The following is a 143,812-nucleotide window of genomic DNA, read 5'->3' on the forward strand; positions in this document are numbered from 1 at the left end:
TGTATTTCATGGAATTAGTAGGTTGATTTATTGTTTTTTAACAGTGACATTAATATATACTTAATACATCACATTTATGTAACACAATTTCGTAATTTGTCATTAGTTTCATTCTGTTTTGTGTCATATTCGACTAATTTTATCACTCTACACAAGCCTAAATTTTAAAATGTTATATCGAATGGAAATTCAGTCATCATTTAATTGTCACACTGAATAATCATTTTGTTTGACAGCTGCGGTTATAAAAATGTCAAAGGCACCATAAAATGACCATAAACGTAATCCGTTTACTTGTGTGTTGTATCCCAAGTCGTCAGAAACCATACGATATCTTAGTGTGAGAAAAAGGCCATAATTAAATTCTTTATGCAAGTATTATGTTAAAAACATCTGTATAATAGTGTTTTTTAACTAAATTCACTGTCGCTGTACATTTATCTGCTAATTACATTTTTTATGTGTCTTTTTACAATTTTATGTTTTAGATGATCTCAGTATTGTAAGTTTGTACATGTAAAATGATACATATGAATAATTATGATATCAGGCTGATCAGACATCTATGCGAAACTATGCTGATTGGATGATTTTGAACAGGAGCACTGCTTTCAAACAAGCCTACATTGGTTTAAACGTTAATGAAGTCGCCTTTAGTGTTTAAAAGAATACTACAATTCCTCAAAGTTGGCTGCATTACTAAACCCCAGTATGGAGGCCCAGAGTAGAGCTTCCCCCTTTCCTAATATGTTTTGTTATGCAAAATAAACAGTTAAGTAAAAAAGTGGGGCTTTCTGAGGTCTTTTATGTCAGTAGGGGTTGCTACTGGTAATGCTCCACCCTCTAATGCTACATTATAGACTTAACCTTTAATGGCACAGTAAGGGCTGAATCTGCACATGCTGAGAACAAGAGCTGAAAAACAGCATCCGCTTCCACTGTCTCAGGACAAATAAATACTGACAGAGATAAAGAGAAATAGGAAGATATGAGGGACAGAGGAATGTGTATCCTCCATAGACAGGATGTTTGTTTTTGCTGTGCTCAGCGTGTACTATTATTTGCGGCCCTCCTCTCTTGTTGTCTGTGGTTGATTAAGAGAAGAGATTTCACGGCAGAACGCGTTTGCCTGTGCAGGGAGAGGCTTCATTTCACAAACCACAGAGAGACCACTGCAGTTCACTTCTATAAACATGCCTAAATCCAGCCGAGGATTAAGATCATTGTTTGTGCTGGACCGCAAATACACGCCGCCAGCTATGAGAAAGAGAGACTGCGAGTTTGCTTTTAATCTGAATTTGCTTTCTGTAAGTATGGGTTATGTTCTGTGGTGATTTAGTGGGAAAACACCCTCTGCATGTGTCAACAACTTAAAACTTTATGGAAATATAATGAATATGAAAGTATAATCCATCAACCATTGCACTTGCTTTGCACTGTATCATTTAGATGTTTTTCGACGGTTTAAAACAAGTTAATTTTTGAGGATTTACGCCCCAATTAACAGGTTACATGAAGTGTTTATTTACATAATGTATTTTCTTTATTTAGGCATGATGTGACACCATTGTACTGAGCTTTCTGGTTTAGTCACATCGCATCACGCCACTCGCTTGCGGTGTCAACAGTGTGTGTTGCCATTATTAGAGATCTGCTGTGTTATTCCAGCCATGAAGCCTCAGCCTTCACTGTAGAAGTCAAAGCACAACACTGTCATCTTCCTCTCTGGCCTTGTCACAGCCATCCGCTGCAGTAGCGGCAGCCTAAACACTTTGATGAGTAAATTGGATGTTTTGACCAGAATGGGGGGTTTTGGCTTCACTGCGTTCATGCATCCCAAGTAAGCGGCTGCTTCCTGAAGTCTCCTCTAATTCTGCCTTTGACTTTTCCGTCGGTCAGAGCTTCACGATTCTTCGCTTTTTGTGTGTGTGAATGTGAGAGAAAAGGAGAAAGATAACAAAGCAAGACAGACAAAGAAACTCAAAAAGAGACTCTGTCTCTCACATTCATACATAGAAGAGCCGAGTGAGACAGAGAGAGAGAGACTGAGACATGCAAAGGAATGTGTGTCAGACAGAAACCGAGAGAAACAGACAGAAAGGTTTCCTTAGCTCACGCTTCATCTCATGAGAAATACTTTGATATTAGATTGTGTGTGTGTGTGTGTGTGTGTGTGTGTGTGTGTGTGTGTGTGTGTGTGTGTGTGTGTGTGTGTGTGTGTGTGTGTGTGTGTGTGTGTGTGTGTTGACAGACAGTACTTTTCACATAAAGAGCTCACATTATTACACTAACGTACAGTTGTAAGTAGTTAATTCTACATGATTTGCCTCTTAAAATGACTTTTGATCATTTCTTGAAATTTATTGAAAAGATTTCTGGTACAGGCTATACTATCCTCTATTCCAGACTCTAAAAAACACAACAAATATATATTTACATATAAATTCACATTTTAACTTTTTATAAAAAACACATTAATTTCATAATTGAAGTTTTTTTTTTTTAACAATCATAAATAAATGACATAAAATTAATTACATTAGTTACTGACCAGCTTTATAATTATACATAACACCTTTTGACAGGCAAAATGCATCCAACCTGTTCTTAAAGGAATTAATAGAAGGGGAACACACCACTTCTTCAGGAAGTTCATTCCATGATTTTACCGCACGGAGTGTAAAAAAGTTCTTTCTCTTTTCAGACAGACATGTTCTAGGGTAGAGTTTTAAAGAATTCCCTCGTGTCTCGTACATATTGTTCCAAAGCTGAAAGATAGGTTCAACTGTTACACCGTATATTCCCTGTACAAGAATCATATCTCCTCTATACCTCCTAAATTTGAGAGTTGGTAAACTTAATTCCCTCAATCTATCTTCATACGACATATTTTTCATTCCTGGAATTAATTTAGTGTCTCTTCTCTGAACCCTTTCAATTTTTGCTACATATTTTAATTTATATGGGCACCAGACTGAGCTTGGATATTCAAGATGTGATCTTACCAGGGATTTATACAATGGTAAAAAATATATCCTTACCTAAATTTTGAAAAGTTCTTCTTATTATTTCCATCATAGATGTTGCTTTTCAACTTTTTCAGAAAAATGTGTGTGGAATTCAAATGATCCATCCACCACAACACCTACGTCCCTCTCCTCATGTACAGGATTGACCACTATATCCCCAACTACATAGTTGACAGAACATGTAACTAAATGCAACCAGGTTTATTCAATTATATTAAATCATTTTTTATAGATTTAATATTTATTTTTTAATGCATTTTATAAATAAAAAAATGAAGTTTTTTTTTATTTGTTAAATATTATTTATGTATTAATTCAATACTTCACATTTTGATTTTTTTAAATAATATTTCAAGTACTTAATATTTTTTATATTTTTTTTAAATTGCCCCTATTTTGTAAATGCATCTTACTTTTTTTAACATTTTGTTCTTTTTTGATAATCCTTTCACTCAGATGTACATCACAAAATGAAGGGAAAGACCTGCCGCTACGTCTGTTTCATCTCTACTTTAATATTTTTGTTATTGCAAACTAGAGTACTTATCAAAATATATGTTATAATTTTAATAATATGACTTTATTTAAAAGAAAATGTAATAGAAATGTCACATCACAAAACCACACGAAACATCGTTACCATGACAGCTATATATATTTTTTTTCTCTGTTCCAGGATAAGAACAGATGAGATAGCATTTATGTCTTTCTAATACGTTCAGCTATAGGAGTTTTTCCATGTTGGACCAGTTCATCATCTCTCTCCTTTCTTATTTCAGTGGAGTATCATGGGATTTGAAGTCCTTCAGATTTTCAGTACGTTAAGCCTATGAGGTTGATCCTTTCATAAAATTTCTGGAGAGAAGACTATGATGATACAGACATACTCAATCTTGTGACTCATTTAGTGTCTTTCTATCAACATGTTTCACATAACAATGTCTTTTTGTCCTCCCACATCTTTTCTCTCCAGTCTCATGGACACGTTGCAAAAGAATATGGTCAGACCTGCAACCCCAAATTACAAAAACAGCCTGATTTCCCATCAAAATAAGACGCACACAAAAATTGATCGCACTGGATCAATTTTGGATATGTAAAGCAGAGCTTAAATCTGGGTGTTGTCCAGATAATTTGATTCAGCAGTATTAAATGTCTTAAATATTTAGATGTGGTTCATTTAGGTATCTTGGGTAACATACATTTCTGTGCTGTGAAAGCCACAGCACTTCTACAGAAGACGATTAGGGTGAGCATTGCATGCCTACATCTGTGCAAATAGAAGGTGTTAAAAGTTTTCTTAGCAGGAAGGCAACCGCTTACGATGAATCTGTCAGCACCGAGGGGTCAAAGGGAAAGACAAGTGGTAAAGGATACAGCAATATGTGTTCTCTGAGATGGTTCTCTGTTGCGTGTCTCTAGACACACACACACACACACACACACACACACACTCGTTTATTCACTAATTCAAACCAGGTTTTTTTTTTCATGGTATTCCATTAAAATGTTTTTTTTTTGTTTGTGAGTCAACCTCAAGAAACATAGATGAAAATAAGATTGTAGTGTCTGCAGTGTCTTTGCTGTGTATCTTTCTGTAAAAATAAGTTTACTCAGCCAGCACAACTCTCTGTCTCTCTCTTTTTATTCATCTGGAGCAAATTGCCAGTTCTGTGATATACAATATGTGACAGTTCAGGACCAAGTAAGACAACGATAAAATCAAACACATGGTGTCTTTTCATTTCCGAGTGTAAATTCAAACACCATCTAGTTCAAAACACGCACACACACTCACAGTTAATTAAAAGTGTCATTGAATGTAATTTCTTCGCATGTGTGGACCATTCTAAATACACTACTTCCTTTTGTCTGAGATGTGTTGTATGTGTGTGTGTGTGTGTGTGTGTGTGTGTGTGTGTGTGTGTGTGTGTGTGTGTGTGTGTGTGTGTGTGTGTGTGTGTGTGTGTGTGTGTGTGTGTGTGTGTGTGTGTGTGTGTGTGTGTGTGTGTGTGTGTGTGTGTGTGTGTGTGTGTGTGTGCTCCTGGTAAATACTATGTTATGGGGACAAAAAAATATCTTCATTGATGTATTTTTTTGCAATATGTATTTACTTACTAAGAAATGAATAGTTAATTATATTTTTTAATCATTCATAGATTTTCAGCAAGAGCACGTTAAATTGATCAAAAGTCAAAAGGTATCAGAAATGTTTCTTGAGCAGCAAATCAGCATATTAGAATAATTTCTGAAGGAGCATGTGACTGAAGACTGGAGTAATGCTGCTGAAAAAACTTTGCCATCATAAATTACATTTTAAAATAAATTAAAAATATTTTTTTGTTACTTAAAAGCATGCAATTGACATATACCTGTCTGCTGCCTTTGACAGCTCAGTGAAAGTTTTTGGACATTGCATGCTTTTGTGCTGCCATCAGCCAATCAACTCAAGAATGATTAGTCACATGGCATTTACAGCTCAGGTGATTTACCTGGGGGAAAAGAAGCTTAAGATGGCACCTTGCCGATTGCTTACTTCCTGTGGTCCTGTGCCAACAATCGACTGCTATTGAGATCAATGGGAATGTTAACGGATTTCTCCAGATATTACAGACCTCGTTTCATTTAGAGAGACAGGATGTGGTGATAATTTTCCTGATGCTTTATTGTAAAGTACTTTATCTTTCTCCATCACACTCCTACACACACACAAACACTCACACTGAATCTGATCTACCATGTGATTGCACATGGTTTACCTCACCTCCTCTTTGCACTGACACTAATGTAACTTGGCAAAGAGGACAATTCTTTTGTCATTGGGGGAAGGTGTATGGGGCCGTGGACCACACATTCAGATACACTCATACGCACAGCCTGTAATATAATTGTGAGTCAGTATTTGTATAGCTGAGCGGATAGTGGCTCTCCAAACATCAGCTCAGAACTGCGGTTCTCCAGAGAAGCACACATACTGTTGTCATTCATTCATACAAACACACACAACATGTTGGGTCTTACAGGTCAGGGGCAGACCTGTCGCCAGACCTCAGTCTTAAGGGGGGCATATGAAATGTATGGGGGGGCACAATTATTATTAGCCTACAGTATGTATTTTTATAATAATCAACTCTAGTCGCACAGCACGTAATCATCACGTTAAACATATAACCAACAGCAATATTACCACAAGCATTTTTTGGGGCGGGCCCGGCCCCCTATGGCCCGCCCATAGCGACGGGTCTGGTCAGGGGTATGACATATTAACAGGTGTCACTTGTGTTTGTGTGAGTTTGCATATTCAGAAGTACCAGTTATAGCCTGTATATAACAGTTTAGTTAAAATTATTTTACTAAACAAACAATGAATATTCCATCGAACGGCCACACAACAGACCCAGGAACCCCTTTTTATTGCATGTATCATGTACATGATTAGACTAAGACTAAAAGACTAATGCAATGAATATGGCTGGTACTGAGAGAGTCTGGGGAAAAACTTTGACAGCCCATCACTCATCTGTGAATCACAGTGTGGGGTCTCGTGGCTTCTGCTGGCCCTGCTCAATTGTCTTTATGGAGAATATAGATGGAAGAATTTTTTTTTCTATCAAAAAAATTTTGACCACTCTGATTCAACCAAAATCTAAGTCAAGTCAAGTCATCCTCATTTATATAGCGCTTTTAACAATGTAGATTGTTTCAAAGCAGATTTACAGAGATAAACATATAATTTAAGGTAACAGAGATTGGTTTGGTTTTATAGTGGCTCTTGAAAAATGTTTTTTCCAGCTAAAGTTAGTTTTGATTGATTAACTTCCATCTAAATGATCATTTGTTATTAAATTAGGGGCAGCTAAGACGACACCGTTCTCTCTAAACAGACTTTAAACGTGAACCTGTGATAGGCGTTGATCGCGTTCACATGCGCATTAAGAATTGATTCTATAGTTTGTGCGTTTGAATATATGTGCGCAAGTTTATAATTCCTTACAAACCATGCCTAAACAAACTACTTGTCTATAAATTTTGATGCAGAATTTTTATTTTATCTTATCACTTTGGGTAGGTACGCGAACCGAAAAATTCCACAACGCTTTATCTGTAGAGTGGTATAGGGATCCTCCATAGGGAGAGGCTAGTTGGCACTTCAGCACTGCATTGTCATCGGGTCCAGGCGAAAGTCCTTCGTCAGATCTGGAAACGGCCTGGATCCAGCAGGCTGCGGGAAAACCTCGGGATAAACAAAGACACTAAAATTAGCGTAGATGCCATTCTTCTTATGATGTAACGAGTGCATCAGGATTTGAGGGAAGTGTTCCCATCCGGCTGACCTAATCTAAGCAGCCTAATATTGAATTATAGAAGTCTATAGAGTGTTATGTGAATGCTAGGTCAAAGAGATGTGTTTTTAGTCTAGCTTTGAACTGACAGACTGTGTCTGCTTCCCGGACAATGTTAGGAAGATTGTTCAAAAGTTTTGGTGCTAAATAGGAAAAGGATCTACCGCCAGCAGTCGATTTATATATTCTAGGTATTATCAACTGGCCGGAGTTTTGAGATCGCAATAGACGTGAAGGAGTATAATGCGTTAAGAGCTCGCTCAAGTACTGGGGAGCTAAACCATTTAGTGCTTTGTAAGTAATCAGAAATATTTTAAAATTTATACGATGTTTAATAGGGAACCAATGCAGTGTTGACAGAACCGGTCTAAATGTGGCGTCACAATACTGTTTTGCTGCTAACAAAAAAATCGTATTATTATCAATGCTTAAATAATTTGTGCTGCAAATGAAACCTTATTGTAAAGTGTCAAATCAAACTTTATTTAAAGACAACATTTAACAATCACAGTTGAACTAAAGTGCTTTACAATAAGAAATATAGTAAGAATTAAAAAGTAAAACACAATATATAAATTAAAACAGAAAAAAATATGTTTTACCACATTGTAAAGTCTTACCAATAAAAGTATAATTTTTTTCTGAAAAAGACACACTTTTGTGAATATATATTGTTGAATTACACAAATACAGGCATTTAAAGACCCACACACACTTCCTGAAAATATGAGCAGCTCAAATATTAGGAAAGCATAAAACATTATTTCTAATTCACACATTGAGTTTGATTTATCTAATTTCACAACAGATATTCAAGCAGACTTTTCTCCAAAGATAAACATCGTGACAGTTTAACTATTAGTGTTTAACAAAGAAACAAACAAATGTATCTGTGCCTGTAGAAGGACAAACCTGAAGAGATTACAAGAAGAAAGAAAAGGTCACAGGGAGTTTCACCTTTAGCTTTTCACCCTTATTAATCCAAGGTTAATAAATATCAAATATATGTAAATAAACGTAAAACAATCTTCACTTCACATTAAATGCTAGACAAAAATGGTAACAGTCAAGTTGGAGTATTTTTAATATGAGAAAGCAAAACAACAGAATAGAATCCGTTTAAAATATAGTTCTTGGATGTGCTGTAAATGTTAACAGACCAGACTGAGATCAGTTCTGACTGAAGGGAACCTGAATACTGTTATAAGAAACAGTTTAACTGAAGGGCTTTGACTTATGTGTGTTTTTGGTGCAGATTTGTGGTTTCTATGGCTCCCTATGAAGCATTTGGATGTATTTCTGAGAATTCCGAAGCACAAAATCAATCAGCACATTTCATTTCCACACACACACATTCCACACAGAGGTATGTAATGCAGATTCTGCTGCCCTCTTCTGTTTTTCTGACACCACTTTCACCACTCTCTTCACAACACGTGCAACACGTACAGTGCACATTACACTGATTTATATCCAGAAATACTTAGGCTATTTCACTTAATTCTTTTAGTTTTTGAGAATGATATACATGAACACAGATTGAGCTATGTCTTTCTGATTAGTGGTGTTCTGTAAACCTCAGCACATTCCCAACTTGACCTTTATCTTTCAGGGGTCAGATGTCAAGGATCATGATGAGTAACCCAGTAGCGTGGGAGAGGTGGGCACTTACATTCAGTTCAACCCCTAATCAAAGGCACAACAACAGTGTACAAGTGTCAGCCAATTAATATCCTCCTCCAGATTCAGGGGTACTAGAATAAGATTTTTATTTCCATGTGTGATTGATTCAGTTGAACTCTCTCGTCTTCTAAAACTGTGTATATCATGTGAAACTAAGTGTTTCTGCATCCGTTTGTAAGTAAATGCCAGCAAGAGTTCTTAGTTGGTGTGCGTTTCAATTGATCTTTATCTCATCTTTGAAGTTTGACTTATGCCCTCTCAACTGTGACCCCATGTTGGATAAAGCTGCGGAGGGGCCGGGTAATTCATTCACAAAACGAACACACAAAAGTTCTCTCAGTCCTCTCAACAGCACAGCACAAAACTAAAGAGTATGCATATCAACAGAGAAAAAAAGAGAGAAACAGAGGAAAAGATTGATCTAAATAGTGCAGAGACAAAAAGAACAAGCGAGGGTGTTTTTTGTGTCTTTTTCCTTCTTTTAAATTTCTGCTAAATGGATATATACATGGTCAAATGTGTGAAATAAAGCTAAGATTATTCATAGTTTTCATTATTTGTGTCACACTCTTAGAACACCCACTTGGAGGGCAAAACAAGGCTTTTATCCACTACCCACCATTTATTTTTTAAAGGTACATTATGAAACTTGTGTCTCTCTGGTGGTTTAAAAGAACTGCATGAATTTTGTGGAAGAACAATGTTTTGGTTTTTGCTTCAGATGAATATTGTTTCACTATCTGTCGGTCACTACAACGTTATGTTGACTGACAAATAGGGTCTCACTTGGGAGCCCCAATCACCTCTTAGTTTTAGAAAAACTGACAATGCACCTCCCGCTCCTCCAGTTTGTTGTGTGCCATCGAGCTGCCGGATTATGGGGCAGGCCCTTCTCAGGGGGATCCAGTGTGTCATTCGTTGCACCAGGTGAGGACCAGATGTCGATTGCTGCATCGGAGTGTGGGCTATTGTCCACTGGAGAGGAAGATGAAGCTGAGCTTCCATCTTCTGGGGTGGTCAATCAGGCTGAATCGGATTCAGAGTTGACGGCCATGCTTGCCCGAGCCGCCATGGGCATGGGAATTGGTTTGAACCCTCCACCTTGTCCCGAGCGCTCAAAGTTAGATGAGTGGTCCTAACTATGAGGTTAGTAAGTAACCTCTTACTTACAGAGAGGTTAGAGCGGAGGCTGTCCTCCTCCACCTTGAAGGTGTATGTTGCCACCATCGTGGCACATCAAGTTACAGTTGACAGTAGGTCACTGGGAAACAATGACCTGGTCATCAGGTTCCTGACAGGTGCCAGGAGGTTAAATCCTTCTAGAATGCACCTCTCTCTGGACTGCAGAGAGCTCCCTTTGAGCTACTGGAGTCAGTTGAGCTTAAGACCCTGTCTCTGAAGACAGTGCTCCTGACCATGCTCACTTCCATTAAGAGGGTAGGGGACCTGCAGGCATTTTCGGTCAACGAATCGTGCCTTGAGTTTGGGCCGGCCCTTTCTCATGTGATCCTTAGACCCCGGTCCGGATAGGTGCCCAAAGTTCCCAACACTCCTTTTTGGGACCAAGTGGTGAACTTGCAAGCATTGCCCAAGGAGGGGGTAGACCCAGCCCTTGCGTTAGTGTGTCCCATCCACGCCCTGTGTATTTATGTGGACTGCACACAGAGCTTTAGAACAACTTGTCATAACTTGTCAACTTGGCATAAGCTCGCCCAGCATAAGCTCCTTGTCAGCAGAAGGGAAAGGCTGTCTCCAAGCTGAGGTTGGCCCACTGAATAGTGGATGCCATCGCCTTGGCGTACCAATTCCATGGTGTGCTGTGCACCTTAGAGTGAGGGCTCACTCCACTAGGACACACTGTTACACACACAAATTAACTGGCGTAGCTGTAATAATATGGCAAAATTGAGCCAGAAGGATCATATAAGAAGTTGAAATCAGATCAGACCCAGATCGATTAAGCTCGTTATTCTGTATATTGTACGAGATTAATAGTGTAAGGCAATGTTTACAGCGTAGGCTACATAATTTTGTAGAGCAGAAAATCTGTGAGCAGAGTCAGAGATCAGTTGATGCAAGGAAAAGCTGAAGGTAGAGGGAAAGGTAAGACGTGATGTGGTATGTCCCTCTTTGGCTAATGTATTTTCAAAATGGAGGCGCAACATGGCTGCCGCCATTTGAGTGACTCGCTCGTATGTCTTCTGAATGGCAGATTCTACATTTACAAGAATGCTTGATTAATTGGTGGAAGTAATTACACATGAATGAGCACATATAATTTTGAAAGAAGTGAAGAAATCCCGGTCCTCTCTTGACTTGCACTGTCGGCACTCCTTCTTTTATCTTCCGGAGCTCCTCCGTAGGACTCAAGACCTTTTGGCCATGATCAACACAAGTGTGACTCCCAAATGAACAATGGCAATATCTGTTCAATAAAAATATCTTATTGAGCTGTTGAGTAATAAAAACGCCATCTCAGCATCGCTTTTACATTTCAAATCCCTCAGTTCTTGCCATCTCCAAAAAGCCAAGCCAATCTTGATTAAAATTGATAGACTTGATTAAAAGTCCAAATTCAATAAAAACCTTATTTATGATCCATCCATCCATCCGTTCATTCATTCTCCTTACCACTTTTCCTCTCTAGGGTTCGTGAGAGGCTGGAGCCTATCCCAGCAGCATATGAGGATGAAAGTGGGGAGACATCCTGGACAGGGGGCCAATCCATCGCCTTATTGATGATGCATAATACAGGCAAACAGAATATGAAAGCAGTGTGCTAAATTTCACATTACCTGTTTTTCCATAGAAAACTATTCAAATGAAAATGCTAAATATTGCTTAATGCAAAAGACTATATTGGGTTTATCTGCTTTCTTGTATGGATCATCAATACTTAATGTATACTTAATGTATACTTAATGTATAAGACAGTGATATTGAAAGTCCAAATTCAGTTAGACACCATAACTGAATTTGGACTTTCAATATCACTGTCTTATACATTAAGTTTTTTTATATGTTAAGCGTTTTAGTTTGTTCACATATATTTGTTTTTCTTCTTTTGAGAGGTGTTAAATATCTGTGGAAAATTGACAGGCCTGTGCTGCAGTTTTATGATTTTTTTGCCGTGTCAGTCACATGACTGAAAACTATAAATTGTGAGCTGAAAACAATATAAAATGAATAAAAAATATTTGATAAATAAAATAAGGGATGCAGGGAAGTGTAAAACTTTTTGAATGGTCGATATTCTAATGCGTTACAAGCAGAACAATATGTAATATGGTCACAATGAATTCCATAGAAGGTTACATAGATGTCAGTGCACACAGATTTCCTGTGGACTTGATTGTGAAATTTACAATGGAGTAGCATTTCCCTGTTTTCTGCTGAGTCTTGATGTACCATTACAAAATGCCTAGAACATAGTTTAGCATAAAATCAGAGAAGTTAATCACAATGGAGAGGTACATTCTATTCGCCTATAGAGATACAGAAAAAAAGGCATGTAAACTGCTTGTCTGTGAAAAGACAAAGTTTGAGAGCCACTGCACCAACATAACGTGATCTGAAAGACCTAAAAAGTGGCTCCAAGTGGATTCTCCCTGTAATTAGTGTTCTGTATTTTGCTTTTAATAAAGTCTATTTAGCATATGCTACTAACTAACATGACCTCAAACTTCAACACTGATTTCCGTTTTAAAAGAAGTCAGAGGAGCCGCCGTCTTTTACAAAAGCACTGAAAACACATGCTGTTTGAGGAGGAATACTAACTCTTTTATAAGCCCTACAGGGCTTGCAAATGCTCTAGAGTTTATTTAAAACCAGTAAAAGATCTGGAAAGAGCTCGGCCCCAGAAACACACCTAGCCCCTCAAGGCTTATTATAGCACAGTATCAAAACTCCAGATGATAAATCCTAGTCTCTCCTCTCAACACTTTCCAGAGGCCCTCAGTCCATGTTGTTTCTCTTCTACTGCTGCCAAATTTCGCACTGCAGTCTCTTATTTGGATTTAGCGCCATCTAGTGTGAAAAGTCTGTGCAAGCTTATCTATCAATCCATCTATCTAGACCCCCTTATAGAAATGATGATAGAAAAACAAATCATTGATATTGATGGAATATTGAACACAGTATCAGTTTAAAGAATAGATTAAGAATTTTGACAACAGGTGTCCTTTTTCCAGGTAAAATGTAATCAACTTTCAGAATATTTAACATCTTCTGTATTGTTATGCTTTCATTAAGTAAAATGTGCACACCTTAGAGCAACCATTTTAGTTCATGCTTATTTCACTTTGCACATCCTTTAAAAGAAATCCATTCATCCCCACTTCTCCAAAACATTTTTACTGTACTACCGGTGTTGAGGAAAATGCTGTAGGCCTAGTTGTTTTATTGGCATGTTGTAATGCCATGTTGCAAAATTGCTAGTTTCTAGTATTTTACACCAGTTTTATTTCCTTTATCAGAACTGTATGAGTGGGGGGCTAAATATATTTAGGTAATATAAAATGGATTCATAGATTTACCAGTCAAAATTACAAATAATAACAATATTCAATAATTATAAATTATAATAAAACTATTATAAAATAATAATGAAACATCGTGTCGGTTAACATGTTACAATTCATGGTTCCAATGCTAACACCAAGTGCTATTCACAATCACAGCGTAAAATGACCGGAAGACAAAAGACGGCACATTCCCTCAGTGCAATGACGATGCTCTGCGCTCATAGCCGCGTCTGCCCGCCCGAGGAAGGCGACAGGGGTGATTCCTCGAGGGGTGGGCAACGATGCGCGCTATTGAATGGTGAGCGCATAGTGAATGAAGTTTCAATGGAGGAGGTAAGGATGCGCGCGACAGCGCACGCGCCACACCCCCGCGTTTAATTAAAACATCTCAGGGTTCGGCTGAGTGCGAGCGAAGATGGCGACAGAGTGAAGGAGACCACGGAAAGATGACAAGCCCCCTACAGACAGACAAACGCGCACAAGCTCTTCACCCCACCGCCTCAGAGATGCCCGTGAATAAGTAAGACACGGCTGCGTACGATGTGTTGTCAAGGAGATGCGGGGTAGGTGATGGAGTCTCGCGGCATGTGCTTTATCATGCACTGTCTCTGTAATTCAGACGCAGGTGTTTGCAGTGCAGATTCATTTTAAGCAGCAGGTGAAAGGGATGCTTCGAGCCATCATGTAAACGTCGCGGTGGGGAATATTGCGGAGGAGACCCGCCCGTGTGAGCTCGCGCTTTGTCTCCCCCTCTAAAATATGATAACGGGCGCCTGGTGGTGTGGAAGGAAACTTGACGCTGAGTTAGAAATCTGCCGCGTGACCGAACCCATCGACAAACCGTGCTGTGAGCCGGAGAAGGTGCAGAGATGGCGCATGAGCCTCGCATCGCTGCTCTTTTTCACGGCGCTCCTGTCCGATCACCTCTGGCTCTGCGCGGGTGGCAAGCTCCGCTCGAGAGACCGGACTCACCGGAGGACGTGGAGCAACGCGAGTCACGACGCCCAGACGGGCCTTCGCGATGAGGACTGCGGGGTCCTCTTGAGCAATCTGACAAAAACCGGGCCAGAGTGTGTGGAGGCTGATGCGCGGCGCCGCGCGCCTCTGGAGTCCGCGTGCTCTACGCTTTACCGACAGAAGAGCGGCTCGGTGAGCTCCTCCTATTCTATACCGGTACCCACGGTGTCGCCACATGCGTTTTTGGAGTACTTCCGGAATTTCAGCTTGTCGTTTTGCGACGCGCTCACAATAGCGGACCTGCTGGAAAGCATGACTAGTCCGGACGGGCTCAACTGCAGCCTGGCGCCTGTCATTCATGACCTGTTCAGCGGCGGACCGGAGGACGGGGACGTGTGCAGCGCTTGTGTTCACGCGTACATCCGACTCGACCAACACGCTCAGGAAAAATATGAGGAGTTTGACTTAATAACGCGCAAATACATGGCGGATGACTACTCGGTGCGCTCGCAAACACACCTGTGTCAGGTGAGAGGCGCTTTTAGTTACTACCATCAACAGTTTGGATGAGGTTGTGTAGATGTATTGACATGCTCTTCAGAAAGCACGTAGCAATACCAACCACCCACAAGGTTGAGTGAAACATTAAGCATAAATAATGTGAGCATGCTAATATTTGTGGTTTCAGGCAGTGTATAAAGCCTGGCTTTGTGCGGAATATTTTCCGGTTCCCCAACGGCAGTGTGCAAGGTGGCTTCCGTGCAGGCGCTACTGTGGCGAGGTCACTGCTAGCTGCCCCTTCATCCTACCTGACAACGACCGTCTGCTGTATGCCGGCCTGCCCAGCTTTCTCTGTGCAGGTAAACATCAGTCAACGCAGGTAACACTGTACATGCACTATAAGGCTCAAAACTGTATGGACAGCCCCTTCTATTGCAGTAAATGTACAGAATTGTGTGCTTCCAACTTTGTTGCAACAGTCTGGTCCTGGTTTCATGAAAGACCTTTAGTGATAAAGTTTTAAGGTTAATGGGTTACATGTGTTGCAAAAAAAACTTAAGCATCCACTTAAGGAACCTTAAGGCTGTCATTAAGTATTTTCTCTTAATTTAAAGGGTTATTTCACCCAAAAATGAAAATTATCCCATAATTTACTCACCCTCAAGCTGACTTTTTCTTTCAGCCAAAAACAATTGTAGTTACATTTAAAAAAAATATCCTGGCTCTTCCAAGCTTTATAATGGGAGTGAATGGTAACTGTGAATTTATTTTGAAACCCAAAAAAGTGCATCCATCCATCATAAAAATCATCCATACGGCTCCAGGGGGTTAATAAAGGCATATCCATATTTATAACTTTATAAACTCTAATTACTGGCTTCTAGGGATGGGACGGTATGAAAATTTCATATCACGATTATAGTGACCAAAATTATCGTGATTATCAATATTATCACGGTTTTGTTAAAACAAGATGAAAGTGTTAAAAAAGAACGGATGCTCACACTGAAAACATTTCAAAAAGTTTTATATTTGAGAATCAACAAACAACAAATAAAACAAGCAGCTCTATGCACTTTTTAAAGCAACATTCTATTCTGTGGCATTTCCTTCCTTATGACCGTCGTCAATAGCAACATATTATAACACAGCGCACATCCATGCATCACAACGGACGCGCGCTCTCATTTCATTCAAATACAACTTGTCATCTTGCGTCTCCGTTTTTGATTGTATTGAAAATTAAATCAGGGTTGATTTATTGTTTACAGAATTTGATAATATTGTTGTGATCATATTGTCTGGACGAGTTTTGGACGCTGTACAAAATGGATTTAACAGCCAAGAATAGGCTAGAGACAATAATCTCTATTCAATTTGTCTCCGTAATTATGTGGTAAAAAAAAATCGGTGTTATAAGTGTACAATGAATATACATTATTATCTCTTAATTGTGACTCTTAATAGTCTTTTTTGAACTTGTTAGTTCGTCTTTGGCTCAAAGCCACTTGCTGCAAACTTTTCTTCGCGGAAGCTTCAAGTTTATTTCAAGTGAGTGAGATAAAATATTTCAACTCAAAACAACATTTTGTGCCCAATTATTTCCCAGACGTAATTTTAGTATTGAGATCAAAGTTAACTTGCCTTGCGTTCGCTAAAACAGTGGATGATGGTCACACAGGACGATTAGGCAGATTTGAAGTGTTTACCTCTATTGCAGCGACTTTTTTGTGCATGTTCTGCAGACAGAGTGACCCATCCTCTATTAAGTTTCCCTCAGGATTTTTGTAAATGCCAAAATATGACCACACTTCAGATTTGGTCCTCTTAAAAGGCTGAAAAATCTCCCGAACACGGTCACTGCCTTCAGCCATTCCTTCTCGAATAAAAAAAAAACCCAACATTGCGCGACTGCGTCAGACTGTTGGTGGCTGGACAGGATTTATAGTGAGTTATTAAAATCACGATAATCAAACACGGTTTTAATGATAATTGAATTTTAAACGATATTACTAACCGTCAGTACATTTTATCGTGGTTTATAGTGAAACCGGTAGTCGTCCCATCCCTACTGGCTTCGGTAACAGCCGCACACAAGTCTAGTTCTGGCTGAAGAGTGCAACAGCGTGTATTGTCAAAAATTAAATCAAATCAAATCAACAACAACGTTTTCATATTTTTCATCACTTCCACTGTGCGCTCGAATTAATCTCATGCCAGGCTTTCGTCTTGTGCACAAGAGTGACTGATTATAGCGGCGGCAGGCTTGGGTGTGTTCCCTCGTCTTCTAAATGAATAGCTTTTTTTGTCCTTGATCCAGTTTGGTTTAGATTTATTATTTCAAGTACTGTAAAGCCGGTTAGCACACAGGACTAGACCCCGAGCTGCGCCTAGCTTTCAGGCATGATATAATATAATATGCTTTTTTTGTTCTTTTTTTCCAGTTAGAAAAATGAATATGAATGCTTCTTATTTGCTGATTGGCTGCAGTTTGTAATAATCTACATAATCAAAGTTTCAATGACAAATTTCTAAAGCTTTAACTCTCATAAATATTTTTATTCACATGCTTTTTTTGCTGCTTGGGAAACTGATGATAATGATATTTTAACTATCCAGTCAAATCAAATATGTTATCTGGCATTCAATGACATCCTTTTTAAATGATATATTGCTGAATAATAGTACTAGTAGTAATAATAATATTAATGATAACAATATACACCAAAATATATGTTATAAATAAAAATATATAATATGTAATGCCTTATTAGTGTCACGATTCCCTGTGTCTCTGTTTCATGGACTCTTATTTTGATATTCTTTTGTCTTGTTGTGCCTCATAGATATAAACACTAGATGTTGCCTTGGGGTTCTAAACATGCGTCAAAACCGCCGCCATCTTGGAACAGGGGTCTTGTCATAGGAAGTAGCTAGGTAACGCTTAATTCATGGATGATGCCGGACTTTTGTGCTGCGTATGAATGTTTACACGAACGAAATCTAAAAACCAGACAGCAAGGGATTACATTTCACAAGACTGTGAAATTGTGTAAAAAAAATTAAATTTCTCTGGACTCTATAATAAATACATGTCTGACCATTGGAACGAACCAAAACAACTAGAAAATCGCATTCATGACGATTTATGGTGATTTTATTTCCGTTAGACCTTTTCCTACATTGACGCTGATGAGGGGCTCCCCTGTTTCATGATGGCGGCTCTATTGACGCGTTCGCTCCAATGAACTGCCGTAGCCAAGGCGACATCGAGTGTTTATATCTATGGTTGTGCCTATCTTCAGTTCCTGTGCTTTAGTTCCTGTTTCTCTTGTTTCCATTGTTGTCTTGTTAGTTTCCATAACAACCCTTGTTTGCTACTATGACAACATATCACCTACACCTGTCCTTCATTTAGCCCTTTGTCATCTTCTGTATATAAGGGGCTTTTTACCCGACGCTGTTTTCAACTAAAAACGAAAAACTTTTTATGCATTGTGGCCATTCATTTACACGGTCAGCCCAGTCTCATCCCAAGGCGTCATCTAACTGACGCTTTTGACCATGTTTGACCATGCGTCAACATGCCGACGCACATGGCACCCTTTAAGCGTCAATATGAGATGCGCCTCCTAGTGGTCTAACCCTACCCCAGACCTAAACCGACCCATAACGGAAGCGTCATCTAACTGACGCTAAAGGGTGCCATGTGCGTCGGATTCAGACGCATGGTCAAAAGCGTCAGTTAGATGACGCCCGAGGATGAGCGTCGCATATTGACGTTTAAAGGGTGCCATGTGCGTCGGCATGTTGACGCATGGTCAAAAGCATCAGTTAGATGACGCCTTGGGATGAGACTGTGTTGACACGGTAGCAGCGTTTTGGTGGCCTGAAATAAGAAGCTTTTAAAATCGTTCAGGTTTTTTAATTCAGGTTTTCAATGTAAACAACAAAAACAGGAATTTGTAAAAACGGTGACGTCATGCGTATTACATGTTCATGTTCATGTTCCTATAGGCTCGTGACATCACAAACTACTGGCATGGCAGCATAGCACAGCGTTTTTAATCATTTAAAAGTGATTAAACGCGGATTGGTTTGAGAACATTATCGTCTGTACAGAAAAAAAAGCAAAGGAAAAACTTCCATAAAACCTCAGTTATCTTCCTGTTCTTGGTCGTGGTCGTTCCTTGTGTTTATTCAATGTGATTTCTTAATTGGTCTGCGTCAAGCCAGCACTCGACAATTGGCTGAAAATTGTTGTGCTGCTTATATAAATGTGGAATGTGTGGAGGTGTTTTTTTATCTGTATTTTTTGATGAACAGAAACATTGAAATAGAAATAAATAAAAATTAAATAGAAATGTGCATTCTAAATTATTTTTAAAATGGTTGGCATTATAAATGTCTTAACTGTCTTTTTCAAATTTGTATTGCACGTTTTGCACATTTACAAAGTGGGACAGAGAGCATGCTTTTATCAAAAGTCACACCACACTTACACCCAAAAAAGCAAGATTTGAAATGAATTAAACTGGGAATTCAATATATTCTTCAAAATAAAGATATTTTTTTAAAACTAAGGAATAAATGTTTATTTTTCACTGAAAGCCAATTAAAAAAGTTTAGAACCAGTGTTCTGGACCTCACTGTGTGCACAGGCTCCTTGCTATGCTGTTTGAATTCTTATGGAAAATACAAACTCTGTTGCCAAATGCAATTAAATAACAAATGTAAAACAAAGAATAATTATTTTATTTTTATAAAATACCACTGATAAAACACACTGATAATGTGTGTCTTTTGACTAAACATTGTCATATCATATAATCAAATTTGTTAACTATTGTAAAACTTTTCTTGTTAAACTAAAACTATTGAAAATCATTTATATATATATATATATATATATATATATATATATATATATATATATATATATATATACAACATTTGAAAAATAACTGATAATTTATAAACAAAAGCTAATAAAACCTATAACAGTAGTATTATTTATATATAGTAAATAAATAATACTAAAATAACATTGGGTTGATGGAGCTGGACATGCCGAAATGAATGACGTGCTGCTCAGTGAGAGAGTCGGGAAAAGTGCTCCAGCTGATTCGGAAGTGTTTGTGATTTACTAAGAAGAACCAGCTTATTGGAGATATTGGTTCAGAAATGTTTGTTTTAGATTCACAAAAATGAGTCAACTCCTAAGCGCCATTTGCTCTGTGTACAGTGTTCTCTCCTATTCTAAGCCAGTCTTTCTCTCTTTCTCATCAGGGCTTGAAGAGGAGTATTTGAGCAGTCAGGGTCCGGACTGCTGTGATGTCAGATGGAGTGGGTGTGACTCCGCTGTAGGCGCTGCATGTGCTCTGACACGCCTCCCGGGCTCATTTTCTTTGCATAGGAGGCTATCATCAGGAGCGGTGTCGTGTACAAATCGTCTTCATGGCAGTAAATTGAAACTGTGTGTGCTTGTTCTCTTCTTACTGCACTCTGTCATCTCCATAACAACATTGCAGAATTACAGCACTGGCTCCTTGGAGGCAATAGTACCTCTAGAAGAAGTTCCCAGGGAGGAGTAAGAGACTGTCTGGAACATCTCCCCCCATTGAAAGACGCACATACTGTGAGAGTGTTTTCGTCTGCTGTGCATGAGACGAACCTTACCAAATGCCTGGACAACACAGGAAGTCTCAGCACTGCTGAAGCGTCTGTGCCTGTCTTTTTGAGGGTTGGAACATCTGGCTTGATCTGAGCGTGTGTTTGTTTGAGCGAGTGGATGTTTTTAACTGTTTTTCAGTGTTCCCTTTGTTTTATCAGGACTAACTGCACATGCTACAAAACAGTTCATGAATGTTGTCTAAAACAAAAGAAGATTGTCAATTTTAGACAACAGTCATGGAAACAAAAATGAATGGATGAAGAATGGATGGATGACATTGTTACATTTCTCCCCTAATAAAACCAACTCTACTGGAGACATTTTTCATATTTACGATTCTCTTATATATTACAGGAGCATGGTTGCAACTGAATTTAGGGTGGTTTCTGCTGGCATTTTCTATGACATGTTCTTTTGTAGGTCTTTTAACAGTATTATTTTCTGTTGCATGCTCTGTTCATTGCTGTTCCTCTCCCTCTATTTCTCTTTAAGGCTTCCACACACTGCTGAAGCCAACACCTATTAACGCCTCTCATATTTACTCATGGGTTTTATGTTGGTCTTGATGTTTTGGGGTGTTAAGGGGGCTTTGGTAGTTACCATTTAGCAGATGCTTTTCTTCCAAAACAACTCACACTGCACTAATTGAAAGAAATACTGTGGGAAAAACTTCAGAAACATTACAAATTCACTCCATGTGGTCTGTCACAGTTCTACAAACTCCTCAATAACAACATGAAAACAAGTTTAAAAATGATTGGGAATGGGAATGAGGGGGGATTGGGAACTTACAACTTTTAAATAATGGTTAGTAAAATGTTTTTTATTTATTAGTAAATTTCATTCTGCTCTTGCTGTCAGACTGAGAAGTAGTTGTGGGAGAAAAATACTGACTGCATTAGTGTTGAGGATTAAGACTCTGTCACATCGTTATGTCAATAGGTGGTGTCAAGTGACTGTCTTTTTGAGTGAGTCGGTGGTTTGTTCATTCAAACGATTCATTAAAAAGTTGATTAATTCAGGAATGAAACAGGTGATTGGCTATGTCCGAAATCGCATAATCTCTTTAGTAGACACTTATTTGGGATAAGTGATTTCTTTACGACCGCAAAAAAAGTAATCTGGATGTACTACATTTGTGTAGTCATTATCATGTGACCTACCAGTGCCAGTTACATCACTTGATTGCCATTCACAACTCCTCTCCTGTGGCCTCATTTGATAGCCAAGTGTCCATCATGTGCACACTTCAGAATCTCGCCTGAAGTAGTAGTTCATCCGGGTACTTTTTGCCTACACTTTTATGAGTACTGTGAATTCTGACACATGCTGTTTTTTGCCTACTATATAGTAGGGAAGTATGCGTTTTCGGATGCAGCTGAATGGGTGAGTCACCACATTATTAATTTAAACAATTCATTAAAAAACAGATTCATTCAGAAACTAAGCATGAGTGAGTCGTTCAATCAAAAAAAAAAAAATGCACCCAATGCTCTTCCAGTCAAATTGCACAAACATGCAATAATGCTTTGTGAAAAATAGAGTGAAGATGACAAACGAAGAACAAAAAATTAACATAGTACACAAGAGTAGGCTATACAAACAAGAGTTCATTAGTCGCCAGCAGCACACCAGCTCCAGACAAACAATGACACTCAAAATTGACCTGTTAGTATAGCTTACATTACTACAGCATATCTTGGTTTTGTGAAACATAGCAAAACAAGTGTTATTCATGTATGGAGAAGAAACAATGCAACCTTGGAGTCTGTTTCCAGGTCTTCCCGCTCTCTAATGTCGCTCCAGCGCTGGAAAGCTTTTCTAATATTAACGCGTGTTCTAAAGCTCTTTCCTGGTCATAACCCTTCTTTTACCAGTGATATTCCTCTGACTTTGTTTCCCTGACCACTTTTGTAATATCTCTCAGCTATCTCTCTTTCTACAGTCTTTCTTCAAATCTCTCTCTTGAGCCCCTTTCACACAACGCGTTGATCCCGGGATATTGCCAGAACGCCTTCTGTGTGAACGCAAACACGACCCGGGATTGATGCCGGGATCAATGCCGGGTTGGGGACCTAGTAACATTGCCGGGATCAGTCCCGGAACGCGCGCTGTGTGAACAAAAGCCGTAATCAATGCCGTGTCGTAATGATGACGCTGAAGGGAAGTGAAAGCAGGCTAGTGGAATGGTACGTAATGCGCTAGTTTATGATCGAATCAGAGAAAAAAATGCACAAGCGTGGTTTCCCGAGAGAGAAATCGCAGCTTATAAGCAAACTATAGACGCTGCTGAGACATTACATGTCACATCGATGTCACATGTCTTTGTGGGATTTTTACGGGTTGTGTGTGAACGCACTCTCTGATTCCGGAAAATCACTGGCAGTGTGAATGAACCAAAATCAAACGAATCCGGGTCAAATCCCGATTCACTTTATCTGTGTATTTTCCGGAATCTCTGTGTGAAAGGGAATTTGCTCACTCTCTCTCCTCCCCCATCATGAGTGTATACGCCCCCTACTGCTAATTGGCTACAAATGCATTGTGGTGCTCTGTCCGATCCACGTTCAACAGCGTTTCTAAGAAATCGCTTACTATACCTTCAAGTTCTTCATGTAATCAGTGTAGTTGCCGTGCCATTTTTTTGTTGGGCTTTTTTCTAAATACATTTTTCAGTATTTGCATGCATGTTGTAATACGGGGGCATTTCCAGGGGCAGCTAGTCAGGGACAACACAAGACACCAAAAAAACGGGTAAACAGGGAAGTCTGGTTACCCTAATAGATTAGCTGATTAAACATATCAAACCGTTTCTTCTGCTCATGTGAGTGTTCATGTCTCTGAATTTTTTTATTTACTCCTTCAGTTATGCAGGCCGTTATTAGTCATCGGGTGGGATTTACTTAAAAGCAGCTGGGCTTGTTTATCAATTTGTTGTAGCAGATGTAGCCCTTCATCTCAGTGAATGAATCTGTTTTCTTTGAGTGTGGAAGTCTTAGAGATAAAGTCTGTGAGCTGAGTCACTAGATCTGTTCTCATGTCGCCGCTTCTTTGGGCCTTTTTTCCTCTGAAATTATCTTCCACGATCTAAACTCCTAAAGAGAGATGTTCTGCATGAGCACAGACTTGAATATTTCAGATTCTGATACCAGTTCTCCATGTATGGACTTCGAGACTGCACAGTGGCAAACCAAAAAGCCGTGTATATAATTTTCTCTCATTTACCCGTCAACTATTAATGCATATCCATAGGCCTGTGTGGTGACAGTTTTGGCCAGTAGGAGGTAGTGTTTTCTCATTGTGTGTTTGAAGGTATCTTGTATCTTGCAGATGAATCAACATCGGTTTACCCACTTCACTGTATATCTCTACTTTATACTGTAAATACAACTTTCTTTTTGTAGTGAAAAGAATAACTATTTGTAAAAGGTCAAGCGACTAATCGAAACATGTTATTGTTTAGTTAATCTTCTATATTAAAAAATTGTTTAGGGACGTTCTCTCACTCACTAAAATAAAGTAGCCTAATCATATTTTAACATTTAGCTAATCTAATGATTGTATGGCCATTGCTATATCGTTTGCTGAATTTTGTAGGATACTGGCCTTGGCCTAATAATAATTGTTCTACAACATTTAGTTTCCAGTGCCGTCTCTCTCTCTCTCTCTCTCTCTCTCTCTCTCTCTCTCTCTCTCTCTCTCTCTCTCTCTCTCTCTCTCTGTGTGTGTGTGTGTGTGTGTGTGTGTGTGTGTGTGTGCGTGCGTGCGTGCGTGCGTGTGTGTGTGTGTGTGTGTGTGTGTGTGTGTGTGTGTGTGTGTGTGTGTGTGTGCGTGCGTGCGTGTGTGTGTGTGTGTGTGTGTGATTGCTGTTTTCTTAAACTCTTAGCACCCTGATTCCAGCCTCTCTGGGCTCCGTATGAGCTGGATTCACTGTTAAGTTAATTTGTATAATTTAATTTCAACTGCCCAAAGGCCTCAGACCCATAGGCTACTTGAATATTCACTGCAGCGTTTTTTTATGCATTTGTGTGCGCCTGCGTGCGTGTGTTTTAGGCAAATGTTTTTGTTGCGAGTGCGCGTAAATGCGTATGCGTGCGTGTTTTTAGAACTTGTTCCAGACTTTGTGGGTGGGTTGAGCTATTGTAATGACGCTTTTATTACATTATTTAGTAATGTCTGCGTTTAGAGATACATCATGGATTGTTAGAGGACATTGCCTGAGTGTGAGACAGCTAGACCGTGTGCATGTGATGTGTGTGTGGCGCTGAATCGATTCAGCAGCAGTGTAGCTGTGAATATTTAAGTGATTTAAGATTAAAGAGCCTGGAGTCGAATAAAAGCGGCCCAGATTTAATATAAAACCATATTAAAGAGATTCAGCTTTATGAGGTCACATAGGATCTGCAGTATACACAGCGCACAGCTGTGAGTGGAGCAGGAACAGAGGAAGAGTAAGAGAGAAAGCAATGAAGTGAGGTCAGATAGCATCCACAAACATTCTTGGACTGGATTTTTCTTCTGAATTATACATAGATAGACTTTCCCTCTGAGCATGCATGCAGAATGCTGACTCAGATTATGATTTTGCACCATGTTTACTCAGATAAAATAAAAAAAAAACTAAAGAAAGCAAGAAATTTGCTGCCTTGCTAATCTCTTCGTAAACCATCCATCCCGCCACTTTCATCCTCCTTTTTACTGCCACTTTCATTGTTTTCCAAATTATTGGATGAGAATGACAAGTCTGAAAAAAGCAAGAGAAAGAATAAAGTGGTTTCCATAGAAAATGATTACTCAAACAACACACAGCAGAAGAGTTATGCCATTGTAATAAATAACTGTGTATTTTGGAGTTAGATTAATAGTGTGTGTGTGTGTGTGCGTGCATGTGTGTTTGTGTGTGTTCTTTGGTGCTTGTCAGTATGATAAATGTGTGTAAGCTATGGTGCATGTATGTGTATAATTTTGTTGTTTGAAAAGCATGTGTGTGCTCATGTGTTTCTGTGCATGTGTGTGTCATTTGATGTTTTTGTTTGATTGGCAGTCCTGTCCTGCTTTTAACACTCAGCCTGCTCTGATTCTCAACATATGCACAATTACACTACCAGTCCTCAGTTCTAACACATTAAAGATGTGGACTTCACACACGTGCACGCTCACACATGCACACACACACACACACACACACACTCTCACTGAGTAAGCCTCATACAAGCATGTGGTTAGGGAAAGTTTGACAAGAAAGATAAAGATTGTTTAAGAGTAAAAAAAATAGCCTTAATAAATCATGATCAGTTCAGGGTTTTCCAAGGGTCCCTGCATGGGAGTCCCTTATGGGTCTATAGGAGTACGTTTTTACTAATGTCTAATGATTTATTAAGCATATCTATATAATTTAATAATGCTAAAAAATAAGTAGGTATAGGCCTATAGCTATAGCCTACTGGGAGTAACTAAGGCTAGTTCTGTGAAGTTTTGAAAACCCCTGATCTAGAGACACAACCAAACGTAAACTCTCTTGACTTCATCGGCTAACTTATTTACAGATTGTTCCTTCCAGGGGTTTCGAAATGGGAAATATTGTGTAATCAGCAGCGAACGTGTGACGCTATTGTTAGCGCCTCAATGATTTGTGTTTGTCTGCGTCCTCTGATGAATGTCGTTGTTGTAGTGCCTCGCGCTCTTTTCCGCGGGAGGATTTTCAATGAGTTGACGTCACGCAGGCAGCCAATCAGCTGCTAGGGGTCGGTCTCTGGAACTGGCCGCAGTAGGTTATCAGCCTGAATCCTCGCAATCCAAGGTCAGGAAGCCAGATGAGCCCGCTGAGACGCAATTGCTCACCGCGACCAGCCTAAGCCCACAGTCGCTGAGAGAGGACGAGGAAGTTCGGTATGAGAGGCAATGCTGACTGACCTGCACGCAGCCATGGTACCGAAGCGCGAGCCGGCGAAGTTGGAAGAGCGCGAGCGCACGCAGGCGGCGTGTGAGTGCCAAAGCCAATGCAACAGCTGCAAAATCTTCCTGAGTTTATTCATCCTCTCGCTCTCTCTGCACCTCGTCACACTCTTCTGCTACCTGGACCTGCGCTCTGAGCTCAAACGCGAAATATCACAGAAAAACAAAGATGAGGTGCCATCAACGGGGCCAATCCCGCACTATGAAGCCACAGCGCCAGTGCTCCGGTTACCGGACACCGACCACCCAACAATAGACGATCAGGTAAACTGAGTTATCTGTTGTTCTACACAAAGAGCAGACAGTGAGACAACAAAACTTGCTTCCTGCTCTCTTGACACTATTGCTTCAGCTTCTGTTATTGAGAAGAGAATTTCTTATTGTCTTGCCCTCAGACTATTGTGTGTGTGTGTGTGTTTGGAGACCTTTTGTTAGGGTCCACTTCCTTTAGGTCAGTGCTTCTAAATCCTGGTTCTGAAGTGTCGGAAGCAGCACTGTTCATTTTAGAGGTCTCCCTTTATTTGACACACCCAGTTGAGGTCTTTGAGCATCTACTGAGCTGATGGAAAATCAGGTGTAAAAACATCTAGAATGGACAGTGCTTTGGTCTTCTATAGGACCAGGATTGAAAAACAAGTAATTGTGTGAGACAGAAAGTCTCTCATTGAGTGAGTGCTGTAAAATGATATATTTGTCAATTTAAAGTAAGTGTCATGAGCCATAGTACTTTTAAGTCTACATTTACACACACAAAAAATCACTCCACTATAATACAACTTAAAAGCAGCAATTAAACTTTAATCTAAATCAAACTAGTGCCTGCATCAATTAGGTCATTGCATTGTTCTTTTCATAACACTGTTACTGATGAAGAAAATCAAGCTGAACAATTCATAAAATTGACTAGAAATTACAAAATTGTGATAAAGTAAAAACAAATGTTTAAAACAAAAATTATTTTTACATTGTATTTGTTGTAATCTGGAGCTGTGTACAAGTATTATATTATATTAATATAATATTAATATTATAATATACACATTCAGGCACAAAATGCAATCAGTAGGCCTATTTATCAAATTTGCTATTTGTATATTATGTAATTTATATTACCTTATCACAAGGACAGACCCCAATCGAAGTTTAGGGGTTTTGCTCAAAGGCACATAAATTGCACTTTGCAGGGGTTCAGTCTTTAACCCTTTAACCTCTAGGTTTGACAAACACCTGGTTTGTAAGCTGAGCTTAAGTCACTGATTTAGGTGAGCATTTGCCTCTCGCCCCACTCACATTGTGCGTCAAAAGCCCGCGAGTGACGCGCTTCTCGTAACTGTGAATCGTTCACCTGCAGGGGACATTTGTTCTGTTTAAACAACATCTGCCCTTTTTACGAGTTCTCTTCATCAGACGCACTTTTACTGTCAGGCGGCACAGGTCGCTGTTTATTTAGCCTTCGCTGCGGTTTGGCCCGGACTCGTGTTTGATTCCTTTGGCAAAAGGCCAGGCTCGTCGCAGCATTTCCTGATGTTCACCCCACGGGCAGTGTGTTAGTGCTGAATCCAGAGCGCCTGGCTCAGGGATGCGTTTTATTAGACATAACTGGAGGTAGAATTACACACACAGACCAATTCCTGCAGTGAATGAATGAATGAATGAATCTAACGTACGTCTATGGCCTTTCTGAAGTGATTATCAGGGTGCAGAGACATCTCATCCTTGGTGCACACAAACGATACAGTCAAAGTTAGTGTTAAAGGCCTGTAGTAATTGTCTTGTTTTCCTTATTGTGATATTTATAAAGATGTTGGCATCCTAATTGTCCATTACTTGTTTGTAAGCCTGTACATCTTTGCATTCACAATTTTCATATGTGATTTTAGAGTGTATGAAGCAGCCCTACATAGGCGCACACAGCATCAGTGTGGGATAGACACTCATTTTGGAAGTATTGTTACTAGGCATGGTGTTATTGTGTGCATGTGCGTGCAAAAATGTGTCTGTGAGTATTGCACTGATTCATGTCAGAAGAAGGCGTGTAACCATGACAACTCTGATTGATGGAGGGAGGCCTGAGCGTGGTTAGTCTGTCAGAGTAAAGATGACATGCATAGAAACCACAGACCGAGAGAAAGTGAATGTGCAACATGACCACTGCTATAATTAATATAGTTTCCTTAGGAAAACAAAATCATTTTTAGATTGGTTTTGGTATGGTTGATGTTGTTTTTATGACAATATAGTATTACTTAATACCAGTGCAATGGTGTAAAGTTGCATAACGGTACTGTCAATATTGTGTGTGTGTGTGTGTGTATATATATATATATATATATATATATATATATATCAGTCGAAATTGAATATTTAATTTTGCATTTTATGTTTAGTTTACCTTTTTTTGCTTTCTAATGCACACTTAAAGTCATTATTTTAAAACACTAGTAATTTAATAACACTGTTAAATGTAATCTTTACTTCATCAAAATATTAGTTTTTGTACTGTTCATTATAATGTTGTTTTAGAAAATGTTTTTTTGAAAATGTTTTGAAAATTTGTTGGTCATAATCCCAATATGTAAATCCATAAATTAGATACTCTGTATCAGCTATGAAACTGCTATGTCTCATTATAGCACATCCATCTCTCTGTTTGTGTTCCAGTGAAGGTCATACTGTTACAGTGGATCAGACCTGCTTTTCTTTTACAGTGTAGATTGGACCTTTCCTTTGTTAGAGTTTATATGTGTGTGAGAGAGTGCATGGGAAAATGAAGGGAATATTTTCCCCTTTCTCTCTCAGGCATTATGGCATGTGGCCAGATCGCAGTGTGAGCTCTCTAATGCACACACACACTATTCCTTATTAAGCTTTGTAGGTATGGGATTCCTCCTCGACAGGATATTACATTAACGGATGGAGTCAGCCACACTCTAATTACTCTGCATTCAACTATTTACCGCTGTAACTAATACACAGACACGTTTCTCACATGCTCTCGGTGTGTTAGCCCGAGTCCTTTGTCCTTCGAGTTACCAGTGAGGAGTTAGCAGTAAGGAATGCGCTTGTTGATCAGCATCTTAGATCTGATATGGCTAACACTATATATCCCAGAGCGCTGCTCTGTCTGACTGATTGCAAAAGTGTGTGTGTATGTGTGAGCTAATGAGGGATCTAAGAGCGAGTTCACCTCAGCCAAACAGGTGTTAGAGAGCTGTGCTCTGAAGAAACAGAATGTTTGCACGACTTTAATGGCTTTACTTTTAAACAGCTGGATCTATTTAAGGAGTCCCAGACAACAGCCAACACACAGATGTGTGCGTAAGTTTGGGAACCAAAGCTTTAAAATTACACATTAAAGTGGTATGATGATTGGATGGATGGATAGATGAATGTAGATAGATCAAGATCACTGAATCAACCTGACTACAATAGGTCACACCAATGAAAGTCTTTTTTTAAGGGTCAGATCTAAATGAATAGAATTCTATGGTATCAGAGTAGCTCAACTCTTTTCATAACAGTATGGCTTTTTCAGTAACAAGCTAAGTTGCAATGTAGCGATGTCACGTGACATTGCATTTTTCTGGGATTTTTTTAAAGTCTGTCTTTTTAGCTAAATTAACTGATTAATGCTTATCTAAAATGTTCATTACCTTTTCTCATAAAATATTGAAAAATCGAAATCACTTTAGGTAATCAGTTCATTTAGATTATTTTAAATAAACCAGTTCAAAAACTTTTTTTCATTTAAAACACAGCCCTTGTTTAGATTACAGCATGATAACATTAATCACTTTTTTGTAGTAATATTATAGTATTTATTAAAATAATTTAAGAAAATATAACACTAATGTTCACTCTCTTTTGTAGCAGATAAATACTGTTCTGAAAATACTATTTTCAGATTGATAAATGGATAAATATTCACTGTAGGGCTGGCTATTGACAAATTTCATGATTCGATTACGATTTACAAGCATGCGATTCTATTACTATTCAATATTGATTAATTTGGATATGTATCAGATAGCCTACAGTACATGGCATATTTTCTAGAGGGAAAAAATTTTCAGTTGTCAGTTGGTACTACATTACTATTTTGAAGGTTAAAATTAACTGATTTGTATAAAAACGCTTAATTAAGGAAGTTTTTATAATAATAAAATTATAGTTTATTATTTACTTTAATTTAGCTTATTATTTACAATTCTTAGTAATTACATAATTATGTTTCTACTCCAATTATTATTATTTTTATTAAATATAAACATTTAAATGGTGGCTGTCATAAAAACTTGATTGATTTATTCAAACATACATTAAATATTGAAGAACAGTATATATTCATTACATATATATATATATATATATATATTTATATATATATATTCATAATGAATATGTAATATGATGCATATATTTAGCAAAATGCTCCTCTTTTAGTTGACTAACAAATTTATGGTCACTGAATGGCTTTTCTGAGGTAAATGTAAATGTGACATTGTTTACCAGCTTATTTATTGATGTCTTTACGGTTGAAACACTGATTGACAATTACATTAAACATTATCCCTTCATATGCGTATCACGTGCTACCTCAAGGCTCCAGACTAACATTTGAGAGCAGTTCTACATGATTTCGTAGCGCTGGGGGCATTTTTAATCTTAAAGGCATTTTAATCATATTACTATTGTTTTGCATTAATAAGTGCATTTATAGTAATATAATAATTTTTTAATTATTTGAAATTTGGTAGTAAAGCATTGAGCTTGAAATGAGATGCAGATAAAATTAACTTTTGTTAACAACATAGTAAAGTGCAAAAACCTCAGTTTTATTGGGAAAATGTTAAGATTCTACTCTTAATCAATGTACCATTGGTCTTCTATAGTATCGTATTGAAATGACAGACCGCTTTAGTGATTATAATATAAAAGGAGTGCTCTTTACTTGCTTTCTGTGTAATTCATTCGCAATTTGAAGAAAAGTTTTTTTTTTTCATGAGACCTAATTTTCCTACTTTTCCTTATATTAGGGAGTGGAAATGGCTATTAAGTCAATAAGTGCTCCTCTGCCGCCATCTACTGGTTATAGCAGTAATTTAATGTCTTTTTTTAAAAAACAAAAGTGTTTGTTTTCCTACATATTTAAACGTTTGGTATTACAAATCATCATATTAAAAATAACATTAAAATTGCATAGTATTTAGATCAAGTAAGTGAGTCTTCAAGTCCTTTTTAAAATGTCTATGCTTGACGAGGATTTTATAGATAACGGCAACACATATCAAAGTGCAGGAGCCTGAACAGAAAAGGCGCAATCTTCTCTACCCATCAAACAAGGCCGTGTAACGGTTAGGAACCTGCTAGGAGCGCAGATGTTGTTGAGATTACTCAAGAGCCCGATCGTGCAATGCTTTGAAGACAAACATTCATACCTTGTATCGTATTCTATATTTTACAGATAGCCAGTGAAGAGATATCAATACAGGTGTTAAATGATCCCGTTTTCTGGTGTTTGTTAAGATTCTCACTGCAGCATTTTTGTCGTACCGAAGACGAGTAAACAGAGATTTACTTATGCCTAGATATAGAGCATTACAATAATCCAACCGTGTGGAAATAAAAGCATGCAAAACAGCCTTCAAATCCTTGTTTGAAAAACTTGAAAAACCTTGATGATCAAATCGGATTTCAGAATCAAAAATGACTCCTAGATTCTTCACTTAACCATGCATATTGTTGGACAATAGTCCATAACATTCAACCAGGCCTTTCCCATGCTGTTTGTTCCCAAACATAATAATCCTCATTTAATTGTAAAAATTTATTTGCTACCTTTTACCTCAGTCAAGCACTTATAAAAATTAGCAAAATATGTACAGCCATCACATTCCAAAGGAAAATACAGTTGTAAATCATAAATACAGTTTTAAATAAAGGTCGCAAAATGTGACCATTTGGTTGCCGTTTGGAGGAAGTCCTGTTCCTATTAAACCATGACCTCTGACCCCATGGCACTGCCACCTCAAAAACAACTGGAAACACCTCAATGGCCTCTCTGTCAATAAGCAAAGCTTTTTAAATTTAAAAAGTTTTTTTGTGGTTAATGTGAGCTTAAATTGGTTGTGACTGGAGTCTGAACACACTGTCCCATTTCCAGCTTGACTGTCCCCAAGTAACCCAGCATGTGTTTCAGCTGGCCTGTGTGTTTTTGTATTTGTTTGGGTGTGCAATGTGCATATCAGTCTGTCTGTAAGTGTGTGTGTGTATGTTTGACGTTGTAGTATAATAACACCCATTATTCTGGTCCTGCTTGGCATTTGTGAAGAATGCTCTGTCTTTCTGTTGTGGTGTGTGTGTGTATGTATGTGTATGCGTCTGTATCTGTTAATATTGTATTTTGTCTCTGTTGTGGTGATTTAAACTTTTCACAGCGGTTTGTGTTTCCTGGTGGTCACACAATCTGTGTGAGTGTGTTTGCTTTTACACATGTAAATGTAATTCCCTCTGTTGAATCCTAAATGAGTTTGGTTTGCCCTGGGGTTCACCGACTGAGAGAGTTCCAGACAAACATCATTGTCTGTGACCAGGATATGATCTGTCATTAAGCTTAGAGATCAAGAGGTCATGTGTGAGTGTGTGTATATTTTGACAAGGCCTCCTGTTATCACTCCGTTGAAATGATTACTCCATAAAAGCAGTTTAGATGTTGTATTTTAAATTAATTTGAGCACAGCTGGGTGGGTGTATTTGATCATTTGTTGCCTTTAAGGAAACATCCATCCATTTGGAGAGGTAGAGGACAAAAAGAAGGGAAGATGAGTGAAAGCTTGACTAAACAGGACAATCTATCTCGGTGTCTGACTGTGATATGTGAACCTCCCTGTGGTTTGAGATGAGAGCAGAGGCTTGTGTTGATTTTGGAGTCATTACCAGCATATTCTTGATGGTCCTCTGAGAATCGTATGAAATGTTGTTCTCAATAATGTAATCCATATGTGATAACATGCTCATAATCTAAACCTGCTCTAATCTATATGTGTGGACGTGCACATCTGTATGGGGTGTGTTTGAAAATACTCTGTTCCAGATGAGGCTGGAGTAAGAGTGATGAAGGTGGCATTCATAATCATAGATATATTCTTTTATAACTACGGTCTTGTGCCCTTAATTCTGATTTCTTGCTCACAATGCTCAGCGTTGTGTCCCCTTGATATGCATATTAATGATTAGAGATGCACCAGTGTATTGGCCAATAATTGGTATTGGCCAATAAAAGCAATTATTTTACTCAGCTTTCAAATTCTTTCTATTTTATCCCAAAATTCAAACAATTCAAACTCTTAAATGTGATGTGACAGAATGCTGTACGCCTCAGTTCAAGCGGCAACACGGGTCATCTCTTCCATTTCAATACAAGTTATTGCGCTAGAAAACATGCATGAACATCAGAAGGTATTTTGAAAGATATAGTACAACTTACCGAAATTAATCATGTCTCCATCAATGTTTCAACCGCAGAAAGATGTCAATAAAACAGCTTGTGAAGAATATGTCACTTAACATCGAAAGATATCCAATGTTCACAGTTCGTTAGTTAGTTAACAAAAACACTAGAGAAGAGCTCCTTTACTGTAAATTATGTATGTATGTTTAAAATAAATTTCCCTGCCAGTGGTTTTTAAAAAATAAGTTGCCAGCCACCGGCAGCATTTTTGATAATTTTCACAAAAATGTAATGGCCCCCAGAATATTTTGTTGTATGAATATCTGAACAGGCAATAAATCAAAAGAAAAAACAGAGCCTTTGCTTTTAAACAACAACAACAACAAAAAACATTTTATTCTAGATTCATGCATTCTTTTTTTATCAACACTTAAATTTGGACAAGTTTTATAATAAAACAACAACATTTGAACAAAAAGCTAAGAAAAACGTGTTTTTTTTAAGACTACAATGTGCACAAAGCAATGCTTTTATCACTTGTTTCTGCTCCTTTTTTGCTTGTGTTTGGATCTGGAGATTCTGTATGCTTTCAAAGATGCATAAGAGCCCCTACTGTATAAAAGTGAAAACACAGAAAGCCAGAAAATTCTGTCAATGGCGGGGAACGAGTAAAGATAATCAAACTATTGGTATCAGCAGATATTCTAAATAATTGACTATCGGTATCTGTAGAGAAATTTAGTATCTGTGCATCTCTATTAATAATCAGTCAAAGGTGAATTTTATTGATTCAGAGATGCAGTTCTAGTGTCTCAGCTCTGTATTTCTGTACAATCACTCCACTCGCTGTGATCATCCTCGCCGTTAGGGCAGCACGATTAATTGCATTTTAATCATGATTTCTGCTTCTCTCGATGAATTAAAAATAATCATTGCAATGTTGGCCTGTTGTTTATTTGTCCTGAGAACTTTTTTTTTTACATTTAATTTACGTGATTTAGCATTGGTAACAAGCCACCACTATTTCTGCGTTCCACCCCAAATTTGTATGCCCTTCACTCGCTAACTTCCCTCCGTCTCATGGACTCGGGTGTGCGTCATTGCTTAGCTTGCACGACTGCTCACTACTGGCGGAACTCGCGCATAAGGTTTAAATGGAACGCACTAAGCCCTTGATCACTTGGGATTCACTATGGAGCTGATTTATCATTTAAACCCCCTCTTTACTTATGAATTTGTTTTTATATACCATTCTATATGCATATACGTTGTTTGAGAAAATATATAAAAGGTATATGAGCTGTTGAAGAAAAATAAATTTACACAAATAAAAAAATTATCAATAGTATAAACTTTGACTGTGAACACAAGGTAGCTACAAGTAATTTGCAATTAAATGTGGGTAAGCGATATTTGAAAAACACTGTTTGAAAGTTGGTTGGATCGACACAACCGGACACAACAACAAATGTGTAGCCAATCAGCATTAGGGGGCGTATGATGGTGAAGGAGAGAAAACAAGCAAGAGGGAGATATGAAGAAAGACTGTAGAAAGAGAGATGGCTGAGAGACATTACAAAAGAGAAAAGCTCATAAGAATATCACTGGAAAATGAAGGGTAAGGACCCGCGTTAATATTAGAAATGCTTTCCAGCGCTGGAGAGAACTAAGCGAGAAAGCCTGAAAATACGTGAGTAACACTGGTTTTGAGTGTCTCAGCTTATCTGGAGCTGCTTGGCTGTTGATAAACTAACAACAAACTCTTGTTTGTATTGACTCTTGTGTATACATGTTCATTTTTTCTGCATCCTTGTCATTCATTCATCATCTACACTTTATTTTTTCGTTAAGCATTATTTTGTTGCGCTTCTGCTACGATAAATAGACATCCATTCTTGCATTGCATATGTAACAGAGGTCACCTAGTGAGAGTTGTTCAGATAATGTGGTGTTTACTGTTTAGCATCCTTGTTAGTGCACCTGTCTCGCATACCAATGATCGGGGTTCGAGACCGACTCTGAGCAGGGCAGTTAGGATTGGAGGGTAAGCTTTGGGGTGTGTTTGTTTGGGTTGATTTCAAATATCGACAATGCAACGATTTTGAGAAATAACATACTGCAATTTTAAATTTCAATATAATTAATATAACATACACTACAGTTAAGCGAGATATGCTGTGACATCACAATCAAGTTGAATTGTTGGAGGTGCTTGAAGTGTACATCAGAGTAGACTCGCTCTGTAATGGCGACTTGATAGCTAGGACTGTAACTGTAGCTAGTTGGGAATAAGTGACCACTGTGGTGCATCGGTAAGAATGCAATCGAATGCTCTAAATTTTCTTCAATGGATTTATTGACATCCAGCAGATGATTGTCTGTCTTCGTGAGTGTACAGTATATGTGTGGTTATGTCTCTGAACGCACACATGCACAGATAGCGACACAGACGACAACTATGCACTTCAGAAATATCTACGATAGGCTTCCCGGCCGCTCTCACTACTAACTCAAAACGAAACTTATCAGTCAGCGCAAACAGGTGTCCTGTGACCCCAAAACAAAGGAGCTGATTGGCTGATCCCCGTTACCAAGTCCTTCTTAACACGCTCCCTCTGTCAAAATTGAGGGGACGAGGGCCTATCCACATAAACTTCCCTTCCCTACTTGACAAAGTGGAACTCACTTCAAAATGGTGGCAGGGATTCCCCCGAGGGGAAGTGCTTAGGGAAGTTAATGAGTGTAAGTCTAAAAGCAAAATGGAACGATCCCTGCTTGAGGTTGCCCGATGTCTAAAGCTTTAAAACCCCAAACTGAGATGTTTTTTTTTGTGTGTTTTACTCTTGTCAATGTGACCACATGCTCTCTCTGGGCTGCAAAAAAGTGCTGGTGATCTGCTGTTTGCTACTAAATTTGCGAGCAAACCTTCTCAGTGACAAACTGTAATAAATCTAAACATGATTCTCTAACATGTTGTTCACGTTTGTGGTTGCTGAATAAATGCACTTATGCACTTATAAATGTATAACATTATTAGGAGTTATTGGAATTAATATTAAGAATTTCACTGTTTCAGCTTTTAGAGAAGCTTCTTAAAACTACACAGTCTGTTTGCAGTGTTTAGCCAAGATGAAAATAGCTAAAAGAAAAAATGACAATGGTTATCTTATCTTTTTTTTTGCAGTCTGTCTGTAGGAATTTTCATTTGTGGAGCAATCTGAATCTGTTCAGCAGTGAATCTGAAATTGCTTCACCTAAAAAATCTAATGTGAAGACAAATTACAAAGCACTCTTTTAAAACCATGCATTACTAAAAGTTGTATTTTTTTAATATTGATTTTCCATTTAATGAAGCTAACATAGTTGGTTAAATGAAGTCTATGTGCCACCTACAGACATATTGACAGCACCAGAGTTCCCATTCTCCATCTTCATTAGTTTACTGTCTTTGTTTAGCATTTGCCATTGTATTATTAGACAGAACTGTTATAGTACCAAAGTATATATGTAAATGTTAGATCTTCTGAAGTGTGCATTGTATCCTGTGTAAACCGTGTGTGCATGATCGGTAGATATATATCAATGGTCAACCCCTACACTTTACTTAGGGCCTTAGTAAACTTTCTGTTCATATAGTTTGACCACCTCCTGAGATGGTCATTTTGGCATAGCTTAAGGAAATGAGTGTAAATGTAATGGTTAACCTTTTGTTACAAACACACTGTGTACTTTGCAAGGGCCCTGACTTACATTATCATGAAGTTGTTTTACATATGGTGACATTTGAGTGAGGCTGACGGTAATGATATGAACCTGAATATGGATGGCGTGCCCTTTAAGATTATATCACTGATTTATGATGGCTTAGATGATTGTTCATGTTTTTCTGGCTAGATCCATGCCCTACGTCATATTAAAGCAAGACTCCGGAAATTAATATAAATTGGGTATATAAGGAAGTTTCTCTGCTGTATAAATATGTAGGCCATATGAAATGATTCTCTTATTAAAAGAGAGGCTGGTATTAAAGTAAAAGTTAGTTGACAAAAGAAGTATTGTTGTCTTTTGATAAAGGAATCGTGACATCATGTTTTATCAGTGGTTTGGATATGGTGAAATCAAAAACTGATGCACATACTGTGATTTTATAAACTTATTCATACATGGACACATTGTCTACCTCTCCTCTTCATTCTTTTTCTCACCTTCTTTCTTTCTCTCCTTCCCTTCTATCCAAAAGCTGTATGTTCATTTGAGTGCTCGTCAAGCTGTTGAGCAGATGTCTTCTTTTTTTTCTCTCTCACTCACTTACTAGCCTCTCTATCTCTTGCTCTCTCTGTTTCATGTGGTTTGTGGTTTGTCCCAAATTGGAATTGTTTAAAAGCCACAACACAAAGCCCTTTACACCAGGCAAAGCAGAGGAGGGGGGAACAAAGCCAGCGAGAGGGAGAATAAATCAAGAGAGCAGGTGGAGAAGAGTATGTGCCAAATTGCAGACAGGTGCGGCCCAGCCTCAACATAATCGCCATACACTCGCTGTCCTCGCACGTAAAATACTACTAACCACTTGATCAGCGCCGCAGTTTCTGACTGCCTGACGAGCCCGCAATGGCATAATCCACCTGTTCAAGTCAGGGGTCAGGGCAGCCACTGTCTGATTAGAGGACGAACAAGGAAACTTCTGTTATTTGTTGATTTTTGGCGTTTTCTCTTCCTATGATTGGTTGACATGATGCCTTTTGGCACTTTTCTTTCAAGTTGGATGTCTTGGAAAAAATATATCATATGAAGCTTTAAACAGTTATCCCGAGGTCTCCAGTGTCTCAAGAGGAAAGAATGTTTCTTTTTTTAAGGTGTTTTAATGAAGCCATTAAAGTCTGGCATTAACAACACTATTGAAACAAATCTATTGAAAGGTGGTGGTACAGCAACTCCAGTATTGAACAACATGCAGAACACGTTCCATGCACATGTGCGTTTGTATGTGCGTGAACGTATGCACACATTTCTCTTGAAAGGCACTAGATGTTAATTTAATGATTGTTCTAAAAAGCTAGACTGATGATGATGGTGTGAATCTGTGAGTGATCTGATCATGATAGCCAAAGCGTGTGTGTATGACATCTCCAAAATTATAGATTTATCAATAAAAAGTGGGTCTGCTGCTGACGCAAACTTTTTTATGTAGTAATATCAGTCGTTGTCTCTTTTTAAAGGAATAATTAACCCAAAAATTTATATTCTGTCATTACTTGCATTCAGGTCTTTACGAACACCTCCTTTTGTGTTCCACTGAAGAAAAAACGGTTGTAGAAATTCTGAGTACTGTCCAGTTGCTCTTTACGACGTCCTATGTTGTATCCCATATATAAAATCTTTATTATTTCTCAATTTTTTGACTTGCGCTGGTGCTCTGCATTAAAGCTGCAGTAGGTAACTTTTGTAAACAAATATTTTTTAAAACTGTCATTATGTCCTGACAGTAGAATATGAGACAGATAATCTGTGAAAAAATCAAGCTCCTCTGGCTCCTCCCTGTGGTCCAATGCCATTTGCAGAAAAACACCGCTCCCGGTCAGAAACAACCAATCAGAGCCAGGAGAAATGTCTTAGCAGTGTCAATCACGCTCGTGTACGTGCTGATCACCCCTCTCTTGCACAGCGCGAGCGCGTACCGTCGTTCGTGACTCTCCAGTTCGAACTCGTTCATCCAAATGAACGAATCTTTTTTCGAGTCATTTCGTTCATGACAGAACAGAGCAAGGCGAGCATTTGTGCTTATAAAACTTAGTTTTTTATTTATTTTTGAAATGACCGATCGTTTCGCTAGATAAGATCCTTATTCATCGTCTGGTATCGTTTAAAGCCCTTTGAAGCTGCACTGAAACTGTCATTTGGTCCTTGAAACGTTTGTGTTGAAGTCTATTGAAGTCCATTATATGGAGAAAAGGCCTGGAATGTTTTCATCAAAAACCTTAATTTCTTTTCGACTGAAGAAAGAAAGACATGGACATCTTGGATGACATGGGGGTGAGTAAATTATCAGCAAAAGTGTTTTTAAAAGTGAACTAATCCTTTAACGTTATCTTACTAGCTATTTATAACTTATAGAAAGAGTGCAACGTTATAATGTTACATGTATTGCAAAATACATAATGATTTGAGGACCAAGTTTGTGTTAAAAGTATGGGCAGGCCATAGTCAATGTAAAGCATAATGTTGATGTTTCGTCCCTATTAGTGAATGTTCCATAACTTTTTATAAACCGCCGTCATCGGTGGTCCTGCTTACTAGCCTGCTCGTTCACGGCAGGCTCCGCTGTGGGGGAGGAGCTGTGTAGGGAGGAGCTGTGGAGGGAGGGCTGTAGCGCAACAGAGAGCAAGGTGGTTGGACCTGTAAGTTGTGCTTGTTCAAATTTTCAGGCTAAGTCAACATTTTCTCAAAACTCCCTACTGCAGCTTTAAATCATTCACTATAGGTCTTCTGCCAAATTGCTTAAAGAGGACCTATTATGCTTTTTTACATTTTCAACTTTCTTAGGTGTGTAATGTTGCTGTTTGAGCATGAAAAACGCACACAAAAAGCAAAGTCCACACCAAAGGAAGTTGTTCATTAATTGTATAATCAAGCACTGTTTCTGAACTCCCTGAATCATCTTGATTGTAGTCTTAAGCTTCCGGGAATGTACACGTCACAATATTCATCATTTAAATAATTCCTGCCCAAGGTATAGCCTGTGCAAAATAAAGGGGGCGAGGCCTGGTTGAGTTGCATTAGTAACTATATCATATCAAGATCTCTATACATATTATGTCGATAATGATAATTAGCTCTGGACATTTTCACTCGAAAGGATTACCCTTCCAGTCTATAACACAGCATAAATAAACATGACAACAGCCAGCCACGGTCCCGCTCAGTGCCGCTGACAACGCTAAAATGTCTTAGTTTTGGGGTGTGTCTGTTAACCTGTTTTTTTTTTCAACAAGGCCAATATAGTCATCACAGATACAAGCGATTACAGTTAGAAAGAAGCAAGCTTTGTTTCTGATAAACTTTTATAAACCCAGCCAATATAATCACAATGGAAGTGTGTCCAAACTGCAATATTTAATAACAACTGCAAAGCATACAATGCGTAAACAATATGATTTACCCACTAAATCCAGCATAAACTCAGGCACGACCTACATATTTTTAAATGCTCAAGACTTCACTATTCTGAACCTCACAGCGACTGGCTGCCGCCAGCGTTTTTCACTTAATATTTGCATAAAGTCAAGAACTACCCAACCTTCCAACGCTTTCTCCAGTCTGCTGTTAATCCCACAATTCACAGCACGAGTGTGAGGCTCAACTTCTATAGGAATAACTGGAAAGCACCTGCTCTGATCTGCTTGCTCCGCGCCAATGGACACTGAACCGAACTTGCTTTACCCTCCAAAGCTGAGGAAATTGTTGGGAAAAAAGGTACCACAACGTCACTGGAAGAGCTTTGGGTTTCATAAAAGCGACGAAGTGCAGAATAAGAGCCAGTTCGCACAGAACACGGTTTTGCGGTGGAAAACACGAGACAAAGGTCAGTGGAACAAAAAAGCAAGTTCTTGTTACTTTTTAAAAGTTTAACTTTTTTTTACTTGAGTGCCACGTTCTTAGAATGCAGTGTCATGCAGGAGACGCTATCCGTCTAGCATGTTTACATAGAAAAAAACACTTTTTAGAACTGCACTTTTTACACAAATTTATAGAAAAAGCTGCCAGCATTACCAAATTATATATTGGGATAAATATCAATCAATCTATATGGAAAAAAATATTGTGGTTATATTTTTTGTCATATCACCCAGCCCTTGTTGTCACCGTGTCCAAGAGATAGAGTTGTTTTCCATCCTGGATCTAATGCGGTTAATGGTAAGGGCTGTGAGATTTCCGAAGCGCACTCGAAGCGGTTGATCAATCACACTGATCTATCCGACCAATCAGAGCACATTGCGCTTTTCAAGAGGAGGGCCTGAACAGAGCATTACTGACAGCTGCTACAACAATATAAAATATGTTAAAAACAAGTTATTTTGAACATTCAAGCATGTATGCATTCAAGAATATGATTAAAAATATGTGTTTAAAACAAAAACCTGTATAGAACTTCAGGAGATAAATGGCTATTGATGGATTGTAATAAAATAACATTGTATAGAAAGTTGAACTGTTCTATACTCGCAGGACTATAATCAAAGTGATTTGCTCTGTACATTATTGTTACCATATCCTATCTGTTGGTCCTATTGTATTACAACCATTACTCATGAATTCATTATGAGACCTGATCTGTGTGTATGTATACTGGGATTTCAGTGTTACACAAAGGTTAATTTTTCTCTAGTTTAAAGCCAGCTCTAGTGACTCACGCAACAAACATGAGAATGAGAAGGATGAATATGGAGGAAAATGTATCAGAGAAGAGAAATAATGAGAGAACAATTTAGGAAATCAAAAATAGGATCGAGAAAGAGGGACATTCTTTCTTCTATGTGCTTGATGAGCCAAGCCTTTTGTTTGAAGTTGTCATGGTTTGCATACAACACAGCACAACACACACGCTGAGACGTGTAATCCTTGAAAAATATGTGGAGGCCTCTGTGATCTCTTGCTTACATGTTTCCCATCTTAAGTCCGGGATAAATATTTGTGATGTATGCATACGAGTCTGTGAGTGTTGTCCAAGCCGCAAGAGTTTGTTACCAATGACTAGGCCCACATGGGCTCTGTGCCTGCAGAACTCCCCAGATTTACACAGAATTTTGACAAAAGCTTGACACATTCCTCACCCCTTTCATGTTTGTTAATTAAATATTTTGGCTAATATGATTATGCTTTCAGCTACCAGTATGAGTGTACTACATTTAAAATGCATTCTGCAGCGATCCACAATTTTACTCCATAATAGCCTTTGGGTTCAGTCTGGGCACACAGACACCGATTACACTGTTTCCTGTCGTTTGTTGGGGGGAAAGTGAGTGTGACTATGATTAAGTGGTTGGTAAATAGCAAGTGTGTGTGTGTGTGTGTGTGTGTGTGTGTGTGTGTGTGTGTGTGTGTGTGCGTGCGTGTGTGTGCATGTGTTTGTGCATTTTTAATAGTCTTAGCATATGTGCATGTTTGTATACTGTGGCGTGTGTAGTTTTCTGGTGTGTTATTGATTTAGCTTGCAAAACAGACCATGTACCCACTACCCAGAGAGGTTTAGATGGGGCTCAGAGGTGAAGACTAACAGATGACAGAACCGACTTCTTTGAGCTGTCCTTGATTTTCTCTCTCTCTCTTCCTTTGCAGCTGTTCGTTTTTCTGTTGTATTCTGTTCATCAGATGGTATTAATCCTTACAAACACTCAGGACCCTTCAGACAAACGGGAACGCCTCACTTTACAAACCACTTATGGCACCAGACACACGACCCTTGAAGTATGAGTTTGCGAGCGAGAGAGATAGAGAGGAAATTGAGCCCAGGGTCTGGTTTTAGTTAAGAGGGCAAATACTTGTATGCAAGCACATACAAACTCGTATGCACACACTTATGCTCACTAGAACAATTGTCGCTTAGCTACAGTGATGACAGGCAGAAATAGCCTGACTGAGCATGGATGAGACAAAGTTACCGGGCGAAATGGGCATGTGACTACACACACGCACTCGTTTGCAGTTTTGTTGAAAGATTGATCACTTGCCATCTCTAGATATCAAACTAATGTGCCAATGCTTAGGAGGAGGACAAATTTTAGCCATTTCCATGACATTTATTCAGCAATGAGTGACAAACTAACCCAATTTGAGAGACTGCGTATTGCGTAACGCTGCTAAGTTGAACCTGTCACATTTCTAGATTCACTCTAGGATTTCTCATGATCTGATGTTTTATAGTGTTCACACATAAACCTCACTGGGATGCTTCTTTGTGAATCCAAAAAGTCTTGTCTAATGTCATGGCCTGATCTGATTGCAACCTCTGGAGCACATGCTGCTCTCATTTGGCAATATTCATGGGAGGGTGTAAAAGTTTTTAGAGGTTGCTCAAGTTTAGCAGAGGTCTCAGAGGATTCCATAACGAGCTCTGTATATAGAAGCAGGAGCAGGGATGACTGCTTCTGCAGTGTGTTTTGTCAAAAATATTCCAGATCTTACATTGAACTCGATTTTAAATGTACAAGTTAACTAGGTATGCACAAATTTAACTATTCAATTTTTTTAAGATCCAGAATGCACCGAAAGAAAGGAAAATTTTAAAGACGGTATTGATTCTGAAAAAACTCATGTTTGAACTGGGCCTCAAAGCATGTATTTACAATTTTAAAATTAGTGATTTCAAAAAGTAATTATTCAAATAATCCCCATATTCCCCATTTGTGAATACAATCTGGGTCTGTCATGTTCCGTAAGATCTTACGTAAGACCAATTCACACGGCTCAGACAGACACCGACCAACGGTGACAGTCACCAGATTACAGTAAGTCACTTCTCAGACATTTCAGACAACACCAACAGATGCAGGCAAGGGTGACACACTGATTGTCACGACCCGGCCTAGTACTTGGGTCTCTGGCGTAAGAGCTAATACCACTGAGCCACCAGAAAGCAGAGGTAGGATCCAATCGAAACACAGGATATGAGGTCTCAGGTAAGATAGTTTAATAAACAAAAGATGATGTCAAAAACTACAACAAAGAATCTCCTCAAAATGGAGGTATAACAAAAACACACACAAAAAAACTCCACGAGGAGAGAAAAACAAATAGATGCAAGAGAACATCTTTAAATAACTTAAACAACAAAACCTTACTTTTTCACAGACACATGAAAGGTAGGTAGTCCTAAAAGCCCCTGGCGCCTCGACTTCCCTTGGCAGCACACTGGACAGGCCTCCACAAAGCTCCTTACGTCCTCCTTGATGGAAAGCCACCAAAACCGCCGATGGAGGAAGTCCAGGGTACGTGCAATTCCAGGGTGGCAGGTCAGGGGAGAGTCTTGACCCCACTGTAGAACCCTGGCTCGGACGGATCGAGCAATGTAAAGGCAACCTGGGGAACCACCTCCTGGGTCTGGTTCTTGGGCTTGGACTTCACGTATCTCCCTTTCCAGTTCCCAGCGCAGCGCCCCAACGATCCTAGCCTTAGGGATGACGAGTTCAAGGAACTTCTCATGTGACTCAGGAGAGTAAGCTCGGGACAAGGCATCCGGCTTGACGTTCTTGGTGCCGGGCCTGTAGGACAGAAGGAACTGAAAACGATTAAAAAATAAAGACCATCGAGCTTGGCGAGGATTGAGTCGCTTAGCCTGCTGCAGGTACTCAAGGTTTTTGTGGTCTGTGAGAACGTGAAAAGGGTGTTGAGCCCCCTCAAGCCAGTGGCGCCACTCCTCCAAGGCGAGTTTCACCGCAAGAAGTTCCCGATCCCCAAAGTGGTAATTGAGTTCCGCTTCCGACAGGCAACGGGACATGAAAGCGCAAGAGTGCATCCTACCGTCCTCCCATCTCTGAGAAAGGATGGGGCCAACTCCCGGGTCCGATGCGTCCACCTCTACCACAAAAGATCTTTCAGGATCGGGAACTGAGAGTATGTGAAGCGACGCTTGAGGTCATGGAAGGCTCCCTCTGCCTCTGAGGACAAGCAGACCTTGGTGACACCTCCCTTAGTCAGTGAAGTTAAGGGTGCAGCCACTGAGCTGAAGTTCTTGATAAACCTCCTATAGAAGTTAGCAAAGCCAATGAAGCACTGAACCTCCTTGACTGTCGTAGGGGTAGGCCATTTCTGGACAGCCTCGACCTTCTTGAGATCCATCTCAACATGACCTGGGGTGATGATAAAACCGAGAAACTGAGCATGGGTGACGTGGAACTCACATGTCTCAGGTTTCACATAGAGATGGTTATTCAGGAGGCGTTGGAGAACAGCACTGACATGCCCTTCATGCTCCTAGAGAGATCTTGAAAATATTAAAATGACATCCAAGTAGACGAAAACAAACTTGTTTAGCATGTCCCGGAGTACCTCATTTATTAGGGCCTGGAAGACCGCTGGAGTGTTGGTGAGCCCGAACGGAATCACCAGGTACTCATGGTGACCCGTGGGAGTGTTGAAGGCCGTCTTCCATTCATCCCCTTGCTGAATCCGCATGAGATGGTAGGCGTTGCGTAGATCCAGTTTGGTGAAAATGGAAGACCCTTGAAGCAGCTCAAAGGTGGAGGTCATCAGTGGAAGGGGATAGCAATTTCGAACCGTAATTTTATTAAATGCCCGGTAATCGATACACGGCCTGAGTCTTCCATCCTTTTTCCCCACAAAGTAGAAGCCCGCTCCTGCCGGGGAAAAGGAAGCACGGATGATGCCAGCTGCTAGGGACTCCTTGATGTACGTGTCCATAGCGATGCGCTCAGGAGGAGGAGACAGGGAAAAGATCCGATCTCTAGTGGGACAGGTGCCACGGAGAAGGTCGATGGTGCAATCATAGGAGCAGTGTGGTGGTAAGGAAGTGGCTCGAGACTTACTAAAACAGCCTGGAAGCAGTGGCTAGGGACTCGACAGGTTGACAGGTTCTTTTAGACTCGGGACTCAGGGCTGGGGGACTCGAGAGGGGACAGGTAACCTGGCATGCAGTACCCCAACTCAGGATGGTTCCAGCTAGCCAGTCAATGCAAGGGTTGTGTTGGTGCAGCCAGAGATAACCCAAGATCACAGGGAACTCGGGAGAGTCAATTACATAAAACTCTTCCATATGTTGAGGTTGGAGAACAGTGAGACGAGGAGGGTAAGTGATCTCCGTAATGTAGCCCGGTTCCAAGGGTTTGCCGTCAATGGCAGTTACGGTTTGGGGTCGAGGAAGTAATTGGGTAGGTACTCCAAGCCCCGCAGTCGATCATGGCTCGGACCTGATGTTGATGGCCCTCCCAAGAAAGAGTAACAGGAACAGAAAGCACTGCAATGGGAGGAGGAGCACCAAACTTCCCCATTACATCCCTCCTGGAACTGGGCGGGGACGATCGTTTCCCGGTAGCTCGGGAAAGAGGAGACGGAAATGCCCAGATGCATCACAGTATAGGCAGCGATTCTCCCTCATGCGGCGATCCCTCTCGGCAAGTGAGAGTCTGGAACGCCCCAACTGCATGTCCTCCGGGGGCTCAAGTTGTTCAGAACTGGGTGAGGAGAAGCGTGCAGGATAGGGTTGTCTGTTTACAGACAATCAGGGCGGAGACATCTTGCGATGGGTTTGACTCTCTTTCTCTTAGCCGATTGTCCAGACGGATAGCCGTGGTGATCAAGGACTCAAGATCAGTCGCGGGTTCGCGAGTAACTACCTCGTCCAGAATGGGTCCGGACAATCCTCCCTGTAAGGAGGCCATTAGAGCTTTGTTGTTCCATCCACTATCCGAAACAATGGTCCGGAATTCTACAGCGAAGTCTGCAGTGCTACGTGATCCCTGCTTAAGGGTGAGTAGTTGCCTGGAAGACTCCCGACCACTCACTGGATGGTCGAACACCCGCTTGAACTCCTCCACAAAGAGAGCATATGTGCCACAACAGACATCCTGAGATTCCCACACCGCAGAGGCCCAGGAAAGTGCCTTATCTGCAAGGAGAGTGATGATGTAGGCAATCTTAGAGCGATCAATAGGGAAGCTTGAGGGCTGGAGTTCAAACGTCAGGGAACACTGAGTCAGGAATCATCCACATGAATTGGCATTCCCTGTAAAGGGCTTAGGAGGTGGAAGCCGAGGCTCAGCGACTACTTGGGTTCCACCAATGGGAGGCGGACGTGGTGCTGGAGGAGGTGAACTCTCTGGGATCCATTGATAAAGCTGGCCAATGGATTTCATCATATTAGCGAGAAGGTCAGAGTGCTTGGCCATCAGTTCCTCCTGACGGGTGAAAACCGCTTTGGCGTTGGTACGCTACCTCATGCTGAGCCATCACTGCCACCAAGTCCTTATAGGTGAGTGTTTCTGGATCCATGGTGACTTTCTGTCATGACCCAGCCTAGAACTCGGGTCTCTGGTGTAAGAGCTAGGCGGTAATACCATTGAGCCAACAGAAAGCAGAGGGAGGATCCAATCAAAATACAGGATACGAGATCTCAGGTAAGATAGTTTAATAAACAAAAGATGTCAAAAACTACAACAAAGAATCTCCTCAAAATGGAGATATAACAAAAACACACAAAAAAACTCCACGAGGGGAGAAAAACAAACAGATGCAAGAGAACTTCTTTAAATAACTTTTAATAAAACAACAGAACCTTACTTTTTCACAGGGTCTCAAAAAAAATCCTAAGAAACTCAGGACGCCAGGTAGACATCTCGTACAAAGACCAAGTAACAAGGGAGAACCAAGACAGAGCTAAAATACTCAGGGGGAAACGAGGTGCAGGTGAAGATGATTACACAAACGAGAGACCACAGGTGAGTGGCATGACATCTAGTGGCAGAACTAAGGAAACAGAAGTCCCCAATGCTGAAATGCTGACACTGATCCAACCAAACCCGACAAAGTGTCTGTTGCCATTAGTCAGCGTCTGTTGGTGCAGTATGAATTAACCTTTCTCACTCCGCACCACAGGTTAAAAATATAATAAAGAATATACATTTCATTTAGTTTTTTGTGTTTATTGTCATGTAAAATGTATGTACAAAATTATTATAATTATTATATAGATTTACTTTTATTATTATTATGGAAGCTATTGTATTGCTTTAGATGACTTGGAATATAGCTTGACATTTCTGGTTCTCATTGAACTATGCAAAAACAATGCCAGGACATTGAGCAAAATAACTTGCATGTGAGGGTGAGAAAAAAATAACAAAATTTTCATTTTTGTGCAGGGCTGCATGCTATGCCCAGACAATCTAACTGCAAGTGAAATGCAATATTATACGAAGGAGAGAGTGTGTCTGATACACTGGAACCAATAGGCTATTGAAACACATCTGTGTTTTGTTTTGCATAAATATGGAATGAATTAATCACGTTTTTTCACTGATGTTGCTAAGCATTTCCTGTATTTATTTGAAATTGTGTTAGTTGATCAGATTAGATTGGGAGCTAAAGTTGTACATTTTGTAAGTCAACCAATGTCTTGTGGTTTTGGAAATTTAATAACTACAGTAGGTAACGGTTATGAGCCTTTGTTGCAGTTTTCATTTCAGTGCAAAAGCCATAAATGTATTTGAATATTTCTTTCATCACTACTTAAAGCTGCTGTGTCAACACACATTTTCTAATATCCTGGCATAATATACAACTCCAAGATTGCATTCCCGTAAACACTGTTGCTTTGTGACGCTTTCAGACAGTGTTCTGGCTCAACCGATGGAGTGACTTAGGTGCAGGCTACCATAGAAAATGGTCGCGGCTAGCGGCCTATTTTTTCTGTTCGGTTTGGTGATGTCAGCTATGCACAATTACAATTTCTGGATATGGGTTGTATTATAAGGAAAATTAGAACCAAGCCATTAGTTCTCAATCAGCTCTATTTTACTTTGTAACAGTATTTGCAGAACCACAAATTTCAGCTGAGTGTTATTTTTAAGAACAGACTTCTTCAAATTGGATATTGGTCTGTTTACTATAATAGAGGGCATAATGTCTGTTCCTCTCCTTCCTTTGTTACTGTGTTATGAACTCTGATGTTTGGTTGGCCACAACTATGCAGCCCAGTAATTCATCTTTTGTGTGGTTTGTTTTTCGCTGTACTGTACGAGAATGCTCTGTGAGATCGGTAATGAGTGAATGTATATTTATTTCCAACAGTACTATCAGTGGAACCCAAAGCATCTGTCTTCTCGTGTTTGTGTGTGAGTTTGAGTAAGATGGGTGTTTTTCAGAAACGGCAGCTATTTCAGTTTGTTGACTTGACTACATCATCAAAACAGCTCTTTACATCTTTCAGTCTCTTTCTGTCTCTTTATCTCTCCACCTCTTGCATCTGTCCTCTGAACCATAAGAGTTGCTGCTGAACAAATCTCGAATTTGGGTTTTGTGTCTGTTTATTATAGCCTTTGTTTAATTTATTTGGTGTTTTTTCTTGTCAGAAACTGATCTTCTGCCCAGGCCAGAGATAGTGTGTGCGCCTAAGTGTGAATGTGAGCTTTTAAACCGCAGCGATTCACTTCAGAAGCATACTGTTCATGTCAGGTATTGTTTTGGTTACGTAGGTGTGTTGTTTAATGTTTAGGCTGTTAAAGCTTGCACTGAGCTGTGTGTGTGTGTGTGTGACGTGTGTTTGTGTGTGTGTGTGTGTGTGTGTGTGTGTGTGTGTGTGTGTGTGTGTGTGTGTGTGTGTGTGTGTGTGTGTGTGTGTGTGTGTGTGTGTGTGTGTGTGTGTGTGTGTGTGTGTGTGTGTGTGTGTGTGTGTGTGTGTGTATGTGTGTGTGTGTTTGTGAAGCTACAGGATTTCCTCAGATCAATATTTTATTGGTAAATCTATGCCAGTATTACCTCACCGCTTCTCAAAGGTGGCACATCTCCATGGCTGAATACAGCCCCATGGCAAAAATAGTCATGTTTTGCCTGATTTTCCTGATAAACGGAGCATACGCCACAAAATAATGTCAGAAAAATGCTTCTTTCTTTTAAGTTGTCCTTGCAGGCCATGCATAATAATTAACAATTATTCAGTCATTCGATTGACAGAAAAAATGACTCTTTTGAGCTGATCCTCTTAATAAATTATTCAGAATGACTCACAAACTTACTGTTTTAATTAGTCTGACGAATCCTTCTCTACTTTGGAATTGAAATCTAATCGAATCAAGAGATTGTGAATCCAAATTGAATCCGGAAATTTGTATTGATACCCAGCCTTAAAATATACTTCACCCTAAAATCAGCAGAATGTATATTTTGAATGAAAAATAGAGCATATTTTTTTGTTTAATCTGTTGTAACTTTTTTTTTTATCAGTTTATGTTCTGATGTGATCTGATCTTACCAACTTTTCTTTTGTGTAAAGCTATCAACGCAATGTCCATGACACATTTATAGTGATCAGCCTGCATTGGAGATTAGTGTTTTTTTATATTTTATTTTATTATTTGCATGATGGAATGATGATATAATGTTTTTTTCTCCAGTGGGATGTAACATGAAATAGAGCAATAATAGATGAAAAGACAGAGGGAAATTAATCCAACACTAACAGCAGTATCAAAGCAGGAACACATGCTTTGATCAGCTTCAACACTGAAATCTGCAGACCTAAGAGCAAGTAGGTCATCAGAAGGTTGTCTTGTGTTTCCATTTTTGTACATCTATCCAGATTTCTCCAAAGTTTTGCTCATAGTTTGGATTTCAAACCTATGAATAAAAACATATTAATAGACTATCTGGTTATGTTATCTTCATAATGATAATAAGAGCATTCCTCCTGGAGGAAGACAAGGTGACATGAGGATATAACAGGAGAGGAGAAGAGAAGGGCCTATTGATGAAGAGTTTATCACTCTTTGCATCTTTTGTGCCTGTGTGTATGTGTGTGTTTGTGAGTGTGTACACACATCTCGTCCAGTGTTGGTCCCAGATGGGCTCCAGCTGTACGAGTAAAAAGCCACATCCAGCTGTCCGTGGTGTGTGTGTGTGTTTGTGTGTGTGTGTGTGTGTGTGTGTGTGTGTGTGTGTGTGTGTGTGTGTGTGTGTGTGTGTGTGTGTGTCACATTGGCCTCAAACTGGAGAAACTCACCGCTTATGAGGTGAGAACATGTTGAGACCACTGTCACATAAGGTCTGGCTCTTTTCCTTTATGTGTGTCTTTTACAAAACTGCCAGCCATTTAACCATTGTTGTAATCATTATAATAAGCCATTGTAACCATTGTTAGCATATTGAGAAATTACATACTCGCATGTTCAAGCCACATGTTATAAGATGGACGTGTGTGCTTTACTTAAAAAAGTCGTCCTGTACCAAACTCAAGTCCACATTCCTATCAGGTCAAACACCGCTCTGACCTGCCAGTCAGTATCGTGTGCTCTGAAAGACACTTTGTGTTTGAGAAAATATAACTCTTGCCAGAGAACATTTGATTTCTGATATGCTCTTTAGCCAAAGCAAGCAGAGCTGTAATCAGATTGCCACGGTAAAAAGATCCCTCCGCTGAGGGAGTGACATCATTAACTGTTGTGAAGGTCTCCACTCTCATTCGCAACCTGACAAACTGTTCGACAACTTTGGCATACTTTGCTCAAACTCTAGAGCCCTTCCTTTTAAACCCTTTTAGAACTTCATCGAACTTGTTTAAAGCCATTTGCTTTACGTAAATGAACCATAACATATAATAGCTCTAGATGTAACTAATCACAAAAAAACAATGTATGTTGTTATTATGTGTCAAAAATAATAATTAATATTATGTCAAAGGACTATTGTTTCTTCATTATGGTTTTAGGATAATTGAAATTTTTGACATTGTGGCCCCCAAAAAAATATTTAATAAATGATTTAGATTCGTCATTGTATGTATAAATTGTATGCTTTGTGTAGGTATTTTGTAATAAATTGATAGATACGCACAAAAAAGAGCATCACAGCATTGACACCTTCCTACCTCTTTTATAATCCTGTTTTAGTTTTGAAAGTTCAGCCTCTTGAAATGAGGCTACATGCCGTGTTTCTGATAAATTGGTCCAGTTTTTTGGATTCCTGTTCAAAAGTGGCCTGATTTACCTGAATTCACCCCTTTCTTATATGCTTTCAGATGGTTATGGTGCTTGGTCTGTTGTTTGTACATTTAAGGCCTGGTTTAACAGACTGTGCTTGTGTGCTTAGATTAAATCAATATTCTCCTTAGTTTAATTATGAAGTCTAAGTAGCTTTTGTAAATGTGCATTAGGAAAAAAACCATTACTGGTGTGCATCTTGAAACTAAACAATGGCACTAACATATATTAAGATATGCCAGTGTAAGTTACTTTGAGTTAAAACAGCTCAAACGTGCATTTTAGTCCAGGACTAGGCTTATCTTTGAAACTGGGAGTAAATGTCCTTGAAGTGCTGAAAGCTTTTGTGCTCTTATGAAAAGGAGAGAAGACTACTCAATTGTCAATATTTATGGAGGTTCTAGCTGTCATTTTTATTATTAAACTCTTGGCTTAAATAGCTGCAAATGATTTTGTAATGATGGTAATGACGTGTGATTTATGATTGACTGGTCGTGAGATGGTCTCCCTGGAGCAACGTAGGATTAACTGCCTCTCACAATATTGTAATGGTGATAGAGCTGGCTGTGATCTCAGAAACTCTCCATTTCCTGGAATACATCTTCCAATCTTTCAGCTACAGGTCCAGATCCTTAACCACTAAACTACCACTGCAGTCTGTCAGATTCTCCAGTTGATTCTAGGCATATGTCTCTTTTGTCCATGTCAATGAAACATATTCATATGTAATGTTATTTGATTACACTCTGATTCAGCTTCACACTTGCATACACATTTCATAATCACACTTGAGTGTGTGCGTCTCTGGAGGATTGTATCTCTCAGTAGAAGTTTAATTTTATGATGTCAAGTGAGCTTCATTGGTCCAGGAGGACTGTGGTCATTCTCAACAATGAGAACATCTGCTCAAAGTGAGTGTTGTCTTGCTCTGTGATTGGGTCATACTGTCAAACTATCAAACATGTTAATCCGTCCAGACATTTCTTTCCCTTCTTCTTCTAGAACATTCAGGATTTATCACACCATTTTGTCAACAGATCATCAGTGTTTAATTTGTGTTAATGGACAATCAACAATATGTGGATGGTTTATTGAAATATTTTAATGTAGTTTATTGTCCATCTGGTTTTGTGTAGTGGTTGACCATTTGATTTCACCACTGAAGTGATAATTGATATGATTTGCAAAAAAACAAACTCGTACTGATAAAAACACAATAATTGAGATCTTTTGTTCGGATCCAAGTCCATTTCAGTTTGTTTGGTTGGAGTGAAAGTGGTTTTCTAAATTCAAGTGCGCGTCAGTGAAGCACTCGTGGGCTTTATGTAATAACCTGTAATAGCCACATATATTTTGGAATTATATGAAAGTGAAAAATGAACATGGAGGGATTTGCATTCACAAGAAGTGTTCGCATACAAGCCAACATTTTTGCAAACCACCCTGAAGCTAATCAAGTCCTAGAAAGACAGAGAGAGAAAAAAACAGTCAAGTCTGAATCACAGTTTATGGCAATGCAAACAGCATGAATCTGGAAATAGAGGTGTGCACTTTCATTTTTTACCCATATCGTCTCATCAGTGGCAGTGCAGAGCTGGGTTTGCCAGAAACAGCAAAGACAGCTGAACCTGTACAACACATGAGTCATTTACATAGGGTAAACATTGACCCACTGGACTTGTACTAGAAGACTTTTTTGCCCTTTTTTTTTATCATCAACAGGGCCCGCGGATGTCCGCGCATCCCATCCGCGTGCAGCCCAATATTTGTGACTGTGCGGACAGTGCGCTTAAAGCAGCGCATGTGCGAGTGGCTTGAGCGCTTTGTAAACAAAATACTACAAAGTGCTGGACACGTCTTTCTGCACTCATGGCCAAAGTAGTATACTTTAAAAGGCACTCAACTGTGCACGAGACTGAGCGGAACATGGAAAAATGAACTATTAAATGCACAATTAATTTTTTGCAATTTAAAGTCGATATCTACAGAGCAGTTTTTAGTTGTTGATTAATATATGTTTTTTATATGCAATATTGATTAATATATGCAAATTATAAGGGTCCCTGAATCATTTACAGCATTAGATGAGAGCGGATTTTTTTCTATATGTCTATGCCCAGTTTTAATATTAGAATCACAGTGAAAGAAAGCTTAGGAATCAGAATCAATTCAAATATTTACCGGTTGCTGTGCTTTCCTCCTGAGTTCTGTAGCGATGGTAGTCACGTTGATGATGCAAACATATAGCATTTTGGACCCAGTTAATAACCAAGTGATAAGTTACCAGCAGGGGCTGAGAGACAAATAACAGAATAAGAAGCCCTAATTACATTGTGAGAAGTGTTTAAATGTGAGATTGTCAGAACAGGTCAACAACAGGTTAAAACTGTTTGCGTAGAGGGACATTTTTTTGGAAAAATATTGCCCCTAGTTTTTCAGAAAAACAAGAAAAATGTAAATAAAGTGCAGTGTATTAATGTGATATACACACGCTTTCTTTTGTTGTGCTGTGTTTGTGTTGCGATTATGTGTGTGTGGTCAGACTGATTAAAAAGGTCGTTTTTCTCTGGCTGTCAGCGGAAAGAATGGAAAATGTCAAAATAAGTATGAGTGGAATAGATGCTACCGTTAGCTCAGACCACACACATACACAACTTCTTCAACACGCAATGTCATACAATTCAAACAGAAATAAATTAGGCCTCATACAGTGTGTACCCTTACTATAAATATTGTTACAGAGCAACACATGTGTATGTGTGAGTCTACATGTGTGTATGTATGAGGGTGTGAGTTTATCTGTCCTCAGTGACAACTGACAAACTAATCACATGCACGTATTCATCATGCAGCAGCGTTTATCTGTTCACAATCTCATGTTTTACAAGCACAAAGAAATGTAGGCACATGCGGACACACGTTTGAGGGAAGCAATTTTAGCTTGATGAAGCATTTGACCAATCAGGTTTGTGGGTGGTCGAAAAGACAAATCTCTCTTTCTCGCTATTGTGTCCTCTGGTGTGTTTTGGTAACACTTTACAATAAGGTTCAATTCGTTCATATTAGTTAATGTATTTGGTACACTACCACTCAAAAGATTGTAGTCAGTAAGATTTCGTTTTTTATGTTTTTGAAAGAAGTACTGTATAAACAGTACAGTAAAAATAGTAATAGTGTGAAATTTAAAATAACTGTTTTCTATTGTAATATATTTTAAAATGTAATTGTATTCCTGTGATGGCAAAGCTATATTTTCAGCATCATTACTCCAGTCTTCAGTGTCACATGACCCTTCAGAAATCATTCTAATGATGATTTGCTGCTGAAGAAACATTTCTTGAAATTATCAATGTTGAAAACAGTTGTGTTGCTTAATATTTTTGTGGAAGCTGTGATGCATGTTTTAAATGTTACTGGATTATATAATTCGTAGAAAGTTCAAAAGAAGAGCATTTATTTGAAATCTTTTGTAATATTATAAATGTCTTTACTGTAAGGTTTGTAATGTTTGATCATTTTTTTTACATTAACTAATGTGAACAACTTTTTTGTAAAGTATTACCTTATAAATAATACCACTGTGCATCTCTCATGATAATGCAGAAAGACAAAGTTTGAAATACGTTAAAGAGAAAGAGATTTCATGACAATGTTTTATTTAGTCCGTGTGTGTGCGTGTGTGCGTGTGTGAGTGCGTGCGTGCGTGCGTGCGTGCGTGCGTGCGTGCGTGCGTGCGTGTGTGTGTGTGTGTGTGTGTGTGTGTGTGTGTGTGTGTGTGTGTGTGTGTGTGTAAAAGAGACAGATGAGATGTCTCGCACTAGACTCGAGTTACAAGGTCTAGACTGCACAAATCTATTTCTCACACACACTTCTTGCTAAATGAGGACATACCATAGACTTCTATTGTTTATATTTAAAGTTAATTATAATTGCTGCACACTAACCCAAACCATACGCCTAAAAGAAACCATTTTGCATATTTAATATTAGAAACACATTATTTAAATCCCATTTAGTTAGGATGGCGACTTGGATGTCCCCAAAGGCAGGTTTTGTCAGATTTGGCTAACTTCGAGGGTCCACACACACACACTCACTCACACACACACACACACACACACACACACACACACACACACACACACACACACACTGAGAGACTCTGAGCCAGAACATCATGTCCAAAGGCTGGAACATCCTCTGGCAGGAAGACAGGCATACAGTGTCTGATTTCAAACACACAGTGGATTAAAAAACACAGCAAGGTGTTTACAGATCTAAAAGTTTCATCTTACTGGTAAAACACACTCAAACTCATGTTCACGCTCGCACGTCAATGTTTTAGATGGATACGTGAATACACATGACACCCAATGCACTCTGGGGCTGAACTTTGTGATTTAGTGGCTTCTCTAATCACATAAATAACACAAATTTTACCCAGACACAGCTGCATGACCCCGCTAACCCCGCTCAATGAGTCTGTGTGTGTGAATTCAGACTTCTTTCCCTTCAACAATACTGCAATGAAGATAACAATGGCAGTCTAGGTCTTGTAACGTGACTCTACTGTGAAGCATGACAGGGTTATGTTCTCTGTCTTACTGACACAGACACAGATATGTGCTACTGCAACTGACCCAGAGTTTCTCTTTTCTCAACCTTTCATTCACTGTGTATAAACACACATGGGAACTCCAGACTGACCTGAAGTATCCTGACCTGATAGTTATCCCTGAATATAGGATCTATGATAAGGTGTGTGTGTGTGTGTGTGTGTGTGTGTGTGTGTGTGTGTGTGTGTGTGTGTGTGTGTGTGTGTGTGTGTGTGTGTGTGTGTGTGTGTGTGTGTGTGTGTGTGTGTGTGTGTGTGTGTGTGTGTGTGTGTGTGTGTGTGTGTGTGGCAGGCATGCAGAGCTATTACTCTGGTCATATATGAAATAATGATAAGAAAAGTATTTCCTTTCTAAATAATTCATTATGTTTACATTATTTTGTGTGTGTTTTTGTGCTAGATCATACAAATGGAATGTCTTACTGCTGTAAATCCACAGGGTTTCTCACACTTCATTATGTGTTGTCTTTTTAGAAGAGGTGTGTGTGTGCATGTGTAGTTTAATTTACATGGTGACATTTATTTTTGATTAGTTTCATTGATCATGTCTTGGCTCAAACTCAAGCTGGAGTTACAATGTAAAATGCTTTGAAATGGCTCCATGAAGTAATATTATTCTTCTGAACTGTATTTAAAAAAAAACTTTAAAAAAACATATTCCATCATCTTCACAGAGCAGATGGAGGGATGAGCACACAAGAGGGCTGGAGAGAGTCATTCATCGTACCAAACGTTCAGGTAAAAAAAAAAATGTTGTTGGTATTCATGAAATTGTGTGTGTGTGTGTGTGTGTGTGTGTGTGTGTGTGTGTAAAGCCTGTGAGATTGCCAGCGTTTCTCTTTGATGTGGTTTAGAGTTCAAAACGAGATGCATTTCCTTCATTTGATCATGCTACCTCTCACTCTCTCTCTCCCCCTCGTTCATTCCTTCCATCTTACTCATTATTGGGCTATGCTGCGCACACCAGTAGTTTATATGTGAAATCCCTCTCCTTTTTCCATTCTAGTAGCTTCTAACAAAGCAATATTGCACCTCTCCCTCTGTCTCTTTCTCATTTGCCGACTCCAGCTTTGGTTACCTACTCCGCTTTCCACACCCATGATTGGCTCCAGTTGGCAGCGGTTTGATTGGCAGGTGGTTTTGGCTTTGATTATGGCTGTGCAGTGACTGGCTCTAATCGGGAGTTCTACTGTTTCAGCTTTTGCACCTGTGTGCGTCATGTGCCAAAGCAAATACCAACACAACACAGATAACATGCATGCATACTACACACAAATGCCATCGCAACCACTGCTAAAGCAGATGTCTGCAGAGCAAAGTTACTGAAGACCGATACAATATACAGTATATGATATAAAGCAGCAAGATGTACTTCTTTTAAATGAATGTGGATCGAGAAGGAATTATACTATAAATTATGTGATATAGCTTTATATTTCACATTGGTAGAATGACAAGAATAATAATATTTTAAATAATAAAACTTTGGTCCACTTTAGTCGTATTCAACTTTTCATTCAAACAATTACATTAATAATTGCTATAATCATATATTATACATTATTATTATTGTTAGCTGGATCAAAAGAGCTTGACTATGACTATGTCTCTTTTTGCCTGAAATCTTTTCTGAGATAACAGCCTACAAATTAAAATATGGGCTCTTAAATAATATTAACTTTTTTGTGGTGCGGAGGTCAGCAGACAACACTTACTGTAATTGTCCTATTACAAAAAAGAAGTCTGGAAGGTATTGTCTTACCCCCATAAACTGTCATGAACTGCCCCCATTTCAGCACTAGACAGTTGTGCTATTTTACCTTGTGGTAATGTGACCGCGTGTGAACAGTCAAATGCACTTTTTGGTCAAAATGCCCATCTTGGCAAGTTATCAATATAAACACAAAAGGCAATTATTGTATTTCAACTGTTATTGAGAATAGCGAAACTGGCTTTACTCTTGTTGTGCATGTCAAAGAAACAGTAAGTGTCACAGTTACGGACTTGTATTTTGATGTTCTGTTTTGTTTCCCTTAGTTCCTGTTTTCCTGCTCTGTTTAGTTGCAGTTTCCTTGGTTTGTTTCTATGGTTACTTGTTTGTCCCCTGTTTTATGGTAATTATCATCTGTGTCTTATTTAGTTCATTGTTATTTCCTGCATATATACTCCCTGTTCAGTCCTCTGTCAGTTATTGCCTGTATGTAATGTGTTGTTTACTTGAGTTCTTCTAACGATTTCCTGCATTCGTCATTAAAGACTGTTGAAAATATTCCTAGTTTGTGTGTCTAATGTGCTTACAACACATTACAGAATAACCAAACTTAAAAAGACAAAAAGAAATGGACTTACCAGCACTGCATCTCCTCCTCCTCTGAGCGGAGGACATTGCTGGAGTACCTGGGGTGGGTTTTGCTGCACAGCGGTTCCTCTATCACCATCTGCGAGATAGAAAATGAGCCCAAGCCCATGTGCAACAGCTGACCACCTGGGGCATCCCGGAGTCGAGGTGTGCTGTCCAATCCATCCCAGAGCCAGGAGCGAACCACTGCATTATCGACCTGTGGTCCACGAATCCATTTCCCTCCCGAGTCCCCACCCTCGATTCGACGACTTCCCTGCCGGTCTCATCCGGCTGTCTGGATGCTCCGTTCCCATCCTGAGACCTTCCTCCTCCAAAGTTTCCGCCCGACTTCCTGGTCCCATCTCCTTCACTGGTTCCGTCCAGTCCAGTCCCCTGGTTCCGCCGGCTCCACTGATGTCGTCCAGCTCCTGTGCTCTGTCCCAACCACTAACTCCATACAGCAGTTCGGCTTCATCTCGGGCTTCCCGACCACCAGCTCGGCACAATGTTGAAATTTATTCATATGTCTGTTTTTCTCTTTCTCACAGACATTTTTAAACGTTTTATAAGACATGCAACAAGTGTATGCTATTAACCCGTCGGGTACTTTGCCGACATTCAAATGTGCACATTTAATCTCCTTACCATGCAAAGAGATTAATTGTAGGATTTAAAAAATTTCTGCAAATCATCCATGCCTAACATTTTCATCTCATTCTTGTTTATTGACGAATAGGTCAATAGATTTTCGATATAGTTTTTGTCGTCAAAAACAGTTTTTTATTTATCGTCTCATTTTTGACAGTGTAAAAATGTTGTTGTCAACTTTGACTTATTTGTCAACTAAATTAACACTGAATTGCACATTCAATTCTCTTACACACACTAGTAGAATGGCGCACTCAAGTGTGCCGCAGACGACCTCAGGAAACAATGCCTGTAATATGCTGAGCTGTAAATCTCTGTATATTTGACAGCAGTGTATGGATGTTAATAAATCTCTAACATACTGTTATGTAGACATATAGGATATTGCAAACTCAATGTGCGTGTTTGAAACTATAGACCTCACTCGTCGCCATGAGCTCATTTTGAAGAGCGTGCACACACATAACTCATGTTATGACGAAGTTGATTTTTATGGCTTAGTTCTAATTCTGTTCCATTCAATTTCCATGAAATGTTGACAACACATTTTAACTGATTAGATTTTAGTATAAAAACCAAACCATCAGACTGTTAGGCTAGTATTAATGCATGAGTTTCTCATAGTGCCAAAACTGTGATGGAGCATCTGTGTGCATGATACATGCATGCATGATTATTTAATAAGGAAGCCATTTCTAATCCATTCTTGTGATCAAGTCACAGTTATTTCTTCCCACTTCTCAGATTCATGGTTCAAAGCACTTGCACATGGACATACACAAACTCACTCACTTTGTGGCCTCATAAACATGCACTTTGTGAATGTACAGCTGGTGTTCGGTGTGTTTGTGTGTGCAGCTGCATGTTTGGTGTGAAATATGGTTCCAATACTGTCTGTCTTTGATGCTAATTTGTTCCATTCATTAAAGACTTTTAACACTCGTTTTTTATTCTCCTATTTAAAACAAACATAGACATACCCACTGTCAAGTAACCCTCCCTTGAAATTCTTTTGACGAACGTGCAAATGTGCTCGTGCACACATGCAGACCTCTTTTTTATGGATCTGTTTTTCAACAGTAAAAAGCACTTACTACTGTGCATATCATATGATTAAAATACTTTATTTCAGTTGATTATCTCAGTTGCATCTATATTTCTGTGTAAAATTAGTCAAAATTTGCAACTACAAAATGGTCAATTTTCCTGATGCTTCTCTGAAGCTCACCGTCACCACCAGAGGGAGTACATTCACTCTGTCATACAAACATTACAGCAGGAAGTGTTTTCATTAGAACATTTTCTGATGAAGAGATTTTTTCAAGTAGTACAGGTGAAATTGTACTACTCGAAAATCTCAGTAAATTAGAATATTACATGAAAATTAGAATATTACATTACAATATTACATTTTTAAATACAGTAATGTCGAACCTCTGAAAAGTATAATCATGCATATGTATATAGTTATATATGCTAAATATTAGTTTCACCCTTTAATTTGAATTACTGAAATACACAAACTTTTGCACAATATTCTAATTTTTTCGAGTTTCACCTGTAGTAAGAATTATAGAGATAGTGGATAATAACAAAGGTTTTACACAAACAAACTGAGGGTTTGTGAAGCGGACTGGAATATTTTGTCAGGGCGAAATTCAATTCAATTTATTTGTATGTTTATTTTATCTTAAGCTTTTAAAACCTGGCAACTCTAATACACTTAAGTCAAAAATTATATGGTTGGCAAAAAAAAAAGGAACTTCCATGATCACTAGAAATGTAATTTAAATAAACGTTATGCGTTAACCGATTCAATTCTTAACCGTTTTAAGCATCTGCTTGTGTCGTGTTTATTGCACCTGGCAATTGCGGCTGGAACTGAATTTCGGGTGGTATGTGAATAAGATGCAAGGTTTGCGCATGAAATAACTATTTGCTGATTTCACTCCTGATTGTTTTATAAAGAACACAGGGACTTCTGCAGATCAAGTTCTTTGCATGCTTATTACGTGTGTCATGTTTGGTTTTTGTTATTTATGTTTGATTTTATATATGTGCTTGTTGGTCTTTCTTCCAACTTAAGCTCCCCCTCCCCTTCTGTTGTTTTTCACATAATGAGAAAAAAAGGAAGATTACAGGAAAAGATTAGCCAGCAAGTTGTTTCTCTTCACTTTTGATATTCTGTGTTTTGAGAAAAAGAGATATCGCGTGCGAAGCCCACCAGACAACACGCTTAAAGCAGCAGTCATTTACAAATGAGTTGAAGTAGTTTTATTGCGAAAAAAAGACCCCTGAATACTAGCCAACACAAACACAGAGGTGACCTCAGGCCTTAGGAACACAGATCTGTCTCCTGAGATCGTGTGTGTGTGTGTGTGTGTGTGTGTGTGTGTGTGTGTGTGTGTGTGTGTGTGTGTGTGTGTGTGTGTGTGTGTGTGTGTGTGTGTGTGTGTGTGTGTGTGTGTGTGTGTGTGTGTGTGTGTTTGTAGGCACCAGCAGAAGCAATTGTCTTTCAAAATTACACTTGGGTTTGTTTTTCTGTGGTCATTATCTGTTTACATACTTTGAAGCAAAAACATAAACAGTCTCTTTGAATAAATCATCTTTTCTGGAATCTGAAGCAGACATTCAGGAGGAAACATTTCTTGCAATTGTGAATGTAAAATGATACATTTCCAACTGATCATCACTTATATATTTTGCAGAAAATAGCGGAAAAAGGAAAGGAGAGCGGAAAAAGGGTAATTTCATTTTCACTGTTATTTGAAAATTGAGTGGCGGTTTTGAGGTGGTTTGTTTTGTTTCTCTCTTTCACTTTATGTCAGACTGATATTGCATTCCTCTCTCTCTTTCTCTCTATTTAGGCAAGAAAGGGCCCCCTGGCGCTCCTGGACCACCAGGCCCACCTGGTCCACAAGGTCCACCTGGAATTCCGGGCATCCCGGGGATCCCAGGCAGTAACGCAATGGGTCCATCTGGCCCACCTGGCCCTCCTGGACCCGCAGGGCCACCTGGACCACAAGGTCCACCTGGACCACAGGGACCTTCAGGTCAACACAGACACTTGCCACTACAAGCAGTCACAGCGAGCTGCTTGTTTAAAGGGCTGTTCACATCAAGAGCGATGCAACACATTTCAAAGTCAACCTAAATGTTGCTTTATTGCTGTGCAATCCATAGGAATTCACTGTTAAATGGCAAGGCTTGTTGCAGCAAAGATTCATTCATTCTTTGTGTGAACAGATCATAGTTCAAGACAGTGTAAATAAGCATTGCCCACAAGTAGTTAATTCAAGATTGTTTAGCATATATATTATAGTATGATTGCACGATTCAAACTTAGAGTATTGTAAATAATTTGTCATTTAGTAGATGCTTTTTATCCAAAAGCAACTCATTTCTTTTCCCCTTTGTGTCAACAGGTGGCGCCGATAAAGCCAAACACAGAGAGACCCAGGTATGTGCGATGTCCTGACCTCCACCACCACACTGCTCCTCTCTCCATGCTACTTTCTCTCAGTAAAAAAAAGAGGACATTTGGATGTGTATATAATGATAATGAGCATGTGTAAGACTGTACATAAAATGTGCTTTTTAATTTGTGAATGTTTGTGATGTTTCTGTAGCCAGCTGTGGTGCATCTTCAAGGTCAGGAAACCACTATCCAAGTGAAAGAAGGTAAGAGTTAAATAATGATCCCTTGCATACACACACCTACAGTGCTTGGCATAAGTGAACACACCCATGCTAAAGTTGACTAAAAAGAGGAATCTTTTGGAAATTGATCTTAATGACTTAATTAAAAAAGTGAAAATCCAATAAAACAATCCATCTTTTAAGGACACCAATTTTTTTGTGAATGAATAATGTATCGTAAATAAATAAATGTTCTTCCTGAAAATACAGGGTGCATAAGTCAGGACACCCCTATGTTAAATCCACACACCCTTCACCATACCTAGAGATTGGCATGGTTTTATTTCAGTTAGCCTTATAGCTGGTTTGATTTGCATTGAGAGATGATCTTATGGAAAGAACCCCATGCCAATCTCTAGGTATGGTGAAGGGTGTGTGAAGATGTGGGGATATTTTAATTCCAAAGGCCAAGGGAACTTTATCAGGATGCATAGTATCCTGGATCCATGAAATACCTGGCCTTTAAAAATAAAAATCTGCCTGACTCTATGGGAATTTAACAAACTGGTGTCCTGACTTATGCACCGTGTATTTTAAGGAAGAACATTTATTTATTTACGATACATTATTCATTCACAAAGAAAATTTGTGTCCTTAAAGGTTGGATTTTACCTAATTTTTTTAATTAAGGCATTTATTCCTCTTTTTAGTCTTTAGCATGGGTGTGTTCACTTATGCTAAGCACTGTACATCCATATTCTTGAAAATGCTTATTGATATTGTGTGTTAGCATGACATTCATTTGTTATAGGCTGTACGAAGGGTTCAACTATAAAGATGGCCGGCCGGCTATCGTTAAAAAAAAAAACGAAGCAACATTTGATGGGATAAAATAATGCACTACTGTTTAAATGTTTGTAGTCAGTAATTATGTTGTTGTTGTTGTTGCTGTTGTTGTTGAAAGAAATTAATATATTTATTCAGCAAGGACACGGTAAATTTACCAAAAGTGTCAGTTAAGACATTTATAATGTTTGAAGTAAATACTGTTTTTTTTTTACTTTCTATTCGTTATATTATCCAGAAAAATATTAAGCAGCACAACGGTTTTCAACCTTGATACTAACAAAAACAATTATATAAGATTTTTTTTTTATTGTACTAATACTGTGTGTGTGTGTGTGTGTGTGTGTGTGTGTGTGTGTGTGTGTGTGTGTGTGTGTGTGTGTGTGTGTGTGTGTGTGTGTGTGTGTGTGTGTGTGTGTGTGTGTGTGTGTGTGTGTGTGTGTGTGTGTGTGTGTGTGTGTGTGTGTGTGTGTGTGTGTGTGTGTGTGTGATAATATTAATTTATAATATAATTAAATTCTTCAGAATAATCAGTGTTGGGAAGGTTACTTTGAAAATGTAATAGTTTACAGATTACAAGATCTGATCAAATCTAATAATTAGTATAACAATTTCAATTACTTTATTAAAGTAATGTAACTGATTACATTTGAATACTTTTCTAAATTTCTAACGAATGTTTTAAACTGTTAATCATTACTCGTTAAACATTTGAACCAGGCCAGATTAACCTTACAGTAGTACTCAACACTGATTACTGGCAGACTTTCAAAATCCTTCATCACTTGAATTAAGATTATAAAAAAATTTTTTAAAAATCTTTGAGATTGCTCTGAGGTTAAATACAGATTTCTGAATGAAATGATTTTTTAAATTTCCAGCACTGGAAAGCATTTTTATCACTCGCCATGGTGGCAAGTCTCAGACAGATTGTAGCTGAAACCTTTCAGTGGCAATGTGGATTGATGTAATTGGCAGACGTGGTGAGCTGCAAACTCAAAATCAAGAAAATCAACGAAAAGCATCAGAATAGCATCGCTTTACTAAACAGTATTTAAATGGCAGGAAGTACAGTGCACATCAAAAACAGTCAAATCAACAAATTAATATTAATCAACATATCCTAGCTTTTTACAGAAAATATTCAGATTTAGCCCCTTTGTAATCGTTAACATTTTCATAAGTAACTGTGACTAACAGATTACAGTTACATTTATTTTGTAATTAAATTACATAACTCCGTTACATGTAACTAGTTACTCCCAAACACTGATAATTAAGAATTAAATTATTACTGTGAAATGTACAGTTTTTTTGGGTAAGGGTCTGTGGAAAAGTGAACAAGGCAAGTAGAAATGTGTAAAAACTCCTTAGAGTGGGTGTGTGTGTTAATCATGTGTCGCTGCTGTCATAACAGATGATTGAGTATTTACTGGTGTCTGTTTGTGAGATTTGTCAGAAGGTGTGTTGAAGAATTGGAGAATGATCTCAATCCATCAGAGAGTGTTTAAAATGCACTCGCGCTCTGGAGAGCTGGAAGTCCTGCTTGACGGAACATACTTTATATATAGTCAGGTAGAAGTGAGTACAGTCCCTGGACTAACTCTACTGCTTATACACAAACATATACAGTATACATTTCATACAAATACAATAAAAAAACATTTTATTTGAACAATATTAACATTAGAAAACAATAACCATTATCCCCCTTTGCTTTCTCTGTGTGTGTGTGTGTCTGTGTGTGTGCAACAGGTATATTACCTGAATTTCACAGATATAGCAAGTTATGAAGTGATGGTAGATAAGACTCCATTCTTGCGCTGCACACGAAGCATCGAGACCGGCCAGCGCAAGTTCAACACCTGCTACACCGCGGGTGTTTGTTTGTTGCGAGCACGCCAGAGGATCTCCATTCGCATGGTGTACGAAGACACCTCCATCTCCATGAGCAACCACACCACCTTCCTCGGTAGCATCCGTCTAGGGGACGCCCCGGCCCCTGGACACACCTGAGGCCATCGGCACGCAGGTCCACACAATCAGACACGCAGATCACGCTCTTTAGATGTGCATGAGCTGATGAGCTCACAGACCACACCCACTGAACTCAACTGAGCCATCCCCGCCCCATGGACACCATCAATCTACAGCCAGCAATTTATTAACATATCTGTCGAGCATCAGGCAAACGTGACTATGTAGCATCACCAACACTGACAAAAAGATTCAAGTCTCTCTGAGCACTGAAACACCCTCCGTTAGTCCTCAAACATTAGCAGCACAACACTCACCACAAGTAATCAAACAGTCTTTTTACGACTGAGATGGGCACACTGGTTTCCTGAATGAACAGTCTGGCCGGATGAGCTCAGCGCCGTCACAGCTGCAGTGTGTGTACCGGTATGTACATTCATGCACACACTGCCCATCCAGCGTTAGAACAGGGAGAAAGTGGACCTACAGTGATTGCAGTGACTGGAACTGACACCAGTAGCAATCTACTCAGTCGTAACAGACACACACTTCATTTGATTCAACACCACATAAATAGTGAACCTGTGTACTATCTTATTAAAATAAGCACTGATGTTGGCAATGTATGTAAAACAGTAAAATGTAAAATCTATGTTCAGTTATATCTGATCTTACACACACACACACAGAGTCAAAATACCCATTTTTGAAGTCGTGAAATCCTGACAGTTTTATTTTATTTTTTTGGCATGGGTCTTTGTTCTTTAACTGTCATTACCTGTAGGAAAAAGTGAGTGTGTGCACATGATGGCAGTGGTTCAGGCACTGAAATTAATGATACTTCATAATGTTTTCTTCCATCGACATCCTGTTCATGCAATGCCATATCCCTCCTGTAGAGGGCAGAAGTGCTCCTCTATTGTAAATGTAGCACTGAGAAAGAGTTTGGCTTGTGTTCGGAATAGAATATTGTTGTACTACTCATACTTTTGCTGCAATATATTTCCACAAAAATATCAAGCAGCACAACTGTATTTAACATTTGTGATAAGAAATGTTTCTTGAGCAGCAAACTTACTGAATACTGTATCCCACAATGCAAAATACTATCAATATCCTCATGATTTGATGACAAATATAAAATTGTATACAAAATATGATCTTTTTTTTATTACCTTAAATAATAACTCTCCAAATTGATCATGCAACGTGATGAGGTACAATGTGGCATACTACTGAAACATTTTGCATTTCATAATCCGTTTTTAATAGGTTGCAGTATTCAGTATATTCTGCACAGTATACAGTAAGCAGTAAACTATTGTTCCATTCCGAACATTTGAGCCTCTGTCTTTGACTCTAACACATTCTGATAAAAATCATGAATCATTAATTAATGAACCAGCCCTTTTGGATTTCTCCAGCGCCTGACTGACAGCTCAGGATTGTGGATCTGAACGGGTTTTAGAGAAAGACTGAATCATGAGAGTAGTTTAGTTTATAGGAATCAGATCCAAGATCCTCCGAGTGAGAACAAACTGGATGATTGTGTGTTCAAAGGTCTCAGAATAAAAAGAACCGTGGGAATTATCTGGAACTTTCTAAAGTGAGCTAGTAATCTGCCCTCAGGTTTCCTCTGCATGTTCCCTCTGTCTCCATATGGAAAAGCAGGAGTCTGAATGTGATTGTTCTGATAGATTCGTTTATATCTCTCTCTTTCTTCCCTTACACATCACATCCAACCAACAGCTTGTTTTAGTTTTTGTTTCTGCTGTGTGTTTGTGTTTTAGATACAAGTGTCTTTATTTTACTGAAGATAATGTATATTTGTAAACTATACAGGGACTGTATATATGTACATAAGATATTTTGCTCTCTTGTGTTTTTTTATGTCCTAATAAATTGTTTTTGAAAGATTGTTTTTAAACAGTGGTTTAATTGTCTGCTCCAAGAGAAAGAGTGTCGCAGTTGGTGTGCAGTGACCCCTAGTGTCCAAAAAAAAAACCTTTTCACTCACATAATTCAATAATCATCAGTATCTGCTTGTATGATTCTGACATGCAGAGATATTTGTGGGCTATTTAGTTTAATTTATGGTGCTCGTTCATCAGATCCGTGTAAGTTCGCGTTAATTAAAAGTTTTAGTTGAGGAACCAAATCCATCTCACTAAACGCATGTCGGCTTCATTGCTGTTCTGTTGCTATAGAACAGAAACATCTTTTCTACCTGTGTGTATTCAGTGTTAAGTGGTCTGCGGGGTGACGTAATGGCTAATAACACATTCAAATGTCATTCTTTCACAAACATGAAGGTTTCGTCACCTCTGCTTCCACGTTCCTCTGTCTTACTGTCTACATTGTACACACAGATACAAAAGACAGGATACACTCTTGATGCTAAGCTTTTGTCTAAAATCTCAGGACAATTAAGTCAAAGAGCAAGAGACCGAGCAAGGACTCGTCCTCACAACAAGTCCCCTGACTGCTTCAAACAGGTGAACAGAACGGGAGATTCTCGCACCTCACTGTCATTCATGATGCTGTTATTGCTCAGTACTGTATGATGTGCTGTTGATGACTAGTCCTTCTTTCATGTCCACTAAGTACTTATTTTCTAAACCATGGAGGTAGACATCATAACATGTCTCAGTTAGGTTTCTGTATTAGGCTACTTAATTGGTATATTTTGGAGAGAATACCTTCCAGATATATAGGCCTACACCATGTTCCGGTTCCTCATACACTTTTATGTTGCTCTTGTTTACAGTTCCATAATCAATGATCTCGTCATTGATCTCTACAATATGATTATCAACAATTAAAACCTTTTTGGTCCAAGAATATACATTTGTCATAATGTGATTTTTGTGCATGTGTAAATGTATTGTGCTGAGATTTTAAGATCTCGACAGGTCAACTAAAGGTCAGATTAAATGGAAAGATTCCATGTCTCAGTCTCTCTTGGAAAAGCACAGTGCATTGCATGGTCACTGCACTACATCAAAGAAATACCCTACAGAAGTGGATCGTTCCACTTATGGATTCATATAAGACCCGTTTTAACCTAAGAGCATCTCATTGCTTATTTACAGTGAGGGCGCCTATTTACAACACACAACGCTCATAAAAACCTGTTGATTAGGCCTCCGATTATGGCAGGATTTGTTGATCGGATTAGGAGCCCCGTGAGGCATTTGTATTATTCTAGCTCCATTAAAGATTCAAAGAAAGGAGAACTGGTTTGTTTGATCCTAATCCCGACTAATTCATGCACTCGCATACACATCAATTAAAATTCCAGTTTGCAGTTTCGGGCACTGATGGCCCATTGCGAGATCAATAAGCAGTCTATTCTTGGTGCAGTTTTGTCCCGACACATTTCAGCAGATTGATTGCAAGGACGAGTCGAATCAAAGAGAAGCTTTTCTCGCCTTTCCCTGAAGTGGCCGAGCTGCCTGCTCGCATAGATGAGGGGTATGTTATTTCAGATTGTCTCGGTGAGATATGACCGTTCTGGGACCTGTGAATATTCACACCTATGTGATGATCAGACTAGAGTGATTAGCACCGGCAGGACTGTCTCAGCGCCACCATTCTCATGCGCCAGGCTGCATTCCGCTTGTGAGGCACATTCAGCTCTGAATAAGCATCGGCTGACCGTACGAATAAAATATATTTGTGTTTACGCTATATAGCAATTGTTTACTTAATAGTACACAATCAAATTAGTCTACGTTTTGAAAAACAGAAAATTAGGGCTCGTCCGGGATTTGAACCCGGGACCTCTCGCACCCTAAGCGAGAATCATACCCCTAGACCAACGAGCCGCTCCGCGCAAATACAACGGGAAACACATAGTTTATTTTGAAATAACTATTTAAGGCAGAAATTGTTCCTTTCTTAGTTCCCGAGGAACCTATGAAGATAATTTGGAAATGTAGCCTACTGTAGGACTGGGGAAATGTGACGTTTAGATTAAAATAGAATTATGGATAATTGACATTTAATGCTCTCAGCAGCTTTTGCCTGGTTAAAGACCCACTGCTGTTTTAAGCTGTTTGCGCTTGTAAGACTTGACGAACAAGAAATCCGGCTTATCATCAGGGAAAAGCCGAATCTAACATATTTTAATATAAATGGACGGGTTGTTGGTCCCGTTCGGACAGAAATCTTCAAAAGACTAAAGCCCAATTGTTTCCTTTGGGAAGGCGCACACCCTGGAAAGCTGCTTTACAGATGATGAGGCTGTTGCTGCTAATGGCTTTTTTTTACCCTCGACAAATCGGTTAAAACGTTGTTTGCTCACAAGGCTATTATGCGCAAAGGAAATAACACCAAACAAACCATTACGTCTTAATCATAGACTGTAAAAAAGAGGTCTTAATGTACAAAACATAATTAATATAAAAAACGGTGTTGTAGCCTACTGCCAATTTGGGGTTGATCTGCGTGATACCCAACAATTTAGTGAGCTTTGATAAATTCTAATTGCGTGACTAGACAATGTGGTTAATTTTGTTCTTTTCCAGTATATTTTCCCTCCTATATAAATTAAATGTAGTAGATAATCCCTCCGCGCGCTTCTTGCATATGAATCTTGAGACCGCCCACGCGCCATGGGAGGGAGGGAGGGGGCGGGTCGAGTCCCATAGCTGACCTATGAAAGAGAGAGATCCTCACTTGGACTCGTCTCGGACACATTTCAGCGTTGACATTAGGCAGTTCGGTGAGCATCTTGACCACTGTTAAAGACAACAATTCGGACTTCATTAAGATTTCTAAACAACAAAAGAACGATATGGCAGAATACAGGAATTGTCTTCTATTTTTCGTTATGTCTTTGAGCGCGATTTATCCATGCACAGGAATATCATGGCTGTAAGTATTTATTTTTATTCGGCAAGCGACATGGGATTAATTCAATATTTTATGATATCTGACATTTTAGGTTTTAAATGTCACATCGAGAACAGAATAGAGTTCTATTCACGAATGAAACGGAATAATTAATGAGTTTTATTTATGAAACAATTAACTGAAGTTCATTAAAAGTTAATCAAGTGGATTCCGTGATTTTCACTGTTTTTGTTAACTGTCAGCTGTTGTTTTTGTCGATCACTTTGTTGCAAACAAGTCCTGTCATGTAGCCTACAAGACAGCATTATTTAGTCAAATAAAGTTAGTAGGCTATTTACTATCCGTCAGATAGTAGTCATCTATATACATCTATATCTATATAAATGTTTGTATTTGCAGTGGCTTAACGGCAAACGGGAGCTCTGTCGGTTGGAATCAGACGCATCACTGTAAACTCCTGGACGGGCTTGTGCCAGACCAGCTTCAGCTCTGCAAACGGAACCTCGAGCTCATGCACAGCATCGTGCACGCGGCCAAACTCACCAAGAGCGCGTGCCAGGGCACCTTCAGCGACATGCGCTGGAACTGCTCGTCCATCGAGAGCGCCCCTCACTTCACCCCGGACCTGGCGAAAGGTGATTACATCAGCATTTGTCTATAATCAGCATCATTGTATTGACCAGCACCCACCCTGCTTTTTAGATATAAGTTTCAGCTTGAACTTGCAGAGTCCACACCTTATGCAAGCTCAGGTTGCTAGTGCATGTGGTCTAACAGTGATTTCTCTGTGCAGGGACCCGCGAGACAGCGTTTGTGTTCTCTCTGGCCGCTGCAGTGGTCAGTCATGCTATCGCCCGTGCCTGTGCTTCTGGAGACCTGCCCAGCTGTTCATGTGCAGCAGCACCGTCGGAGCAGGCGGCCCCAGACTTCCGCTGGGGTGGATGTGGGGATAATGTGCGCTACGGCCTGCAGATGGGCTCTGCTTTCTCAGACGCGCCCATGAGGAACCGCCGCTCGGGACCACAGGCCTTCAGACTCATGCAGCTTCACAACAATGCAGTGGGAAGACAGGTAACTTCAATTACGTGCTTACCGGCGTCACTGGCATCATTTAGCAATTTCATTTCATTAATTGTGTGTCTGTTTTGTTGTTTTTGTATAGGCACTCATGGATGCTCTAGAGATGAAGTGCAAATGTCACGGTGTTTCTGGGTCTTGCTCTGTGAAGACCTGCTGGAAGGGCCTTCAAGACATCAACAGCATCTCCGCCGACCTCAAGTCTAAATACCTGTCGGCCACTAAGGTCATTCCGCGTCAGATAGGCACCCGCCGACAGCTGGTCCCCCGCGAGATGGAGGTGAGGCCGGTCGGAGAGAATGAACTTGTCTACCTGGTCAGCTCGCCGGATTACTGCTCACAGAACGCCAAGCAGGGGTCACTCGGAACCACAGACAGGTGAGATATCCATCATCAATCAGGATTATTGATTACTGATGAGTTGAGAGAGAGAGAGAGAGCAATCAGTTCTCAGTCACTGTAATGAATGAGGGATTATCACTGATCTGACAGATGGGACAGCACAGCGGAAAGAAAAGAGGCACATGAATAGAATCGGTTAAACATTATCACACACACACACACAGGCATGAATACTGATTCTCACAACACAAATAAGCTCAAATGCTGCTGTTTGAGTTATTTTGTTAAAGTAAATTATGTGTAAATAATTTGCTCTCCATCATCTCTGCAGGCAGTGTAACAAGACTGCAACTGGCAGTGAGAGCTGTGGACTCATGTGTTGTGGACGGGGTTATAATGCCTATACGGAGGTGCTGGTGGAACGCTGCCAGTGTAAATATCACTGGTGCTGTTACGTGTCCTGCAAAACCTGCCAGCGCACCGTTGAGAGATACGTCTGCAAGTGACAAACCACCTTATAGACTGTCTCCATCGACAGAGACAAAAAGGGATGTTGCAGTGCTGGGCGAATGTGTATGATCATGTTAGAGCCATAAGTGGGTGGATAATCCTCTAAGTGCTGTAAGGATGGCATGAAAGTGAAGAAAGAAGAGCCGGAGTTGAGGAATATGGGGTGGTGAAAGAGTTAATGAATGGCTGTAAACAAAGAACCCTGCGGGGAGGCCCTCAAGGCACCCTGTGGAAAACCAGAGTGATAAGCAGTGGCGACTCGCAGAAAAACTCATCAACTCCAGCTCAGAGAAAGAGAATGGGGGAGGGGAGGACTGTGCTGGTACAGAGTGACTCTACTGCGGTAATACTTCGCACATTGCTGGGCTGTTAGGATCGGTTTTGGTCACATACATTTCATGACACCAGTTACAAAGCAGCAAGAGATGGAAATCAAACTGTTTAGTTTGGTTAACCTCAGAAATTCTCTGCACTCAGTATTGATTATGAAGGTTGTTGACACTCTTTTTATAGCAAAGTAAGTGTCCTTTATTTTTGTGATGTTGAATGACTGAATTTTTCCATTGTATTTGTGAAAAGAAAGATGAAGTCCACGCTTTTCCCCCTGGGAAAACTTGTAAATTTTGTGTAAAAATAAAAATTTGTATTTATTTTATTAAAAATATTTAATGTGGAAGAGACTAATTTGGAATTTTTCATCATAAATTTAAATATCCTGTTAGCGTAGGTCTGATTTGTTAACATTAGTTAAAATGAAATTACAATGAGCAATATATTTTCGGAACATTTATTCACTGTTCATGTTAGTTCTCAGTGTTTTTTAACTATGCATTTAAAAACATAGTAAATGTTGATATTAATATAAGCTAAGATTAATAATTTTTATAATTAGTTCATCAACTAACCTAGTTAACTAATGTTAACAAATGAAACCTAATTGTAAATTACATTACAGTTTGTCTGAAGCAGTTTTTCTGGAGTAGATTTATGTTGCTCAGAATTTGTGATCAGAATTGTATAGCAGTTCTGTATGTAATCGTTAGCATGTTTTCTCTGATCTCTCATCAGCATTCTTTCACATCAAAGACATGTTCAGGATATCAGTGCTATAGAGAGATTAAGAACCCAGATAGTAAGTATTGAACCGCAGCTACAGGAGAAAGAGACAGAGGGCTAACCTGTTCGGCGGTTCCTTTTGTCTTTTGATTTGCCTGATTTTATCTCTGCATTGTTACACAAAGACAAAGCCACACACAGACTTCTGGGCCCTTTGCAGGACAGGTCTGAGCCTCAAAGGGGGTTTAGATTTTGCTCAGCGTTTTACAGTTAACAAGGCTTTGCATTTTATATCAAAGATGCTTGTTGAATATAAAATGCACTGGCAGAGAAGAATCAGTGATGTTGCTAAAATAGCAGCAGTTATTTTTGCTTTATAAACTTTATCCAGGCCTTTATCAGCCACGGGACGTGAGATGCTTTCGAGATCTCAGGGATGAAGGAGTGTAGTGGAGTTTCTTTTCTGTCTAAAAGATATTGATCTCTTCTGAAATCAGAGGATTCTCTCTTTTCCTCTGTTGACTGTGCACCTAGTGTGAATCTCGGTGGAATGCAGCTCTCCATTTAACCGGGTCCCATGTATTGTTTACTAAGAGCACAACACCACACTCCCACACAAAGAGTATTTACACACACAGTCTGAGGAAGACTTTATTAGTGCTTAGCTGTTTGCCGAGTGACTGTTTGTGAAAACAGATGCAGGACAATCCCACCGATCTCTGCTGACGGACTCTTTTTCAAACAAGCATTTGTTTTTCCTTCACCGTGGGAATTTACACTGACTTCTGTTGTTTTATGCAGAGATGATATTTTCTATCCTCTAACGCTCCGTTTTCCTCGTGGTGACCTTGGGATGGTCTTTCCACAGTGTAGGTGGCTTCCGGTTTTACCATCAACCTGAGTCGCACACACAGACAAAATCTTTTTATAAACGAATAAACTTTTCCCTTTCAAAAACCCTTTGACTTTTTCGGTTTTAATTAAAACATTATTTAGTCCCTTTCTTAAGGGACATTTGGTCCATATTCTTTCTAACATGTTCCACATGAGTTCTGTGAAAGCAGTTTTTGGACTGTGTGTGTGTGTGTGTGTGTGTGTGTGTGTGTGTGTGTGTGTGTGTGTGTGTGTGTGTGTGTGTGTGTGTGTGTGTGTGTGGCACCTGTCAGTTCTGCCCCCCATATTGCTGGTGCTGCAATGACAAAGCAAAGGGCACAAAAGGCTGTAAATCTCACAACATAGCCGGACACACACACACATACTGAGAATAGATCTACAAACGACTCCAAATATGTGAAGAATCAACAGCCTGGCGTGACAAAAATAGAACTTAAATTCTGTTTGATCGATGCGGCAAGAAAAAGCTGCAAGTTGGAAATCACATTCACACGTTTGCTGCATGTTATTTAATCTCTCTTCAGCTCATTGGGGTTTTCTGGTGTTTATTTGAATATGGTTTTTCTGTTATTCTATAGGGTGACAGTTGATATATGTTGCATGTTCCAAGGGTAGAGACCAGGGTTAAAGGTCATGACTGGGTTAGACTTAGTCCTCCACTATGAGGGGAATTTTCTTTTTGTGGACAGAAAGACAAAATAACCTCAGAGCTCATTAAAGTGATTAAAAAATATACACATGAGAGATTGCACTCACACCTGCTCAAAGGCCCTTAGCTGCATTCAGCAAGTTAAAATGTGTGGTTAAGCATTAGATTAAGAAAAGACGGGATCAGGATCAGTGAACTAAATAAACATGTTTGCCTCAGCCTATAGAGAGTACTCATCAATCACGATAACGGTTTTAAAGGTGATGATACCCAGGGCAACTTTTTGGGCAATGTTGCCATCAATGGGCAAGCAGTTGAGACACAGGGCCCACGGCCGTTGCCCATTCTCAATGGGAAAGTTCCCAAGCAACATCGCTCGGCTACATTGCTCAAAAAAAGTTATCCCGTGTATCATCACCTTAATGTGACTTGGTTTCCTAACAGCTGATCATGCCAGAGGTTTAGCAATACAACACCCTGGGAAAATGAGTAGTTTCTGCTTTGTCCTAGGCTCAGTATAGTTAAAGCAGCCCTGGACTGTTACTTTATGAAGTTTATTTGTACTACACGGTATGAATGATTCCGTTAAACACACCCAGACTCACTAACTGCAGGCAAAATCATTAATATCAGCCATCTGTGCTTAAATTGTCCTCATACACTCACATAAACAAATAATCCAGCACACGGTAATGCATACACATATCGCATCGCGTCTGGTTAGGACCTCTATGGTTAGGACACGGTGTAAAGCTTTCTAAAATGAAAACTGAGTGGACCCTTTGGGAGATCTTTTCCTACTTAGATTTTTTAAAGATATAGTTCAGAATGGTCATGTTGACAGAAAAAGACCAGGAGTTTTACATGCAAAACAATTGTACGCGCAAACTAATACGGAAAGATTTTTCTGTTTAGGCTAAAGTTAGCCTTTCGATAAAGAGGCAAAATGTGTGGGAACTCATACCCTGACAATATACTGTCCAGAGGGGAACAAGAGAGAAATTCAGGTCGGGAAAGTAGTTTTTGCATTGTGAAAAAAGCAAATTTTGTAAAGAGTTTTTATTTTTATTTGTGTAAGATATTGGGTCTTATTTTGCCTAAATGGCAAATTGTTTTTTTTTTTCTTGTTTATGCATCAAAACGATTGGATGTATGTTGTCCTGGTAAACTTGTATTTAATAATTATTGTAACATTCAGATGAAGGATGGGTTCAACTCTTTTTCTAATCTGTTCATCGACAATTCATTATGGCAAATGTAAAAACAATGTTTTTTTAGGTCACTATAATTACAAAAGAATATATTCTTTTTCCTGTTAAAATAAATGTTTTTGAAGGTTTTCAAAAGCTGACTCTATCAAAATTAGTTACTTCTAAACAATTAATGTAGTGAACTTTTAAGAGTAAGTTTGTACATTTTCAAAAAGATCACAGGATCATCGTTTTAGTTCCAAAAGCGCCTAAGAAAATCAATTACTAAATTATGTATAACAAACCACTCATTTATGAGTGGTTTGTTATGAACAATGTAGGCTAATAAGTTATTTTTGATATCACATTGTACAGTTTGGTATTTTTATGCAAAAGAAGAGGCTGAATTTTTGTGTAATAATATTTTCATTATAGGTTAGTTTTTTTTACACAAATTTATATTTGTAAGTTGCTCCAAGTTTTGTGGCACTTCTTATTTTAAACCTAAAGCAGCTAAAAACGAATGCCTTAAAACTGTAAATTATTTGCAATTAGCTATTGAGTTAAAGTTTAATAATATTTGATATTACTGTGCTTTTATATATTTCGCTATTTATTTATTGCAATGCTAATAATGATAATAGCGTTTTTTTATCTAAGCCGCTATAGAGGGAATGCGCGTGACGTCACCGTCAGCTGGAGTGATTGAGGCCACGCGAACTGAGTGGCAAAACGACTGAGCGGCGGCATTGGTTTCAGCGTGAATGCCGTGAAAAACACAAAAAACACATCTAAAACGGGAATGAGCTTAGCGATTGACTGTACAACTACATTTGACAAGAAATCTGAGGTATATTTTTACAGACTGCCGAAAGCTACAGAACAGAGAAGCAAATAGATCGCTGCAATTCATAGAAACAACTGGACTCCTGGCAGCGAAAGGTGGATTTGCAGTTATCATTATTGTGTCAATATGCTGAATTTAGTGGTAAAATCATTCTCTATATATTGTATTGTTATATATTGCAGTGACAACTCATCAATCAAATATTTACCACTGTATATTCTGTATAATTTGACATTTTTAAATAAACACTGACAAAAAACTATACACGTTTTAAGTCTAGATGATATGATGATATATATAACATTGATATAAGTGATAACCTGGATTTAGACCTGCCTATATTGTATTTATATAAACCATTCACAGGCAAATTTGCTGTATGTATTTCCCCGGTGTCAAAATCAGGCACAAATAAATGTCAGGAAACACGATTCCTGGCTGCATGTCAATATCCATGGATCACTGGATCTTTAGTAAGTTGTAAGGAACACTATATTGAGTCCAATCTTAAGTTTAAACTTATAATCGTTTGTTTTACTTGCGTTTTCGAAGTTTCCGGTATTAAATCCAGTCACGCAGCTGCTCTTGTGCCACTCAGTCCGGCTGAGGGAGCGTGTTCCGGCGGGAAAGTGACGTTAATGCATTCCCTCTATAATAAGCACTGATCTCTGCTGACATCCACAGTCAGTCGTCAGAACTGCAACATCTAGAAACCGACCGGATACAAACTCTAAGAACAGGAAAAGACGGAAGCCGAGTTGGGTCTTAAAAACGCTTTGAGAAATGGCGGCTGCTGAAGACACAAACAGTAAACAAAACCCCAGTGGTTCAGATGCTCCGAAGCTGTCGGATTTGCTGGATCGGGGCTGGAAGCTGTATGATGAGGTGGACACCACGCATGAGTCGAGCAGCTCCAACGCGGTGCAGGTGAAAGTGAAGCGCGCCATCGTGCAACTGGAGGAGGCGACGAGGATGGTCAATCAGCTGAATCTGTTCAGGTTAGATAGAACAACACACACTTACACGCACTCTCGCACACGAAGGGATCAATTCAAATGTTCATTTTATAATCAGTGTTGCTGTCAAAGCACTAGCTACAAGCGAGTGACGCGCTGATTATGATGGGAACTATTTTTCGGGTAGTCATCCGTTGCAAATTAAAAGAGTAACGTTAAATGTGCTTTTTAGTTGCACAGTACAGTAGTAAACAGAAAAGGGCATTAATCTGCAAAACTGGTTGTATTGTTACCCAATTCCTACTGTATTACTCGGCTGTGTAACTTACTCCGTTTTACTCTGAATTGAAGACGTCATGGTGATGTAATATCATCATTGATTTTCTAATTTGGTTTGTTACACATGAGATATTACAAACATTATGGATTATGTTTTTTTTGTTTTGTTTGTTTTTAACCTAAACCATATAATATTCTAGGCAAGTAATGTTAGTGTATTGTACTAATGCACAAATAAATAACGTGGTCGTTATGAAACAACAGCCAATGTAAAACTTACTGAAGTGCTTCATTAATTGACTTTTATTTTTCGGGTAGTCATAATGAGGCCCTGGAGGAGATCTCCACAACCGACCTGAAGTACCTGCTGTTGCCGGCTCTGCTGGGAGCGCTCACCATGAAACAAGTGAACCCCAGCAAGCGGCTGGAGCATGTGCAGGCGTCCCAGGTCTACTTCAGGGACTTCCTCCAGAGGTGCAAGGACTATGACATATGTAGCTTTCAGCTGCCAAGAGCCAGTGAGCACACAACAGATACTCCTACTGAGGAGCGCATGAATCCATCAGTGCCAATGTCACAGCCAGACCTTATCGCCATGGCAACACAAAGACAAGCCAAAATCGAGAGGTGGGTTAGGATTGAATATTTGGTAACATGCATGTACCTATCCATCATCTGATGTCCAGGGTACACCAATAACATTTTTATTATTATTGTAGGCCTATATACACTACTGTACAAAAGCTTGAGGTTGGTAAGATTATTTAATGTCTCTTATGCTCACCAAGGCTGCATTTATTTGATTTTTAAAAAAGCAGTAATATTGTGAAATATTCTTCTATTGTAATTATGTAATTTTATATTCTTTAAAATCTCATTTATTCCTATGATGGTAACGCTGAATTTTCAGCAATAATTACTCCAGTCTTCAGTGTCACATGATCCTTCAGAAATCATTACAATATGCTGATTTTCTGCGCAAGAAACATTTCTTCTTATCAATGTCGAAAACTAGTTGTGCTGCTTAATATTTTTGTGGAAACGTGTGGCATATTTACTCTGTAAGTTGTTTCCAGGTTTAATCAGCGTAAGGAGACCGAAGCCAAGCTGAGTGAGATCAGGGGACTAGTTGAATCGGGTTCAGCTGATGAAGAGGTGGTGAGAGATTTTTACCTGCTGCACGTGCGCAGGTGGGTGACACTAGCCCTTGAGGAGATCGACTCCATCAACCAGGAGATCGAGATACTGAAACGGATGGAGCTTTTCAAACAGGTATTTCATTGCCACATACTGCTGTGCTTTTATTTTGTGCAAATAATGTGTTTACGTAAATCTACCTCTGATTTACTGCAAAAAAATCATATAAGATTAATCACAATTTAAAATTTGATTTGATTGGCAGCCTTAATAATAATTGTTTGTCTCTGTAGAGCAACCCCCAGCCATCCCCACCCAAAAGACCGCCCATGAAGCCTTTTATCCTGACTAAGGATGCTATGCAGGCGAAGTACGTGTGCATTTGGAGTGTGCCTGTTGAGTTCAGTGCTGTAGTTCTAGTGTTGTGTGTTTTTCTGAATGTATTGCAGAGTGTTTGGTGAGGGATATCCCAGCCTTCCCACCATGACAGTGGACGATTGGTATGATCAACACCGACGGCAAGGATGTTTACCTGACCAGGGCATACCACGCAGCGCAGGTGCTTACACGCCCATTGAGTGCTTTTGCTGGACATAATCTTCTATTAAAAGATATAAATAGAATCAATGTCTTTAATTTACTTTTCATTAGGGCTGGGAGATATAACGATAATTATTGCGATATAATTTTTCTCGATAAAACGATATGAAGAGTTCGTTAAATGTTCGATAATGTTTATGCGCCAAATGCGGAACGAAACTCATTTGAACCGCGCGCCACACGGACCATTTATCCGCTCGGATCAAAGTCCAAACGTGTTGCCAACTTAGCGCCTTTGGCGCTATTTTTAGCGACTTTTCAGACCCCTTTAGCGACATTTTTTTAAAAAAGCGACTAGTGACAAATCTAGCGACTTTTTAGACAAACCTTAGTAACCTCCAGATGTTGCCAGTGCTGTCCTGCGAGCGCGAGCTCTTGCTTTCTCCCTGCCGTCACTCTCTAACTGCGTCTACCTTGTTCAGTGAATGGCTGAGACGAGCAGCAAACTGGGAAAGCTGGGAAAACTGGAAGGCTGGGAAAACACATTAGGCAGACAGAGCGCAAGTACGACGCGATGACGTCTTGAATATGCTAATTAGCATATGACATCATTTAGCGACTTTTAGGGAAGGCGTCAGCTACTTTCCTTTGAAAATAGTTGGCAACAGTGCGCGAGCTCACGAAAGCTGACGCGTTTACTCTGATCGGCTCGCTCACGAGATCCAGTGAAAAGCGCTTGAATTCAGCCAAGAACACAAATGTCTCAGTAATTTAAACCAGTTTAAAGGCAGATGAAACAGCGCTGACAAACAGGAGAAACACTGTGCGCAACGATACAGTCAGAATCTGAATTGATACTGAATCCATTTACCATGGATTTACTGTAACGTTAGCCTAGTAATATTAACTGCACCATGAAATGTGGGATATACATATTGAATTGTATTATATTATTAATGTAGACAATGTATTAAATGACTAATGGAATATAATTACAGTATTTAATAATGTATTTAGGCTACTGTTTTTCATACAAATACCATAGAAACTATAAAGTTACATTTTGCCATGATATTGAGGTGCTATAGGCTATGCCTGGTTTTATCTGTGGTTATCATGATCTAAATGCATGATACTGGATGACCAATGGTTAATTTTAATAAAACTCAAACAGTCATAATATTAAATTTTTTTAACAGATGTTACTGCTTTTTTAATGAACATAAATTTAACATAGTAGTATTAGCTTGAGTTAGGATGCAGATTTACTGTCAAGTCACTGTCAAATATGCGTTTCGAGACAAAACATGTAATATTAATATTGCAGCCTGCACTGCAAACTGCTGAAGATACGTGCCATCAAAGTCAGGCAACACAAGCCTGTTTAAAGACTTGAAACAATATCATCCATTAGCACATGCAGAAACTAAGAAATATATATTTCTATTCAGATATTTATTTTAAGGAAAAATGACAAATGTTTGAATGTTCTACCTCAGATTTGTGAAATGTTCACCTGTTTGGCAAGTGTTTGTCATGATATGTTCTGACAATAAAGAGTAGTTTAAAACCACAATTAATGTTCTGGAGCAAAAAATCTGCCTTTAAACTTGAAATAAAGATTTGACATTTATCGGTATAATTATCGATATCGACTGATATATATAAAAAAAAATCGTGATAATTTTTTTGGCCATATCGCCCAGCCCTACTTTCAGTTAGAAGTGTTCAGTAGGTCTGTCAAAATCATGAAATTTGCATTTATCTCAAATAATTGCAATTAGATCAATAATCCATAACCCTGACAGGCCTAGTGTTCAGTTTATAGTACTAAAACTGAGGAGAGATTTGCCTTTTTACTCAATTCAGTACCTCTGTCTTTCCTCCACAGCAGATGGAGATGCAGAGGAGGATGAGAGAGCTGAAAGAGAGAGGAAGGAAGAGAACGATGATGAAGAGGCACTGCAGAAGGCACGGGACTGGGACAACTGGAAGGACACACACCGGAGAGGATATGGCAACCGCAAGAACATGGGCTGATCTAATCTCATGCACGCACACACACGAGCATCCTTTCAGTTCCCACAAATAAACATCCCAATGCTGCCAATGTGACATGGACACAACAGAGAGTGGCGCTGTAGTGCTTAGTTAATTTGGTTACTTTTTTTCAACAGATTTAGCATAGTTGACTTTCTTTTAAATGAGACCTTAAGCCCCTGGGCATCTGTAGAGATGGATGTTTGGGCGTCCTTGCATCGCTCCACATGATTAAATGTTCGCCTTTTCTTCTATGTTGTTTTGAGTGCAAGATTTCTACAGAAGTGTTCCCTGTACTGTTGCTTTTAAAGTCATAATCAGTCGACTCAGAAATATGTCGTCACCCACATAACTCCACCTTATGTGCTGTTTGATTTGGAGCCGGTTAAGACTGCATGTTCTTTAACCATTAGCAGATATTGCTCGGCCTCGTTGTCTGGATCAGATTAGCTACTTCGGCGAAGACGGTTCAGCAAGAGCAATTAGAACCTGTATCAGCACTTGCATGGATCTGTGACACTGTTTAATGTGGATCGGAATTGCTGAAGAAACTGTGGGACATTGGAACAAATTGTTTAGACTGCCTTTTTATTCTGACATTTATTTATTGCTTTATCAGGCAATTTTGCTTTTCTTTAGGAAAAATCTTTGTAAGGTCCTGTTCTTGAGTAAACATAAAGAAAAATCACCAGTGAACAGTCTTTTCTTCTCATTTGCCACATTTTATGTAATCTGAGATGTCTACTAATGATGCATGTATTTTGAAGTTTAATACAAAACATTTCAGTACAAGTTTAGTATCAGCATAACAATTTGAGAAATGCATTGAATTGAAAAATGAACATGAATTTTTTAGTATTTGGTATGTCCTTTGGTTTTGATGACAGCACCAATCGACTCTACGTGTGCTAAACCTAAAGTCCAGAATCCATATTGTAGCATGACTTCACAAAATGACAACCAAAAATCTGCACTTTTCTATATGTGCCATTCATTGAGAATGCTTTTTAAATTTCACTTAAATTCCGAATTTTAAATGAGGTACCAAACAGGATGCAGAACTGAATTTTGTATTTGAATGCAGGTAAGTATAAAACTTTCCATAAACTTGAAATTAACCATAAATATGTTGCGATCAATGTTTTAAAGCTAAACATCTTTAAAAAATGAGTAGTATTTTTATTTTATTAGACAATAAATACACTCTGCTATGCTTTCACTGTTTCTTAACCTGTTCAAGCATGTTCTATTCTGGATGATGTTTGATATTTTAACTCAACAAATAATGACAAAATTGATCAGATCAAAGAATGATTAGATGTAAATTTAAAAAAAATGTTCTACAATTGTAGGTTTAATTGGGGTCGTGGAAATCCATTGTGTAGGTTTCCATGCTCAGAGGAACTGTAGAGTGGAGCAGGAGAATAGGGCCGATTCTGTGTCTGTTGGAGCAATTAAGAGCAAGAGATTATTTATTTGAAGAGAAGACCTTTGATCATCCACAGTGAGCTCATATTCTCAGTCTTATCAGAAATTGCTCATGTGCTGTATAGTGCACCATAATATGCTCTCTGATGCCATGAAAAAACAAGATTATAAACGTTTACCAATCTATTCCTGAAATTGAAATGTTTGGTACATTTGTGAACCATACCAGGTCTTCATATGTGTTTGATGGGGCGTGTGGCCTGTAATGGTTGTGCTCTGCAGAAGGCCTGTGTTCTTGATAGGGATTTCGGCTGGATGAATCTCTTGCATAGGGGTTGCTAAAAATCTGACCCTGACCTCCATTGCTACAGTTACACAAATACACAACACAAAAATCACTGAATTAAAGACAAGGACATGAAATACAAAACATGGAACACCAGGATTTTCACTTTTGGTCCGAATATATACTGTATATATACATATACATACACACACTCAGTCTATTTTGGCAGAGAGTCTGTTGTGAAACTGTGTGAGCTATTATTATCAATTTATGTAGAATTACCTGTAGGGCTGTACAGGACCTTGGATTGGAGGATCACGCATACCATTGTAGATGCTGTGGAGGCAATGTAAATTTAAGTGTCAAATTTTTCAGGATCCAACAAACATTTGAATTCTTCAGTCTCATAAGCATTTACTGTTTACATGCAGCGCTGTTATCTGATTCTAATTATATGCTAAATGTGCCAGATTATCTGAAAGTTAGTGTTGTGTCAATGGATAACAACGACACACACTTAAAAATGCTTTAAATTGCATTGTTTCATTCCTCTAGCACAGGGCACTAAGCATCCTTCACATGTTGTACTGCTCATATACCTGTTTGTCTCAAGGGGTCTTGTATCAGTCATGCTGCTAGCAGATGGACGCACACTGCTAGATAGACTGAAGAGTGATGCAGATTAATGAAATATTATAATACATGATGATATGGGAGATAAAATAAAATAAAAAATGACATTCCAATTGCAGTGATCTTTAAAATATAGAGGTCAGTGGTTCCAAAATCATGTGAATGATATATGAACAAATCCCTCTGTAAAAACCTTCAATATAAATAGAAATGACATGTGTTGGGGGGGGGGGCTCATTATGAGAAAACGGTTTTAAAGATATATATATATACTGTAACTGGAATCTACAGATGCAAATAGATATAGTGTAATAAAATAATCACATAAATGTGTATTTTGGATGTTTTCACTGAAAAGGATCGTTATGGAAGAAAAATGCATTAACAGTGCAAAAACAATGGTTTAGTGTCTAGCCTTGAAATAATAATAATCATCAGAAGAGAGATCAAATTCACCTATAGGGCCCGTTGGACTTGGCTGTCATGGGAATGGGATTTTGTTGTACAGGTCTCATGTTAGGGGGAGGTTGACCCTTTGAAAGCAAGACAAAAGGCAGAAAAAAGTAAATGTGCATTTTTAATAGTTGGCAGACCATTCAGGAAGTTAATTTATCAGTCTTATGCTCTGTTTATGATTTGTTTTGCTGATTTTATGGGTTTCAAAGGTATTTCCAGATGGTTTCACATTTCTGATAGGGTTATGGCAGCCTAGTGCTACTGATATGAATCATTAACAATTTTAACCACAAGACACATTAAGTTGACTCACATTCATATCAGAAGCAAAATTAATTCGTGGGAACAAGTCCTGCTTTTTAAAAGCTGTATTTGGTGTCTTCATTTCTTCACTGGGCACACACACATATGCACAAAATGAATGAATAAATTACTTGTTAGGCATAAGCATAACACACAATAATTACTTTAGAGCATCATGGACTGTAAGACATATTTTTTAATTACCCTGATAAAGTCAGACTATATGTAACAGAGACAAAAATGTAGCGGATGCTTTTCAAAATCAATAAAGCAACTATTAGCTCCATTAAAGCTAGAGTTGTGTTTTTCATTCTCACCCTGTGTCGCTCTTCTTTGATAGCAGCATCAACACGTAAACAATCACCCCCACCATCACAGCAAGTGTGAGGCCAGGCAGAGATGCCACCAGGGCAAAGGTCACTACTGTCCATCTCTGAGAACACTTTTCATCAATGTAAAACTCACCGCCTTTACTGTTGCAGCTACACAGAAAACAGAAGGGGTGAATCTCAACACAAGCTAAAGTTTAAACTACAGTGTAGAGAACTAAATGTAGATTACCGACAGAATGGCTTTCCATCGAAACAGATACATCTGCTATTTGTCTGATCACACTGCCCAATGTCCAAACATGGATTGAAGTCAACAGTATTCTTACAGAGAGCTGAAGAACACACATACAGAAACTATAGTAATAGCTTACAACTAATATATCATGATTGTATTTAAAACATTCAACAACCATTTTAACATATTTGAGCCTTCTTTTGAACACACACTTACAGTCTCCCATCAGTCCAGTTGCCTCTTCAGTAAAAAATAAGATGAAACACACATACAGTAAGACCTTCATCTTTAAGTTCCCACACACATCTGAATTCCACCAGTGCCACTTGCATAATAGGCTCTTTGCACTTGACTCGGTTATTTATTTATTTACACACACCCAACACAGTGAGAGCTGGAGTATGCGCAAACATTCACATATTGGATTTGAAACTCTTGCAGATATTTGAAGGTGTGGACGTGAACTTTGGTCCTTTGGTGTAACTATTTGATAATTCAAGGTGAACTGGTGAACAAATATGAATATAAAATTTATAAAAATGCTATTTAAAGAAGTTTTAGATGGTGTTTATCATGCCACAATGCAGGACATTTAACTTGTTTCTTCTCACTTTTTTTTTTTTAAAGAAATGACTACACTATTCTTGTGCCTGGTTTCTCCCAAGATATATATATATATCTCTCAATTCAATTCAATTCAATTCAATTCAATTCAATTCAATTCAATTGAGCTTTATTGGCATGACTGTGTAAAATAGCACATTATTGCCAAAGCAATAGTAATATATAAACATATATGTAGATAAATAAACGTGAAACAATAATAAACAAAAACAAAACATTTCCATATTATGCATAAATATATCACAATAAATAAAATAACAAAAACATATACAATAACAAAAATAAGTACAGAGAGCAGTATAATGGAAAAGAGGGTTCAGCCCTTCTCCCTCATATGATGGCAGGAAGACACATACTACACTGCCGACTGAATACACTCTTCGTTCTCTCCCAAAATATAAGACAGTTTGTTTATGAGGCTCGCTTGTTGGAATTGAGGTATAATCTGTGCTATTTGTGTAAAATAACAATAACTCTGATGTTTTTATACTTGCTGCACTCGGTGAGGAAGTGCAGCTCGTCCTCTACGACTCCATCAGTGCAGTGTGAACACAGTCTGAGCTCTCTCTCTCTCCAGCTCTACTTGTGTCGGCCCGTCTCCACACACAGACTGTGGTCGCTAATGCGATACTTTGTCAGGAGCTTTCTCTGACCATAGTTACTGATATCAGTCAGGTATGGTGCCACTTTATAATCAGGCTTTATTTTGTGGAAATATTTTAATTTATTTATTTGTGTGACCTTTATCTGCCAATCGTGTATGTATTCTTCTTTGGTTATTTTCCTTATTTTTTTTACTTTTGAGTGTCTAAATTGAATTGATGAATTGAGTTGGTGTTTTTCCACTAAATGTATCATGGGGTCACTCTCTGTGTGTCCTGCCCTGTATCTGAGAGCGCAGTGATGGTAACTCTCTGTCGGCGCGTCTGATAGATGGAACCAGAACTTTACGGCTCTCTTCTGGATTTCAGACAGTAGAGGGAATCTGCCTAATTCTGCCCGGCAACCCAGACTTGGAGCATTTCTGTGAGTTCCCAAGATGTTCTTGCAGAACTCAAGGTGGAAAATTTTAGCAGGGGGTTTTGTCCCAGGATTCGTAATTTAATTAAAATTTGGGGCCCCAGATTTCACAGCTGTAAAGAAGGATGGGTTTGATGATGCTGTCAAAGATTTTCAGCCACAGTTTAATGGGTGGGTTACATTTGAACAGGGGTTTTCTTATACTGAAATAAGCAAAACGTGCTTTATCAGTCAGATCTTTTATTGCTGTGTCAAATTTTCCAGAAGCTGAGATTGTCAGACCCAAATAATTATAACACGTGACATGATTAAGAATTGTTCCCCCAAGTGTAAATGACCAGTAAGGTAAGGCCTAGTCGCTGCTGTACTGATCCAGAAGCGAGAGGCTTTGGTGCAGACCCTCTTCATGAGGAGACAGCAGCAGAAGATCATCAGCGTACAGGAGGCTTATGATTTCTCTGTGCTCGAGGGTCAGACTGGGACAAGAGGACTTCTCATGTGCTGATGCCAATTCATTAATATAGATATTAAATAGAGTCGGGCTGAGGCTGCAGCCTTGACGGACTCCTTTAGTTTGACTGAAATAATCAGTACGTTTGTCATTAATCTTAACCCCGCACTTGTTCCCGTTGTATATGTCCTTTATAATGTCATATGTCCTTCCTCCTATTCCACTTTGGATTAGTTTTAGGAAAGTCCATTATGCCATACCGAATCAAAGGCTTTTTTAAAGTCAATGAAGCAGCCAAATATTTTCCCTTGTTTTGTTTGTTGGACGAGTTTTTGTATGAGTGTGTGGAGTGTGTAAATGTGATTTGATGTTCTCTGTTTAGGCATAAATCCAATCTGAGAATTGTTAAGGATCTTGTGTTGTTGGAGGAACTGAACTAGCCTGTCGTTGATGATGGAGCAGAAGAGTTTGCCCAGGTTGCTGCTCACTGTGATGCCCCTGTAATTATTTGGGTCGTACTTCTCACCCTGTTTAAAGATTGGTGTAATCAAATTTTCTTTCCATATCTCAGGGAAGTGTCCTGCTTTTAATAAAAGATTGAATAATTTGAGAATTGCATCTTTCAGTTTGGGGCTGCTGTGTTTCAGCATCTCATTTGATATTAAATCCACGCCACAGGATTTTTTTTTGTTTGGGATTTTATCTTGTCTGTCAGTTCATTCAATAATATGGGCTGATCTAAATTGTTTAGCTGGTCTTTTACAGTGCGTTCCAGGTTATAGAGTTGGGAGGTCAGGTGTTTTTGGGTGAGTGTTGGTTTATTTTGGGAATAGAGTTTTCCAAAATGTTCGGTCCAGATGTTTGGGTCATAGATGGGAATGTGTTTGGGTTCTTTTGATTTATCTAATTTATTCCATAATTCCCAAAAAGAATTCTGATCTACTGCCTCCTCAATCTTATTAAGCTTTGCTTTCATGTGATCCGCTTTTTTCTGTATTAGTATTGACTTGTATGTTTTGAGGGTTTGCTGATATTTGTCTTGTGTTTGTTGGTTTGCAGGGTCTCTGTGTTTTATATTGGATAATGATCTTAATTCTTTTCTCAATTTTTGGCATTCTTTATCAAACCAACCATCTTTAGCAATTTCTTTCTTACATCTATACTTTTTTCTTTTTCTCAGGGCTTTTCTGACCACTGTGGAAAATATTTCATTTAATTGATGGGTTGCTAAATTGATCATTTTCTTCTCTTCGCTAAATGACTTAGACAGAAATGAATCTATCATGTTCTGGACCCGAGTGCTGTGGAGCTGGGCTTCATACTGGGCAGGACTTTCTTTACCCCATAAAAACGTGGAGGTAAACCTTCGGATCTGAAGGCCGGAGGTTCACGGATCTGTTCAGACTGAGGACTGTGTGACTGTGGTCTGATAATGGCAGCTGTGGCATCACTGTGTAATAGTTGACTTTACTGTGGTCTACATCAGTAATGGCGTAATCTACTGCGCTGCTGCCCAGATATGAGCAGTAGGTGAACCGACCCAGAGAATCTCCCTTTGTTCTGCCGTTAACTATATACAGACCCAGGCTTTTGCAGAGCTGTAGGACTTGTTTTCCGTGCCTGTTTATCGTGTTGTCATAATTCTGACGTGCCTTCGTAAAGTGTTTCCGTTGATATATATGTGAGTTGTTAATATATTTGTCTCCATCTGAGGTAATGTAATCTGCTTCCTTCCCCGTTCTACCATTCAGATCCCCCATTAACAGAACCGACCCTAGAGATTGAAAGTAAACGATCTCTGACTGTAGGGTTGGGAAGATGTCTTCATTATAATAAGGAGACTCATATGGGGGGATATATGTGGCACACAGGTACATGTCCTCATCTAAACACAAAAGCTCTTTTTGAAGTTTTAACCAAATATGTGTTTTCCCTTTTTTCACAGGCTGAATATAGTGCCACAAATGATCTTTAAACCAAACTATGATTCCTCCTGAATCTCTTTTGTTTTTAATGCTAGGCTGTTTGATTGAAGGGATTCGTAGCTCTCAGTAGTTTGGAGGAGTGCAGATTTTGGAGTCTAAACGACACCATGTCTCAAGTAATATAATTATATCTGAACTATATACAATATTAACAAAATCAGGGTTAGTAATTTTCTCCCCAAAAGCAGAAGAGAACATCCCCTGAATGTTATAGCATGTTATTTTAAACGATGACATTGACGAATATTGGATTTACCAGAAAAATGTATGAAATTCATGACCCAATCATGTTTTAAAATATAGATTAATCAATTAGAAAGGTAATATAGAGGATATATAGAAGTATGGTGAGTAGGTCAATTTCACACATAGAATAAAAAATAAAAAATAAATTATAAAAATTAAAAAAAAAAATTAAAAAAAAATTTAAAAAGTGGTTAAGAAATAATGGTCATTCTTGACAGACACACTATGAGTATTTAAGCTAACATATTGTCACATATAATTTGCAGCATGTGTTTGATCTGGATCAGGTCAGTGGTGTCAGCTCTACCTGTTCCTGCCACTACAGCGGCGTAGCTGTCCGTCTGTCTGACTGACTCGCACTCAGGGGGTGTTTTCTGAGGGCGTTTCAGGGCTGACTCCTTGATGGTTTTTGCGAACAGTCTCATGCCCTCTCGATGGATGTGGATACGGTCATACAGATGCTCATGGGTGATGCGCTGATGGTTGGCTATGTGAACGCTCGGCCTTGAAGCACAGATGTTGACTATCTCCGCGTTGATTGTGTTGATGATCCTTTGAGGGACGTCTCTGCGAGGTAGAAGGGTTGATATGATGACCTTGGCTCCGGGGTAGATCCTGCACTGATGTCGTTTGTTCCGGTGTGAAGAATGATGTGTGACGGTGCGCCCAACACTCCCTCTCGCAGCAGTCTCAAAGCAGAGTGTGAGGTGGGACACTAGAACTTCTTCACCGATGTGCCCGGAAACAGACGTCTGTGGTCAAGATGGTGGCCGTTGGAGTCACAGAGGATGACGATGTTGTCTTTACTCGCCTGATCTCTGCTGGTGCTCGTGGATGGTGTTGTAGTTGGTGGACGGTATGGTGTGATGGTTCTGTTGACTTTCCTCTGAGGGGCTTGATGAGATTGTGGGGTTGCAGGAGTGAAGGAGCTCCGTGATGGTGTACTGACACACTGCTGATGTTGAGCTGTGGTTGGGATGCGTTCAGGAGTGAAGGAGCTCTTTTTTGTGTGTGCTGACACTGCTGATGTTGGGATGCGTTCAGGAGTGGAGGCGCTGTGTGTTTGAGTGCTGACACACTGCTGATTTTGTTTTGTGTGCAGCTGGTTTCTGGTCTCTTCCAGCAGTCTCTCCAGTGTATGGCCGTGTTGTTTTCTTCTACCCAGCTCCTCTCTCACCCTCCTCAGCTCCTGTCGCAGCTCCTGATTGGCCTCCTCCAGATGTTTAACGGCCGAGCAGAGCTGTTGTAGTTGTTGAATGCTGTGATGGCTGGACATATTCAGGAGCTGGTGGATGTTGTTGGTAGTTTCCTCTTTAAACAAGTAGTAGTCCTGCTCCAGCTCCGCGATGTTGTCTCTCAAGGCCTTTATCTTGGGAGACACAGGAGTGCTGATGTGTCTGTCTGTCCGAGGAGTTCTTGAGCCTGGGTCAGTGTTTGTGTCCGTTGTGTTGCAGAGTCCCTCCTCTGTGCTTCTCTTCACTTAAGGATCTTTCTTAATCTTCTGAACTTCCACTTTAAGGTTTTTGAAGTTCCTCTGGAATTCATTGAGGCTGGTTTCTGGTCACTGGACCATGACTGTTCCGTTATGATAGAGGTTCACAATCAGCTTTGTGTCGTTGTCTCCTTCCAGAGTGAGTTGTCTGCCTTTGCTGATGCCTCCTTTTCTTCTACATGTCATGGCAGAGCTGAGGATGGTGTGCCAGGCTGATGGGTATTCAGTGAAGAACAGCAGGTTACACCGGACTCTGTTGTCTTCTGGTCCACTGTAGTCAGACAGCAGTAACTCTGGGTTCTCTCTCAGGATCATCTTTTCTTATCTTTAGTAGATTTAACTTCTGCTGGATATATTATCTCCAGCTCCTCTTCATTTTTGAAAAATGTCTCTGCTTTAGGTAGGCCCATGTTGTTCTCAACTGAATTAACTGCCACGGGATGTTAGCTTGGCTAGCAGTTAGCTTGATATGTTGAGTCTCTATGTAGTTTTTAGGTGATGACAAAAAAAAAATTGTTTTCAGAGGTCTTACCTTCAAAATCTTCTGCCTCTTTTGTTTACATTTAAGTTTCCAATCATCTAATTACAGTTTGAGTCATAAAAAACTTACATTTTCTGGCAAAAATGTTGTTGATATCAGGAGCTCATATTTTTGCTGCCAACTGTCATCGGAACTCTTTCTCTCTCTCCCTCTTTCTCTCTCTCTCTCCCTCTTTCTCTCTCTCTCTCTCTCGATTCCTTGCCACTCACTTCTGGCTTGCTTAGTTGGGGACTCTAAATATTCAACAATATTACTGATTTGACTGCAATGACACTACCAGAACTATGAGAACTCAAATTGGCTGGATGATGAAATCCCTGTTTTCTGCATTACTGCTTTATAGATTAAATTAACTAATTTAATAATTGATTATATTTATGACGGAAGTCACGGAACTGAATCAACACTGAACTGACTTCAGCTAAACAATGACACTTTTCTTTTAGTGCTGCTGTACAGCCGAAATGAACTCTGTTTGCATCAGTTAATCATTTTCCTGTGTACAGCTTCTTTGAAACAACTTATGAGGTATAAAGAGCTACATAAATAAAGGTGACTTGACTTTTACTATTCAACTGATTGAACCCCTTGTACAATATGCTTTAACTACTTTATAGAGTATAAACAGGGTAAATTGCATTTATTTTGTCTTTGGAGAAACAAATTAATATAATATATCATATAGCTTCTAGGGGCAGTGCTAAATGGGAAAAAAATATCTTAAAACACAATAACAAACATTTACAACCCACGGCTCTTAATGCATTGTGTTGCCTTCTTGAGCATCAGTGAATGTTTGCACCATGAACTAACAGTTGTCTACGAGTCCCTCAATTGTCCTCAAAATCATAGTCACTGTTGAAAAGGGTTCAAATATGCAGAAGAGGCAAGAAAACTAAAGAATGTGAGGAACCTGGAAGATTTTTCTGAAGAGCAGGGCTCATTTTAACTGCTCAGGACAAACAAGGGACTCCTGAACAACTATAACAAGCATGTCAGCAAGCAATGTTACCTGCCTGACCGCATTGTGCCAACTGTAAAGTTTGGTGGAGGAGGGATAATGATATATGGGGTTGTTTGTCAGGGGTTGGGCTAGGCCCCTAATATCCAGAGAAGGGAAATCCGAATGCCTTAGCATACCAAGACATTTTGGACAATCCTATGCTTCCAACTTTGCGGGAACAGTTTGGGGAAGATCCTTTTCTATTTCAGCATGACTGGGCCAGGTCCACAAAGCAAGGTCCATAAATACATGATTGGATGAGCTTGGTGTGGAAGAACTTGACAGAACTAGAACAGAGATTGTGAGTCAAGCCTTCTCATCCAAAAACATTGCCTGACCTCACAAATGCTGGATGAATAGGCAAAAACTCCCCCAGAAACACTTCAAAATCATGTTGAAAGTCTTCCCAGAAAAGTGGAAGCTGTTATAGCTCCATAATAACATCTATGTATTTAGAACGCGTTTACATTACAGTCCCTGTTGGTGTAAGGTTCGTACAGATACTGTAAAAAGAAATCCCAAAAATGAAATTTCAGAAATATTGTATTTAAATAAGTCAAGCTTTTTTCAAGTACCTCTTCGTAAATATGGCTGTTTTCAAGTGTTTTTGCAGGGCTTAAATTTCAAAGCACCTTGAATGAACCCTGTATAATGGTCAGGTATCCCGATACTTTTGTCCATATAGTGCATTTCTGCATTGCACGTTTCACTATGACAGTCAAATTGCAGGACAGATCTTTAAATTTTTCTGACAAGATAATTTTGTTTACTGATCAAATCTGCATGCTTTAATTCCAGTTAAGTAATAAAAATAGGATGATTTTTTAGGGGGGCTTTTTATATCCAAATAATAAAAAAATAAATGTAAATGTCAACTGTATGAACTGCCCAAGTCTGAGTTCAGTGTTTTAAAATTAATTTTGGAATGATGGATCGTAGTTAAAAGACTAGTTTGGCAAAGTGAATTGAGGTTTAGGATGGACAAAACTCAAAATGTGTACATTTCAGATACATAATTTATTTCTCACATTCTTCATCACAAACATTGTCTGAGTCACTTAAACAAACTCAATAAGCCATATAAAAATAACACGTAAACACAACCATTGGAACAGTACGAAATATACAGTTATGTGCAACACCATCATCACCACCAGAACAGTTACACAGCACATATGACAGAAGAGGAAGAAGCATGTGTTAGTTGTCAGAATCCATGTCACTGTCTCCTCCAACAGATCTGAATTCTTCACTGTCCTCCTCCTCATCACTGAGCTGTGCCTGTGTGAGAACACTAGGCCCTCGCCTCCGCTGCTCCTCCTCCTCCTCGTCTTCTTCCTCTTCACTTATCCCGTACACCTCCTCTACGTCCTGGTCTCCTGTCCTGGGGCTGGACACCTGCCTTTGCATCTGACTGTCTCCGTCATAGTAGCTGCCATAACTATAAAACACAGGAAGTGTGAAAGAGTGTATTCATAAATTTATTAGAATATAGGCCATTTGTTACAAAATACGAGAGAACACAAAACTCAATATGGTGACTGTAGGAAACGAAGGTGATTCCTTTCAAATAAAAGTGCCACATAACCTTATTAGCAATGGCAATATCTGATCTCTAAAACAGCCATTAGAACCAGGGATGGGGATAAACTGATACTGATACTTGTCCAAAAAATCCTAAGAAAATGCTGTAGATGTTGCAGGTTAAGTGGGCTGATCCATCAGTAACTGCCACGCAGACAACTCTCAAACAATGCAAGTGTGTTAATGACAAACACAGGTTGCTGCTGCCTTTCAGAGTGTTTTTATAGAAGTTATACTGTAGAGAGATGCTATCTTCTGTTTCATATTGATTAACTTTGTATGATATGAATAGGTTAAAGGTAGATAAGTGTAGACTTTCAAATCAGAAATGAATCATATCCGTAATTTGTGGCAAATCGCAGGCCTTCTTACTGGCACCACCCTTCAAAAGTTTGGGTTCAGTAAGATTTAATGTTTTTAAAAGTCTCTTCTCCTTACCAAGATTGCATTTAATTAATACAAAAATACAGTAAAAATAGCTCCTTAAAGGGGTGATGACATGAGAAATCAAGTTTCACTAACGTGGTCTAAACTGGATGCGGTATACAGGTGCCTGCTCAATTTTTTACCTTCTCCACATACTCGAGTCTTGACAACAGGACAAATGGAAAAGCAAAAGAATGTTCGCTTTGACATGTCCAGTTTAAACAGCTAATTTGTGTATCTCTACAGACTTCAGAAGGATCCTAACGTCAGGAAAAAATGGATGGTTTATTTTAATAGTCTCGGATCACGTGGAAAGATTATATGTTTGTTCGGAGCATTAGACTGCAGATTGTTTTATACGAGGCACAGTGTAATAGAGAATTAGCAAAAGAGAACTTTTGTTGAAATAAGGGTGGGTGATTATATACTGGTAGTCATGATAAACCGGTAGAAATTTGTCAACTGGTAGAGATTTTGGGCTATCATCTCTATTGAGCCACGAAAGCTTATCATCAGCTATTATGCCCCTTTTTACAAGATATAATATAAGTCTCAGGTGTCCCCAGAATGTGTCTGAAGTTTCAGCTCAAAATACACTACAGATAATTTATTATAACATGATAGAAATGCCCTTTTTGAGAGGAAGGAAAAACATGCTCTCTTTAAATGCAAATGAGCTGTTGGTCCCCACCCCGCTTTCCAGAAGAGGGCGGAGCCTATACAGCTTGTGCCTCCTATACTTTGCCTAAAACGAAAACAACATCTGTTTGGTTTTGATTATCATCTCTATCGTGGTCACGAGATCATTAAAGTTTATTATCTGCATGCGTTTTAAAGCCATATCAGTCTAAACATCCAAAGCACGCGCACAGAAAGCTGGATGTCAGACGGTGCGTCCCGTGAGTATTATACTAAGCTTTCTTTCACGTCTTATTGCTCTTAAACTGTCAAATAAACACAAGGTTATGTCAAAAACACAAAGTTCACACGCAGGATCACAATGTAAGGCTTGCCAAAGGATGACAAAAATTTAACGGATGCTGCGTTAATTGCATTTAATATCCACTTCTAATGGAATCAGCACTTTCCCATTTTTCTGGTCTAGTTTTATTCCTGTCCACCGCAGTACAAAATGCCTGTCACCTCCGCATCACAGCAATTTTGCTCCGGCCGAAAACAATTACCAAAACGGTTCCGCATGTTTATCACACTAAGGTACATATTTTGCGACAGCAAATAAAAAAAAATTTAATTATGAAGCTATATTCAAATAAATTGATAGTATAACATTTTCTTCAAAACTATATTTAAATTTTGAATGCCTGAAGGATTAAAATGTAATGCTTTTTAATGCTATTTAAGGCCTTAATTTTTGCAAAATCCATTTAAAGACTTTTAATGCTTTTTATTGCCCCACGGAAACCCCGTGACAAACATAAATTATCCTTTGTTGAATGTGTGTAAGAATGACCGAACTAGGAATTAGGAAGCACATTTTAAACTTTCTAAGAGACAATATAAGATTCAAAAATGATATATAATAAATAAATCAATCAATTACAACACCCACTGAAGTACAAGACAAACATTATTACTATTAACTTGGTTACTGTGCTACCAAATAATAAGGATTCTAGCATCCTGCAGCTATTGAAGAACAGTAGCATATGTATGATACTGGTACAAAATCATGTTTTTAGATGGAAAATCATCAGCTTTACTTAAACAAGAATATGTTTGTACATGTATTCTGACCTGACATTGCTGTCCTCCATTTGCGTTACCCCATCATGCCCCTCCCCCTCATAAGACATCATACTCTCGTCCTGCTCTATTCCAATCCGGGTGCTCTCCTGATGCCCTAATTCAGCATCACTGTCACTGCCACTCTCTGACAGTTGGATAGCTTTAAATTTAGAGCAGAGAGAAATCAATGTTACATACACAGCAAAATTCACACACAGACACACACACACGCATAAACACACACACTTACAGCTGAATGGATTATCGCCTTCCTCCTCACTGGCATCGTCTTCTGCATCTGACATCAACAGATCCTGGTAAAGTACACTGGCCTGTGCTGGCCGCCTGGAGCCTTCATCATCCTCATATTCTTCATCTCCATGCATACGCCTCTGTGGCCGCATGAGGAGATCATCTTCATCATCATCCTCGTCCTCATCATCCATATCTCCCTCATCAGCCTGAAAGTACAAACAACATTCAAATCTCTGACACTGAAAAATCTGTTAAATCATTGCATTTGCTTTGCTTTGATTTAAGTTAAGTTAAGCAACACTTTACAATTAGGTTTCATTTGTTAACATTAGTTACATTAGTTAACATAAACTAACAATGTACAATACATCTACAGCACTTATTAATCTTAATTAAATGTTAATCTCAACATTTACTAGAACAGTAAGACCCAAAGCTGTATCTGTCAACATTAATGCACTGTGAACCAACATGAACATTTTTTTTATTAACTAACATTAACAAAGACTAATAAATGCTGTAAAAATATATTGCTCACAGTTAAGTTCATGCATTAACTAATGTTAACAAACGAGAGACCTTATTGAAAACTGTTACCTATAATGTGCATATTTTAATGCATTTTTATTTTGTTCACAATAATTATTGAATTAAATCAAACGGTAAGGGGTAAAAAAGGGACTGAGAATCCCCTGTGAAGACCTCTGGTTTGAAGGGTTTTGTGCACAGGTTTATTACCGGAGCAGGTGTTTTAGGTTTGCCATCATCATCTTCCTCAAATCCTTCTATGTCCACATCAGACTCCTCCTCGCCCATTCTGCCTCTGAAGTGACGACCCTAAGGAACGTAACACAACAATGTACTTAAGGACAGTGTAGAGGCACACAGAAGGAGAGGACCAATCAGAAAATGCATGCAGCAGAGGATGGACAGATGGAGAGATAGATCCATGGAATAAAGTTTTTTTTTTTAGGCTTTACATTTTTTGTACATTAAAACCTGATACTCTGGAGAACATGCTACAGATTTACCACTGCAAGCAGGATTTCAGTTCAGTTCTTGGTTGGTAAGATTCTCATTTATATAAATAAATTAAAAAAATAAAATAAAATTGGGTTTTAGCTCACTAACGACCAGTTCTAAAATCCATCCTAAACATACTTAGCTGAAGATAAGAAAGCAAATCAAGCAGCAAACAGAAACCATCAGAGTAAAGGGGTGGGTGACCACAAAATGGATGGATGAGGGGGTGGAAGGATATATTCAAAGGGTAAAGCAAGCTAGCCAATAAAATGGACGAAGAGATGGATGGACAGAGGAATGGATGGATGCAGAGAGGGAGAGAGGAATACCTGCCCCCCTCTTTTCTCAGCGATGGGAGGGATTAGCGTAGCCTCGGCTAACAGACTAGAATCTCCCTGCAAACTCACAGACACACTGTTCTCACACACATCAGGCTGAAAGAAAGAAAGAAAGAAAGAAAGAAAGAAAGAAAGAAAGAAAGAAAGAAAGAAAGAAAGAAAGAAAGAAAGAAAGAAAGAAAGAAAGAAAGAAAGAAAGAAAGAAAGAAAGAAAGAAAGAAAGAAAGAAAGAAAGAAAGAAAGAAAGAAGGAAAGAAAGATTTAAATATATAAAAAGAAATATAAAAAGAAAAAGCCCCGGACACAGAAAGACAAACAAGTTGTAAGGGAGGAGGAAAAGACAAGAACAGAGAGGAAATGTGAATCAAACAGCTGTGCAGTACAGAATGTTTGGACTATGAACGAGAGAGAGAAAGAGAGAGAGAGAGAGAGAAGGAGAGAGAGAGAGAGAGAAGGAGAGAGAGAGAGAGAGAATACATGCCTTCTGTTCTGTTTCTGGCAGAATCTCTTAAGATGACATGCTTCATTTCACCTGCTATCAAATACACTTGCACACAGAGCACTTGAGACACCCGAGATCATGCCCTCAAGTGTGATGTGTGCATGTACCTGTGGTGTGTACGGTCCAGGAGTCAACGGGTCTAAGCTCTCAAGGTCTGCAGCGTCCAGAGCAGCTTCTTTAGCAGTAGAGATGTCCTTCTCCAGTTGAGTCAGGTGTTCGTCATACTAACAGATACACATTAAACATCTTAAACACAAAGTCAAACAGAGCACACGAAACAGCAAAGAACTCCTTCATTCTCACACAGAAGTACCTCTGCTAAAGTCTGCTTGCAGACATTCACAATTTCCAGAGCTGTTTTGGTATAAGGACTATCAGCACCTGAGAACCAAAACAATTAAATAAAAGAATGCATACAAATGTGAAATCATGTTTTGATTCAAGATGAAACAGCATTGTTTCATGACTAAAAATATTAATTTGTTTCTCACCATTGTACTTAACACTGTTTGTGTGAATGAGACCAACATCAAAAAGAAACACCTCCCGGTTCTGATACTTGTGTTTGGAGATGTTCTACATACAGACACACACACACACACAGTTCAGAGATTCTGAAATAAACCACAATCCTACTGAAGTTTCTTTTGTCCACAAACACAGATCTTCCTGACCTTACGGAGACTTTCGAGATCCATGGGGTTGATGATGACTTTATAATAATCAGGAACAAATTTCTTGTTAACAGGATGATGGAAGGGCCAGGACTACAGAGAGAAAAAGAGACATTAACTGATTAAGAAAGAGCAATTCACTTAATTTCTGCTAACTGAACATCCTATTTGGAACCATCAAATACGACTGTTTCAGTGTTAAAGCTGCTGAGCAAGTTCTTTTAATGTCAAAATACTTTCATAATTTAATGTAAAAATCAAAATAGCCCTAACTTTGATAGGTGGATTAAAGAGGGGTTTACTCTAAGCTAAAAAAAAAAGTTGATTCTCTCTCATTGGCTCTTTGATAAGGTATGGAGTCCCATAATGCACTGGCTGACACTATAGACATTTAAACTTTTATTTTATTTTATTTTATTTTATTTTCAGGTATTTGTGACGCGATCTGGGAAAACCAGAGGTCTAAAAATAAGATAATTGGGTTTTTAATTAAATTATTATTCTATAACATCTTGTCTATCATCTCTGAATATATATTGGCAAAATTCACTAGTTTAGTGCAGAAAAATAGCGATTTATAGTGGCAAGCTGAAAAGACTCTGTCTTTCTCTTTAAGAACACGTACGGCGGAGGTGCGCAAAAAAAAAAAAAAAAAATTTGCCCACAGCTCTCATTTCTCTTAACACTTCAAGAGACAGTTCACCAGTCAAAATAAACCACATAACATATAGAATAAAGGTATTTATTCCGTTCAAAATCCCGTTCCTGAAAATGAGCTTCAAACCTAACCAGCTTTAATATGGTATCAAAACCTGTAATAGGTAAAATTTCACCATGTGATGGGTTTTCCCAGATCGCATCACCTTTTATTTTACAGCTTCAGTTTTGTTTATTGGTTTTGGTAATTGGGGTAATAAAATTGCTAACTTTAAACTTGTGGGTTTATTATCTATGCACTTGTTATTCAATGTAGGAAAATCCAATAAAGAAATAAATAGAAAAAAATCCAAATAGGTTAATATTGCCTTTAAAAGGAACTTGACTTGCAGTTACTAACAATGTACAGATATTTAAAAAAAAATTAAAATAGATGTAAAGTCCTTAAATACAACTATAAATATAAAACATATTAGGTTAGAACAGTAAATGGTAACTCACATCAGGAACAGCCATCATCTTCTGTGTGACAATGTTGTCGAGTATGAAGGAGAAAGCGACCTGATCATCATCGTCCAGAAGAGGATTAATGGCTTTTTCCAAACGAACCAAACGCTCTTCTTTCTGCAAAGAGAGCCACAATAATTACTCCTCTATCTCTCTGCAAGTGTTTTTGAGTCCGAGTGAAATATTTATATCTACCTCTTTCAGTTTCTCATCACACAGACTCAGCATCGCTTGACCAACAAGGGTTAAAGGATGCTTTGCACCTGAAAAATACATATATTAATACATAAAAATAGATCATGTGTACGTCTAGTCTGAGTAAATACCTTAAGTTCCTATATGCGCATGTGAAAGTACCATTGTACGTAGCGCTATTTTTGTAGATGAGCTCGACGCTCTCTCTGAACTCTTCTCGTGAAGGGTACAAGCGCTTGCGAACATTTTCACGTAACGTCTGCAGGTCCATCGGTCGCGTGATGATCTTGTAATAATCCTTAACTACTTTGCCATTCACAGGAGTGTGAAAGGGGTATGTCTGAGAGACAAACAACATATTCAATCTGTGTGTCAGAAAATGTGTTTATGTCTAGTATATAACATAGGTGAATGCGTCTTACATTAGGAACGTCCCTTATGTCATTAATGATGCTCTCCAGTACTGAAGAGAGTGTGACCATGGGGTCTGTCCTTCTGCGATGGATGGACTTATGAGGACGCTGAGAAAAAGACAGAGAGATAGTATAACGAATGATGATGAGGACACACTGAGATGCTGCCATGTGCGGATTACAGGAATCTGTAAACAACCACACCACAAACAAACTTAAATAAACTTAAAACATACTCTTACATTGAGGTAGTCACAGTGTACTGTTGTCCCCACACGTCTCTTCTTTTTAGGAGGAAGCTGCTGCTTAGGGAACTTCAGAACCAGAGATTTCCTCCGCACTTCATCAGCACTATAAACATATTAATCATGTATCATAATACAAATACTAACACAGCTGAGCATACAAATGATGCAAGTAGCTGACAATACTTTTGGGAAGTTGACTTGCCAGAAATTACATTATCTAGAATTATTTTGAAGAGTATTTGGTAAACATTTTTAATGTGATTATGCATACAGCATATTAATTCCTAGACAAGTCACACTACTAGTGTTATATTAGCATTATTTACATACTATTAGAGCTGGGAAAAAATCGATTTGATTTAAAAATCGAGGTTGGTAGAAAAATCGAGATTTTTTTACTCCAATTATAAAATATATTTACAGTATATATATATAAATATATATAAAAAATATATTTACAGTTCGCAGTTATTTTGTTTTAAATGGAAGGGGGAGGGGATCGAATCGAATATCGAGTTTTTTTTAAATAAAAAAATCGCAGGTTTTTTTTAGGGGGGGAAAATCACCCAGCTCTACATACTATTTCAGTAATTCATGTTTTAGTTAATGTTTAGTTTCTAATTTCCCCTAAGTTTGTGCTTGTCATCTAATTTATATTTTACTTCAGCTTTATTTAAATTAACAAAAATAATTTTCAATGGTTTTAGTTAACAATAACAACTCTGACCACAGGCCCATTTTAAAAGTGAAGGTAAAAGGTGGTTAATAGAACCTTAATATGGAATTTAAATGGCAAGCAATTAAATGTTTTACACTTTCTCTTATACTTTATGAATTTTAACCTCTTGAAAAGGTTCGTCGTTGATTTAAAACAAAAAAGTTCACATACATGTTATGCAACTACCATGTCTGCATTACCTCTCAATGAGCTGCTTTCCAAGAACAATCTTGGTTCCTTCTACTTTAATAAGTTCTTCATTGTCATTGTGGATGACAGTCTTCTCAAGCTCCTCTTCCTGCTCCTCTGTCATGGCCACTGGATTAGAAGGTGGGGCATTGGTTTGGTAGTACAACGGGCAAAACTTATTGGTTCTCATGTGTCCAATTGCCCCACAAGCACCACATTTCAGCTGTAGACAAGACCAAAAACATTACCAAAAAAATCAAGTCTATGCAGACAAATATATGTGCTCATTTCATTCACAGAAAAACACTTTCAGCACACGATCAGTGGTGAGTAGGAGTATATTTCTAATTCTGTACCTTCAGGTCTGGTCGTTCTTTGGCCTTTTTGGCCTTTTTCTCAGGTGGACCTTTAAATTTGTCTTTCTCCTGGTTTCGTTTAAGGCGCCGCAGCTGCTCCTGAATTCGTCGCCGTTCCTTTCTCATCTCCTCCCTATGCTGTTCATCGAACAATGCAAACTTGCGACTGCAGACACATGAAGAACACACACAGGCATTTTTATTAATGATAATAATAAAGAATTTTACATTTGTTATTTATTTTCAACGTTTTAAATAAAAGTGTGTGTTCAATACTATATTAATTTTTTCTGTGTACTAGTACTGACTACTGAACTTTTGGTATCACGACAACCCTACTAAGTACACAAACAGATACTTACATGAAGTCATCATCCTTTGTTGTGCGTATACGCAAATAGGCGTCGATAACAGCCGGTTTGCGTACAGTCTCACAACGCACATACTCTTTGCCATCCTCGTCACGGAATGTGCGATAAATTTTCAGTCTTCTCCCTGTTGCTGAAGAGTTCAGGCTAGTGACGGAGGAAGCGTCATCATCTTTGTGAGAGCTGGTGGAGAGGGCGCTCGCTAAAATGCACAAACAGATGAGTTATTAGATACAGAGAAAGACAAAGACCTGGATATAGACGAGGGCTGGGTTAAAAATATTGATTTTAATTAATAGTCGTTTTGATGAACTGATATCGATTCTTAAATCCAAAGAATTAAACTTATATGGTGTTTTCAGTTGATGAACAAACAACTTAGTAGCATGCCTCCAAAAAGAAGAAAAAAAAAACGCTATAAGGTTTGTGCTTTGTAAGTTTTGATATGAAAAGAAATTAAGTCTTAGCTTTCAAATTCTAGCAATTTATGAAATTACGTTTTGGTGCTCTTTAATGTGCTGTGACAGATCGCTGTAGCGCCTCAGTGCAAGCGAAGGAGCAGCGCGGAGCATCGTGAACTGATAATCTCTTCCACTTTACTAGTTACAGCATGAAATAAACATGAATGAACATCAGAAGGAATACTGAAAGACTTATTGTCCAGCAGTTTCTAGCACTTAATGAAATGGTATCATGTAATCACTCAATCAGTATTTCAACCTCGCAAAGACATAAATAAACAAAATGCCATGCATGTTATATTTACCTCAAAAGTTCATAAACTTGATAGCTAGCGAGAAGAATTAACACTAGAATAGCATTTTGGCAAATCTTTTTTTTTTTACTTAACCTGTTCTTCAATATGTATTGTATTTCTGATAGAAACATAATTAAAAGTCATTAAAAAGCTATTTTTATAATGATATTATTATAATAACGTCCTTATGTGTAATTTAAATGTGATTTAACCTTTAATATTATAGTAATGTACAAACTGTTGTTCCAGATTTTTTACCCCTTATGTACTGTACCTGATACATACCCCAATAAATCAATATTGAATGTTTGTGAATCAAATCAAATTCTGAAATGTTTGTCAATACCCAGCCCTAGCATAGACAATCTCAATTTCATACACGTACAGCCTTTGCGTCGTTCCTTGCGGCCCCTCTCTCTCTCGCTGTCCTCTCCCATCAGCATCCGCTGCAGTTCTTTTCTCTCCTGTTCTTCTCTCTCTCTGCTCAGCTGAGAGCTGGTCTTCTTATTCTGCAACATGTTTTCTATGTTCTTCCCCATCTCCTCAAAATCACTGTCCTCTGCTGAGCTGCTGTCTGTGTCCGTCGATAACACCTCTGTGGACTCCAATACTCTAAAAAAAAACAAAAAAAAACACACATTAACAGTTTACATGCACATGAATATTGTAATATTAATCAGAAGTGTTTCTATTCTGTCACAACCTTGTTAGGGCGAGCATTAACAGTGCTATGGCCAGAGATGCAAACTCATAAGGGGTGAAAAAGGTGACAAAGATGAAACCCACCCTCCCCAAAACCAACTTTAACCTGGCTTTAAGTGCTTAATTTAACATCAGCTTGTCAGAGCTTTATCCCATCTTCGTTAATTAATGTCAATCATAGCAATTTTAGGAGTGACTCGCAGAACAATTTAGTGTTTCACTGGCATAATTAAATGTGTTTGTCACTCCTGAAACTTTGCAGTATACATGGACGTTGGTCCTCTTGGAACCATGACAAACAAAACATTTCTTCAAATTTTTAATGGATTATATACTGAAAGCGAGCAAAGAGTGCTCCCTCTATCACGACTGACTGAGTCCTGACTGTGAGCGAAAACTCACGTTATAATCAATGAATCTGTCTACACACTGCACAAGGAATCTCTTATTTACACTGTGTCTAAGCTTTGGTGCTATAATGAGAGGATTTGCGAGTTTGTAGAACGCAGTTGCATTAAACAAAAACTAATTCAGAGTGGATACTGACTTACCTACAGTAAACACCTCTGATTGGCCATTGATGCCTGTGTTTTGTCTACAAAAGCGAAAATAGAAACTCTTCCTTTTGTTCCACACACAATTATGCCAACCATTTTAAAAACTCAGCGTATCTACACAAATCATTCAAATGACCTATTTTGGATTCAAAACAGCGAATTTTGCCAAAAGGTGATAAGTTTGCATCCCTCTACTGGAAAACATTTTTAGTGTGAGATATTGCAGAATGAACTGCAGAAGAGCCCTGCTACTTTTAGGTTCTCACTTGTTCTGCAGGTCAAAGATCCTCTGGCATTCCTCTTTGTAACGTTCCTGATGTTCCGCTACAGAGAATCGAGACCCACGAGCAAATTTACTCATAGGCCCCTCCCCTGAACGAGCCTGTTCAGTAGACATGGTCCTCACAACATCGATCACCTCCCAACGGGAAAGTTTCTTTATCTAAATACACACATACATAAACACTAGGGATGCACCGATACCGATACCAGTATCGGTATCGGGCCCGATACCAAGCTCATGTACTTGTACTCGTACTCGTAAAAATACCCCGATACCAAAGACCGATACCTCACGTATATCCTTAGCTAATATTTCTTAATTCTTATGAACACTCTTCCTGCAGTTATAGTGTTGCTAGATTTAATAGTACACTCTAATATTTCACTTTACACTTTCGGCTGTGATTACATTGTTACTCAGTGTTATGTTAAACATTTGTTCTGTGATTTATTTGGCACCTTATGACAAATTTGATTGTCTTGTTGTCTGTGATTTCTTTAGCACTTTGACAACTTTGTGACAGGCAGGTAAAAATTACATTCATTATGTCCTTGGTTTTGCCCTTTGGAGGTTATTGGACACTGTGAAATTTGGGCTTTGAAAATTTGTGATAAGCACAATAAGAATTATTTTTTTTTTTAGGTTTATTTAAGTTGTTGAAAATAAAGATGCTGATTTGTTCATTAGTCTCATTGTGTTGTTCTTAGAAAATTGCCACATAAAACGAGAATCCCCCCAGTACAACAGGCATCGGTATCGGTATCGGCGAGTACCAGGAAAAAAATATCGGTACTCGTACTCGACCCTTAAAAAGTGGTATCGGTGCATCCCTAATAAACACACATATTAGGGAATATAAAGGCAAGAGACTACAAAATTACCACCAATAAACATTATCATTAGGGAGATTAAATAACATTGAGGAAAAAATAAATAAATAAATAAATCACACACAGCATTCTCTGATAACTATTTAGTGATTAGCTAAATCTGGGGTCATTCAGAGACTGAATCTTTGATTAGTTGATTAGTTCAGTGTCACCTCTTCCTCAGGAACTCCAAACTTGCGGAGCAACTGTTTGGCATTTTTGAGCGACAAGCGTCTCAGATCCGCATCAGTCCCTGTCACAGTCTTTTTCACTGGCTGGGGCTCTCGATCATCCTGAGCAAAAACAGGAAACAGTGTTTGATAATGAGGGTGTGTGGACATTCTCATGCATCTGAAACATTCTTAAATGCCAGGAGCTGTGCTAAATGGTCAGAAAGCATGTACCTTCTGCTGTGTAGGTTTGTTAGGGACTTTAACGTATGAAAAACCTTCTCCACAGCCGGTGGGGTCAGCAACCCCTGTGACCTCCAGGAGACACTTCCCCTTCATGGCTGCGATGAACGCCCGAGTTGTGTTCCATGGCGCAGTGCGTACCTAACCATACCACCACATTAATATAATCAAACCATGAAAAAGACAAACACCATCCAGCATAAATACGATATTCAAATGTACTCATTAAACCTCTGACCTCATCATCAATCTTCATCTGGAATTCCTCCTCATTCTCTTCCTCAGGTGCAAAAAAAGACTTTTCACCATAACCAGCATCCTGGTAGACAGAAGTGTACATTAGCTGGTGTGGTTCTGTAAGAAAATTGTGCACATCGGGATAGGAAGCGTGCATGTGTTAACCTTTAGTCTCTGCTCCGCCACCAGCATACTGTAGTATGAACAACACTGCTCTGGGGAAACCATTGCTCTGATCTCCTCTTCGGTTGGAAGCCGGAAATCAGGTTTCAGCACCCACCAGTTAGAATCCATACCTGATATAGTAGGTATGAAAGAGCTTCAGTACAAAACACAAACTATATCTGCTACGCAAGAACTTATGACTCGCATGGTGCTTTTATTCTGACAGCATTTCTGCTGTATAACAGACCTGCAACTTTAAAAGAAAATACATTGACATCTGGGTTACTGAATGAAAACAATTGAAATGAATACAAACTTGCTTGTCTTGAGATCTGATTTACTCCACATTTACATTTTACAAAATGTAACCCAAACTGTGCTAAAATCATGGATTTATACAGATTCAGAGCATACAGGGCTCAACGCTTTTTTTGGTTCGAATTTTTGCTCGCCCTGCCAAAATTTTCACCCCACCACAAAAATAATAAATAAAAAAGTATTAGTTATTGTCTTCATTGTTTTTGACCCATAACCTTAATAAAAAAAGGTTGTGACACCAAAAACTACTAGCCTAACTCATATAAATTTAAAATATTGTTAAATAATAAAATAAGAACAAATAATCAAATTACGAGCAATAGCCCAAATACAACAGAACAAACATACAAATAAAATAAAGGCTTCTTTTCATGTTTTTCAGGCAAGTCAAACAGTAATTTTCAGGTAGACAAAATGAATAATGAAATGAAAAATAGCACTGCATACTTCACTGAATAAATTAAATATAGATTAGTCCTTATTTAAAGTTAAAAAACTTATTTAGTCAAGAGCAATGAGTGATTTTTTTCCTTCGTTGTTTGATTAACATTAAAACAAAGACAGCAGCAAGTTTATTAGGCTGGTGTCACTTTAAGAGCTGCAGGGATCCAATATAGTGTTACACATGCGTTTTAATTCTCAACTGTTTATGTTCACTTAAGATATAACAGACTATGTTTACCAAGATACTTGCAGAGACTGGTATTTTTTAATGTAATTTTGTGTTAATATGTTCGCAAGACGTGAAAGAGCTCAATTCAGCGTTCATAAGCTGTCTGAGAAGGGTGTGCGCTTTGGATGTGTGCACACACAAAACTTCTCACTCTACTGAATTGAGTTCTCTTTCGCATCTTCTGGGCTTGAATACTTAAATTGGCAAGGCTTGAAACGCGTGAAAAAGATAATCTTTCATGATACAGCACTGACCCGATCAGGCAAGCGACAACTGTCCCAAGCTACGCTTACACTGGCCCGGGCAATCGGGCAGTCCTTATTGTCGAGCCCTGGCATAAAATTTTTCTATGTTTGGATGCCTGTTATCTGCAAGATCCCTGTGAATCTTGCAGACGTCTTTTTTGTAGAATGCTGTAACCAGGGCGGTTTTTAGACATAGGCAAACTAGGCGTCATCAGCTAGAAGGGCGCCAATGAGCGCACTTTAGCATGGGTGTTTGTAAAGGGTGTCACAGCCACCCTGAAATATGATTGCCACCCCCCACTGGTTCTCCCAACACTATTTGGCTAGAGTACTGTCAATCTGAAGATTCCTATATGCTTTTGGATCAGAGACCTGTCAATTACTGTCTGACTGTTGAATGTAAAGATTGCATTTGGAGCGCTCAACAACACCATTAGATCAGAGAGCTCGGTCAATGCTTTGGCAAGGTAATGATTTTTTTTAACCACACAATAACACGAAATTCAAAGACCAATTAAAAAAACAGGTACAGAAAAAAGTATTTGTGGTAGTAAAAAAAAACACGCTGTGAAATGGGTAGATAACGTTATATTGCTTAGTGTGTATTTTAGAGGCAAAATAAACTGCACATTTCATGATGAATTAAGTCTGCAGTTATATTTGGACTCTATAAAGCATTCATCTCTTCCTTGCACCTGCAAAAGGTGTGCGTTTCTGCGCCAATGCATTGTTAAAGGCTCAATGTATTTTGTAATTGTCCCATATAAAACTTTAACGGCCATGGTATAATACAATGTGCCAATTCACAACATTGATACATCCTTTATTAAACCGCTTTGTTGAATCTTTACGGATTGTGTCGAAATGCTGAATCAATTAATTCGTTCTAATAGTGCTTAATGTGAGCAGTGTCATACAGAGGGCATAGTGCCGCGTTATTTAAAGGGGAAGTTAATACAAGTAGTCCTGAAATGAATACCAGAAATACTAATGTTGCTTTTTAAGATTTGACTGGGGGGCACCAATAAGGATTTCACCTAGAGCGTCAAAATGGCTAGAAACGGCCCTGCGTAACCAATTAACATGGGCGCAGTATGTGTAAAACGAGGCAGAATTATGTGATCTGGTGTATTTCCTTAGCTTTCTGTTCCTGTCCTACCTTCCCAGTACCAGGAAAAGTACTTGCTGCATCTGTCAATTCTCCTGTCTGACAAAACACACACACAGTGACTGAAAAAAATTTTTCTTTCTCTGAGTTCCTCCTGTTTTCTATTCCCTGTGCATTTCAAACATTTCTTAATGAAAATGACAGAAGGTAAACTTGTGCTAAAGGTTGATTTTAGAATTTAATTTAAGATGAACGTGGGCATGAGAGTAAGTGCACCTGTGCGTTTGAAGTCAGCACAGAGTTTGAGGCGTTTGCGGATGCTGCTTTCAGAGTGAGAGGGAAAAGCTTTCTTTATGTCCTCCATACGTATACGGCGAGGGCGATCTTTACTCTTCCAGAACAGACGATAGATGAACACCTACAGAGAGAGAAACTATTTAAATACACTCCATGAAAGTGAAGATGTTAAATACACCAAGTAGTCTGCTCATATTAGTACTGTCCTATGTAATCAGCCATTAGATATTCAAAACTTTACTCATCCATACATCACTTCTAATCACTTGTTAACATTCAACCAGAATAAAATGGGAAGGGAGAGATGGGTGCTGGTGCTACCTGTAGGAAATCTCGAATGTGTGTGTTAGCTCGTTTAGAGTTAGGCCCTGGCACCTCATAGAGAGGGCACTCCTGACCCACAACAAATATGTCCACAAGCTCTCGGATGAAGTAGCCCTGCCTTGTCCGGATAATCAGGAAATCAGTCTCAGGCATCTTATGTAGATAGATGGGAGCTCTGAACAAGTTATTTTCAAAGGCCTGTGACACACACACGCACACAAACAAAAGAGCAACATAATTCAGAAGAATGACAATTTAAGGGATTGTACAATGTGATAAAAAAAAACTAAAAAACATGAACTTGAAGAAGGTGGCAGAGGGTGACAGGATTGTGTAAGTGGTGTCCATGATGTTACCTGCAGTAGCTGTCCAGGATGCAATGATCCCAGGAATGGAGAAGTGTGACAGTAAACTGTCTCTCCGTATTTACAGTCAGGTGCTCCTGGGTCTTTACCTGGTTTCTACAGATATAAACATTGACAATGCCATCATCAGCAGTGACCAGACTTGGAGACCCAGATCCAAAACAAGACCTCACATTATTGAGACTCAGATCTCAGACTTGATTAGGATCACTACATTAAGATCACATTTATGTCCTAAGTATTGTGGCCTGTGTGAAGATGTGACTTACTCTTTTGTAGTAGTTCTTGATCTTGGTCGCCATGCCAACTTGCATGAGAAGAGGAGGATACTCCTCACTATATTCAGCCAAAATCAGGTCTCCATCTTTGCCCGTTAGATCTTGAGCTGTGCGCATAAAGAACATGTCCCCTCCGCCTGATGCTTGACGCTCCTGCTCTCGCATCTGAGAGAGATTTTAAAATATGAAAGGACAAATGAAGGACAAGTATAAACTTTACAATGTCAATGTACATTACACACACACTCACTGTCACATTCACAAACACACAAATTAATTCTCAGGCTGTGTCAGTGTACCTTAGCCTTCTTCTTGATGTGTTTGAGGAGAGACTGGGTTGGGTGCGGTCCGGGCTGGGACAGTGCTCCAAATGAGTACTTCTTCAGGGAGGGTCGATGAAACTGCCGTAGTTTCATGGGTCCCATGTGAGTTGGGAAGAATGGCTGCCTCAACTCAACAGCAGGAATGGAGTGCTGAAGAAAGAAACGTTCACAGAAGAACTAAATAAAGAGAACTGGCAAAACAAAACCAGGAAGTCAATCGAATGATTAAACTCAATCATTGTATTATTCTGTTCTAGTGTTTTGAACAATGGCACTAAATAACAGACTGTTTTTAGATGGTCATTTTACAGTAAGCCTGTGCACATGCTCAGAGAATACAAAGGGCTGCTGGCTCACAGAGTCCAGATTATTCAGATTTGACTCTGAATCCCTATTCATATTCCTAATCCCCCACCTGGATGATGTTTCCTCCAAAGCTGCCCCTGAGCCCCTGCTGTTTAGGGTAGTAGAACTCATCGTTCGACAGATTCCAGGGATCTTTAACCTCCGGTTGGGACATATTCTAGATCAGAGTAAAACAAAGTGTTACACATCACACACATCATCTACTTTTTAAATCCCAGCCTTCTTTTCCTCACTCCACATTTTGTTTTTCTTCGTCTCACCTGTTGAGGTTCATCTTTGATGACGCCCGTCTTTCCCAGCAGAATGCGACTTTTTTTCAGTGCTGTCTCTTTTTTGTTTTCTTTGGAAGGAGAATGAGAGGCTCTCTCCTCTTTTTCATCTGGGATCTCTGTAAATATAGATCAAGGTCAAGGTTCCATCTACACTTGTTAATAATTTAGTAAAGAAATGGTTCTCAACCAGGGGACCAGGGCCCAATAAGGGGGCCCAAGATGAAATTTAGACAAAACAAGCATTACGATAAACTAAAAATTAATATATTTCTTATTTTAATTCACCTTGTTAACATTTTTTTTTCTTTGAAGGTTAAGGGTTCCTAAGGTCTTGGAAAACCTGAATGTGCATATTTGTTATTTCTAGACCTTGAGAAGTTATGTAAATTAACACATGATTATTTTTATAATGGATATAGATTATTCTAGTTATGCAAAGCTCTAAAATATTTTATCAGGTAGAAATTGTGAGATATTATTACATATTTTTATCCTCAATTCTATTTCACTACATCATGAAAAAAGGAAAAGTCATGGGGCCTTTGAATATTGTTGTAAACAATAGGAGACTATGGAGTTAAAAAGGTTCAGAAACACTTTTGTAAAGACAGATCACTGGCACAAAGTAATTGTTGTTAAGCATATTTGATTAAAATAATAACTATTAATGACTAAGAGAATAAGTGAACTTTCTCAATGGTTAAAATTAAGTATAAAATGTTAAACAATACCGAGTATGATGTTTTCATCATTGGGGTTGAGGGTGAGAATGGGAGGAGAAGGGAGGCAGTCCATGCTCTGGTCATCCCAGATTATGTGGTCTTCCCAACGTCCATACACAAGATCCTCATTATCAATCGGGAATATGGAGAACCAAGGGATGTCATCCTCATGAGCAACTGCAAGAAGATAAAAAAATCAGTTTCTTCTATTCTAAGCCCTAAAGAGTAGATATGCTTCATCAAACTCAGGACAGTACCTTGATGATCATGATTATGTTTGTCTCTTTTGGAACCTGTTATGGATGGAGTTTTGACCAAAGGAGGAGGGGTCGGGGGCACCAACTGCGAATTACTGCGACTTAGACCTGGAAAACATTCATTCCACAGACAAATAATCCATCAGGACATAAAAATATGTGTTTTTGATGTGATGCACTGTCAGTGTTGTGAATGTGCATGTGTGACCTTCTCTGTTTATTTGTTGCATTATGGCTGTGTTCTCTCACCCTGCTGAGCATTATAAGCATTGGCGTTACGGGTCATGCTAGTAGGAAGCCACCCGGCCAGACTGGCACGCTGAGTCTTAGTGCCCTTGTGTTTCACATCCTCTCCATTCCAGATGATGTCTTCCTCCCACTGGAGCTGGGTCACCATTAAAAACAACTCATCCTGCATCGGAGACACCTCATTCCCCTGCTAACACACACAAATGAAAGTACAGATATTAGAAATTGAGCTGTCTGTAACTATTACTAATGACTATTCATACTGCATGTGTCATTTTATTTTGAATGAAAAACAACCCCTGATTTACCAAATGTTTCTATTCCCCTTTTTTGCAACATAGAAGTGAGGTATTTTCTATAAATGTGCAAGACCGCTACATTTAAATAGCTTTAACAAAGTGCAGTAAACGGTAAAACTATTTGTTACAACCACTCTATTTATGATTAAATAAATAAATAATAGGATTACAAATACCAGTTTGCAACATCAAGCATAATGGACTGCTTATCAGGTGTTTTTAAGCGTATGAGACTGAATGCGCATTCAAGTTGCAAATGGCAGCAACCAGTGTTATTTTTATATTTACTTCTTTATATACTATTATAGTATTTATCATTAATTAGTTTGTTCTATAGCTATAGTATATAGCTTTCATGTATTAGTAGTTTAATTTATTTTTGAGTTACCTGCAAAAGCAACATTTCTCATTTTTATTTAGGTTAAAAAATGTTATCTAATATTTACATTTTATTTGAGCTCCATTTCAAACTAATAGTTTTAGCTTTATTTACCAATAACTACACTGACCTCAGCTTGTGCTTCTTGGGGTGGTTCCTGCTCACTGCCTGGTTCAGAAGCTGATGGATTAGCAGTTTTTTCCGCTGCATCAGTACAGTCTTGCTGTTGGTCATCTCTGAGTTTAAATCCATAATGAAAGCCGCTTCCATCCTCCGGGACGCCAAGCATGTCATACCAAAGCTGTGCTGGACCATAACGCCACTCTGCCACCTTTGGCCTCACCTCAGACACCTTATCACCTTCACCAGACACTTGCAGGAACTTGGACTCCACCGGAGCCATCATGGTGATCTACAAAGAGCCAGACACAAAGACAAAGAGTGTTTTCTTCTTGATCCCATCATAATATGGGTCCTTTTTTCTGAAGCGCCAAAGTGGACATGAAATGTCTGGTTACCTCATCATCAGACAAACACTGCTCCGGTGGTGGAGGTGGTGCATACTCATAGTCCCATCCTGATTTTTTCTTAGCCCCTGGCTCAGGTGGTTGCGATTCGTTGTCACCTGTAGCAGTGTCTGACTGTGGCTCTCTCTGCTTTCGTTTCCGTTTCCTGCGAGCACTTCGCCACACAGATGGCATGTTCTTACCAGGACCAAACAACCGCAAGAAACGCAACACCTGGTAGATCAAAAATTAACACAATATGAAACGGCAAACTACTATTAGTGCAAATGAGTTAGCAATCTAATGAAGTGTGTAATCAAATTTTGTGAATTATTTCTAAGAGATATTCCCCCAGTTTCACAGACAAGTCTTAAGCCTAGTCCCAGACTTAAAAGCATGTTTGAGCTGTTTTAAATGAAAGAAACTTCTTGTTTTGTTTTGTTCTGTTTGCTTAAACGAAACCATTGTTTTGTTTCAGGATGCGCATCAGTAATGTTATTTTCTAAGGCATGTTTATAAAAGCTACTTAAATGTCCCAATTGAACTAAGGCCTAATCTTGGCTTAATCTAAGCCCCTGTCTGTAAAACCAGGTCATTGTGTGCTACAGTCACCTTTCCGGGTCTGAACTCAGGGAAGAGCTCTGTGACTCCAGGCAGGGCTTTAGCAGCATCTTTCTGCATAATGCCTGCAAGAGGGAGGGTGAGACATCCTGCCTGTCCTCCTGTCCCTGAACCCTGAGAAGGTCGATCGCTCTCACTCTCACTGTCTGACGAACTGCTGAAATCAACTTTGTCACCCACAGATGATGGAGCGATAATGGAAGGTAGGATGATACCATCAGCCTCATCAGTCACTACAAAGAAAAAAAGAGTGAAAAAGGCAAGAACCAAAAAGAGCTGATAAAAAAATAAGACCATCCACACAAAATTGACTGATTCATCTATCAATCACACGGTCTCATTTACCACTGCTGTTCTGAGTGGGTGTGTCTTCTTTCTTGGTAGGGATTGACAGACTAGGGGGAGGGGGAGGAGGCATGAGTTTGGCATCAACATCCTCACAATCAGCATCGTAATCATCCTCTTCATCTGCACACCAAAATACACACGTCAGTAATACATTTGTGGATATAAGTCAGTGTTTTCTGCACCAGTTGTGTCTGTGTATACCCATTTTCCGTGATGGCTGCAGGTTGCCCATGGCTTGTCTGTATTTGCGGGTTTCATCTTCTGCAACTTCACTGATATCCGAGTAATCAACTGCATCGTCTGTGCTCCTTACCCACCCTAGATCAACAAACACAAATATTGCACAAAGTTAGGTTATTTTGTCACATTTCTCCTCTAAATGTACAATTGCACATATTCGACTGCTTGGAGTGACATTTTTCTATTAGACAGAAACAGACCCTCTGCATCAGTGTTGCTCTGATCTTGCTCTTGCTCAGCGGTTTCCTCCTCGCTGGCTGTGATCTCTGTAATGAGCGAACCCAAACCCAGAGAGCCCAGACCAGCCAGGTGCTTCTTTGACTCCTGATGAAGAGAAAGAGACAATTGACAGGCATACAGGTCCTTCTCAAAAAATTAGCATATTGTGATAAAGTTCATTATTTTCCATAATGTAATGATAAAAATTAAACTTTCATATATTTTAGATTCATTGCACACCAACTGAAATATTTCAGGTCTTTTATTGTTTTAATACTGATGATTTTGGCATACAGCTCATGAAAACCCAAAATTCCTGTCTCAAAAAATTAGCATATCATGAAAAGGGTCTCTAAACGAGCTATTAACCTTATCATCTGAATCAACTAATTAACTCTAAACACCTGCAAAAGATTCCTGAGGCTTTTAAAAACTCCCAGCCTGTTTCATTACTCAAAACCGCAATCATGGGTAAGACTGCCGACCTGACTGCTGTCCAGAAGGCCATCACTGACACCCTCAAGCAAGAGGGTAAGACACAGAAAGAAATTTCTGAACAAATAGGCTGTTCCCAGAGTGCTGTATCAAGGCACCTCAGTGGGAAGTCTGTGGTAAGGAAAAAGTGTGGCAAAAAACGCTGCACAACGAGAAGAGGTGACCGGACCCGGAGTAAGATTGTGGAGAAGGACCGATTCCAGACCTTGGGGGACCTGCGGAAGCAGTGGACTGAGTCTGGAGTAGAAACATCCAGAGCCACCGTGCACAGGCGTGTGCAGGAAATGGGCTACAGGTGCCGCATTCCCCAGGTCAAGCCACTTTTGAACCAGAAACAGTGGCAGAAGCGCCTGACCTGGGCTACAGAGAAGCAGCACTGGACTGTTGCTCAGTGGTCCAAAGTACTTTTTTCGGATGAAAGCAAATTATGCATGTCATCCGGAAATCAAGGTGCCAGAGTCTGGAGGAAGACTGGGGAGAAGAAAATGCCAAAATGCCTGAAGTCCAGTGTCAAGTACCCACAGTCAGTGATGGTCTGGGGTGCCATGTCAGCTGCTGGTGTTGGTCCACTGTTACCCCTTCGGAGCCGGTGCCTACTCGCGAACCGGTTCTTTGTGTTTCGACAGCCAAAGAACCGGTTCTCGGCCAGGAAAACTGGTTCCAAAGCGGCACCAACTCTTTGCTGGACTAGAACCAGAGAACCGTTCTTTTACCACCGTGTCATGCTTACAGCGGGGCTGGAGGCGGGTTTAGATGTGTCCTAAACATATTTTATGACCGCAAAGCCAGGAGAAACATTTGCAGAAACACGATGTAGTCCACATTGTAATTATTATGCTTGAAGTTGGCGCAAGCGTTTCTAGCTTTTTTTAAATTTTATTTTTTTATTGAAAACATTATGTAAGCAAAGAAGAAAACAGTCAAAATATAGAACAAATAAACGGAAAGAAAAAAAAGACACAAGACAGAGGTACATAACTAATCAGAAATTATTACATATCAAAGGAAAAGATTAAAAGACTTACTTATTTCAATTGTTTTTAAAGCCTTCATGGTACACAAGTTAGAGATAATCCCAAAATAATGTACTTGCTAGCGTTTCTGTATGGCGACGTACACAGTGACGTAACGACGTCGTTCGCTGGGCGCTCTAGTCAGTGGGAAAACAAACCGGTTCTGAGAAGGTTCGCAAGTTGAACCAACTCCGAACTAACTTTGAACCAGCACCAGTTCCGAACCAGTTCTTTTTTGGTGGAAAAGGGGTATGTGTTTTATCAAGGGCAGGGTCAATGCAGCTAGCTATCAGGAGATTTTGGAGCACTTCATGCTTCCATCTGCTGAAAAGCTTTATGGAGATGAAGATTTCATTTTTCAGCAGGACCTGGTACCTGCTCACAGTGCCAAAACCACTGGTAAATGGTTTACTGACCATGGTATTACTGTGCTCAATTGGCCTGCCAACTCTCCTGACCTGAACCCCATAGAGAATCTGTGCGATATTGTGAAGAGAAAGTTGAGAGACGCAAGACCCAACACTCTGGATGAGCTTAAGGCCGCTGTCGAAGCATCCTGGGCCTCCATAACACCTCAGCAGTGCCACAGGCTGATTGCCTCCATGCCAAGCCGCATTGAAGCAGTCATTTATGCAAAAGGATTCCCGACCAAGTATTGACTATTGAGTGCGTAACTGAACATAATTATTTGAAGGTTGACTTTTTTTGTATTAAAAACACTTCTTTTATTGGTCGGATGAAATATGCTAATTTTTTGAGACAGGAATTTTGGGTTTTCATGAGCTGTATGCCAAAATCATCAGTATTAAAACAATAAAAGACCTGAAATATTTCAGTTGGTGTGCAATGAACCTAAAATATATGAAAGTTTAATTTTTTTTATTACATTATGGAAAATAATGAACTTTATCACAATATGCTAATTTTTTGAGAAGGACCTGTATATACAATATGAAGGTCATCATTCCTTTTTAGCCTCACTCCACTAAGGGCATTCACACTGACAATGACTTGCAACAGCAAAAAGACCTTAAAGTTGCTATGTAATGGAAGTATCTACAGATCTTTTCTTCCATATTGTGACATGCATCGTGAGTGATACGGATTACTGAAGAGAAGAAATTAGGGAACTTGGTTCTATTCATTCGTTGTTGATTAGATGGAGGCAGAATGATTGAAGAAGTCTGGCATACATCACCAGGGAGAAGTCTGTCATTTCACCAGAAGACTAAATTCTAATTTTTTTTATTATAAATTACACACAAAAAAACTAAAACATGTGAAATATATGCATGTATAAATCTCAATAAGATCAATAACATGCATTCAGAAAATAGAAAGGTGAAAAAAATGGGAAGGTGAATTTCCAACTCATGCCGACATCAAGAGACACTCAATAGCAGGGATTTAGTTTCTTACTGTATCCAGCACACTGTCACCTTCCAGCTGTCCATTCTCATTGATGTTGCCAAACAGAAACCCTGTCAAGTGGAAGGGCCGGTCCTGGTCCTCATCGCTGTCTGAGTCTGACATTCTACACATACAAAAACAAGATATCCTAGCATTCATCAGCCCACCAAATCTAATGCATCCATGAAGATTATTACTGGCAAAGTCAGGTAAGCCAGCGATCATTTAGCAGTTACTTTTATTATCTCCCTCTTGTGGGACTTGAACTTGCAACTTTTCGAATTTAACGTTCTTTAACCACCACAACACCCTCGGACTATATAACGCTATTAACAGTTGCTTAAATAAAACAAATGCATTTACACAAATACGCCGCTAAACAGTTTATACCAGAATTAATAGAGTATAATTGACAATACAAGAGAATGGAGATAGGACAGGAGAAAGGGGATGTTGACACGTTTACTTTTTCACACGCCTCCCTCTATGTTCCACCTTGGTATTGTTTTACTTTTATCATGCTTTTTAGCCACTGTTATGGCTTCAGCATACTAATCTTTGAGAGCATGTACCTTATCCTCTATTGCTGTTATCCGGCTCGAAGGCCTCTGGATCCTCGGGTTCGGGTAAAAATCTGACCGAAGGAGGAGCTCCCTGTCCCCGGTCGATTAGCTGTTAGCAGCCAGCCAGAGGGAACACGTAAATGCATACGCGCAAAAAAAACATAAAAACATTTAACGTTACGTTCAATACTATTATATGCAAGCTTAGTTTATCTAATATGTAGATATAAATCCCTCAAACATCTTTGACAATGAATGAGCTGCTGCTGCCTGCGCGGGTAGTATCAGCAGCTGTGTTTGTGTGTGTGTGCTGTGCTTCTGTTTGTTTCTGTAGTTGTGTTCGGAGCTGATCCAGTTTATCTGACTCCCCCTGCCGGTCTAATGATGCAGGTCCGCACCGGAGGGTAGAGCATCTGGCATTGTTCTCTGTTCAGTTTAATTTGATAAGAGGTAGATGGTGACACGGGAGTGGATTTTCAAACCTCTCCCGTTCCACTCCCACAAAAAAATCCTGTCCCGTCCCAATCCCACGAAAAAACATCCAATCCCGTCCCAATCCGAGAAGAATGACTCCTATTCCCTCCCACTCCCGTGTTGTTCTGTTGTGCCGAATTTCGACTCCCTGCCAAATTATTACCCCCCTCGTTGAAATCAGTATCTGATTGCCTAATCCTAACCCCACCCCTAATCCTAACCCCTCCCCCACAAATAATCCTAAACCTACCATACTAGGGTAGGGGGGTAATAATTTGGCGGGGGTCAGAATTCGCCCAAACACCGGTGCTTTGCGGCAATATTTATGCATGCGCTTGCATGAGTGCAGAATAGGCTATATGCCTCCATGCACTCAGTATTTAAGCAGAAATTAATATTAACGTGAGATTAGTCGACTAATTGCTTAAATGAATGACTACTAGTCGAATAGAAAAATCTTTAGTCAATGCCAATTCTAATCAATGCGTTTAGGCTTGTTGACATTTATTTAATTAGTAATTATATATCCATTGTCTTTACGTAAAATTAAACAAGTTGTGGTTTTAAACTAATATTTGTTTTGGTTTTTGAGTAACCGTCTTCTACGCGTGACTTTTAGGCTATAGCCTATTAGGCCGTGTGTCCACCAAAGCGTTTTTTCACGCAACTGGCGTAAAATTCCAATTGTGTGGACACACTCTTGTTCTTACATAGCAACAGTGAGACTCATTCTTAAAGGTGCAATGTGTAAAAAATTTAAGTATCTATTAACAGAAATGCAATATGACATCCATAACTATGTTGTCAGTGGTGTATAAAGAACTTACTTAATAAACCGTAATGTTTTTATTACCTTAGAATGAGACATTTATATCTACATAACCGCGGGCACCCCCTTCTATGAAGGTCGACACATTGTGACGTCATGTTTCTACCGTAGCCGACAGCGAACAAACAGCGCTACAGAGCGCGTTTCGTCACAACCTTGAAAGAGAAGCAGCAGAAAGCTAGAAGCTAGCCATAAACACCGTGAGTAGTGACTTTTCCCTTGTCAGTGGTGTAAAATATGTAGTTGGATTGTTTCATGTAACTTAGTTCTTCTCCCTCGCTGTGTTATGGCTTTGCTATGTGGGGATAAATGTGCTGGTTACGTTCGTGAGACAGCTGATTAGTACTCTTGTCATTGACCGTAAAACAGTAACGTCAAAGGAATCACCAACTCGTCGATCTTGGAAGCATTTTAAGTCGATCGCAAAGAGTTTTCAAAATCAGAGAAAAAAAGCCTATTGTGTGTAGTAAATGGTGTCTAGGGGATGCGGAGGCGTGTACGCTGTACAATCATGCCATTTTTGCCGCACGCACCTTTGGGCTCATGCGAACGCGTCGAGTTTAAACAAGGCTTTACGCTTTAACCAGCTCAGCCACAGTAACAGCTCATATTGAGCCAGCTAAACTTTTACTTTCCTGTTAGAAACAATATATAGTTTCATATGGTTCTTCTCCCTCGCTGTATTATGGATTTGCTATTTGGGGGAGAATGTGCTGGTTACGTTTGTGAGACAATCAGCTGATTACTATTATTATATTTTATATTAAGACCCCTGATCCTCACCTGACTATGGCTTTGTAAACTTTATTAAGTGTGGGTGATAATGGACTGTGGTACAGAAACAGTGACAATGTTACACACTCTTGGCTTACTCTGGCTATTCTCTGCTGTCTCAGACGACGATATGTTTGTCCAGTTTCAGGCACCGTAGATTCTTCGAAGGGGGGGATGGGGGGGGGGGGTGAGCAGTGTGCTGAGCCCTCAGTGCAACTCGCAGCCGAACCGCTAGATGTCGCTAAAAATCACACACTGCACCTTTAAAGGAAACTCAATCTCAAGAAGGAAATCTTAGTTCAAGAAGGAAATTTGTTTTTTGTTTAAATTTTGTTCTTTCAGTTCAATAAAGTAACAAACTGTGCTATGCTCATATCTGAACTGTATTTTTTTTTACTGTAACTGACAGATTCCGGTGGCAAAAGCAGGCTAATGATAATATATGTCTTGGGGGAAAAACTAGGCATTTTTATTGTTTAATAATAAAAATGTATATATATATTCATCATGTCTGTGAGGCTATAGCTACACTGTGTTTCAGTTCATTTTTGAGACGCGCTCCAGTTCACGACACGGAGACCATGGCGCGCCCTGTTTGTTTTATTGTTTTATTTTACAGAAGCACAATATTTTCTTGTTATTGTGAGTTTACAAAAATAAAAGGTGCTAATTGCGACTGATGCATTATTCTTTTTTGTATAGGCCAATGACCAGAAAAGATTGAGTATTTCAAGTTGTTTCCACTGTTGATAGGAAAATGCAAGTGTTCGCGTCGACGCCTGCCATGCAGTGCGCGCTGCACACTCCGCACAAACACTTTGGATATGCATTTATGTAGGTTAAGGTTAGAGCGAGTTGCGGACGGATGAGAGACGGATATGTTTATTTTCATGTTTAACAAATCAAATCATGCATTTCCTACCTACCGCGAGTAAGCACTGCACCAGTTTGAAAAAGGTAAAAGCATAACGAGCGTAACGAGAGAGGGGCCCCACACTAAGGGGGATGCAGAGATGTTGCTGCGCCTGTATATTAACATTTCTGATTGTTTAAATGATCAGCCCTCGGGGGTCCCCTTAAAATGCCTGGCTTGCCTGCCCTATTGCGACGCCTGTGCATACAGGTGCAACACTGTTGTCCAAAAAAATGGTGAAGGGGGCCTTTGAGACATCTGTGCCCAGGGCACATCATCGCCATAATCCGTCCCTGAGAATATAAATTTTATGGAAATAGCATAGGCATAGGTCTCTACCGTACCTGAATTTTTGCTGTAATAATGTTCATTCTTTATTAAATATCTTAATGTTCGTGAGCAAAAACAAACACATTCATATTTCCTAAATTGAAATTAAAATATATAATTTAATTACCTTCTTGTTCCAGACCTGTGACCTTGTTTCTTCTGTCAATAAAAAAAAAGGTCAGGTCACCTTCATTTACTTTCAAAGCAGCTTTACAGTATAATAGGAAATTACAGTAACCACGATTGTTTTGGCTTTACAGCAGCTCTAAAATAAATTTATTGTCCAGCTAAAGTTAACGCAAGTAAAACGTAAACCCGCAAAAACGCAGACGGTGTGCACGTGTTTAGTATAGGTATCCGTGTTTGAATATACAGGTCCTTCTCAAAAAATTAGCATATTGTGATAAAGTTCATTATTTTCCATAATGTAATAATTAAATTAAACTTTCATATATTTTAGATTCATTGCACACCAACTGAAATATTTCAGGTCTTTTATTGTTTTAATACTGATGATTTTGGCATACAGCTTATGAAAACCCAAAATTCCTATCTCAAAAAATTAGCATATCATGAAAAGGGTCTCTAAACGAGCTATTAGCCTTATCATCTGAATCAACTAATTAACTCTAAACAGCTGCAAAAGATTCCTGAGGCTTTTAAAAACTCCCAGCCTGTTTCATTACTCAAAACCGCAATCATGGATAAGACTGCTGACCTGACTGCTGTCCAGAAGGCCATCACTGACACCCTCAAGCAAGAGGGTAAGACACAGAAAGAAATTTCTGAACAAATAGGCTGTTCCCAGAGTGCTGTATCAAGGCACCTCAGTGGGAAGTCTGTGGTAAGGAAAAAGTGTGGCAAAAAACGCTGCACAACGAGAAGAGGTGACCGGACCCGGAGTAAGATTGTGGAGAAGGACCGATTCCAGACCTTGGGGGACCTGCGGAAGCAGTGGACTGAGTCTGGAGTAGAAACATCCAGAGCCACCGTGCACATGCGTGTGCAGGAAATGGGCTACAGGTGCCGCATTCCCCAGGTCAAGCCACTTTTGAACCAGAAACAGTGGCAGAAGCGCCTGACCTGGGCTACAGAGAAGCAGCACTGGACTGTTGCTCAGTGGTCCAAAGTACTTTTTTCGGATGAAAGCAAATTTTGCATGTCATTCGGAAATCAAGGTGCCAGAGTCTGGAGGAAGACTGGGGAGAAGGAAATGCCAAAATGCCTGAAGTCCAGTGTCAAGTACCCACAGTCAGTGATGGTCTGGGGTGCCATGTCAGCTGCTGGTGTTGGTCCACTGTGTTTTATCAAGGGCAGGGTCAATGCAGCTAGCTATCAGGAGATTTTGGAGCACTTCATGCTTCTATCTGATTTCATTTTTCAGCACGACCTGGTACCTGCTCACAGTGCCAAAACCACTGGTAAATGGTTTACTGACCATGGTATTAATGTGCTTAAGTGGCCTGCCAACTTTCCTGACCTGAACCCCATAGAGAATCTGTGGGATATTGTGAAGAGAAAGTTGAGAGACGCAAGACCCAACACTCTGGATGAGCTTAAGGCCGCTGTCGAAGCATCCTGGGCCTCCATAACACCTCAGCAGTGCCACAGGCTGATTGCCTCCATGCCACGCCGCATTGAAGCAGTCATTTCTGCAAAAGGATTCCCGACCTAGTATTGAGTGCATAACTGAACATAATTATTTGAAGGTTGACATTTTTTTTTTGTATTAAAAACACTTCTTTTATTGGTCGGATGAAATATGCTCATTTTTTGAGATAGGAATTTTGGGTTTTCGTGAGCTGTATGCCAAAATCATCAGTATTAAAACAATAAAAGACCTGAAATATTTCAGCTGGTGTGCAATGAATCTAAAATATATGAAAGTTTAATTTTTATCATTACATTATGGAAAATAATGAACTTTATCACAATATGCTAATTTTTTGAGAAGGACCTGTATATGTGTGTAGGCCTGTAGTTCTTCTTTACAAACCAACCCTCAACAAAATACTTGTCTGGCCTTAAAACTTTATAATAAAGAATTATTTATCACTTCATCGTAGCCACGTGTACCGGAATTATCCTGACAAAGTTTTATCTGTACAGAGGTAAAGGGAAGGGAAGGAGGCCTTCACAGGGGAGAGAGTTGACGCTTCAGGACTGCATTGTCGTTGTGTCCAGGCGCAGGTCCTTCATCAGATCTGGATACAGTTTGGATCCGGCGGACTGCGGTAAACCTCGGGATTAACAGAGAGACTAATATTGGCGTAGACGCCATCCTTCTTATGATGTAACAAGTACATCAGGATTTATGGGAAGTGTTCCTGGTTCTGGCTGACCTATGCAGCCTAACATTGAATTATAGAAGTCTATGTGTTATGTGTAGGCTATGCTAGGTCAAAGATATGTGTTTTTAGTCTAGATTTGAACTGACAGAGTGTGTCTGCTTCCCGGACAATGTTAGGAAGACTGTTCCAAAGTTTTGGTGCTAAATAGGTAAAGGATCTACCGCCAGAAGTCGATTTTGATATTGTAGGTATTATCAACTGGCCTGAATATTGAGATCGCAATAGATGTGAAGGACTATAATGCGTTAAGAGCTCGCTCAAGTACTGGGGAGTTAAACCATTTAGTGGTTTGTAAGAAATCAGCAATATTTTAAAATGTATACGATATTTAATAGGGAGCCAATGTAGTGTTGACAGAACCGGGCTGATATGGTCATACTTCCTGAACTAATTGTTCTGCATTTGTCATTGAGAGCATATGACGTGATTTAGATATATTTTTAAGATGGAAAAATGCGGTTTTACAGATACTAGACACGTGACTTTCAAATGAAAGATTAGTATCAGAGTACACCCAGGTTCCTAACAGACGACGAAGACTTGACAGAGCAGCCATCAAGTGTTATACAGTATTCTAGGTTATTACGTGAGGACATTTTTTGTCTAATTAGAAACTATATTTTTATCAGAATTTAGTAGGAAATTACTAGTCATCCAGTCTTTTATATCAGCTATGCATTCCGTTATTTTTGTGAATTGGTAAGTTTCATCAGGGCGTGAAGAAATACAGAGCTGAGTATCAACAGCATAACTAAGGGCAGCATGTACAGAGTGAACAGCAAAGGTCCTAGTACTGAGCCTTGTTGTACACCATACTGAACTTTTGATCGATAAGACATCTCTTCATTTACTGCTACAAAAGAAAAAAAAAAGAAAAAATTATATTTTGAATTTTGTTGATAACCAAACTACATTGTATGGATTAAAAAAAAAACAAGACAAAATGTGAAAATGTCTTATTTTATGTTAAGTCATACAGGTTTGCATAAGGGTAAGTAAATGATAAAGTGATTATTTTTGAGTCAATTATCCCTTTTGTGACTAGTTATATGTTGCGCAATTGTCCCAACACTGATTGTGACATTTGTACAGTTTTAAAAAGCTATAGTTTTTACGGGGTGTGTGGGTTGAAGGAGAAGACTGAGTCAAAAAGGCATCAATTCCAATCTTTTACTATATATACACACACAAAAACAACAAACCGGTAAAGGAGTCTCTGGGCTGGACGGGGCCAGCGGTACAAACCAACCCTCAACAAAATACTTGTCTGGCCTTAAAATTTTATAATAAAGAATTATTTATCACTTCATCGTAGCCACGTGTACCGGAATTATCCTGACAAAGTTTTATCTGTACAAAGGTAAAGGGAAGGGAAGGAGGCCTTCACAGGGGAGAGAGTTGACGCTTCAGGACTGCATTGTCGTTGTGTCCAGGCGCAGGTCCTTCATCAGATCGGGATACAGTTTGGATCCGGCGGACTGTATTTAAATATGTTATGGAGCACAAAATGAAGCTTCTGCCATGACCGTCCCAATCCCCTAAATTGAACCCAATAAAATGAGTGGAGTGAGCAGAAGAGAAGATGCACCAACATGGAGCCGGAAATCTGAAGGATCTGGAGAGGTCTCTTGTCTCTCTGATCTCTGGTCAGTTGGTCTCCGAACTCATCAGGCATTATAGAAGAAAACTCAGAGCTGTTATCTTGCCAAAAGGAGATTGCAAAAAGTATTTAATAAAAGGGTGCCAATAATTGTGGCCAACGTGTTTTGGAGAAAAACATTTATTTCATAATGTGATTTCCCTCCCAATTTCAATTGTTTTACTTCAATGAAATGGTTAGATTTTTGCAATTCTTTTTCACGAAAGATCAAAAGGATAAACAATGCAAATATATTTTTTACAGCCATTTTTGATCATGTTTACCAGGGGTGCCATTAATTCTGACCACAACTGCATACGATGTCTTAAAGCTCTTTTTCTGCATAATGGCAATGTTCATCTCATAGATTTTTTTTCACCAAACTGCAGATCAGTGAGCAATGAGCACAGGAGCGATTTCACCAGGACACCATCTTGTTTCTAGACTATTGCTGGACAGTGACAAGAGATGCTCCATTTAATTAATGCAAGAGACAAGACAAGGGGCACCGAAAAGACACAGAATAGGACTTAAATATGTACGTAATAGTTTTTTTGCCATTTGTTTCATACTACATTTTATTTATAAAACTCTTTTGCTGATTTTTTAAGTGTTACATAAACAGGGCAGGTGACAGGTACTATACACATTATAAAATGTAAAACTTGGAAACAACAGCTAATTAGTTGTTTAATTGTCATTTGTGAATTCAGCACATAAAAATACATAATAGCAGATTTCTTCTCTGAAGCAGATGACCTCTAAAAAATTGTAGACCAGTGTAATCCAAATATTAATATAATCTTACAATATTTGCTCTTCACTTTCTACTTCAGTCTTTTAATGACATTATCCACATTTTTATTAATTATTCTTATATTACACATGTACTACTAACCAACCAAACGTTTTCCATAAATGATAGTGGGATAATTCAACTAATAAATGGAATAATTATCAAATAAATATACAAATATAACTAAATATAATTTCATAGTATTTTCCTGAGAAGTAATTTTTTTATGTTTTATTTCAATCTTGTATTGTCTTGTTGGAATCAATTGTGGGTTAAGATAGCAAACACTGAAATGTTACATCATCCATGTATGAGAAATTAACCGTGTGCCAACCAACCCCGGTTTCTCCTACTTTTTTGTAAAGGACAACCTGTCCCAAAATAAATTAAGCATTCAGGCCTAAACATTAGATCATTACTCTAAGAACAATGCCTCAACACAAATTACACATCCACAGCTGACGGTTTTGTTCATCTGTGAAAGCATTGTGAAGAACGTCATAGAGATGCAGCTGTTCTTTCTCTCATTCCCTTTTTCTCTCTGCATTTACAGAGCGTCATGAACAAATCTGAGGTCAAACAACCATTCTGTTTTACTTTAAAACTGGTTTATTTTCTCATGCAAGTGGAGGTATATTCTTAACAAATAATGACAGTTTCAAGAAATAAAAACAGCTTTAATACAAAGAAAAAAATTAGTGTGGTATTGATGTCCTAAAAACAAAATCGTTGACAAAGCAGCCTTTGGCTAAAAAAGAAACAGCTGATGTTTATTATAAAAAAGGTAGACATTCAATATATAAAATGTAAATGTTACCCCAAATAGAAGCCTAAACCTGAATGTTTGGAGTGTTTGTGTACATTAACCACAGTCTGAATGTTCCTTGTATAACAGAGATGTAAGACAATGAGTATATCTCCTCCAATATTTCTTATTGGGGCACTTCATTGGAGTGTCAACATTCATGATAAAATACAAAATAATACAAATATTAGTGGCACTTCAGCTTCAATAACAGGGTTGTAAATTGTGAGGATTCAGGCACAGCAATCCAAATACAAAGCTCTTCATTTCTACCCCAAGGGTGTTATAAAACAGCACTATATCCCTTCATGTACAGCTCTAGTAGGAGGCAGGTGAGCTACAGCAGCTCTCAGTAAATTTTCAGCAGCCCTTTCCAGCAATAAATGTCAACTGGCACTCAAAGTAGCACCCTAAATGAAATGAGCAGAGGAAGGAGTTTGTGAGATGTACGGGCTGAGCCGCTAAAGGCACGCTGGGATTACACAGCACTTCCTGAGCTGTCAATCGACCCTACAAAGGTCAGAGATCATTAACAGGCAACAATACAGGAAAAATGGCATGTTGTGGTAAACATAGGCCATCAAACCTATAGTCCTTTGGATCTCACATTAACATAGCACGCAAATTAGGGGGATTGCAAGCCCTCATAATTGTGTTACTTGTGCGGTAAGGGAAAGACAGCACCTTCATAAGACCTTCGGTAACATTAGACTGAATTTACACTTTGGTGCATGAAATATCCTCTGAGTGATTAAAATATGCTGGGGTTTTAAGGCATTATTGGAGGGCATAAGTTGCCGATGCCTGTAGTCCTTTAGACAAATCCACTACACTCCGTCTGCCTGATTTTAGATTACACACCGTATTTATGTCTTAGGTGATATGCATGTAAAGTTGAAACACAAACACACAAGCTCGCACAGTCTCGCTCTTCCTCATTATCAGCCTGTGCACCTATTGCTATCTGTAGTGTAGAGATACAAACAAAAAATGGTAGCAACACACGATCACATGACTAACTTACATTCCACCCTTCATAAAATCTTTCACACACACATCCTCATGTAGTTATAACAGCACACATTTCTTAGTGTGCTTCTTGGCGTTGGGGTAGAGAACGGCCCTGACTGCTTCGTTGAAGACCTCTCTGACTCCCTCCTGCAGAAGGGCAGAGCACTCCAGATATCGCACAGCACCTATGCTTCGGGCCAGAGCGCTGCCCTGCTGCGGAGTGGTGGGACTCATGCCCTGCTCCTTCAGCTTCTCCAGGGTCTCCTTGTCCCCCCGCAGGTCTCTCTTAGTGCCCACCAGCAGCACGGGCACGCCGGGACAATGATGGCACACCTCCGGATGCCATTTATGCCTGACGTTGGCATGAGAGGAAGGACTTGCCACAGAGAAACAAATGATGAACACGTGTGTTTGCGGGTAAGAGAGGGTTCGCAGGCGGTCATACTCCTCCTGACCGGCCGTGTCCCACAGGTTAAGACTGACGGCGCGGCCATCCACACAGGTCTGAGTGCTGTAGTTGTCGAACACCGTAGGAATGTACTCGTCTGGGAAGGCATTGGTGGTGTAGGAGATCAACAGGCAGGTCTTTCCCACAGCACCATCACCAACAACAACACACTTTATGGTCTGCATCTTGTTGCCTGGCACAGGGGTCCCTGTAAGAGAGAGATTTCATACCTCATTATACATGAACAAGACTTGGCAGATAACAGCTCAGGTAGTGAAACAGCCGATAATGTTTAGATAACTACACAGCAGGGAATAGTACATTTTGTTGACTTCATATTAGTTATTTTTCCAGGTTACACCTCTGTCAGCAACAAAGACCCAAAACAAAGTAAAAAATCTGCTCAGCTAGTACGTTAGCAGCTGATCTGTTAAATAAAACCGGCCATTATGGGATTCAGTAAGGCAGCATCACATAATCGTTGTTAAAATTATATATTTTTAATGTAAAACTCACTGTGTTTGGGTGGTCTGGAGAGCTGGATGAGTGTTTGCTTTGAGCTGCTCAAGTTTCCATCATCGCAGCGGCAAAGGCGCTTTGCTAACCGACTAGCGGATGAGCCTCACATTAATCAGTTATTAAACATTAGCAAACAATTCCTGAAGGTTTGTAACTACGCGTAACAACCGCTCAAAACCTGAAACACATCGAAAGTCTCGAAATGCTTTCATATGAACACCATTTATTGTAATTAAGGCAAATTGTTCTGTGTGTATCGCAGTCCTTTTCTCTCACTGGCTCATTCTTCAACTAAACGGAGACGACATGGAGGAACACGCCCATGTCGCAAAGCCTATGGGAAATGTAGTTTCAGAGGAAAAACTACAAATGTTTGTAGCTATTTACATTTATGTAGTCATAAATTCTTATGATTAATAATAAACAATATGAATACAATTAACATTGACACAAGTATTGTTTATGCTATTACTTTACTAAATTTGACTAACTTTAATGGTTTCAACACGTTCTTCCTTAGCTGTCTTTTTATGACATTATCCACATATAGGTCACATATGTAATTAAATCAAATCTCAAAATGAATGCAGTCCTTTTCTCTCACTGACTCATCTTTAACTTATGGCAAATTTTGCAAAGGTTAATGGGAAATGCAGTGTAGTTTTAGAACTACACAACATTATGTTTAGGTTTTGTCTTTCATTTTGATAAATGCTTTGAATCAACCAAACTGCCAATAAATGTAGGCTACCGTATAAACATATTACATCAAGAGCAATGTATAGGCAAATTTTGCCAGTGCACCACTAATTAGCTAAATCTCACTTTGTTACAATTTATTTAAGGTTTCCTTGTTACAGTGTAATTATACATTTAAATACAAATGAATCAACTACAGGATTCGGATTAGGATTATGGGTTGGTTTAGGGTTAGTTGCGTGTAATTATGCATAATTTACTGTTAGTATAACAAGTATAGGCTACATGTAGCATGTACAACTCACATGTGTTACAAGGACACTAAATAAAACACTTTATAATAAAAAAGTGTTACCGCTAATTTAAAGGCTATTCAAAGAGTGAGCAGAATAGGGCTGAACGTCAGAGTTATTAATTTTGACCTATAGCCTACTGTATAGCCTAGTTCTTAATTGCATTAGGGCCCACTTAATAATTAGCCTAAATAAAAGCTAAAAAATGTTTTTTTTTTCAGATTGAAGTACTTTATTTTCAGGACCCCAAATTATCAACTAATAATTAATCATGCAAAAAGAAAAATGTTAACATGTAGCCTATTTACCTGTTCTCTCACCTATAGGCGAGAGTGTTTCCTGAGTTTCAGAATGTGGACTTTACCCCGTCCCATCCTTTCCTCCTTTTCATCTCCCATCATGGCAATCAATATAGTTAGCCTATATCAATTTCTATTTATAGAACAGTAGGCCTCGTTTATTGTCTCATTAGCTCACAAAATATTTAAAATATTTTTTTCCATAAAAGCTCAGCAATTACCATGTTATCATGTTTTATAAATTCAGCTTGCCTTGCCTGAAACTTCTAAGGAGACTGATCGTCTGAGCTGAAGAATAGGCCAACTGTTTAAGATCACTTCTCCCAAATTAACCGGAGGCAGAGATCATGTCCCGTTTCGTAAAAAATTGCACAGGGTGGCTAAAATGACTATGAGTAAAAATGACTAAAACATCATCAATGTTAAATTTACCTGTACAACTCGTTTGCATTGCAAGGTGCCTCTTACATTATAATCGACTTTCCACGAGCTCGCGAGCAAAATGTAGTTATGATGTACGCCTGATAGGGGCGACAAATCACCGCCTCTTATCACTCTAACTCCACTATCGACCAAAGAAGACTGATAAAAAACTTCCCGTATTAGAATAATGGCGACTTGGGCCAGGTTAGGCGCTAGTTGGCGGAAAGCAGTGAGAGGTTTGTGGCCTTTCAGAAGTGTATGGTATAGTCGTGTTGTTGGAGCGGGTTTGCTGGGCTCTGTTGTAGCTGGCGGATTTATTCACTATAACAATGAACCCAGATGGACACTTTGGCCACACATCGTGTACGCGGAGGAGGTCGCGAAGGTAAACAAACTTCTCTAATCAGAGACAACTTTTAAAGTTACCTCTTAACTTTTTAAAACTTCGTGTTGTCCGAAAAATTAAAAACATAACAGACTCACTGCTATGCCATGCCGTCTTTTTGTTTGTAGAGTCACAAAAATTATACTGTCATCTTTTTTATGTTTAAGTAGCCTATTAAAATGGCACCAACCGATAATTAGCCTACTTTTATTATTATATTATTGCAGTATGGTGAATTGAACATGGAGAGTTAGTAAAAGCCTAATATGTCTTCTGTACACATTTTTGAATAGTTTAGAAGATAGTTTCACTGTTGCCATCACGTTGTAGGCGGAGTTCTGTCTGTATGCTGTCACAGCAATCTGTAGCTCTACAGTCATTGTCAAAATTAATGGCACCCTTGGTAAATATGAACAAAGTAGCATGTAAAAAATAAATTTGCATTGTTAATCCTTTTGATCTTTAATAATAAAAAAAATCTAACCTTTTATTGAAGTAAAATAATTGAAAATGTCAATTAAAAAGGAAAATCTCTGAAGTAAAACAATTGAAATTGGGAGGGAAATCACATTATGAAATAAATGTTTTTCTCCAAAACACGTTGGCCACAATTATTGGCACCCTTTTATTAAATACTTTTTGAAACCTCCTTTTGGCAAGATAACAGCTCTGAGTTTTCTTCTATAATGCCTGATGAGTTCAGAGAACAACTGACAAGAGATCAGAGACTATTCCTCCATACAGAACCTCTCCAGATCCTTCAGATTTCCAGCTCCATGTTGGTGCATCTTGTCTTCTGCTCACTCCACTCATTTTCTATCAGTTTAGGGGACTGGTACGGTAATGGCAAAAGCTTCATTTTGTGCTCCGTAACACATTTTTGTGTTGATTTTAATGTTTGTTTTGGATCCTTGTCCTGACGGGTTTTTCTTGAAACCCTCCCAAACAATATGTGGTGAGGTGTTTTTTTATTTTTATTTTTTTTAGGCACTCTACCTAAAAAAAAAAAAATTAAACTAATCTCTGCAATTGAATAAATGAATGAGGCATTTATATAGACCTTTACTATGTACTATACACCCAAAGCAATTTATACAGTCATATCAGGGGTCTCTCCTCGACCACCACCAATGTGCAGCATCCACTGGGATGATGCGACAGCTGCCACAGAACAACGGCGTCAGTGCGCTCACCACACCAGCTAAAGTGGAGAGAAGAGAGAGAGATAGAGCCAATTGAACATATGGGGATTATTATTAGGAGGCCATGATTTATAAAGAACCTGTTACACCCCTAATCTTTCACGAGAGACCCACATAGACCACAGGGTGAGTAGTACCCCCTGCTGGCCTCACTTACACTTCTTCCAGTAAGCAACCTAATTTTCTCAGGAGGTCTCTCATCCAGATACTGACCAGGCTCACCCTAATTAGTTTCAGTGGGAAACCAGTCTTGGGCTACAGGGTGATATGGCTGTGGATTCTCCAGCTGTGTTCCTTGGAGAGTCTTTGGCCACTCAAACGTTCCTCATTGCCGTGCATTAAGACAGTATATGGACACACGTCCTTTTCCAGGCAGATTTGTAACATTTTTAGTTGATTGGAACTGTATTGCCCTGATGATGGAAATGGGGATTTTCAGTGCTTTAGCTATTTTCTTACAGCCTTTCTATTTTGTGAAGCTCAACAATGTTTTGCTGCACGTCAGAACTATATTCTTTGGTTTTACTCATTGTGATGGATGATTAAGGGAGTTTGGCCTTTGTGTTTCCTCAAATATTTATACTCATGAAACAAGAAGGCTGTACAATTTCATTATACCTAGTCACCCTGGTGTGGTAAAAATGCAAATATGAATGGGAATATACTAGAAAAGTTCTAGTAAAAAAAAATCTCATAAGATTTTCATGGGGGTGCCAATAATTGTGGCCAACGCGTTTTGGAGAAAAACATTTATTTCATAATATGACACCATCCCCCCCCTTCAATTGTTTACTTCGATGAAAGGTTAGATTTTTTTTAGAATTGTTTAATGCAAGATCAAAAGAATAAACAATGCAGATTTATTTTACAGTCTTCATGATCATATTTACCAAGGGTGCCAATAATTCTGGCCATGAATGTATGTGTCAGCCAGGTTACATAATCTTAATGCTTGGTATGAATCATGTAATTATTATTTGGAAAATTTACAGAATTAATGAAAACATAGTACAATGTTCAATGTACAAGTACATTACTGAAATTAATTTTCATGTACACATATAACTGTTACTACAAAAACGCAATAAACAGTTTAAACCGGTTTAAGGTAATCTTACAATAACAGTGTTTACATTGGTTAGAGAGAAATAATAAATCATGAGTTTACATATAAAGAACATCAAACCATATTTGCTGCAATCATTTCACCACTGTGCAAATGTGCCCCCCCCCCCTGCTGTTATTTTAGTTTTATTTGTATACTATAATATATTATTTATTAATATTTTAAATTAGCTTTTTTTTTTACAGTTTCATATGGTTTTTATTTTATGTTTTAGTATTATTTGCATGTATGTCTTTTCTGTTAGTTTTTATATTACTAACTTAAATTTATTTTTATTTCAGTTTGTTTTAGTAACTTTGGTATTTCCACTTCAACTTATTTCAGTGAGCTGACAGGCAACTTTGTTTCCATTTTTTAAGGTTAAGATTTTCATCTAATATTTACATTTTATTTCAGCTTCATTTCTATAAACAAAACTATTTTAATAGTTTTGTTTTTAATTAACAATCACAACACTGCTCCCCTGTTGTCCCTTCTTAAAAAGTCATAGAATTGCCTCTTGCTCTCTATGTAAAATGATACTGAACTTTCCAGTTAGACATTATTTAAACACTATTCAAGGTACTCAAGTAAAGATAAGGGCTCATAATTCTAATGTCTCAAAATATTCTAGAGGACAGGTTAAACTCTAGATTCAATGCAAGTGCACAGTTCATGAATGCAACTTGTACTCTTTCTTTCATTTTGGTATGTCTGTAAAGAAAGAGGAGATCAGAGTACAACAAGTGTCAATGAGACGACTGCGGTTCAACCAGTTTGCCTCCATGATCTATGAAGAGGAGCCATACATGACACCCAGAGACTTCCTCCATTCAGTCTTGATGGAGAAGGTGGATTGTAAGTGACATACCAACCTATGAATGTGCAAACACTATTATGTATAAATTAGTATGTGATATTGTGCATTCCTGTTCTATTGGACTAAATAGAATATAGCTTTTACGTTTACTTTAGGATGATAGTTTTTACTTTTACGAAAAGCATACTTTAATATTTCTCTGTTTAAATGTATCTCTTTGTGTGGACTACTATTAAAATACACCAAGACCCCAAGTTGCTGACACATGCTGCCTTCCCCTCTCTTTCACTTACACTCTCATTTATATTAACATGTTTCTGGTTTGAGTGTACATCCGAGTGAAAACGCTGTTTATCTGGAAGTAATCACCTCTGCGTGTTAGGCCTTGTATTCATAAAGTAAGCGTAATGTACTCCAGGATCTCTCCAAACACCACTACAGACCTCAAAGCAAGTTATTTTCACTATGCTGCAAAATATTGTTACAACAATTTTTGATCTTCCTCTTATAGGCAAACTTAAGAAGAAGATCCTGACCAAAGCAGTAAGTTCATATTGTTAGTTCACATGAATATTGCTCCGAAGACAAATAGACTAGCTCTAAACGAATACCATTAATATATGATCATATGTGATGTGATGTGTGATTGTGCCGAAAGTCTCACCGACACAATTAAAGCTTTGCCTTATTATCTGATTGGTCAACTCACAGGATGTGGACGATATGATATGGGTGGCTTCCAGGGCTGAGGCAGGAAATCTCCTGTTAAGAGGAATCGGAGACAAAGGTATATGTTGAGCGAACACATGCCTCATTGAGGGAATGTCACAATTAAAATTTAATTTTGAATATGCTGTTTCTGTTTCCATAATTGAGTGTTTTAATTAACAAAATGAACATTGAATATCCTTGTCTGAACAATTATTTTCAGGGCTGATCTCTTACACAGAGTACCTGTTTCTCCTCACTATTCTTACAAGTAAGTATTCCTGGCCTTTTTAAACATAATTTCATAAAGAGTTCTCTATCATCTATCATTTTTTGTGACGTTCTTGAGGTCTGATTCTTTGACCCTTTATCAAAATTCGTCTGCACCATCCTGCACTGCTGATGAATTCACAGCATCATGGCAAAATTATTTTTAGATGAGTTTGTAGTATTATTTGAATGCAATAAGAAAGAGAGACTGGCGTTTGTGAAATAATACAAGCACATTAATTTGACAATGCATCATTGTCCTTGCTGGTTGCATGCCACAGTAAACATACAGTATGACAAATATAGTCCAACTTGGGAACAAAAATAATATGAGAGATTTGATGACTTGCTTTCTCACAAGTGAAAAAAAAAAAATGAGGGAGACAAAATCATTAAGTGGACTCAAAGCCAAATTATTTCCTTATGATTCTCATTCCAGCTCATACCCGTTAGTCTTTTCCTCCTTGTAGCCAGTATCCATTGCTTTACTCCGTTTAACTGCATTTTGATTCCAGAACCTCAAACAGGATTTCATATTGCTTTCAAAATGCTTGACATTGATGGCAATGAGCATGTGGACAAGAAGGAATTTCAGAAGGTATGTATTGTCACACATGTTTTCTCATACTCAAATTGATAATAAGTGCAAATGTGAAGGGAAAAAAACTTGAATTAAAAAAAGATTTTAACTGAGAAAGTTCTCCTGACTGGATTTATACATTATGGAATGTAAATAGTGTGGTCATTAGGGTCTATCTGCTTTGTGTTTCTGTTAATGCTGGCATGAGATGAGACCGATGTGCACCAGGTATGTGGGAATGGTTGATGTATGATTGGTGCATGATAGGAGCATCAGAAAAATAAATTAATTAATTGAATTTAGTTTGATTTAAATGTTTGGTCTATTCCCAAACATGGATCAGTGTCCCATGTGGTGCAGAAGATTCACATAAGCTCAAAAAGCTATTTGAATAGACTCATCATTTTTCTTCAGAGGATATCTACATCCCACTGCCCTTTTAACACACAAACACATGCATAAACACTAGAGAATATCTGAGTAAATCAGTAAATCAGTTATTTGAATCTGCATGACTTCTTTTACTAACTTTACTCTCTTTTTGAAGCTGAAGAAAGTTATTCGAACAAGGAAAGAGCTGCTTAGGCAGGGTGGGACAGAGGTGGGTACATGTTTAAGATCAGCAACTTTGAATGTTATATGGGAGATTTAGAATTGGTTATTCTTATATTCTGTATAGAAACACTTCTTAGTTGAGTTCAATATCAAAGTTTAGTTATTTAATATCTTTGTAAACACATTTGTTACATTTAGATGATTAGGCAAACAGCATTGTCTGTTTCTCTGCAGATTTCAGACAGTGATTATGAGGTCAACACTACACTACAGGTTTTCTTCTTTGGGAAAAATGGCAAGAGAAAACTCCACTACAAAGATTTTTGCAGGTAAAGCAGCATTACCCAAAATGCACACTACCTCTGATTACTTTAGCATGTTTAAGTGTCTGTGTGATTATTAAAAATTATAATTGTGTGGTATCTGTAGTATTAGGCTGTTTGACCTTAAATTTGGTTTATAGTATAAATCTGTAAACTTCTCACTAGTGATGATCAGTTATAATCAGAAGTTATTTGTTGCCTTTACTATGATGTTTCCACTCACTCATTTCCTTTATGTATGCTACAAAAATAACATTATTGATTCTGAATAGTGTTAAGTGTAGACATGAGATTAGCTGAATACAGCAACATAAGATCGATAAGTCTATACGATTGTTTTTATGTTTTGTAAGAAGTCTCTGATACTCACCAAGGCTGCATTTATTTGATTAAAAAAACATTAAAAACAGTAATATTTGAAATATTATTACAATTTAAAACAACGTTTTCCTAAATTTTAAAATGTAATTTATTCCTGTGATGGAAGGGCTGAATTTTCAGCATTATTATTCCAGTCTTCAGTGTCTTCAGTGTTGTTCCTTCATAAATCAGTCTAAAATGCCGATTTGATGATCAGTAAGTATTTCTTAATTATTATCAATGTTAAACATATAGGGACAGATTTACTAACAGCAAGTGCCAGTGCAAACCCTCGTTTGGCGTTAAAAAGCTACTGTCAGGATTTACTAAAGACATGGAGTGAAAAATTTTTGCTGAAAAGGCGTGGGCGCATTTTGCATTTGTAGGAGTTTCCCTTTCAGACGCAAAATGAATGGGAGGAGAGTATTTAAATAAATTACGCTATGTGATTTGCTTAAGTTTGTACTAGTCAATTTACTGGTATTTGCACCAATATTTAATGTCCCAAAAAAGCATGTCTTGAACCAGACGCTAATTTGCGCTGCTCTCTATATTGCGTTGATCATTATGGAAATGATCCGCCTGCGTATGTTTTCTTTAATTTGCACGTTGACAGTAGATCATGCGCAGAACTTTACACTCCCATCGGTGCTTTTATGGGATTGTGCTCTCACGCTAATTTGACCTGCTTTGTAAATCTGGCCCATAATATTTTTGTGGAAACTATTTAAATATTACATTTTTTTCAGTATTATTAATTTAATGGAAAGTTCAAAAGAACATTATTTATTTAAAATAGAAATTAATTTAATTCCTCCTTGATGAATAAAAGTATTAATTTTCTTCACATAAAAAGTCTTCTGAACAGCAGTGTAAATTTAAAACAAGCTGGGTAACTCACCTCCTGTCTACCAGCTATCATGTGTTTTAACTTTTGTTTAGCCTTAAGAGATATTTCAAGGATTTTGTTTTTGTTTTGTGTAGTTTTATGGAAGATCTGCAGGCGGAGGTTCAAGAAGTTGAGTTCCTGCGGTTTTCTAAAGGGATGAAGACCATGAGGCGGGAGGACTTTGCTGAATGGCTGCTTCACTACACCAATGAAGAGGACAATGAGGCATACTGGGAAAACATGAGGAAGAGGATCCCCACAGGGCAGGTAACATGTTTTAAACTCTAATACTTATAGTCCAACTTTTTTGTGCCTTCGAGTCAAAAAAGTTGAACTACTGATTTCGAGAACTCTGGGACCTATTTACCTGAATGTCAACTGCCATTTATAATAAAATCATCAACTGGCTGAAATATCTTGTGAAAAACCTGGTCATTACATTATACATTTCATTTAAATTGTAATATCAGTTTAGCGTTATTTGACATAAAATAAAGACCTTGTGCATTTGTAACATCCTGTAACATTTTAATTCCACTAGTATATTTTAAAATGTCTTGTGAAATAGTGTCTGTTTTTTGTCTTTGTCAGAGCATCACCTTTGATGAATTTAAAGCATTCTGTCTCTTTACCAATAATCTGGAAGACTTCGCCTTCTCGGTAAAAATGATTAATGATGCCAACAAGCCAATAGGAATGGGTAAGACTTATCTCAATGCCAAAAGTGTTAACTTTTAATAATACATTACTGATTGTCCTTAATACATTTCTTGACATTTTCCAAGTTGTGTTGATTAAGTCATTAAAATGCATAGCAATCTCCCTCACTATGTTGCTCTATAGCTCAGTTTAAGCGAGCGGTGAAGATAGCGACAGGCCACGACCTTTCAGAGAACGTTTTGGACACCGTTTTTAAGATCTTTGACCTGGACGGGGACAACTGTCTGAGTGATAAAGAGTTCCTCGCTGTGATGAAAGACAGAGTACTTCGTGGACTCAGGGTGAGAAACCATTTAGCCCTTTAATTTTATTTATTTCATTTACAATGCTGTGCTAAAATTAATTATTTGATAAAAATCATTAAGTGTTAAAATAGTTATTAGTAGTAAATTCTGACATAAATTCTAATGTCGATGCTGACAATAAAACTCATGATGGACATTAATCTGAAGAGCAGTTATAGCCCAATCTTGTGACAGTAGTTGTTAATCTTTGTGAATGTGTGTAAGTGGCTCAAAGCAGCAACCAGTAGACTTACTGTAGATTGCACATGTGTGTTGCATAGGTTCAGCCCCAGCTGGGTATTTCTGGTTATTGGAAATGTGTGAAAAGAGAGACACTGCAAGGAGCTCAAGAGGCACTCCGTGAAACCGGCAGCCCTGTCTGACACAGGAAGAGGTCTGCCTCTCTGTATGTGGCTAGCCGTATGTGCTAATACTGTTCATTCCATATACTTCTGGAGAGGAAAATTGTACATTTATTAATTCCTTACAAGCACCAGCTAGGGCTTGTTAGCTGTACTGTCAGTTTAACCATAATCATGTCCTTTAAAACGTTTACATGGGTCCAGAGAATATTGCTTTTAACATGATATTACCTTTGACCCAAAACATATGAAATACGTACAATTAAGATTTATAAACAATCTTTTATATAAAAATTGGTTTCATGATTGGTTTGTTTTCTGGTTTTGTTTTATTGAAAATCTGTGATGTGTTCTTCGGGCCCTGAATTTATGAAATGGCCTGTGTACACTATAACAAGATTACACTGTCTGTTTGTGATTTTTCTTATGTGGATTGGTAACTATTTAATAGTTAACATGTTTAATTATATTTAGCCTTTATTTTACTTGGGATGTGGTATTGTTTACATGTAACCTCAATGTAAATCTTTTCTGTTATATAAGATTATAATCTAATTTAATCATCTAATACAGAGTTTGAATTAGGCAATTATTACCCCAAAACTCTAATCTAGAACACTTTTGTTGCTTTTGGGGCTGTTTTGTGACTGAAAAAATTTGCAATTCCATCTTAAATAAGCGCATTGTAAAACTTTTTTAACAGAGTTTTGTCCTTTTTGTTTCTTTTGTAAAATTGAAATTAGACTATAAATACAGTTCTCTTTTAAATTTAAAGACTCCATGTAAGAGCCCATGTGGTATCTGTAATGACAATCTGTTTAACTCTGTTTAATCTGTGTTTTTCCCCAGTTATTGTTGGTTGTTGTACCATATACATGTTGTTTTTATTTCTAAAATTTTCTATCTTAAAAAAAATATGCAACAATTTTCCATTAATAATCATGTGGTAACTATCAATTAATTAAAATATCAGAGTAATGAAATGCTCTGAAAAGTACACATATAATTTGCATAATTATGTCTACGTTTTCACCTTACGTTTGCTGTCTTTGTAAACGTACATAAGCTTGCCTTTTAATCATAATTTATTCCACATTGAAGCACTTTGAAAGTAACTTATTTAATAATCACCATATGTAACATTCTGCTATTATGTTCACAGTTAGTTATACATGGACAGTTTTAGTTGAGTTTAGAGTGAGTCTGAAACTTGCTGCCGTTGAAAACTCTTTTGGAAGATGCGGCTCGTGACGTCAGGAAGGCTCTCGCGCTCTGGCTCACAATTGGTCCAGGGATGCTGCGCGAGAGCTCTTGTCACCCGAGCAGCCGCCGCGCGCTGGCCAAGACTCTCGCATCTCTTAAACAAAATCTTCTCTTTTACACTCCCAAAACAAGCGGACTGACAGCGTTAACAGCAATACACTACTTCCAAAACCAAGCCCGCTGCGTGGAGACCGGAAAAATGTGAGCGACAGTTACGTTTTTGTATTTTGTTCTGAGCTTGGATCTTGATTTGTTTATCTTTTGGTAGTTTGTCAGCGCGAGGCAATGGTCGCGAGAATCTTTTTGGAGAGGGCGCTGCGCGTGTGTGTGAGGGCTCGTTAAACACACAGACGTCTCAAGTATCGGGTGCGCGCTAATGAATAGACTTCACTGAATTGATTTTTATATTTAGAGCTTTAATGCGCCTCTTCCAACGGAAACTAGTGGACAGCGCGGCAGAAACGGACGCACGCAGCGACCCTGCAGCATGGCAATTTTATGACATTTAAAGCTCCAATAAACATACGGACAGCTCGGAGAGGAAACGCTGACTGGTTTTTATGTGCTTTCTAACGATTTTCGGTGTGCTAACGCGGTGTAAACTCCTGCCGGTGACAAAATGATGGCTGGCGGAGCAGTTCAGCAGAACGGGGTCTTTTCCAGTCCTCAGCACCTTTCTCAGTCGCCACACATGGACCAGGATATCTCCGATTCCCGAAAGAGAACCCTGGAAACACCGACCGAGGCGAGCAATACCAAGCGCTCCAACACCGGAGGTAAGATCCGATTGACAGTTCGCGGGTGTTCAGGCAGCACTCGGGCCTGCTGCTCTAAATAAAGTCATGTCAAACGAGTCGCGTGCCTAGTCCACTTTTAAGTTTGTTTGTTTTTCTAAATGCTCTTTTAGCTTACTCTACGGGATTTCAGATGGTAAGAATTCAGAGAATTGCCCTTATTTTTTTTAGTTCGTAAGAGGCTGTTTTAAGCAGGTGACATTAAATGCTACAGCAGCGCTACAAA

The 143,812-nt window shown here is 38.8% G+C and overlaps 9 protein-coding genes and 1 non-coding gene across 21 annotated transcripts in view; 6 read left to right on the forward strand and 4 right to left on the reverse strand.

Moving 5' to 3' along the window:
* Positions 1-13,755: 13,755 nt before the first annotated feature.
* Positions 13,756-22,153, forward strand: nalf2 (NALCN channel auxiliary factor 2). The gene is made up of 3 exons (XM_077231121.1): positions 13,756-15,063; positions 15,224-15,395; positions 20,326-22,153. The coding sequence occupies exons 1-3, from the start codon at positions 14,338-14,340 to the stop codon at positions 20,628-20,630; spliced, it is 1,203 nt and encodes a 400-aa protein (XP_077087236.1). The 5' UTR covers positions 13,756-14,337; the 3' UTR covers positions 20,631-22,153.
* Positions 22,154-26,337: 4,184 nt separating this feature from the next.
* On the forward strand, positions 26,338-68,809 carry eda (ectodysplasin A). 4 transcript variants are annotated; one of them, XM_077231155.1, is made up of 8 exons: positions 26,338-26,929; positions 58,106-58,169; positions 63,129-63,164; positions 63,288-63,473; positions 63,846-63,880; positions 64,050-64,101; positions 66,356-66,486; positions 66,661-68,809. In XM_077231155.1, the coding sequence occupies exons 1-8, from the start codon at positions 26,612-26,614 to the stop codon at positions 66,919-66,921; spliced, it is 1,083 nt and encodes a 360-aa protein (XP_077087270.1). In that variant the 5' UTR covers positions 26,338-26,611; the 3' UTR covers positions 66,922-68,809. The 4 variants fall into 4 exon arrangements, with proteins under 4 accessions (XP_077087270.1, XP_077087273.1, XP_077087272.1 ...); XM_077231158.1 differs by having other exon boundaries at positions 66,365-66,486; XM_077231157.1 differs by having other exon boundaries at positions 26,482-26,929; positions 66,356-66,480.
* A 1,828-nt stretch (positions 68,810-70,637) lies between these two features.
* On the reverse strand, positions 70,638-70,709 carry trnap-agg (transfer RNA proline (anticodon AGG)). The gene has a single exon. It is a non-coding gene; the product is annotated as a tRNA-Pro (tRNA).
* Positions 70,710-71,584: 875 nt separating this feature from the next.
* On the forward strand, positions 71,585-73,792 carry wnt11f2 (wnt 11, family member 2). Its single transcript, XM_077231160.1, has 5 exons — positions 71,585-71,760; positions 72,139-72,374; positions 72,533-72,810; positions 72,902-73,194; positions 73,490-73,792. Exons 1-5 carry the CDS (start codon positions 71,681-71,683, stop codon positions 73,662-73,664), a joined length of 1,062 nt encoding a protein of 353 aa, XP_077087275.1. The 5' UTR covers positions 71,585-71,680; the 3' UTR covers positions 73,665-73,792.
* Positions 73,793-78,989: 5,197 nt separating this feature from the next.
* Positions 78,990-83,944, forward strand: igbp1 (immunoglobulin (CD79A) binding protein 1). Of its 2 annotated transcripts, none has more exons than XM_077231122.1 (6): positions 78,990-79,302; positions 79,858-80,166; positions 80,616-80,811; positions 80,970-81,046; positions 81,126-81,235; positions 83,108-83,944. In XM_077231122.1, exons 1-6 carry the CDS (start codon positions 79,088-79,090, stop codon positions 83,254-83,256), a joined length of 1,056 nt encoding a protein of 351 aa, XP_077087237.1. In that variant the 5' UTR covers positions 78,990-79,087; the 3' UTR covers positions 83,257-83,944. The 2 variants fall into 2 exon arrangements, with proteins under 2 accessions (XP_077087237.1, XP_077087240.1); XM_077231125.1 differs by having other exon boundaries at positions 78,993-79,302; positions 83,111-83,944.
* A 477-nt stretch (positions 83,945-84,421) lies between these two features.
* On the reverse strand, positions 84,422-87,245 carry LOC143739039 (uncharacterized). The gene is made up of 9 exons (XM_077231126.1): positions 87,140-87,245; positions 86,924-87,026; positions 86,680-86,844; positions 86,373-86,451; positions 86,060-86,136; positions 85,570-85,635; positions 85,253-85,306; positions 84,911-85,049; positions 84,422-84,698 (listed from the first exon to the last, which is right to left on the reverse strand). Exons 1-9 carry the CDS (start codon positions 87,213-87,215, stop codon positions 84,597-84,599), a joined length of 861 nt encoding a protein of 286 aa, XP_077087241.1. The 5' UTR covers positions 87,216-87,245; the 3' UTR covers positions 84,422-84,596.
* Positions 87,246-95,289: 8,044 nt separating this feature from the next.
* On the reverse strand, positions 95,290-120,703 carry taf1 (TAF1 RNA polymerase II, TATA box binding protein (TBP)-associated factor). Of its 7 annotated transcripts, none has more exons than XM_077231146.1 (41): positions 120,373-120,703; positions 119,810-119,924; positions 116,864-116,987; positions 116,625-116,741; positions 116,421-116,543; positions 116,067-116,308; positions 115,467-115,688; positions 115,079-115,360; positions 114,271-114,460; positions 114,022-114,129; positions 113,774-113,941; positions 113,031-113,158; positions 112,820-112,927; positions 112,381-112,554; positions 112,073-112,246; positions 111,795-111,899; positions 111,436-111,636; positions 111,094-111,235; positions 110,869-110,916; positions 108,474-108,604; positions 108,310-108,390; positions 108,063-108,212; positions 107,832-107,951; positions 106,773-106,948; positions 105,633-105,859; positions 104,485-104,692; positions 104,123-104,288; positions 103,778-103,989; positions 102,854-102,962; positions 102,621-102,719; positions 102,361-102,538; positions 102,199-102,266; positions 101,998-102,120; positions 100,840-100,932; positions 100,657-100,741; positions 100,479-100,546; positions 100,273-100,389; positions 99,041-99,139; positions 98,298-98,508; positions 98,057-98,207; positions 95,290-95,732 (listed from the first exon to the last, which is right to left on the reverse strand). In XM_077231146.1, the coding sequence occupies exons 2-41, from the start codon at positions 119,921-119,923 to the stop codon at positions 95,492-95,494; spliced, it is 5,883 nt and encodes a 1,960-aa protein (XP_077087261.1). In that variant the 5' UTR covers position 119,924; positions 120,373-120,703; the 3' UTR covers positions 95,290-95,491. The 7 variants fall into 7 exon arrangements, with proteins under 7 accessions (XP_077087261.1, XP_077087259.1, XP_077087260.1 ...); XM_077231144.1 differs by having other exon boundaries at positions 102,848-102,962; XM_077231145.1 differs by having other exon boundaries at positions 102,848-102,962; positions 114,271-114,457; positions 120,373-120,695.
* An 8,355-nt stretch (positions 120,704-129,058) lies between these two features.
* rhogc (ras homolog gene family, member Gc) lies at positions 129,059-131,579 on the reverse strand. The gene is made up of 2 exons (XM_077231162.1): positions 131,250-131,579; positions 129,059-130,941 (listed from the first exon to the last, which is right to left on the reverse strand). Exon 2 carries the CDS (start codon positions 130,916-130,918, stop codon positions 130,343-130,345), a length of 576 nt encoding a protein of 191 aa, XP_077087277.1. The 5' UTR covers positions 130,919-130,941; positions 131,250-131,579; the 3' UTR covers positions 129,059-130,342.
* A 1,505-nt stretch (positions 131,580-133,084) lies between these two features.
* Positions 133,085-142,530, forward strand: micu2 (mitochondrial calcium uptake 2). Its single transcript, XM_077231154.1, has 12 exons — positions 133,085-133,351; positions 136,381-136,516; positions 136,990-137,021; positions 137,190-137,265; positions 137,410-137,457; positions 137,972-138,054; positions 138,584-138,637; positions 138,826-138,920; positions 140,259-140,430; positions 140,755-140,863; positions 141,007-141,164; positions 141,449-142,530. Exons 1-12 carry the CDS (start codon positions 133,154-133,156, stop codon positions 141,548-141,550), a joined length of 1,263 nt encoding a protein of 420 aa, XP_077087269.1. The 5' UTR covers positions 133,085-133,153; the 3' UTR covers positions 141,551-142,530.
* A 327-nt stretch (positions 142,531-142,857) lies between these two features.
* nova1 (NOVA alternative splicing regulator 1) overlaps positions 142,858-143,812 on the forward strand; it is a 21,414-nt gene continuing 20,459 nt past the window's right edge. The window contains exon 1 of one of the 2 annotated variants that reach the window (XM_077231152.1): positions 142,858-143,568. In XM_077231152.1, the coding sequence (XP_077087267.1) occupies positions 143,412-143,568 (157 nt within the window). In that variant the 5' untranslated portion in view covers positions 142,858-143,411. The remainder of the gene's footprint in view (positions 143,569-143,812) is intronic. The other variant, XR_013204129.1, reaches the window with a different exon arrangement.

The sequence above is a fragment of the Siphateles boraxobius genome, unplaced genomic scaffold (assembly GCF_051911475.1).
Source record: "Siphateles boraxobius isolate OS27281-9 unplaced genomic scaffold, OSU_SipBor_1 16, whole genome shotgun sequence".
Taxonomy (NCBI): Eukaryota; Metazoa; Chordata; class Actinopteri; order Cypriniformes; family Leuciscidae; genus Siphateles; species Siphateles boraxobius.

Coding starts and splice junctions, on each gene's coding strand:
- nalf2 (XM_077231121.1), top strand. CDS start 14,338: ATGATAACGGGCGCCTGGTGGTGTGGAAGGAAACTTGACGCTGAGTTA. Junction 15,064..15,223: donor CGCAAACACACCTGTGTCAG/GTGAGAGGCGCT, acceptor TTGTGGTTTCAG/GCAGTGTATAAAGCCTGGCT. Junction 15,396..20,325: donor GCCCAGCTTTCTCTGTGCAG/GTAAACATCAGT, acceptor CTTTCTCATCAG/GGCTTGAAGAGGAGTATTTG.
- eda (XM_077231155.1), top strand. CDS start 26,612: ATGCTGACTGACCTGCACGCAGCCATGGTACCGAAGCGCGAGCCGGCG. Junction 58,170..63,128: donor TCATCGTACCAAACGTTCAG/GTAAAAAAAAAA, acceptor TATATTTTGCAG/AAAATAGCGGAAAAAGGAAA. Junction 63,881..64,049: donor CCAAACACAGAGAGACCCAG/GTATGTGCGATG, acceptor ATGTTTCTGTAG/CCAGCTGTGGTGCATCTTCA.
- wnt11f2 (XM_077231160.1), top strand. CDS start 71,681: ATGGCAGAATACAGGAATTGTCTTCTATTTTTCGTTATGTCTTTGAGC. Junction 71,761..72,138: donor TGCACAGGAATATCATGGCT/GTAAGTATTTAT, acceptor TTGTATTTGCAG/TGGCTTAACGGCAAACGGGA. Junction 72,375..72,532: donor CACCCCGGACCTGGCGAAAG/GTGATTACATCA, acceptor TTCTCTGTGCAG/GGACCCGCGAGACAGCGTTT.
- igbp1 (XM_077231122.1), top strand. CDS start 79,088: ATGGCGGCTGCTGAAGACACAAACAGTAAACAAAACCCCAGTGGTTCA. Junction 80,167..80,615: donor AGACAAGCCAAAATCGAGAG/GTGGGTTAGGAT, acceptor AGTTGTTTCCAG/GTTTAATCAGCGTAAGGAGA. Junction 81,047..81,125: donor AAGGATGCTATGCAGGCGAA/GTACGTGTGCAT, acceptor AATGTATTGCAG/AGTGTTTGGTGAGGGATATC.
- LOC143739039 (XM_077231126.1), bottom strand. CDS start 87,215: ATGAAGGTCTTACTGTATGTGTGTTTCATCTTATTTTTTACTGAAGAG. Junction 86,452..86,679: donor TCAAAGAAGAGCGACACAGG/GTGAGAATGAAA, acceptor GTGTGTGCCCAG/TGAAGAAATGAAGACACCAA. Junction 85,050..85,252: donor GGTCCTGTACAGCCCTACAG/GTAATTCTACAT, acceptor GTGTAACTGTAG/CAATGGAGGTCAGGGTCAGA.
- taf1 (XM_077231144.1), bottom strand. CDS start 119,923: ATGTCAGACTCAGACAGCGATGAGGACCAGGACCGGCCCTTCCACTTG. Junction 116,988..119,809: donor GTGACAGTGTGCTGGATACA/GTAAGAAACTAA, acceptor TCTCTTCATCAG/GAGTCAAAGAAGCACCTGGC. Junction 108,605..110,868: donor CTTTTCCTGGTACTGGGAAG/GTAGGACAGGAA, acceptor CTACTATATCAG/GTATGGATTCTAACTGGTGG.
- rhogc (XM_077231162.1), bottom strand. CDS start 130,918: ATGCAGACCATAAAGTGTGTTGTTGTTGGTGATGGTGCTGTGGGAAAG.
- micu2 (XM_077231154.1), top strand. CDS start 133,154: ATGGCGACTTGGGCCAGGTTAGGCGCTAGTTGGCGGAAAGCAGTGAGA. Junction 137,022..137,189: donor AGAAGATCCTGACCAAAGCA/GTAAGTTCATAT, acceptor GTCAACTCACAG/GATGTGGACGATATGATATG. Junction 137,458..137,971: donor TCTCCTCACTATTCTTACAA/GTAAGTATTCCT, acceptor TTTTGATTCCAG/AACCTCAAACAGGATTTCAT.